This window comes from Brassica napus, chromosome A3, assembly GCF_020379485.1.
Source record: "Brassica napus cultivar Da-Ae chromosome A3, Da-Ae, whole genome shotgun sequence".
NCBI classification, from domain to species: domain Eukaryota; kingdom Viridiplantae; phylum Streptophyta; class Magnoliopsida; order Brassicales; family Brassicaceae; genus Brassica; species Brassica napus.
This window is the reverse complement of record NC_063436.1, coordinates 25,601,442-25,723,337: the sequence shown is the minus strand read 5'-3', so window position 1 is coordinate 25,723,337 and position 121,896 is coordinate 25,601,442. Positions and strand designations below refer to the sequence as shown.

Below are 121,896 nucleotides of genomic sequence, written 5' to 3'. Positions count from 1 at the left end.
CAGATTAGCACAAGAGCTTATTACACTTAGTTTAATTTCCTGTTTCCACATGAGAGCCAGGCCTCCAGCGCCATGCCCCGTCGGGGGGACTAGTAGAATATTTTCATACTCCAGCTGCTTCGTCTTTTTGAGCACGAAGCTGTCGGGATTTTTGGTTTCTGAGAGGAATAAAATATCGGGAAAAATATTTCTTTTCATCTCTAGTAACCTACGAACTGTCCGGGGATTCCCCAACCCCTGACAGTTCCAACTCCCAATTTTTAAGTTTTAACCCCTGAAGTTGGACCCTGACGACGACGAGGTCCAAACCCGGGAATTTTTAAGTTCCAACCCCTGAAACTTCGCTAAGTTTTAATAGAGAAACCAAAAAAAAACAATTGTTTAAGAATTTTTTGAAAGTGTCACGTTTAATTTCTTTCTTTTTTTGAGGTTCCATAATTTTTTTGAGGTTCCATAATTTTTTGAAAGTGTCACGTTTAATTTCTTTCACCAAACCTTGGCTTTAACATTTAATGAATGAATGAAAGTATGTGTTTCAAAAAAAAAAAATGAGAAAAGTGATTTGTCAAGAAAAAAAAGAAGAGACGAAGAAATTGTAAATTTTGATGTTATTTCACTTTGGTGTAATATTCTTATACATTGGTGACTGTTGACTGCGTAGATGGCGATTCCCTTTCAGTGGGAGCTATCGTTGGAATTGTGGCTGCGATCATTGTCATCGTCTTGGTGCTGCTCGCTCTTGCGTTTGTTTTTTACCGGAGGAGAAAATCGCACCAAGAAGTTGATTTTCAATGTGAGTTTATCGTTGGTATCTGCTCAATGTTCATGCACCTTTGTTCACTTTGTTGATCTTTTTCTGGCTCGACAAGAGAAGTGAATTTCTTTCAGCTTAATAATATTATTAAACTTTTTGCTGTGCAGCTGGTGATGATATCTCAACTACACATTCATTACAATTCGATTTTAAGACTGTTGAAGCTGCAACAGATAACTTTTCAAGGAGTAACAGGCTAGGTCAAGGTGGATTCGGTGAAGTGTACAAGGTATAGTTAAGTTTGTTCAACTTCTTTTTCTGTTACTTCACTGGAAAGTTTGAAACATTGAATCAATATGGGTTTGTAAAAATGTCAATTTCATTAGGGTATACTTCCAAACGGAACTGAAGTTGCTGTGAAGAGACTGTCCAAAACATCAGGACAATGTGCACTACTAGAGTTCAAGAACGAGGTTCTTGTTGTTGCAAAGCTTCAGCATAGAAATCTTGTTAAGGTTCTTGGGTGTTGTTTGGAGCCGGAAGAAAAGATTATAGTCTACGAGTTTGTTCCTAACAATAGCCTTGATTATTTACTTTTTGGTAGGTTGCGGTCAATACTACTACTATATTTGATCAGAATCATAATGATATAGATATTCTTGAAAACTGCGTGCTTTATGCGTATGCATGGATGTGTAGACCCTACAAAGCAAGGTCAGTTGGATTGGACAATGAGATACAAGATCATTTCAGGGATTGCTCGAGGAATTTTATATCTTCATCAAGATTCACGGCTTATAATCATACACCGTGACCTTAAAGCCAGTAACATTCTTTTAGATGCAGATATGAACCCGAAAATTACGGGTTTTGGCATGGCCAGGATTACTATGGTTGGCCAAACCCTTGAAAATACAAGTAGAATAGTTGGAACATAGTAATTTCTCTTCCCCTTTGATATCCTATGATTTGAAGTCTTTGATTGTCATCTATATGCTCAAGTTCACTCTATATATGTTTCAGCGGTTATATGGCTCCCGAGTATGCAATGCATGGCCAGTTCTCCACAAAATCTGATGTATATAGCTTTGGGGTCTTAGTTTTGGAGATTGTTATTGGCAAGAGGAATAGCAGCTTCCAGGAAACAGATAGTAATGATAGCAACTTGGTCACATCTGTAAGTATATAAATAGAAACATCAAACAATATTCTTGTAACTACGATCAGGTTTCAGGTTTCAACGTATTTAATCGATCTATCCTTGTGTAGGCATGGAAGCTTTGGAGAAATGGCTCACCGTTAGAACTTGTGGATCCAACTGTTAGAAAGACTTGTGACAGCAGTGAAGTTACCAGATGCATCCATATCGCATTGTTATGTGTTCAAGAAAATCCTATGGATCGTCCAACTTTGTCGACAATCATTTTGATGCTCACTAGTAACACAGTTACCTTACCTGTGCCTCACCAACCTGGATTTTTTTTCAAAAGCACACGTGATCAAGACTTATCAGCTGAAGATTTGGAGTCAGGTCAATCTACTGGAAAATGTGTTCCTTTCTCTATCAACGATGAAAGCATTAGTGAGTTAAATCCTCGTTGAAGATCAATCTTGATGTCCTTTTAATACTTCTGAAGTCCTTGTTGCGGTGCTAGGACTTGAATCTCCCTGCGTTTTCTTTCTCAGATTAGACGTCCCTCTCACTTTTATTCTGTGTGATTGTAAATTTGTAATCAAGTTTTGTAATTTGAATTATGGAAGTTTTTAGTTAATGATTAAGGGTACTCCAACTTATTTACCCATTGGCTGGTCAAACGATGTCCATAAGCTCTGTTTTTCAGCCCTAATTGGACTTAAACTCAGCTATAGAATCAACGGTATGTCCGTTACCCCATTTTCATTTATTTGTTTCACTTTTTGAAGTTATGTCTTCGAAAAAATATACCAAATGCGTCCGGCTACCAAAATATTGTGATTTGTTTCAAATCAATAATGGGATCTCCAAGAAGATGGTTTAAGAAATAATACTCAAAAAAGATTATAAAAGCAGACAAAACGCTGAATTGACCTTTCAAAAACATTACTTCATGGATAAACGGGTCACCATTAGACCCGGTTATTAAGAAATGGGTCACCATTAGACTCGGTCTTCACTGAACCGGTTATGGTAAAACCAAATACCTTAATCGAATATGGTCTACTCACGTCTCACGGTAACATCACATCCATCGATTGATTATGCAAAGTCTCCATAGAAAAAAATCGATGAAGATTGGTCAATCCGCACAGCTTCCCCTGGAATACTAGGATTGAATATTCAATTATGTGTGAAAATTAAATCTCTCAAAATAGGAGGTTTCAGACATCAAACAAAACACAATGGGAAAGTGGGAGATGGCCGTTAACTTGTCAGTAGTCTTCTTGTTTGTGTTCATAAGCTCTTGTGCTGTCTCTGTCTCTGCACAACAATGCTTTAATTTCTCTGATTCTTTCACACCCAATCATGCCTACGACGTAAACCGCCGAGCCTTGCTCTCGTCTCTTTCTTCGGAGGTCACGGCTAATAACGACTTCTACACCACTGATCAGATGGGACAAGACCAGAACAGGGCGTATGGTCTAGGGATGTGCATCCCAGGTTCTGATCGACAAAATTGCTCCAACTGTATCTACTTTGCTTCTGATGGGTTGATAGACAGATGCTCTAACCAGACAGAAGGTGTCGCTTGGGCAGGATTTGATACTTTTTGTATGGTACGTTACTCCAACCGTTCGTTTTTTGGATCGCTCGATATGGAAGCAGTTATTCAATCGCTCGAGGCAGAGCCAGTTATCCAAGTCACCTTGACAGACTTTGATAATGCATGGGAGGCCTTGATGCGTCGTGTGATAGCCGAAGCTACCTCGTCGTCGTCAGGGTCCAACACCATGTATTATGGGGCGGACAGACAACAACTTGGTACTTCGCGGAGTATATACGGTTTCGTGCAGTGTAGTAAAGATATTTCTCCGTCGAAATGTGAACAATGTTTAAGAAAGAACGTGGATGACTACAGATCGTGCTGCAGTGGGAGACAACGTGGCATTACTGAGAGACCGAGCTGTTTCATGCGATGGGATCTTGATCCATTCTTTGGAGTTTTTGAGGATAACACAGCGCCAGCTCCAACTCCTCCTCCTGAAAAAGGTAAAAACTCTTGTTTTTTTGTAATTTCTTAGTTAACCATGCTTGAATTTGTTGTCACTTTCCATGAGTTACACTCATTAATCTAGCTTGAGCAATACGTTAATAGCTTCCAACATATTTTTCGCCATAACCTCTAAAATGATAGGTGATTTGGGCTTGTTCAGGTAACAGAAAGATACCTATTGGCGTTGTGGTGGGAATCACTGGTGTTCTCACCTTCGTGATCAGTATGCTGCTTTCACTAGGGGTTGCTCTTTGTATTAGGAGAAAAGCGCACCAAGAAAATGGAAATGAAAGTGAGTTCTTTATTATTTGGCACAAAGACATAATTGTGGAAATGATTTCAACACTAGTATATAAAGATTTGAGCCTATGCCTATCCATGGCTGGTCTGGAGCATAGGCGAGGGTTTTAAATTCATTTGAGCATAAATTCATTTTTACATGAATAACAAAATCATAGAGTTTTAATTGAGCTTAGAGCATCAAGTAAAAAATGAAAATGTTGGACCGGCACTGAGCCTATCTTAATTAGTTTTAATTTGGAAGCCATAACCTAGCTATAAAATTATGAGTTCAGGGTATGAATTGAATGTTTTCAGATTCAGTATATTTCGACACCAATGTTAATTATATATTCATATTACTTCTGTCTCTATTTTTCTCAATTATTTCTTTCTTGAAGGGAGGTCAAGGACGACTTATGGTACTGCACCACCAGATATTGGTATGAGGCTACCAATATTTCCGCTAAAACAGTTGATCCAACCTAACACTATCTATGATTTCAGTTGCAGATGATATTACAACCTCAGGCTCATATCAATTCGATTTTAGAGAAATTGAAGCTGCAACATGTAACTTCCAAAAGAGTAACAAGCTTGGTCATTTGGTGAAGTTTACAAGGCATAATGTTCTTAAACCTTCAATTACTTGTTTACGTTATACACTCAGGTGCCAAAAAAGAAAATAAATTCTGATAGTGTGTTAAGGTCAAACGAATTCACAGGGAACGTTCCAGAATGGAACCGAAGTTGCTGTGAAGAGACTCTCTACAAATTCTGGTCAAGGTGAACAAGAGTTTAAGAACGAGGTGCTTCTTGTCGCAAAGCTCCAACACAGAAATCTGGTTAGGCTTCTCGGGTTTTCAGTCGAAGGAGCAGAAAGGATACTTGTCTACGAGTTTGTGCCCAATAAAAGTCTCAACTACTTCCTCTTTGGTAAGAAACAATATATTCATTTAATCTTAGTTCTTAGTCTCATAGGTATATACTCTAATGGTTCTATAAATTGGATGTGCAGACCCTGTAAAGAGGAGTCAACTGGATTGGAGAAAACGCTACAACATTATTACAGGAATCACTCGAGGGATGTTATATCTTCATCAAGATTCACGGCTCACAGTTGTACATCGTGACCTCAAAGCCAGCAACATTCTTTTAGATGTCGATATGAATCCAAAAATTGCTGATTTTGGATTGGCAAGGAATTTCAGAATGAACCAGACTGAAGCAAATACAGGAAGAGTAGTCGGAACAGTGTAAGTAATTGCACATACTCAGTGATAATCTGTCTGTCCTTTTCGTAAAATTGATAGTGATTTTTGATATGTTTTGTAGCGGTTACATGCCTCCTGAGTATGTGGCTAATGGGCAATTTTCGATGAAATCTGATGTGTATAGCTTCGGAGTACTGATTCTGGAGATTATTGGTGGCAAGAAGAATAGTAGCTTCCATAAGATAGATGGCTCATTACGAAACTTGGTCACATATGTGAGTTCTAGTAGGCCAACACGTAAACTCAAAAAAACTTGTTCTCCTTTTTCACTATGATCATGGTTGTTAATTTCTTTACAAATGAATAAATAGGTTTGGAGGCTTTGGAACAATGAATCATTGTTGGAACTTGTAGATCCAGCCGTTGGAGAGAATTATGATAAGCATGAAGTCACTAGATGCATCCATATCGGGTTATTATGTGCTCAAGAAAATCCAGCTGATCGTCCAACCATGTCTACAATCTTTCAGATGCTCACTAATACTTCAATTACTCTGCATGTGCCTCAACCACCTGGATTTTTCTTCAGGGATGGAGCCAGTCCATTAGCCGAGGGGTTAACAATTGGTCAGTCTAGTATCATGTCTTTTGCTTGTTCTGTCGATGATGCATCGATTACAAGTGTTAACCCTCGCTGAGATTATAGTCTTTCCATAAGCCAAGACCCAATAGTAATTTCATTGTTAATGTACACCGAAGTTCACGTTATTAAATTGACAAGAGATAGAATAACTAAATACTCACACACAATAATTATCACTATTGGTCGTCCCAAATTGTCAGCAATCATGTCGATGCTCACTATCGACTCTGTCATTTTATCTGTTTCTCTATCTCTTGGATTCTTCTTTCTAACTAGCCGCAACCAAGATTCACGGCAGTATAGGTTACGGCCCAAATCTCATACTATAAATGATGTAATAATTAGAGATCTGGATCCTCGTTGAAGTTGTTAAAACATGTTTCAGGTAATGTGTTCTTTTTCTCCAGGTAATGTTTATGTGTTATTCAACATTAAAAATAAGAATAGGCATATATATATACACTTGTCTTGTTTCAAAAAAAAAAAAAGGCATATAGACACTTGTCTATGTATACATCATAAATAAGAGTATAGGAGAAGAGGGAAAGAAAGACGAGAAAGTTGAAAAGGCTATGTTTTTCTTGTCTTGTTCTTGTCTGACTTCTTCAAAACCCACTTTATACGTCCATATTTTTGTTGCATAATAAAAGTGACATTAAGAAGAAGAAAAAGCGTTTACTTTGACTTTGATTGACTTTTTTTTTTGCTAAAACGACTTTGATTGACTTACCGTAGTCGTTACTCCACAAATCATCCCCCGTTTCACGGCAATCTACAAAAATCACAAAGAGAGAAATAATATATTCGTTATATAAATGAGTGCTTCATGATGTAAACACAACTGACAGAAGTCAGAACCATGTCTTCTTGCACCTCTTTCATCTTCCTTGTCCTTTTCTCCTTACTCGCTAGCTACAGAGCTTATGCTCAAAATCCTCATTACACATATCATTCTTGTTCAAATACAACAACTTATACAAGGAACAGCACTTATTCCACCAATCTCAAAACCCTTTTGTCCTCTTTCTCTTCCCCAGACGCCTCCTACTCCACCGGATTCCAGAACGCCACGGTGGGACGCGATCCCGATAGGGTCACAGGACTTTTCCTCTGCCGGGGAGATGTCTCGCCTGAAGTTTGTCGTAGCTGCGTTGCCTACTCCGTCAACGAAACCTTAACTCGGTGTCCGAATGAGAAAGAGGTCGTGCTTTACTACGAAGAGTGCATGCTCAGATACTCTCACCGAAATATTCTATCGACGCTTGTATACGAAGGAGGGTTTTTCATGTTCAACGGCAATATTTCATCCAATCAAGAAGACCGGTTCGAAGATTTGGTGTCCAACACAATGAACCAAGCTGCCGACAAAGCAGCTAACAGTTCTAGGAAGTTCTATACGATAAAAGCCAACTGGACAGCACTCCAGAGTTTATACGGCCTGGTTCAGTGCACTCCTGATCTGACAAGATATGACTGTTTGCGTTGCTTGCATCAATCCATCGATGGAATTCCTCTTAACAGAATTGGGGGTAGACTTTTCTGGCCTAGTTGTAATGCAAGGTACGAGCTTTACTTGTTCTTCAACGAAAACGACACTAGAACACCTCCAGAACAACATGCACCGCCGCCACCACAGCCATCACCGCTACCACCTCCTCCCGCCTCTACTTCTCCGGTTTCATCTCTTACACGAACTGGTGAACTCTTTTATCTTCATCTATCTATTACTATGGTTTCTCAAAATATTCAACACTATCCGTTCTCAAGAAAATGTTTTTTTTTTAATACGCAGGTAAACATCATGAGAATTCAAAAGTGTTAACAGTAGCCATCGTCGTGGGTATTGTAGTGGCTGTTTTGATTTTCATAGCTGGTTATTGTTTCCTTGCAAAGAGGACAAAGAAGACTTCAGATAATGCACCAGCCTTTTATGGTAAGGATTCCAGTGAATAACAACCTTAATTGATCAGTTTTTTTGTCTCATCTGATTGCTAGGAATTATTGTGCAACAGGGGATGATATTACAACCATTGAGTCACTGCAACTTGATTATGTAATTATTCAAGCTGCAACAAATAACTATTCTGAAAATAATAAAATTGGTGAAGGTGGATTTGGTGAGGTTTACAAGGTACTATTCCTTAATTTTCCATGAGGTTCTGTACTTTTTCTTGAAAATTTATGTCAACACATTTGGATAACAAGATGGTGCTAATGAAAATGGACAGGGAACATTCGCGAATGGGGTTGAAGTTGCGGTGAAGAGACTGTCGAAATCATCAAGACAAGGTGACACAGAGTTCAAGAACGAGGTTGCTGTTGTTGCAAAGCTCCAGCATAGAAATTTGGTTAGGCTTCTAGGATTTTCTCTTGAACAAAAAGAGAGGATACTGGTCTACGAGTATGTGCCCAACAAAAGCCTTGATTACTTCCTCTTCGGTCAGTTACATTTGTTGTTTTGTTTCAGTTATTCTTTTGCCATATTCTTGAAACTTGGGATTACAAATTATTAGAGTTTACTATAATACCATCGATGTGCACACACAGACCCTGCAAAGCATGGTCAGCTGAACTGGACACTACGATATAAGATCATTGAAGGGATTGCCCGGGGAATTCTGTATCTCCATCAAGATTCAAGGCTCACAATTATACACCGTGACCTCAAAGCAAGTAACATTCTCCTAGATCGGGATATGAATCCGAAAGTTGCTGATTTTGGAATGGCTAGGATCTTTGGAATGGACCAAACCCAGGATAACACAAGCAAGATAGTTGGCACCTAGTAAGTCTTCCACACAACTTCTTGTAAGATGAACTTTGTTAAACATGATTTTGCAAATTTACCAAAGTTTTGTTGTGAGTTCCAGCGGTTACATGTCTCCTGAATATGCGCTTCATGGCCAGTTCTCAATGAAATCTGATGTCTATAGCTTTGGAGTGTTAGTTCTTGAGATTATTAGCGGTATGAAGAACAACAGCTTCTACGAGATAGACGGTGCACATGACTTGGTAACATATGTAAGTTTAAAGGCAATCAAGCTTTATATTTAGCACTTTTACAATAGTAAACAGTTTTTTCAAGAATTGACTTGTTGATTGATATTCTAGGCTTGGAAGCTTTGGGGTAATGGAACAGCTTTAAACCTCGTGGATCCAATTATTATTGATAACTGCCATAACAGTGAAGTTGTTCGATGCATCCATATCGGCCTTTTATGTGTTCAAGAAGATCCTGTAGATCGTCCAACCTTTTCAACCATTTTTGTAATGCTCACTAGTGACACTGTTACTTTACCAGTGCCTCGGCAACCAGGGTTTTTCGTCCAGAGCAGACCTGAAAGAGACCCACTTGATTCAGATCAGTCTATTACAACCAAGTCTGATCCAACATCTGTTGACGATGCGTCCATCACTGATATATATTCTCGTTGAACATGGTGTTTTACCTTAAAGTTTGAACCTACTGGTATTTTTAAAACAAGTTAACAACTTTTGTAGCTGTCGAATATAGTTTAGTTTTAATTTGGCTTTTCTGTTTATTATAGAAATTGAAATCAATTAACACTATTTGTAAGCCAATTTGGTTGTGGTGTTATTTGATGCAAGCTCCATGTTTCGTTTAGTTTTCAATATGAATTCTGTAAGGTTTTTTGTAAAACAAAGAAAAATATAATTGAGTTTAAGCACTGACTTTTGACTTCGACTTCTGTTTAAACTGCTAAGACACGATCAGGTTTCAGAGAATTCTCAGTGTGAAGAAGTGAGAAGATGTATCCACATTATTGAAAACAGAATTTTTTGGGAGTATGCATGGATGTGCGGCACCCTAAAAAGCAATTAGGCAGTTGGACTGGAGTAACTGGACAATGAGATACAAGATCATTTCATGGATTGCTCGAGGAATTCTATATCTTCATCAAGATTCAAGCCTTACAATCATACACTGCAACCTTAAAGTCAAAAACATTCTATTAGATTCTGATTTGAACCCGAAAAAATGCGGATTTTGGCATGGTCAGGATTATTGGGATTTGGGGTTGATCAAACCCTTGAAAATACAAGCAGAATAGTTGGAATATAGTAAATTATTTTCCTCTTTGAAATCCTATGAATTGAAATCTTTGATTATCATCTATATGCTCAAGTTCATTCTATGTTTCAGCGGTTATATGTCCCCGAGTATGCAATGCATGGCCAGTACTCCACAAAATCTGATGTATATATAGCTTTTGGTCTTAGTTATGGACAGAGCCAGTCGTGAACAAAGCTGAATGAAGCTTTGGCATATATAGTCTCCAATTTTTTTGAAGAAAATTAGATAGACAAACTCTAAAATCTGAAAAATATAAAGTAAACCTACAATCCCCAAATTCTCTGTTTGACCCTGTCAGGGGATTATTAGTGGCAAGCGTAATAGCAGCTTCCACAAAATCAGGCAGTAATAGTAGGAACTTGGTCACATAGTAGCTCATACATACATGTAAAGAAAAAGAGGGAAAGCAAGACAAGAACGTTTAAAAGGCTATGTTTTTCTTGTCAGATTCGTCTAAAAATGTTGGAGTTTTCTTTACATGGCTTTATCCACTTAATACGTTCATATTTTTGTTGTACTGTATAATAAAATTTTCATTTAAGAAACAAACGTTTACTTTGACTTATGATTGACTCACCGTCGTCGCCACTCCACAATCCATCCCATGTTTCACGGCAATCTACAAAAGTCACAAAGAGGAAAAATATATTCGTTATATAAATGATATGAGAGGTCCTGATGTAAACACAAATGAAAGAAGTCAGAACCATGTCTTATTGCACCTCTTTCATCTTCCTTGTCTCGCTAGCTTCAGAGCTTATGCTCAAAATCCTGGTTACATATACCATTCATGTCCAAATACAACAACTTATACAAGAAACAGCACTTACTTCACCAATCTCGAAACCCTTTTGTCTTCTCTCTCTTCCCCTGACGCCTCCTACTCCACCGGATTCCAGAACTCCACGGTGGGACACGACCTCGACAGGGTCACGGGACTTTTCCTTTGCCGGGGAGATGTCTCTCCAGAAATTTGCCTTCGCTGCGTCGCCTTCTCCGTCAACGAAACCTTATCTCGGTGTCCGAATGAGAGTGAGGCTGTGTTCTATTACGACGAGTGCATGCTCAGATACTCTCACCGGACCATTCTATCGACAGCTTACAGCTATATGCAACGAAGGAGGGTTAATCAGGTTGAACGGAAATGTTTCATCTAATCAAGAAGACCGGTTCGAAGATTTGGTGTCGACCATGATGAACCACGCTGCCGACAAAGCAGCTAACAGTTCTAGGAAGTTTTATACGATCAAAGCCAATTGGACGGCACTTGAGACTCTATACGGCCTGGTTCAGTGCACTCCTGATCTGTCAAGATACGACTGTTTGCGTTGCCTGCATCAGTCCATCGAAATGCTAGGTACACTTATCTGGCCTAGTTGTAATGCTAGGTACGAGCTTTACTTGTTCTTCAATGAAACCGGCACTGGTACACCTTCAGAACAACAAGCATCGCCGCCACCGCAACGGCTGTTACCACCTCCTCCCGCCTCTACTTCTCCGGTCTCATCTCTTCCACGACCTGGTGAACTAATTCGTCTTCCTATGTTTTCTCAAAATGTTCAATACTATCCAATCTCAAGAAAATGTCTTTTTTTTTTACATTCAGGTAAACATTGGAATTTTAAAATGGTGATAGTAGCCATTGTTGTGGCTATTGTAGTGGCCGTTCTGCTTTCAATAGCTGGTTATTGTTTCCTTGCTAAGAGGACAAAGAAGACTTCAGATAATGCACCAGCCTTTTATGGTAAAGATTTCAGTGAATAACAACCTTAACAACCTTAACTAAGTTTAGCTTATGTCACTGATCAGTTTGTTTTGGGTCCCATCTGATTGCTACGGCTTATTGTGCAACAGGAGATGATATTACGACCATTGAGTCGCTGCAACTTGATTATAGAATAATTCAAGCTGCAACAAATAATTATTCTGAAAATAATAAAATTGGCCAAGGTGGATTTGGCGAGGTTTACAAGGTACTATTACTTTTAGCTCGTTAACTTTGCCTTAACTTCTGTACTTCTTATTGAAATTTTATGTCAAAACATTTGGAAAACAAGATGATGCTGATGAAAACATATAGGGTACATTCCCAAATGGGGTTGAAGTTGCGGTGAAGAGACTGTCAAAATCATCAAAACAAGGTGACACAGAGTTCAACAACGAGGTTGCTGTTGCTGCAAAGCTTCAGCATAGAAATTTGGTTAGGCTCCTAGGATTTTCTCTAGAACAAAAAAAAAGGATATTGGTCTATGAGTATGTGCCCAACAAAAGCCTTGATTACTTCCTCTTTGGTCAGTTGCATTTATTGCTTTATTTCAATTATTCTTTAGCCATTTTCTTGAATACTCATATTATAAATCTGTAGATCTAACTGTAATTCATGGATGCACACACAGACCCTTAAAACAAAGGTCAGCTGGACTGGACTCACTGATACACGATCATTGGAGGGATTTCTCGGGGGATTCTTTATCTCCATCAAGATTCACGGCTCACAATTATACACCGTGACCTTAAAGCAAGTAACATTCTCCTGGAGGCAGATATAAATCCGAAGGTTGCCAATTTTGGAATGGCCAAGATCTTTGGAATGGACCAAACCCATGATAACACAAGCGAGATAGTTGGCACCTAGTAAGTCTTTCACTTAACTTCTCTTAATTGAAATTTGTTAAACATGATTTTGCCAATTTACCATAGTTTTGTTGTGGATTCCAGTGGTTACATGGCTCCTGAATATGCGATTCATGGCCAGTTCTCAATGAAATCAGATGTTTATAGCTTTGGAGTGTTAGTTCTTGAGATTATTAGCGGTATGAAGAACAACAGCTTCAACGAGATAGACGGCGCACATGACCTAGTTACATATGTAAGTTTTTTAGGCAATCGTGTTTTTTGTATTTAGCTCTCTTACAATAATAAGCGATGTTTGCAAGAATTGAGTGATTGATTAATATTCTAGGCGTGGAGGCTTTGGAGTAACGGTAGAGCGTTACACCTCGTAGACCCTATTATTATTGATAACTGCCCGAACAGTGAAGTGGTTCGATGCATCCATATTGGTCTTTTATGTGTTCAAGAAGATCCTGTAGAGCGTCCGACCTTTTCAACCATTTTTGTAATGCTCACTAGTCAGACTGTGACTTTACCAGTGCCTCGGCAACCAGGTTTTTTCGTTCAGAGCAGACCTGGGAGAGACCCGCTTGATTCAGATCAGTCTACTACAACCAAGTCTGATCCAACATCTGTTGACGATGCGTCCATCACTGATATATATTCTCGTTGAATATGGTGTTTTTACCTTAAAGTTTGAACCCACCGGTATTATTGTAAACAAGTTGACAGCTATTGGGGCTGTCGAATGTTGTTTAGTTTTAATTTGTCTTTTCTGTTCATTATAGAAACTGAAATCAAATAACACCATTTGTAAGCCAGTTTGGTTGTGGTGTTGTCTGATGCAAGTTCCATCGTTCGTTTAGTTTTCAATATGAATTCTGTATGGGGCCTAATTAAACAAAGAAAAAATATATTTGACTTTTGGCATTAACTTTTGACTTTTGAGATTCATTTCCGTGACCGTATTTGCAGGTTTAAGGACATCAATTATGTGTTTGACGAATTCAACAATATTTTAGGAGAGAAACGTCAATTGCTGTTTAAATTGGTAAGAAACGGACCCCACACATCCCCCACGGTTGCCTTGTCCGCTACTCCAACACTTCTTTTTCAGAATGTTGTTGATCACTGTATAGGCCAATTAGAGGCTTAATTTGGCAAAACTAATCAGACAAGAAGAAATGTGTAAATAATATACAACTCATACATGCTCGTGGTTACAATAACAATACAAACAGTTACTAATCAGCTTATTTTTAACACCGGTTTTCAACGAGTATATACATCTGTGATCGAGGCATCTCAACAGACCGTAGAAGAGACTTGGTCGTTGTAAATTTGTCTGAATCAAGAGGGTCTTTTCCGAGTCTACTCTGAAAGAAAAGACCTGGTTGCCTAGGGATGGGTAATGTCATGGTATTACTAGTGAGCATCAGAACAATGGTTGACAAGGGTGGACGCTCTACAGGATCTTCTTGAACACACAAAAGACCTATATGGATACATTGAACAACTTCGTTCCTTTGGAAATTATCTACAATAGATGGATCCACGAGGTCTAGCGGTGTCCCATTACTCCAAAGCCTCCAAGCCTGGAATATTATTTTAACCAATCAGCACTTGAAACAATGGTCAGGTAAGTATATATGGAACTTGATTGGCTCAACACTTACATATGAAACCAAGTCATGTGCGCCATCTGTTTGGTAGAAGCTGCTATTCTTCTTGCCGCTTATAATCTCAAGGACTAACACTCCGAAGCTATAGACATCTGATTTCATTGAGTACTGACCATGCATTGCATACTCAGGTGACATGTAACCACTGAAACCCACAACAAGACTTTAGTATGTTGGCCACAAAAATTCATTAAATGTATGAGAAATTTAAAAGACAAAAAAACTTACTAGGTCCCCACTATTCTACTTGTGTTCTGCTCTGTTTGGTTCATTCCAAAGATCCTAGCCATTCCAAAATCAGCAATTTTAGGATTCATATCCACATCCAGAAGAACATTACTTGCTTTAAGGTCACGGTGTATAATTGTGAGCCTTGAATCTTGATGAAGATACAGAATCCCTCGAGCAATTCCACTAATAATCTTGTATCGCCTAGACCAATCCAGCTGACATTGCTTTACAGGGTCTGCATACATCCATAGATTAGCATTAGCTTCAAATATTTCCAAGAATTGATCATTGAGAAGGGCAACTAACCAAAGATGAAGTAATCAAGGCTTTTGTTGGGCACATACTCGTAGACTAGTACCCTCTCTTCTCCTTCTAGACAAAATCCGAGAAGTCTAACTAGATTTCTATGTAGTAGCTTTGCAACAAGAATAACCTCGTTCTTAAACTCTGCATCACCTTGTCCTGATGACTTTGACAGTCTCTTGACCGCAACTTCAGTGCCATCCGACAATGAACCCTACCGTTTGCACCACCATTATGTTGGCCCAAAATGGTAATGAAAAGAAAAACATATCTGAAGGCAGTTAAGAAGCTATAATTACCTTGTACACCTCTCCAAATCCACCTTGACCAATCTTATTACTTTCTGCAAAATCATTAGTAGCAGTTTGGATTGTTCTGTAATCAAGCTGCAGTGATTCTGCCGTTGTTATATCATCTCCTGGTGCATAAAGAAAATCTTAGAAGCAGCAAAGAGAATCTGAACACTGACATAAATCAAATCCAAACCCAACTAAAGATTATTCATCATTTGGCATCTTTACCATCAAATGCAGATGCTGTGCCAAAAGTCTTCTTTGCCCTCTTTGCAAGGAAGCAATAACAAGCTATGAAAAGCAGAGCAACCACTATAATAGGTACAACAATGGCTACCACTAGTACACTTGAACTCCCACCTTTCCCTGTTATTCAAACATCATTAGCTTTGATATCAGATAGTGGGAGCAGTAAAAGACAGAGTTCTAACCAGGTGGTTGAGGAGCTGAAACCGGCGGTTGTGGTGTTGTAATGGCCGATTCGTTGTAAAATGGGTAAAGCTCGTACCTAGAACTACAGCTAGGCACAAGAAATTGTCCTCCAATTTTATCGGTGGGTAACTGATTGATGCCCTGTTGCAGACAGCTCAAACAGTCTTGTCTTGTAAGATCAGGAGTGCACTGAACCAACCCGTATAAACTCTGTGGTGCAGTCCAGTTAGCTTTTCTCGCATCAAACTTTCTAGGACTGTCCGCAGCTTCACTGGCGGCTTGGTTCATCATCGACAAGAGCAAGTCTCTGAACTGGTCTTGTTGGTTAGATGTAATATTTTGGCCGTTACTCAAGACTACTGCCCCATTGGTACTCAACGTGGAGAGAATATTTCGGTTAGAGTATCTGTTGTGGACAAACGTGAATTAATCAAAGAAACTTACAATATTAAAAGCATATACCCGTTTTAGGGTAAAATATTTTGATTATGTGAATGAATCAACAATACCTTACTATACACTCATCGTAATAGAGCACGACCTCTCTCTCGTTCGGACATCTATTTGAGGTGTCGTTGACGACAAAACTGACGCATCTGCGACAAAATTCAGGCGAGACGTCTCCTCGGCAGAGGAAAAGTCCGGTGACGCTGTCGGTGCCTTGTCCGGAGGTGGCGGTTTGGAATCCGGTGGAGTAAGAGGAGCTGTTGGAAGAGAGAGAGGACAATAGGGTTCTGAGATTGGTGAAGTAAGTGCTGTTTCTGGTGTAAGTTGTCGTGTTTGGACAGATGTGGTATACGTAATTGGGATCTTGAGCATAAGCTCTGAAGCTAGTAAGAAAGGAGAAAAAGAAGAGAAAGATCAGAGAGGCCCTAGAATACATGATTAGGTTCTCGTCAAGCTTTGTGTATTGATTCTCTCTTTCTCTCTCTCGATTACAATGAAACAGAGGATGGTTTTGTGATGAGTAACAGACGAAAAAGTCAAGGTTATTGTATTCATAATTCTTGTCAAACTTGTGTTCATCTACTGTATAAAAGAATATTATGCGAGAATAATTGTTGATTATTCTTGTAAGAAACGTTCTTAGGCAGAAAAGCTTTGCCGCTGATCCGGAAAGTTCTTAGACATCATAAGGTCAACATACTACTTTTTCATTGACGTCGTTACGTGCTTGTTGGAAATTCAACCTTGACTAATGTTCCGCTTTAAAAACATTTGAAAAAACAAATTTGTTATAATAATATAATTTTATATTGCATTTTTTGGCAAAAATTTTTATTTTTTGACAGCAAAAACTTTTACAGACTCATAATAACTCTGCATTGCATTGAACTTGATGCTTTGCATTGCAGTTTCAACAAACAAAAGTGGTGATGATCTAATGGTTAATTAGTGTAAGAAAGTGGTTTCCTTATATCGTACATACTTCAATCCTAGCTTTGAGGTTATAAGAAAATTACGTTTCAACAATTCAACATGAATCACAATTCAAATATTTATGAGAATTCATATCTAATATATAAGCTTACATTCACAGAAAAGGTAAGATTTCATGCATACGCAACATACAGTTTAATTTTTTTACAAATTACAGACTTCAACATATGACACACATACAGGGCCGGCTTAACCATTTCATAGACCCTGGGGCAATTTTTCAAAATAGGCCCTTAACTTTTAAAATATTATTTATTCCTAACAAAATTGTATAGTTTATCAAAATATGAAACCAAATGCTTAAAATATTATCATGCTCACGTACGGGATTAGAAGTGATTAGTCGTATTAAAAACAATTCTCTCACATAAATTATTTTTATACCATCAGATTTTAAATTTGTATTAGCACTTGTTTTCAAAATGTTGTTCAATGTTCACCATGATACAATCTAATTGTCTAGAAAGAAGTGACATATAATTAGGAATAAAATTTTGATCCGTCTAAATATATAAACCTAGTTACTAAAAGTTTTATTTTAAAAAATAAAATAATATTAATAAAACAGAGCATGATCTCATAAAATAAAAAAAAATTGGAATTATATATAGGGAAATGGAATTCTAATGGGAAATGAAGAATTTAGTGGGGAAAAGATATTTCGGGAACGCGAAACGTTTTTGATTTGAAAAGAAAAATCAGTCTATACGAACATTCCTATAATTTTCTAGCTGTATCTGTTCTGCCTCTTAAATTTCGTATATTCAGTTGACAAAATTTTTTTTTTGAATACTCAAAAACATAATGGGCCCCTCTCTCTCTTTTGGGCTCTGGGCGATCGCCCTGCTCGCCCCTGCACCTGAGCCGGCCCTGCACACATAAGCAAGAAAGTTTAATACAACAAACATATTAGATTGAAACACTTAAAAATACGAGAACACTTGGTTTTATTTTTAAGTTGATTTATTAAAAACTCAAAACAACACTTGTTCTGACCAATGAATGCCAATTAGTCCAAGCGTGAAGGTTAACACCATAATCAATAATCAACAAGGATACAAATCAGTGACCGACGCATCACCGACAGACCGTATATCACACTTCTTCATCGTAGATTGATTCGAATCAGACAGATCTTTTCTATGTCTAGCCTGAATGACAAACCCTGGTTGTTGAGGAACTGGTAAAATCACATTGTTACTAGTGAGCATCAGCAAAATGGTTGAAAACGTCGGACGTTCTACAGGATCCTCTTGAACACATAAAAGACCGATATGGATGCATCAAACCACTTCACTCTTCTGGCAATTATCTACTATAACTGGATCCACGAGGTCTAACTCTGTTTTGTTGGTCCACAGTCTCCAAGCCTATAATATCAATCAACCAATTAGTTCTTGAAATTGTTTCTTATTGTAAGAGAGGTATATAAAAAAATTGTTAAACCCAAAAATAGAAAAAATGATTGCCCAAACTTACATATGTGACCAAATTATGGGCACCATCTCTCTCGTAGAAGCTGCTATTCTTCCTACCAGTTATAATCTCAAGAACTAAAACTCCGAAGCTATAGACATCAGATTTCATTGAGAATTGGCCATGCATAGCATATTCGGGAGACATGTAACCACTGAAATCCACACCAAAAATTTAGTATTGACAAAATCATGTTCAACGAACTTTAATTTAATTATGAGAAGTAAAGTGGATGACTTACTAGGTACCAACAATTCTTTTTGTGTTCTCCTGGGTTTGGTCCATCCCAAATATCCTCGCCATTCCAAAATCAGCAATTTTTGGATTCACATCTGCATCCAGGAGAATGTTACTTGCTTTGAGGTCACGGTGTATGATTGTTAGCCGTGAATCTTGATGAAAATACAGCATCCCCCGAGCAATCCCTCCAATGATCTTGTATCGCAGTGTCCAGCATAGTTGGTCCTTCTTTGTAGGGTCTATGTGTACATCATGGTAAAATTAAACATTTGCAACACCCAAAAATTCAAAAGGCTAAAGAGTAACTGAAACAAAGAAACAAATGTAACTGACCAAAGAGGAAGTAATCAAGGCTTTTGTTGGGCACATATTCGTAGACCAATATCATTTCTTCTTGTTCTAGTGAAAACCCCATGAGTCTTACCAAATTTCTATGTTGTAGCTTTGCAACAACAACAACCTCGTTCTTGAACTCTGTTTCCCCTTGTCCTGATGATTTTGACAGTCTCTTCACCGCAACTTCAGTCCCATTCAAAAATGTACCCTATCCATTTATGTAAGCATCATCCCAATTATTTAAATGTGTATGCACAAAATTACAGAGAAAAATACACAGCCTCCGGCGCAGTGAAGGATGTATACCAGTGATAGTACCCCCAGACGGGCCTTATAGTTACAAATCAGCTTATTTTTAACACCGGTTGATTTAGAAATCAGCCAAAAATATAAATGTTTGTCTTCAACGAGGATATACATCTGTGATCGAGGCAACATCAACAGACCGTAGAAGAGACTTGGTCGTTGTAAATTGGTCTGAATCAAGAGGGTCTTTTCCGAGTCTACTCTGAAAGAAAAGACCTGGTTGCCTAGGGACGGGTAATGTCACAGTATTACTAGTGAGCATCAGAACAATGGTTGACACACAAAAGACCTATATGGACACATCGAACAACTTCATTCCTTTGGCAGTTATCTACCATAATTGGATCCACAAGGTCTAGTGGTGTCCCATTACTCCAAAGCCTCCATGCCTAGAATATTATTTTAACCAATCAGCACTTGCAAGCATGGTCAGGTAAATATGGAACTTGATTGGCTAAACACTTACATATGAAACCAAGTCATGTGCACCATCTGTTTGGTAGAAGCTGCTATTCTTCTTGCCGCTTATAATCTCAAGAACCAACACTCCGAAGCTATAAACATCTGATTTCATTGAGTACTGACCATGCATCGCATACTCAGGAGACATGTAACCACTGAAAACCAGAGCAAGACTTTATATGTTGGCCACAAAAATTCATTAAATGTATGAGTAATTTAAAAGACAAAACTTACTAGGTTGATATCTTGCATATTTGCATTGTTTTACCCATTCATCCATTGGCATTTTCATCATATAGATTAGGATTTAGCCATGTCTAGGTTGCATTTTGCATTCATTGTCCTCATTAGGTGTTGGAGTGCCACATGGAGTTCTTGGGGACATTTGGATGCATTTGGAGCTTAAAGGACGTGAAACAGGTGATCATTGGACGAGCAGAGCATGGGAGCGAGGTTCCGCAGCGACGTCATGAGGTCGCTCCAAAGCACCTCTCAGAGCGACCTAGCTAGAGCGACCCCGTGAAGTCGCTCGCCATATTCATCCCGTAGGAAGCCCAGAGCGACTTGCCCAGAGCGACGCACCGAGGTCGCTCGCATCTCACACCCCTCTCGGAGCGACCTCCCAAAGCGACACCCCGAGGTCGCTCGCGTCTCTATGGCGAGACGACACGAAGCGAAGCCCGGAGCGACCTCTCAGAGCGACCCACTGAGGTCGCTCCCGAAGGCCGGAGCGACTTGTCGGAGCGACATGCCGAGGTCGCTCCGCGTCTATTGTTGGGTCGATTTCTATTTTACCTAAGGGCCTTTTGGTCATTTTATTATGCACGTTTTACATTTCAAAAACCTATGTTTTAAACATCTTTTGTAGCCACCAGGCAGATTATCTTTTGATCTATTGAGAAATACACAAGAACTCTCTTGAGAAGTTCATCTCTTGGATTTTGATTTGTTATGTTCTTGTGTTCTTGTTGATTTCTTATCTATTTCTCTACATGGTTAATCTGAAATCCAATATGGGTTTAAGAGGAATCATGGAGATTAGTGAGTAATCACCTTTTGAATTCATGGGTTAGGGAGATTAAGGGTGATTAGGTTAGAGCTAGGATGTTTTAGTGTAGATCATTCATATTTCCTTGCTAGTAGAGTAATCATAATGCATCTTCTGAGTTGGCCACTCAGTTGTTGATCCTTAGGCATTTCTCACCCGAAAGGTGTTCGATGAAATGCCCGAGACAACTCTCCTAGGCTTTTAGTATACTTTGCCAAAGACATTTGTTGTTAAAGGTGCTAAGATAGCTAATAGACTTGTTAGTAATGATTGCTTTCATATTATTCAACCAAAGACATTTGATGTTTGAGATATGTTAGCAAATGAGCATTCATCTAGACATAGAGCTTGCTTAGAATTGTGTCTAGGCTTAAGGTTGATAGTTTGATTGATCATTTGCCATCCTTAGTTCGATACTTGATCACCCAAGGTCTAATCCCTATGCCCATGAGTTCTCTTTTCCCTTAGTCAAGAAAGTATCATTTGTTATTTCTTTTATTAGTCATAGTTTTAAAACCCATCTAAATCATTGGTTGCACTTAGATTAAGTGAGTACTTGCATTCTCAGTGCTTTGATATCCCTCAGAACTGGTTCGACAATCATTTATACTACAACATTTGTTTTAGGAGCCTTGAAAACTCCTAACATCAAATTGGCGCCGTTGCCAAATTCTGAGTAGATTTGAACATTGAGATTTAGTCACTTGCTTGAGACTAAGTCATTTTTATTTTATTTTGTTACTGATTTTCTTTCTTCACCTCCCTTTAATCTACAGGTGTATGAACTTGAGGAGCAGGGGTCCATCAAACCTAGTTCCAATAGCTGCAGACATCAGAGCTTTAGAGAGAGAGTGTGCTAGAAATAGAAGAGAAGAAGAGCAACAGGCTCACTTGCAGAGATTGAGTACTGATATGGGAGACATACCTCAAAACCAACAGCGAGCAGCTCGACCCATTGGCACTTACGACCGCCCCAACATTCATGGTCATAGATTGGGAATCCGAGCACCCGCTGTGGCAGCCAACAACTTTGAGATCAAATCAGGACTCCTCAACGTGATCGAGAACAACAAGTATCATGGCTTGGCTCTAGAGGATCCATTTGATCACTTGGACAGGTTCGACAGCTACTGTGGGTTGTCAAAAACCAATGGTGTGTCCGAAGATGCCTTAAAGCTCAAGCTATTCCCTTTCTCTTTGGGGGATAAGGCACGTCAGTGGGAGAAGTCTCTACCCAGTGACTCCATCACTACTTGGGATGACTGCAAGAAAGCATTCTTGGAGAAGTTCTTCTCTACTTCAAGAACTGCTAAGCTGAGAAACGAGATTTCCAGCTTTCAACAGAAGAACTTGGAAGGCTTCAGTGAAGCCTGGGAGAGATTCAAGGGCTACCAAGCTCAATGCCCACACCATGGCTTTTCTAAGGAGAGCTTACTGAGCACATTCTACCGTGGTGCTCTTCCTAAGTACAGAGCCAGACTGGATACAGCTAGCAATGGGTTCTTCTTGGGGAGAACTGAGGAGGATGCAGAAGAGCTGGTTGACAACATGGTAAAGAGTGATGCAGTCTACAGTGGAGACCACGACAGAGGCAGTAGAACAGATGATAAGCAGACGAGGAAAGAGATCAAAGCTTTGGAAGACAAGATCGACCTACTCATTGCTGAAAAAGCAACCCAAGAGCAGCTGAAGTTTGTTGGTAACTCCAAGCAGGAAGATCCACTTGCTGTCAATGAGGTTGAGGGTTTGGAAGGTCAAGAGGAGTTGTGTTTCATCAACAACAATGGTAGCTGGTACAAAAAGGAGCCCAACTTTCAGTACAACAACTACCAACAGAAATCCTATCCAAACAACCAACAGAGTGGCTATCCGCCAAGAAACAACCAGCAAGGCAGCTATCAGCCTCAGCAAAACCCCTCGTCTGGTTCCTCTGCTCCTCAAGAGAGCAGCACTGATACCTTACTGAAGCAAATCTTGGAGTCTCAGACTAGAAGTGAGAAGCAAGTTGGTTATGAGTTGAAGAACCTTCATTCCAAGATTGATGGGAGCTACAATGAGCTCAACAACAAATTCTCACACCTTGCTTCTACAGTCAGGAATTTAGAGAATCAATTTGCTTCCATAAACACTCACCAGAATCGCCAGCAAGGATCTCTACCTGGAAAGTCTGACCAAAATCCCAAGGAGGCCAAAGCTATCACCCTTAGGAGTGGTAAGCAGTTACCTCCTAGAACCCTCACCAAGGATGCTGAGAAACTAGGTGAGGGGGTTGCCATCAACATAGATGATGAAGTGGTGATTGTTGATGAGAAGATCAATGACGAGATCTTGGAGAAGATAGTGGAAGCCAAAGGTAAAGGAAAGGTTGGGAAAGAGAAGAAGACAGTAAAGGATGGTGAAGTTGTAACTCCAGCAAGTGAAAGTTTTTTTTGTTCCTCCTCCCTATGAACCCAAACTTCCATTCCCTGGTAGATTCAAGAAGCAGCTGCTAGAGAAGTACAAAGCTCTGTTTGAGAAGCAAATGAGTGAAGCTCAGGTTGCAATGCCCATCATCGATGCTTTCATGTTGATTCCTCAATACAACAATTTCCTGAAAGATGTTGTAGCTGCAAAGAAGAAGGAGATGGAAGGCATGATGATTCTTACCCATGAGTGCAATGCCATCATCCAGAGGCTTGATGTTCCAGAGAAATTAGAGGATCCAGGAAGCTTCACACTACCTTGTGCTCTTGGACCTATGGTATTTGAGAAAAGTCTCTGCGATTTGGGAGCTAGTGTCAGCTTGATGCCTTTGTCTGTTGCAAAGAAGCTTGGATTCACTCAGTACAAGAAGTGTAGACTCTCTCTGGTGTTAGCTGATCGTTCAGTGAAGTACCCTGTGGGCATCTTAGAGGACCTCCCTGTGAAGATTGGAAGGTATGAGATACCTACAGATTTTGTGGTGCTTGAGATGGGTGAGGAGGCTCAAGACCCATTGATTCTAGGAAGACCATTCTTAGCTACAGCAGGAGCTATTGTTAATGTGAAGGAAGGCACGATTGATCTCCATTTGGGTAAAGAGAACATCCTCCACTTTGACATCAAGAGGAAAATGAGGAAACCAACTGTGTTCGGGCAAGCCTTCTACATTAAAGAGATGGACACTCCTGCTGATGAGCACCTTGAAGAGTTACCACCTGAGGACGACGAGGAGGGAGCATCTCCCTCTACTCATTCCCTATAGAAGGTAACCCACCACACTCCCTTGTATATACCATTTCATTTTTGCATATTAGTCTTCTTTTCGGTATCTCTCTCTACTTGACGACACAGAGACTGTGTAACTCAAGTTTGGGGGAGGTACCAAGTATTTGATCATGTTTGCTTTGATGTTGTTTCATTGAGTCATGCATGGCATACCTATTTGCATAGATAAAAAAAAAAATCAATCATTTAGTTTGCATCATTTGCATTTTTAGGAGAGTCTAGAGCATATAGGTTGCATTCACTTGCATTGGGAGCAATGATTTTGAATGCCTTGTAAAGAACACTACGTTGCACTTGACTAGCTTTTGCACCTCTCAAAAAGACTTGTATGTTTCGAGCCTTGAAAACTCTTCCTGAAACTTGTTGATTGCTGAAACTCAGTCTTTGAAGCCAACTACAACCTTATTTGAACTGAACGAACTTAATGCTTCTTGCTCATGGTCCCTTGTGTACTGAGTCATGGCTATACACACTTGAGTTGTCACATCTTTTATACCAATCTTTTTTGACAAACTCTAGTGGTAGACCACTCCCAAAACCTTTTCCTCCTTTTAAGCTTTCATTGTTTGATGAGTGAGGCCTTTTTCGGAAAGTCTTACATGTGCATAATGTTGAGAGTATCGGGAACGACAATGCTTGATCTTCATTCTTGCTAGATTGGACACTCTATTGTCTAGCTATAGGTGGGGGTGAGTGTTGTGATTATGATTTGGGAGAAATGAAAAAGGAAAAGAATAGACTCTTTGTGCTTAAGTGAATTGTTTTATTGGGATAAGTAGAGAAACCTCTAGCTCAAGTTTTGAAAAGTCTTGGCCCCCAGCCTAAAAAAAAAAAACGAAAAAGAAAAAAAAAAGAGAAAAGAAAAAGAAAAAGAAAAGAAAGAAAAGGGGGCTAGCAAAGTTGTTAGGAGCTAAGAAATATTTTGAGGTTGTGAAAAATCCCTTGTAGATTTCAAAGAGAAAGAGCTGATGTTTTTAGAATCTTTTGGTGAGAGATGTGAGTTGGGTTTGACATTGAGAAATGATTGTGTAATTGTATGTTTGGGAAAAGGGTAGAACAATGGAGATTGAGCATTGTATGCATGAGTTGATCCCTTTCTTAGATATATTATGTGCAATGTCAAGGCTACTTGTTTTGAGAGTAAACCACCTTAAAGATCATATGTTTTGAACCTCTTGAATCACTTGAATAAAAGCCTTCCCTTACCCAACCAAATGACTTGGACCAACTGACCATTTGCAAGAATTCACCTGATGTTTTGTGCTTAATGAATGTGAGAGTTGGTTGATTTGAATGTGTGGATGCTTGATGATGAGTGTAAGAACAAAAAGAGTTAAGATAGGCCTAGAGAAGCTAGAGTGTAATAAGAGAGTGTGCTAGTTGTGTTTCTTTTGGCTATGTGCTCCCTCCTTCAACCTCTCTCCCTATGAGTTCTAGAAAGTTCACTTGTGGACAAGTAAAAGAACAAGTTTGGGGGAGTTGATATCTTGCATATTTGCATTGTTTTACCCATTCATCCATTAGCATTTTCATCATATAGATTAGGATTTAGCCATGTCTAGGTTGCATTTTGCATTCATTGTCCTCATTAGGTGTTGGAGTGCCACATGGAGTTCTTGGAGACATTTGGATGCATTTGGAGCTTAAAGGACGTGAAACAGGTGATCATTGGACGAGCAGAGCATGGGAGCGAGGTTCCGCAGCGACGTCATGAGGTCGCTCCAAAGCACCTCTCAGAGCGACCTAGCCAGAGCGACCCCGTGAAGTCGCTCGCCATATTCATCCCGTAGGAAGCCCAGAGCGACTTGCCCAGAGCGACGCACCGAGGTCGCTCGCATCTCACACCCCTCTCGGAGCGACCTCCCAAAGCGACATCCCGAGGTCGCTCGCGTCTCTATGGCGAGACGACACGAAGCGAAGCCCGGAGCGACCTCTCAGAGCGACCCACTGAGGTCGCTCCCGAAGGCCGGAGCGACTTGTCGGAGCGACATGCCGAGGTCGCTCCGCGTCTATTGTTGGGTCGATTTCTATTTTACCTAAGGGCCTTTTGGTCATTTTATTATGCACGTTTTACATTTCAAAAACCTATGTTTTAAACATCTTTTGTAGCCACCAGGCAGATTATCTTTTGATCTATTGAGAAATACACAAGAACTCTCTTGAGAAGTTCATCTCTTGGATTTTGATTTGTTATGTTCTTGTGTTCTTGTTGATTTCTTATCTATTTTCTCTACATGGTTAATCTGAAATCCAATATGGGTTTAAGAGGAATCATGGAGATTAGTGAGTAATCACCTTTTGAATTCATGGGTTAGGGAGATTAAGGGTGATTAGGTTAGAGCTAGGATGTTTTAGTGTAGATCATTCATATTTCCTTGCTAGTAGAGTAATCATAATGCATCTTCTGAGTTGGCCACTCAGTTGTTGATCCTTAGGCATTTCTCACCCGAAAGGTGTTCGATGAAATGCCCGAGACAACTCTCCTAGGCTTTTAGTATACTTTGCCAAAGACATTTGTTGTTAAAGGTGCTAAGATAGCTAATAGACTTGTTAGTAATGATTGCTTTCATATTATTCAACCAAAGACATTTGATGTTTGAGATGTGTTAGCAAATGAGCATTCATCTAGACATAGAGCTTGCTTAGAATTGTGTCTAGGCTTAAGGTTGATAGTTTGATTGATCATTTGTCATCCTTAGTTCGATACTTGATCACCCAAGGTCTAATCCCTATGCCCATGAGTTCTCTTTTCCCTTAGTCAAGAAAGTATCATTTAGTTATTCCTTTTAATTAGTCATAGTTTTAAAACCCATCTAAATCATTGGTTGCACTTAGATTAAGTGAGTACTTGCATTCTCAGTGCTTTGATATCCCTCAGAACTGGTTCGACAATCATTTATACTACAACATTTGTCTTAGGAGCCTTGAAAACTCCTAACATCATAGGTCCCCACTATCCTGCTTGTATTCTCCTCTGTTTGGTTCATTCCAAAGATCCTAGCCATTCCGAAATCAGCAATTTTAGGATTCATATCCGAATCCAGAAGAACGTTACTTGCTTTAAGATCACGGTGTATAATCGTGAGCCGTGAATCTTGATGAAGATACATAATCCCTCGAGCAATTCCCCCGATAATCTTGTATCGCCGAGACCAATCCAGCTGGCTTTGCTTTGCAAGGTCTGTACACATCCATAGATTAGCATCAGTTTTAAATATTTGACACTTAAGTGTCAAAATTTGGGCAAAGAATTATTGACAAATGCAACTAACCAAATATGAAGTAATCAAGGCTTTCGTTGGGCACGTACTCGTAGACTAGTACCCTCTCTTCTCCTTCTAGACAAAATCCTAGAAGTCTAACAAGATTTCTATGTTGTAGCTTTGCAACAAGAATAACCTCGTTCTTAAACTCCGCATCACCTTGTCCTGATGACTTTGACAGTCTCTTCACCGCAACTTCAGTGCCATCCGATAATGTACCCTACCGTTTTCACCACCATTATGTTGGCCCAAAATGGTAAAGGAAAAGATTAAAAAAAAGCCAGTTAGAATATACTTACCTTGTAGACCTCTCCAAATCCACCTTGGCCTATCTTATTACTTTCAGAAAAATAGTTAGTAGCAGTTTGGATTGATCTGTAATCAATGTGCAGTGATTCTGCGGTTGTTATATCATCTCCTGGTGCATAAAGAAAGTCTTAGAAGCAAGAAAGAAGACGCTGAGCATTTGATATTAATCAAAATCCAAACCCAATTTTATTTGAAGTCTTTACCTTCAAATGCAGATGATGTGCCATAAGTCTTCTTTGCCCTCTTTGCAAGGAAGCAATAACAAGCTATGAAAAGCAGAACAACCACTATAATAGGTACAACAATGGCTACTACTAGTACACTTGAACTCCCACCTTTCCCTGTTATTTAAACATCATCAGCTTTAATATTAGTTAGTGGGAGCAGTAAAAACAAGAGTTCTGACCAGTTGGCGGAGGAGCTGAGACCGGAGGAGTAGAAACAGGCGGTTGTGGTGGCGGTGGAGGTGTTGTAATGGCGGATTCGTTGTAAAATGCGTAAAGCTCGTATCTTGAACCACAGCTATGCATAATAAATCTTCCTCCAATTTTATCAGTGGGTAACTGATTGATGCTCTGCTGCAGACAACTCAAACAGTCTTGTCTTGTCAGATCAGGAGTGCACTGAACCAATCCGTATAAACTCTGTGATGCAGTCCAGTTAGCTTTTCTCGCATCGAACTTTCTTCGACTGTCCGCAGCTTCATTGGCCGCTTGGTTCATCGTCGACAAGACCAAGTCTCTGAACTGCTCTTTTTGGTTAGATGTAATGTTTTGGACGTTCCACAAGACAACTCCTCCATCGGTGCTTAGCGTCGAGAGAATATTCCGGTTAGAGTATCTTACCGTACACACATCGTAGTAGAGCACGACCTCTCTCTGGTTTGGACACCGAGTTGAGGTGTCGTTGACGACAAAGGCGACGCATCTGCGACAAACTTCCGGCGAGACGTCTCCTCGGCAAAGGAAAAGTCCGGTGACACTGTCGGTGCCTTGTCCGGAGGTGGCGGTTTGGAATCCGGTGGAGTAAGAGGCGTTGCTGGAAGAGAGAGAGGACAAAAGTGTTCTGAGGTTAGTGGAGTAAGTGCTGTTTCTGGTGTAATTAAGTTGTCGTGTTTGGACAGATGTGGTATACGTAAATGGGATCTTGAGCTGAAGCTTTGAAGCTTGTGAGAAAGGAGAAAATGAAAAGGAAGATCAAAGAAGCCCAAGAAGACATAACTGATGAAATAAAATTTGAATTTTGATTCTCTCTTTCTGTAGATTGCAATGAAAACAGACGATGGTTTTGTGACGAGTGCCAGACGAAAAGTCAAGGTTTTTGTATTCAAAATTCTTGTCCAACTTGTGTTCATCTACTGAACTATTAAAATATGGTATAGAAAATATTAAATGCGAGAAATTTTTATGGATAGCCTTTGATCGGTTCATTAGTAGAAATGCACGTCAAGATTGGTTAGCAAAGGAAGATGCTATTCGTAGTTGGCATTTTGACGAGACTATAAATTTAGTTGTTGGCATTATTTCAAACATAATTTTCCTTGGTTATGGCTGATGATAAATATAAAAATCTCAACGTAGTGTAACCAAAAAAAAAAAAAAAAAACTCGTTTTCATCTTTGTGCCGACTACAAGAACCTTATGTCTTCCCCACTTGGTCAATTGAATTGAGGCTGTTTGTTTCACCATCTGTTATTTTCATCTTTCGTCAGATGATCCATCCAGATTTTATAGGACTATTTATTTGTCCATCCAGATAATTTGTCTAGATGAATCATCTAAATAGATTTATGATTTTTTTTTTCACTTCTATTCAGATAAGTTTAGTAAACAAATTACTAAAATATTCTTGTTTTAATTTCATTATATTTTATTTTTTCACTATTAATTTTTATTAACTATCTAATATATAATTATTTTAAAATATAGTTTTGGAGGGAAATATAATTTTGCGGTTTTAGCGAAAAATACATATTCATGATTTAATTAAAATTTTGATTTTGTGACTAACAAGAAAAAGTATTTTATGGTTTCGTTGGGAAAATGAATTTTGCAGTGTTGGTAGGAAAATACATTTTACGGTTTTTGGCAGAAAATCCATTTTTGCGTTCTTGGCCGGAAAATGCGTTTTTGCATTTTTGGCGGAAAAACGTATTTTTTTTTTGCATTTTTGGCAGGAAAATGCATTTTTGCATTTTTTGACGGAAAATATTTTTTTTGCAGTAAAAAACTATTTTTTGCGTTTCTCGAGGGAAAATACATTTTCGCGGTTTTGTCGAAAAATGCGTTTTTGGCTGGAAAATGCATTTTTTGTTTTTGGCGAGAAAATGTATTTTTGTTTTTTTTGCGGGAAAGTGCATTTTTGCGATCTTGACGGGAAAATGTGTGTTTGGAGGAAAAGTGTATTTTTTGCGGAAAAAATATATTTTTTTCTGTTTTGGCAGAAAATGAGTTTTTACAGTTTTGGCGAGAAAATATGTTTTGTGGTTTTGACAGAAAAATACGTTTTGTGTTCTTGTTGGGAAAATGCGGTTTTGTAATATTTTCGTGAGTGACAATAATATTTGGTTTATTTTTGTAATTTATAAATTATATTACCTCTATATTATTTTGACATAACAATCTCTATTTAGATAGTCCAAATTGGTTCACCTGGCTAGACTTTACAATTAAACCTAAATTTCTAAAACTCATCCTGATCCATTCAATTAAGTTGCAATTCTAACTATAAATAAACAAAACCTTCATTTACATCCAAATGACTCATCTAGATGGTGAAACAAACAGTCCCTTGTTTTTCTTCTTCGGAGTTCTTTGTCGGTTACACCTTATATGACCTAGGTCATATAGATAAAACCTTTCTTCCTTCATGTATTCTTTTTGGGGACTTCACTTCCCCTTTCCACTTCACCTTTTGCACAGACTTAGATCTTACGTATCTGCATTTTTCTCGCTGCAACACATCACTATGGCAATCAGGGGGCGGAGCTACATGGGCAGGAAGGGGTCAGCTGACCCCAGTCAAATATTAAAAATTAAAATTGTAAGCGTAGACATGTTAATAACAATTGCTCAGTTGGTCTTAATCCTTTGCCTTAACCCCTTAACCAAGATGGATTCTCCTCTCTGCACCCTAATATCTTTTTTTTTCTTTAAAAAGATTAGGCCTAAAAGCCCGATTTTAAAATGAACATAATTTAAATGTTTGCTCTTCAAATGTTTTCTTATATGTTTTTTTGTTTGTTCACGTTCTTATTGTTTTGGATCTTTTAAAATATTATCAACAAAAACACAGTCGTTTTCAGTAAATACCAATTAGTCCAAGCGTGAAGGTTAGGACCTAATCAACGAGGATATAAATCAGTGACCGACACATCACCAACAGACACTACACCACACTTGGTCATAGTAGATTGATTCGAACCAGGCAGATCTCTTATATGTCTAGTCTGAAAGACAAACCCTGGTTGTTGAGGCACTGGTAAAGTCACATTGTTAGTAGTAAGCATCATCAAAATGTTTGAAAAGCTCGGACGCTCTACAAGATCTTCTTGAACACATAAAAGACCAATATGGATGCATAGAACCACTTCATTCTTCTGGCAATTGTCTACTATAACTTGATCCACAAGGTCTAACTCTGTTTTGTTGGTCCAAATTCTCCAAGCCTATATTATCAATCATCCAATTAGTTATTGCAATCGTTTCTTGTTGTAAGAGAGGTATACATAAAAAATTTGTAAGACCCAAATAATAAATAGAAAAATTGATTGCCTCAACTTACATATGTGACCAAGTTATGTGCATTGTCTCTCTCGTAGAAGCTGCTATTCTTCCTACCAGTTATAATCTCAAGAAGTAATACTCCAAAGCTATACACATCAGATTTCATAGAGAATTGACCATGCATAGCATATTCGGGAGACATGTAACCACTGAATCCCACACCAAAAGTTACTTTATTGACAAAATCATTAAATATGAAAAGTAAAGTGGATAATGACTTACTAGGTACCGACAATTCTGTTTGTGTTCTCCTGAGTTTGGTCTATCCCAAAGATCCTTGCCATTCCAAAATCAGCAATTTTCGGATTCATATCTTCATCCAGGAGAATGTTACTTGCTTTGAGGTCACGGTGTATGATTGTGAGCCGTGAATCTTGATGAAGATATAGCATCCCCCGAGCAATCCCTACAATGATCTTATATCTCTGTGTCCAGCATAGTTGATCCTTCATCGCAGGGTCTGTGTGTGTACGTTCATGGTATAGTTAAACACTTGCAACCCTAGTTTTCTTTAAAAAGGCTAAAGAGTCACTGAAACAAAGTAACAAATGAAACTGACCAAAGAGGAAGTAATCAAGGCTTTTGTTAGGCACATATTCGTAGACCAATATCCTTTCTTCTCGTTCTAGAGAAAACCCCATAAGCCTTACCAAATTTTTATGCTGAAGCTTTGCAACAACAACGACTTCATTGTTGAACTCTGTTTCACCTTGTCCTGATGATTTTGACAGTCTTTTGACCGCAACTTCAGTCCCATTCAAAAGTGTACCCTATCCGTTTTATATAAGCATCATCCCAATTATTTAAATGTGTTGTCACAAAATTTTTCAGAGAAAAATACACAGCCTCAGCCGCAGTTAAGGACGTATACCAGTGACAGTACCCAGAGCTATGCCTCATACATAGATAAAAGGCAACAACCTCCATTATAAATTACTATTTTTTGGGGGCTCACTTTTCAGTATTATTTGGTTTAGTTAGTTAAATAAATGCAACTTTATCTTTTAGTTATCTTTTAGTTATGTAGTTACACTAGATGGTAATAATTTTTATAAAATGAAATACCTCTAAGTTAATCTACTTCAGTCATTATTTACTAGGTGTTTTATCCGCAAATGCGAGCATAATTATCTTATTGTTATTTATTAATACTTGTATTATTAATTAAATTAAATAATTAATTAAACGAGAAATAATAGTTTTCAATCCTAGGTGCATCTTACTAATTTAACAAAAATATTACGATTGATATGTATTATTATTTGGTTTAATACTATATTTTTATGTATAAGCTTTACAAAAGCGTGAAGTTTAAGCGATCATTTTTCAAAAAAAAAAAAACGAAGGGATTGGGTAGTGCATGTAGTGGCTATGTGCAAACTATTATCCAAAGATTCATAAAACAAAATAACACGTTTTCTTTTATAAGTGATTATTCATCATTATATTTTTATGATATATATAATGATAAATCTATACTATTAAAAGGGAAGAAGTTCCAAAAAATCTACTTATTAAAGGTTGTTAGACCTAAACTTAACTATTTTTTTGGTCTCACCTTATATTTCTCTAACTATACACTAATCAATTACCTTATATTTCTCTAAACTAGAATGTATAACATAAAAAAATGTAGTTTATTCAATTTTATATGTTAGTAAAATTTATATGAGAAATTTAATCAAAATTTGAAAAATATTATCATGTTATTTTAGTTTTTTACCATGTCATCTTGTATAGATTCACGAGTTAATATGGGTTTTAGATTTTAAAGGATTTTAAATAATAGATTTTTATTAAATTGAAACTAGATTATATATGGTGACTGCGTTTACTGGTTTGACTGTGGATATCACTTATTGGTATTTTGGTTCCTTTTAGTGGAAAATTAGACTGAATGTTGAGGACTTATTAAGATATTTTTTTAATATTTGAAAAAAATGTTTGAGTAATTTGTTTTTATTGGATAATTCAGCTTATAAATAGTATATTTAAGATATTTGGTTATTTAGAAATTACATATAATTAATATTTGTAGGTATATAATTTGTATTTTAAAAATTCAGGTATCTATTTATCTTGGTTCTAGATATATATGATATGTTTGGTTATTTATAAATTTTGGTTCAAGTTTGGTTTCATTTTTTCAATTTGGTACGGATTGATTATTCGGTTCCGAATGGTTCAAGTTTGGTTTCATTTTTTCAATTTGGTACGGGTTGATTATTTGGTTCCGAATAATATGGCCAAACTTATAAACTATCTTATATAAAAAATTATATTAAAATTATAAAATTCAAAAAATAAATCCGCGCTTTCTAAGCGCGGATCAAAATCTAGTTTATCCATTAAAGGTAGTAATGTATTTAGACGGTCTAATTTTTAACTTGAAAGCTCAAAAGTTAAAAATTATTTTCGCAGATAATAGTATAGATTTAATATATTATGAATTCATCTTTTATCCTAAATTTATGTATTTAACTTTTTTTTCTTTTTAGTAGATAGTATTCATAGATATTTCATAAAATATATTTTAACTAATTTTATATACTTATTTTTTGCAGTTACTATATAATTTATAAATATACAGTTTTGATTATCATATTAGATTTAATTATTATTATTATTTTTATATATAATAATTTTATCATTATAGTAATTACATTATTTTTTTAAAAATCACTTTTTCTCAAAAGCTTATAAAATCATATCTTATATAACAAATTTTAAAATGAGAAAATTGTTGAAAATACCACAAGTTAGGTACCACTTTTTAAAAATACCATCAATCACAAAATATACTTTGATTTGGGTTTAGCCTTTAGTGATTATTGTTTAGTGTTTAGTATTAAAGAGTTGGAGTTGGGTTTATAAATGTTCTATGAATATTTAAAAAATTAGCTTAATGTTATTTTATCACAAATTTATGGTATTTCTGAAAATAGTCATTCATTAATGGTACATTTGAAAAGGTGTATCAAATTTATGGTAGAATTAAAATTTACTTTTTTAAAATTCAAATAAATATTATATTATGAAATACTGTTTAGCCACCTAAAATCCTGAGCACATCAGTGATAGTACCTTGTAAACCTCGCCAAATCCACCTCGACCAATCTTATTATTCTCTGAATAATCATTTGTGGCAGCTTGAATTGTACTATAATCAAATTGCAGTGAGTCTGTTGTTGTTATATCATCTCCGGGTGCACAATTGAAGTAGTATTAATCAGTAAGAAAAAAAGAGAGAATGTTCAGTGATAATAATCAATGTTCAAAGCCAATTAAGATTGTTCAAATCTTTACCATAAAAGGCTGGTGCATTATCACAAGCCTTCTTTTTCCTCTTTGCAAGGAAACAATAACTAGCTATGGAAAGCACAAAAGCCACTATAATGAAACATTTACCCTCCAAGACACATTATGAGTTATCAATTACATATAAAGACACATTGAGTTAAGAGAACACTTTCTTATGTTCATTTGTCTGAATTGCCCTTCAACTAAAAAGAAGATGTCATAACATGTGTCAAAATTATTTTCAATATAATTCCATTTAACTTTCACCTTTTAGTTTCATATTTTTTAATTCCCTAAACTTAATCATGCCTCCATCTATCGTCATCTTCATCTCTCATCTTTCGTATCCTTCTAAATATTCTTCTACTTCACTAAATTTGTAGATTTTTTTTTTATAATTCTAAATTACTAATTTTTGTTGTCGAATCTTTATCTTTCACCACTTTATTTTTTAAATCTCGAATTCATGGAAACTTCAGATTGGGAGCTAAGGAAAGTCGATTCTGAAATTTCAGCTTGGGTGATTCTAGATCTTCGCCGACGAATACATCCAAGGTTTGCTTCTAATTGAACTATGAGAATTTCATCTACAAATTTTTTTCCTCTTTCATCCTTGTTTCTAATTGATATACAAGAAGATAAGAAATAAATAAAGTTTTGATTTTCTTCTTAAGCAGACAGCAAAGCCGATGTATCTCCTGCAACATTTGATTCACATGTCGCCCATCCTTTTCATGTCCATCAATTTCCTTGTCCACAAATGAACTATCCACAAAGCTGTCTTGGATCTAAGTTTGATTCACATGTCGCCCATCCTTTTCAGTGGATTAGCTCGTGATTTTCCGTGGATGAACTTGGGATTCGACGTGGATGAACTCGAGGTAGTTGCCTTGGATCTAAGTTTTTTATCTCTTCATGGTGGCTTCTGTTGCAGAGAGAAAGCTCTAAAAGAAACAATGGTCAAATTACTCTATTTTACACATATAGTCCTCCCATTTTTGGATTTTTGCAATTTGACCCCAACATTCTTTAATTTACTTATAGATCCTCTTGATTTCGTCTCAAACTTTTAATTATGTACTTTACGTAAGAATAATTTTCTTATCAACTCATATCCACACTTGCTATGTCCATTAAATATTATTTAATAAAATAAAAATTTATAAAATATCAAAAATATATATATGGATACAAATATATTTTGTCCATAGAAACTTGTCCACAAAAACATTATAACATTTTTGTGTCCACATAAATTATGTCCACAGAAGCTTGTCTACATAAATTACGTCCATTGAATTGCGTCCACACAAAAAGCTTAATCCCTTTCTCTCTTTCAAAACGTCACAATACAATATGTTCTCTAGATGGATTATCTTCAAACAAACAACACAAACCCTAGATAGATTAAACTTCAAACACGATCTTTGTCTACAATAACATGTTCACAAACAGTCATAGTTACACAACTATAATTGTAAGAGCTTGTCCATAAGAACAGGTCCACTACAAACTTGTTTATAAGAACACATTCACATGACTCTTGTCCACAACATATATATCCACCAGAAAACTGTCCACAATGTTAACACTCGTCCACAATTCGTCTATCCATATAACACTCGTCCACAATTCATCTGTCCACATAACACTCGTCCACAAAGACGTATCCATAAAAAAATGTTACAAAAACCTGTCTCCAATCCATGCTACAACTTCTTTATTTTATTCATGATTGATAAAAGAGAGAGACATCAAGTATAAGAACATAGTTGTTGTCCTTTTATTGGTAGAAAACTATAATTTGAGGATTGTGAAGCAGAAGTAGAGAAATAAAATTTATTGGGGTCTAAACTGCACAACTGAAAGTTTGGTGTTAATTTAAGAGGACATTTCTGCAAAACAATCGAAAGAAATCAAAAAGTGAAGGACCAAATCTGAAAATTATTGAAAATCCACCATTGTTGCTTGATCTCTTATGTGACGAGACAGAGACAGCGATGATGAGCACGACGAGGCTTGAATCCGAGCATGACACCGTCGGCAGAGCAAGACGACGGAGATGGTCTGGTGGCCTGAGACAGACGCGACGAGCTGCGGCGGAAAAGAGAGAGCTCAAGACAGGTTAATCACGGAGGATATGAAGCATACGCAACAAAGGAGGTTTGCGGTTGAGAACTGTTGGTTGGAGTACAGTGGCTGGAGATTGTAATGGGAGAGAAGCCGCCAAGCTTGGTTGCCACGAGTTGCAGTCGAAGGTGAGAAGATCCACGAAGAAAATGAATCAAGTGAAGCTTGCGACAGAGACAGAAGATATTTCAGTTTGGAAAAAAACATTAATAATCCAACTATTTTCCTAACTTAACTAACTAGAAGAAAGTAACTAATTCTTTTTTTTTTGCTAACTACACGTAAAGCTAAAGGGCATAATGGTCAAAAAAAGATCTTAGTTTCATGAATTGTGTGCTTCAGACATAATGTGTCCTTTTATGAAAGAAAAAAGACAAATGTGTCTTTGAGAGTAACTCACTCCACTATAATAGTCACAGGGATGGCGCTGGCTAACACATTTGAATTCCCAATTTTTCCTGCATTTTATTTATCTAGCTTATTAAAATAGAAATACTATATAGAACAAACACTTATCTAAGTTGTTATTTACGATTTGTTTTATTAAAAAGGTTAGCTTTTAAACATTCATTAAAGATAGTATTGCCAAATCTATTTTTAATTCAAAATTAACTATCTGATAACATTTTGAGTTTAGATATAAATATATTTACTTTATATTTTAATGAAATCTTACAGATTTGTTTTTACTTTCCATTTCTAATTAATGAAATAAATTTGTAAACCATTTAAGATTATAAATATAAATTAATGTTATGTTAAAATTCTAACTTAAAAATAAAATTATAACTATTTAAATTCTAACTAAATTAATTTAACATTATATAATTTAAATTAAAACAGAAAATATATTATTATATCTTTAACTTGATAAAATACTAAAAAGTAACTAAAATATATTATTGTTTATGTGGTGGATCTGATTGTATTTAATACTTTTACTATTATGATTTTTTCTTGAGATATATAAACTATTTAGAGACGAGTTAAAATGGCTTTTCTCATTTCATTTATAAGAAAATATTAAAAACAAATTTTAACTAATGATAAATGTGATGCAAGTAAGAAACTGAGAATGTTCATGTTTACCACATTGTTGGTACTATTATTCATGTTTAACTTCATTAACCAGACCTTTTCACAAACACCTTCTTCACTAAGAGAAAAAAAGATTCTTATACCCTTGTTTTATATATATATAGTTATTTTATATTTATTAGAATCTTAAATTCTACATTCAAAAATAGTACCCCAACCCCTCGACTCTAAACCCTAAGTCTAGATTAATTAACTGATTTATGAGATTTTTTTAGATTTTATTAATAATAACATTAAATATATTCTAACTAACTAATTCATTAAAAACAATTTAACTCAAAATATCTTTTAATAAATTTTAAAATTTATTAATAATTATATATTACATTAACAATATAACAATATATAATTAAAATCTTTATGATATCTATTTTCTAAATGATTAATGAAACTCGAATAAAATATTTAAATACGATTACACATTCATATTTTATAAAATTCTAATTTAAAAACCAAAAATAAAATTATAGTGACACTTATATATATATGTATATTAATATTTAAATTAAATAATTATATTATTAGCTAACTTGATACACTAGTTATTTATACAATATATAAAATTTAATTTTACAAATTATAAATAGAAAAATCTATATATATTTTTAGATAATAATATTTTAGATACTATCTAATAAAATAATTAATGGAATTATATGTACAATTAAATAAGGCTGAATTATTTTAATAGATTTTAAAATATATTTAAATAGGTAGGCTTATAATATCAACTCGGATGTATTTTGCTATATTTTCTTCTAAAATAAAGAATCTTAATAATAGAGATGAAATTTGTTCCAATAAAATTCTCTTATACTAGCATTGATCAAAATATAGAGTAAAAAGACATTGCTATTTCTTCTCCTAAATATAGAGATAAAAATAGCAATAAGCTAGATGAATTTCCTCTAAATATTATTATAGATTAAAAATGGCACTGAGTTTGAGATGTTATAAAAACATATATTTATCTATTTGAATAAAATTTAATTTTATTAAATGTAGTATTAAATAAAATATTAAATTATTATTGATTAAATATTTGATCATATATAAGTTTAAGAGTAAAATGAATTAGTATTAATTAAATATTAAATTTTAAATAAAGTTTAATAATCATACATTTTTACCAATATAAAATAAAATAAAAAGATGAACTAATCTATTTTACTAATATACCCCTATAATATATAAGAAGATAAAATCAAGGGGCAATGATGAATGACCAAATGATGGATTATTTTTAAAATAATTTATTTTTTTCTACAAGGAAAAGTTTATAATGATTTATTAAAATCAATAAACTAAGTTTATATTTTCAAAGCCCAGCAAGTTAAATCCAACAAAAACTAATTTTTTATTAAAACTAAACATAAACTGTTCATAAATATAAGCATAAAATTTTGATTTAAGTTTAAATATTTGTTTACTTGAATTAAAATTCTACCAAACTTTTTGTGTTTTGAAAATGTGAATACAATCTTACTAATATGTAAAAACCAGAAAATAGTCTAAATAAAGCTAAACGTGGTTATTAGATCAAATTATAGAATATTTTATCAAATTTAAATTTGGTTAAAATAATTAATAACTTTGAAAACACAGACAAAATTTTTAGTTTAATATTAAACAATCACAAGGAGAAAACTGACATCCCTAGTCGTATTGCTAGTTTCAAGAAACAGGGTAAGATGAAAGAGTTAACTAGATCGTGGAGCAGATGACACCGGATGAGTAACTCTAGGCCGTGGAGCAGATGACACCGGATGAGTAGACGCCTCTAGGGGCGGTGGAGGCAGCGGTGTTGTATTAACGTCGGTTTTGTTGTAGAACTTGTAAAGTTCGTACCTTGAGTTACAGCTAGGTAAAAGAAGTCTCTCTCCAACACTTCCAAAACGCGATTTGTAGATGGATTGATCCAAACAGCGCACACAATCTTCACTCGTCAAATCAGGAGTGCACTGAACCAGGACGTACAAATCGAGGTTATCTTTCCACGTGGTCTCTCTCGTACAGAAACGTCGAGAGCTGTTGGCTGCTGCAGAGGCAACTTCGATCATTGTGGTCAACACCAAGTTTTCGAACCGGACTTGGTCCTCAGATAGAATTTTGTAATCGTTATACATTAAAAATTCGCCGGTGAATGTGACGTTCGAGAAAATATTCCAGTCAGAATATCTGAGCATACACTCGTCGTAATAGATAGTGGCCTCTCTCTGATTCGGACACCTAGTTACGATATCTTTGACTGAGTAGGAGACGCAGTCACGACAAACCTCCAGCGAGACGTCTCCCCGGCAGAGGAAAAGTCCGGTGACCATATCCCGAGCTTGTCCGGCCGTAGCGTTTTGGAATCCGGTGGAGTATGAGGCGTTGGTGGAAGAGAGAGAGGACCGAAGTGTTTTGAGATTGGTGAAGTAAGTGCTGTTCGCTGTATACCTTGTCGTATTTCGACAATAATGGTGTACAAAGATGGGAATTTCAGCAGTAGCTCGGAAGCTAGTGAGGAAGGAGTAAAGGAAAAGGAAGAGGAATATGAAAGAGGCACGAGAAGACATGGTTCGGTTTACAAGATATGAGGTTCAGACTTCAGACTATGCAGGTCCCATTTATAAAATGAACCCTCTCTTGGTTTGGGACGACCAAAAGCCAATGAAAGTAAACGCCTTTTTTCATTAGTTAAACAATAAAAATAAAAGTTTACAAAGTGGAACCATGCTGTATTATTAACTTGATTTTGAATCAAATTTTCATGTTGGGCCAATTATCAAAAAATTATTACAAAGCCAAAAACAAAATAAAAATTGATCATTTTTATGACATTACATTTTTAGTTAACTATTGTATAAAATCAAGATATTATGGTAAAACAATATAGATTCTAAACTTAAAAATGGTGCATATATATAGTGTACTGAGTAGAAAATTGCACTCATATTAAAAATGGTGCATATATATAGTGTACTGAGTAAACAAATATGGTAGAAGATACACTTTTTTTTATCAAATCTTTATTATTTAAAACCATTAATTGTCATATATACTTTAGTCACATTAGAAAATGCTGTAATTTTTATTTAAGAAAATAATAAAGAACATTAATAATGAATTTAAAGTTAGTTTAGTAAAAATCTTATTGTATAATTATATGGACCAACCTATTTTTCTAAGAATTCTAAGAATTATCCTAGTTATGACACGTGGATAAAAAAAAAAAAGTTGCAATGCTTTTCAATTAATATATAAAGGATATGGCAAAGGAAAATGGAAAGTTTTTCGTCCACCGGAAGACGAAGTAAAGACAAATTACGAAGACTTATCAGCTGCTTCACAATTACTATCTCTTTGGTACTTTTGTAACCAATTCTCCTTTCTTTTAGTATCCAAGTGCCTCAAAATTTACAGATGATAAATATTGAGCAATTTGAACGTAGAGCAATCTGCATGGTATCAGAGCGGCGATAGCAGTACTCAATGGAAACTGCATGGATAAATAAAAACCTAATTTCAAATGATTAAAGATGCCCTTCATACACTAGTGTTTGTAACTTAGAATGTCTCATATAGCTTAATGCTTTTAAAACATATGGCTCATAGCAGTTAGTTTGATTGTAAAGCTGTTGAAGCAGCAACTGATAAATTTCCTGAATGTAACAAACTCCGTCAATGTGAAATCAGATACGTTAACAAGGTATGTCCACTCTTCATTTATTTTGTTTCTTGTATCTAATTAAATACACTTCATTTTTTTTTTGGATCGTCCGGTGTAAAACCAAACCAAATTATCTGGATTTATAAAAAACTATATACTTTGGTTTAGGTTGGTTTGAGTTTGTTTTTTTTACCTATTATATCTGGAAGTTTCTTAAATCTTTGTGCACTAATAAAAATCCACATTTGTTGGATCGATCGTAGGCGCAAGAAAGATAAACTTGATATCAAGGTTGACATATAGGGAGTACGATATACTTTATGGATTAGGAAATTTTTTTTTCTCTAAATAATTATGTATTCTTAAAAGAATAAGAAAATCAGGTTTTAGGCTAATACAAACACATATCTAAGGGTTGTAAAGATAATTATTTACATAATAATATACAAAACTTAAAACGGGTATTTGTCTCAATACATTATGCTCTCTTTTGCTTTTTCGAGTTGATTCGCGTTTGTTCACAACACCAACTTTTTGGTCAGTTTTTATATTTTAGCCAAATTTGTCATTGTTAAACCCGTCTTTGAGATCACTGTTCGTTAACATTGTAAATAAAGTAGATAAGCAGGTCCATCAATGAATTCGTCTGCTTTAAGTTCCATCGATGATATGCTTCCGTTTCTAATGCATGTAGCTCCTCTCGTTGAAGAACATTTTACAAAACTATTAATCACCGGGAACGAGGACATGCAGCTTTGAATTAGTCTATTTGCTTCCATGATTGTTTATCTTCTTTGAGTCTAGCGCAATTAATTAACAGATTATAATCTTGTTTATAGTCTTGTTTTTATAGGATGAGAAAGATGACAAAAGGGTGCGAAGAGTTATTAGCGTACCTTGTCGTATTAACAAAGATGGTGTCTGAAGAGTTGTGATTTTAAGTTAGTGCCGTGCAAAGACTGGAAGAGAACTAAGGCAAATACAAAAAAAAAACTAATATAATTTTTAAAAAAATATAGGTTGAAAATATATCTCAGTCAGTGCCGTGCAAAGAGTGCAAAAGTGTTTGCTTCTTTTTTTTTCTTTTTCCTGAAACTAAAGTGTTTGCTTCTTAACATAAATATTTCTCATATGAGAAATTTACTGTTTACGTAATAATGTAAAAATGTAGACTAGTATCAAATAAAATTAAATGTCTTCATCAGTGATTTTTTTTTCAAAATAAAATTTTTGCTTTAAAAAAATCTTGAATGGATAGTTTTCAAGATCATAGATATGCTGTTCGGGGTAGAACATCAAGCTTGTATATATCCACCAGACACCTCTGGTGTCAATTGAATTTCAATCGCAAGTTGTCCTTGACCCATGCAATTTCTATTGGGGTGAATTTCTACAGATATTACACCCAGAAAACACGTTATACAATCTCCTACGCAGAGATGATGCCAACATTTGTGATCAACAAATAAATAAGACATATTCCAAAAATAATAATAAATAAGTAAAAGGATTCCCACTGAGGAAAAGCCAAAAACATACAGACTAAGTATAACACAAAAGCAAAGGAAAATGGTACCGAAATGAGAGTTTCGTCCCCCGAAGACGAAGACAAGATACAAAGATTATCAACGTACTTGGCTCTAGCAGATTACTAACATAAATCTTAGCTATAACCATTTAACTCCCATTTACCTGATTTTAGAAGAAACTAAAATTAAATATTATTCTGTTTTATACAAAAATGTCATTATAACTTTTTTTTTAATTGTATGAAAAATATCATTTTAGAATTCTAAGACAATAAGGGTCCAAGCTTCAGAAGCTGGATTCTTCAAAATCTGCAGTAAAAATAATAAGTTTACTGTATATTTTTTTCATTGAATAAATTGTTTCAAACTTTCACATGTATTTGTATCTTCTTCTATATATATATTTTCGGATTATTATTTCATTATTAAAATCGTAACTATATATAAAGATTAGTAAAATATTGTTTTATTGTCATATTCAAAGATACTGTAACATTTTAAAGTTTTTAAAAATTTAAATTTTTTGCTTCATGGATTTATATTATCGAGTAAATAATTAAATATTTAATTTTTGTTTAATTTTTAAAATAAACTAAATAGTTTAAAAAAATTTCATTGGTTTAAGGTAGTAAAGATTAATCATTGTTAGATAATATGATTTTTTTATTTAAAAAAAAATCTTTATAATTATAAAAGTTTACATCGACAAATATTTAAATATTTAGCATATAGAGGTATAATATTACAATATTAAATTATATCCATTTAATTTATACTATATATAAATCCAATGGATCATCTATTGCTTAAATCTAATTATTGATAGCCCAATAAAAAGTTCTGGTAGACCCAAAATTTAAATGATAAAATTTGATATTAAATGTAACATGACTTTCAAGGAATAAGTCCATTAGGTCCATTTTTTAAAAAATCACACATGAATCTAGGTTGTGACTTCTGTTTTAATCACTACAAGAAAACATCGGCATACTGAGGGAAAAAATCGTCGGTATGTCGTCGGAATAACGCTATTCCGAGGACATACCGACGAAAAAAGTCTTCGGAAATATCTCCTCGGAAATTCATATTTCCTCAGAATTCCGTCGGAAATTTCCGAGGAAACAAAATTCCGAGGAAACTCCGAGGACACAAAGTTCGTCGGAAGGTTCCTCGGAATATACCGAGGGAAGCCTTCCTCGGAATATTTCGATGGAATTCCGATGGTCCAATCCTCGGAAGTTTCGACGAAATATTCCTCGGAATGTTTATCGGGAAATTCCGAGGAACTTCTGTCCCTCGGAAAATTCCGAGGAACTTATTTCCCTCGGAAAATTCCGAGGAATTTCAGTCCCTCGGAAAATTCCGAGGAACTTTCTTCCCTCGGAAAATTCCGAGGGAAATAAGATCCTCGGAAATTTCCGAGGAACTGCTTTCCCTCGGAATTTCGAAAAAATTATTTTTTTAAAAAAATTTATTTTTTTTAAAAAATTAAAATTTTTAAAATTTAAATTCGAAAATTTAAAATTAAAATTAAAATTGAATAAAACATAAAACATTAAAACATAGTAGATAATATTCAAAGTTAAATAAAACATTCTGAGTTTTTGTTAAAAAAAAAAAACTACGGGTCTGGAATGTTCGGGAACACCTCGTTCGGGTACATCCTCTTCATCATCTCCATCATCTGCTCGTTTAGCCTCTTCTGGGTCTCATAGCCCGCCAGTTGAGCTGCCATCTGGGTCTCCAACGCAGATATCCGATCATCCTTGTCCTTCAGCTGAGCTATAAGAACTTCTGGATCAACATATGCCGGTGGTGCAGAAGAAGGAGCAGCCGACCGGGAGCGACGACCCAAACCGACCAAACGTCCCTTTTTCTTTGGAACCGACTGAAATATAAATAACCAAATTTAGATAATATAAATTGATGATAAAATAAAAATCAAAAAATATTTAAATTGAACTTTAAATTTAGAATATTTATATTTAATATAAATCAACGATTTCTTTGATTCGAACCCGGGACAAGTTGGTCGAAGCCGTCGAATCGTCATCATCGGTTTGAAGCTGAGACACTTCGTCATACACCTGAGTTTGGACCAGGTCGACCACGTCCCTCACAAGACCATCATCAATCTGGCCGGTCTTCTTGTTGGTATACGCCCTTTTCATTAGGGCGAGATCATCAACCGGGTCGCCCTCATTTTCTTCCGCCTTGAAAAAAAATAAATTAAACAATTAAAAATTTGAAAAAATGCACAAAAAATAAAATTCTGAAACTTAAATAATTGAAGAAAAAGCGGTTGAACTTACCATGCGATCCGCCAGAGTGGCAATAAATTGAGCACCCAAGTTATGCTTGTAGATGCCCTTCCCTTTACGGTCGCTCCTGCGGTTGTTGGAGTTGGTGGAAGAAGTTTCTTTCGTCTCTTCCTTATCCCAATGCGCACACAACTCCTTCCAGACCGTGTCGTTCATCGACTTTGGGACCTTTTAATTTAAAAAAAAAAAGTTTAATAATTTAAAAAATAGTTTAATACATTAAAAATTGTTAATAAATTAAAAATTACCTTGTTTACTTCTCACTTTTTCTTCCACTCGTACATCTGCTTCCCATAGTTGTCCATAACTTTATGGACAAAATGGTGATACATAGAGAGCGTATCATCGGAATTCCAGTTGAATTCTTGCTGAAATAGTTTAAAAATAGTTTTTAACCACAAAAATATAAATAGTTTAATAATTACAAAAAAAAGTTTTAATAAATAAAAAATAGTTTAATAAATATAGAAAATAGTTTAATAATTACAAAAAAAAGTTTTAATAAATAAAAAATAGTTTAATAATTAAAAAAATAGTTTTAATAATATTTAAAATGTTTAATAAATATAGAAATAGTTTAATAATTACAAAAAATAGTTTTAATAAATAAAAAATATAAGTAAAAAATTTGAATACTTACCGCAAACTGACGAAACCACAGATGCTGCTTCGCGGGAGGGAAGTCAGTGAAAGTCGGATGTCCCTTGTCGAGGGCCGAGTACATCATACGGTTGATCCATGCGCTGATCCCGTTCCCGGATCGGTTGAACCTAATAAAAAAAACAAATTATTAATAAAAAAACAGTTTAAATAAAAAATAGTTAAAAAAATAAAAGTTTAATTACCATGTTTGACAATGTCCATGTGGATACTCAGTAAGATAGGGAAGATGGTCACGACCGGGCTGTCGAACCAACTCCGCAACACTCATCACTCCCGGAGGACCCAGAGGAGCAGGTGCAGCAGCGGGAGCAGTAGGAGCGGGTGCAGCAGCGGGAGCAGCAGGAGCGGGTAATGGAGAGGGAGATGTATGGTAGGAGCTGTGGGGCGAAACGGAATCCTGAACATGGCTGGACGAACCCCGAGACTGGCTCCCCATACCACCCCGGCTACGACGCTGGCGAGGCCGGATCTGATCATCATTAGACCTGTAAATTAAAAAAGAACATATTTAAAAATTAGTTCTAATAATTTTAATAAAAAAAAACAGTTTAAATAAAAAATAGTTAAAAAAAATAGTTTTTAATCACAAAAATATAAATAGTTTAATAATTAAAAAAAAAAGTTTTAATAAATAAAAAATAGTTTAAAAATTAAAAAAATAGTTTTAATAAATCCCAAAAACAGTTTAATAATTACAAAAAATAGTTTTAAAAATATTTAAAATGTTTAATAATTACAAAAAATAGTTTTAATAATATTAAAAATGTTTAATAAATGTAGAAATTTATATTTTATAAATAAAATACATAAAACGTTTTATTACAACAAAAAAATGATTTTAAATATTATATATATGATTTTTAATCACAAAAAAGTTTTATAGATTTTAAAAATCATTAATAAATATATAAATGATTTTAAAATGCAAAAAATAGATTTTATATACAAAAAACGTTTTGAATATATATATATATAATTACAAATTCGATTTTTATAACCACAAAATCAATAAAAACCAAAAAAAAAATCCAAATCAAGTGAAATACATAATCAAACTTGATTTTACACAATCTTACCATTCAACCTAACAAAAATCTATAAATCTCATTCCAAAATCATCAAATCTACTTAAAAACCATACAAATCTACCCTAAGAGAGTGGGATAGGGTTCATACATGATTATGGGGGAGGATTAGGGCAGATTCGCCGGAAATCGCGAGAGAGAACGGTGGAGTCGCCGGAAATCGCGAGAGGGAGAGCCTGTGCGGCGCGGAGAGGAAGAGAGAAATGGGGAAGAAGATCGGGCTCGCCCTAATATTATGAGGCGTCCGACGGAAACTATCCGTCGGAATTTCCTCGGAAGTATTTTATATTTCCGTCGGAATTTCCTCGGAAATCTTTAATTCAATTTTCGCGAAATATTTGGCGGCTTGGTTTACCCGGTTAAATGAAAATATTCCGAGGAACCAGGATTCCTCGGAATACCCTCGGTAATTACCGAGGAAATTCTGAGGAACCAGGGTTTGGGGTTTTAAAACATCGATTATTTTCGCCGTATTTCATTTCTTATACAATTATAATGCATACCATTGAGGATTCTTTGTATAGATGATCATAAACCATGAAATAACAAAATTTCAAAAATAATTGTAAGTATTCTGATGCAGATAAGTATTTGGAATATTTCCAAATATCTTGTTATTTATTTTATTAGTTATATTAATTTAGATAATTACCTTTTATTTATATTTTCTATATTTTAATGGTTTTCCTATTTTAATTAAGATTAGAGTTTTTTTAGATTAAGGATTTATTATAAATAGGCATTGAAGCCTAAAGTTGTAGGGGGACTTTGATAACTAATAATAGAGCTTTTGCTTATTACCTTAAAAGAGATTTGATTCAGTTCATCTATTTTGAGTTGCCTTGAACAAGATTCGATTAAATTCATCTTATTCAGGAAGTTGGTCTCAAGAAGCTATCGAAAGAAACTCTTGATTGATCCAAGAACAGGTCTCGAAGAACCTAAATTCTTAGATCGACCGTTCAACCTAGTTGTCCGCTGCATCATATTCCCTTTACCGTTTATTAAAGTGTATAAGTGTTTCTCTTATGTTGTGTGGTTTTCGTTCATGCAATCGTAAAAGTGTTTGTTATTGGGTAAAACACCAAAGTTACTAGTTCCAAACATCATAATCTGGTTAAGACACTTAATGAAGGTTATATACGTGTTATTCAATCCGTAAAAAGTTGTTTTCGGTTTAAAACCCCAAGTTCCTCGGAATTTCCTCGGAATTTTCCGAGGGAATTCCGAGGAAAACCTTATCTTCGTCGGAATTTCCTCGAAAAATTCCGAGGAGATTCCGAGGAAAAGGAATGTATAATCAAATTCCTAAATCGACAAGATCTATTCCGAGGAAATTCCGAGGAAAACCTATCTTCCCTCGGAATTTCCTTGGTATTTATATTTAAAAAAAAAAAAAAAAGGTCGACGCTAGTCTGTTTCCGAGTCGTCATCACCAGATGAATCTGAATCTGGATCTTGGTGAAACTCTCCAATCACTGGTTCATCCTCTACGTGAACGGCGGCTTCCTCTCCGAAGTCGGTTAAATCGACTACAAGGCCAACTCCACCTAAATCTTCTGCTGCACTTAAGTTGCCGGATGTGCTTGGTTGTAGTGGGTCTTCCTGCTCGGAACTTCCCTGATCTCGGCCTCTCGGGTTGAGTCTTGTAACAGTAACCCATGGATCATCTCTGTTCCTTACCCGGGGGTACTTGATATAACAAACCTGATCGGCCTGAGAAGCAAGAATGAAAGGATCATAATATTGCAGCTTCCGTCTCGAATTTACTGATGTAACACCAAATGCATCTGTTCTCACACCTCGATCTGGAGTGTTGTCGTGCCAATCACAATAGAAAACAGTACAGCGCAATCCAACCATGCCCAAATACTTGATTTCCAAAATCTCATTTATGTGTCTGTAGTATACATCATCTCCTGATGCAGAACAAACACCAGCATCATAAGTCGTACTCGAACGTCTCCTCTTCTGAGTTGTGAATGCATATCCTCGAGTACAAATCTCGGATATGACTTCACAACAAAGTTTGGTCCAACGACCATCTCGCGTATCCAATCGTCAAATGTTTCACCTCTGGCCAAACCATCACTCACATAAGTAAACATCCATCCACCAAATTCTCTCTGCTTCATTTCTTCTAGTTCGTCCTCTGTGGCGTATCTATATTCGAACCGCTTTTTTGCCATGAAAATCCTCTCATATTGAAGAACATCTTCGCAGTTGGTGAGTAAATATGTTTGCAAATGACTGCGCTCCTGATCAGTAAGTCGACGGTCCTTTGGTTTTCCGCTAAGTCGTCCAACGTCTGTGAAAATGTCTGGAACCTTCCAATGATATGTTACCCGTTCGCCTCTATCATCATGCCGAGCAGGTCTTCTGTTTTTGGTATGAACTTCTGCTGGAAAGTAGTACTCGGCAAAGTTTGAAGTTTTTTCATTGATCATCTGTGCGACTATAGAACCTTCCACCCTACTTAAATTTTTTACCATCTTCTTCAAATGGAACATATACCGCTCATACAGATACATCCATCTATACTGCACAGGACCACCAAGTTCCAATTCTCTTACCAGGTGAATAACAAGATGCTCCAAAACATCAAAAAATGAGGGAGAAAATATCTTCTTAAGGTTGCACTGAATCACGGCTATGTTAGTCTTCAAATTGTCAATACCTTCAAGAGTCACTGATCTCGTGCATAAATCGCGGAAGAAACCACTTATCCCTTCAATTGCTTCATGAACATTTCGTGGTAATAGTTCCTTGAAGGCAAACAGAAGGAGGCGCTGCATCATTACATGGCAATCGTGGCTTTTCAAGCCAGTAAACTTTCCTTCCTTTCTGTCGATACAGTTACGCAAATTAGATGCGTAACCGTCTGGAAATTCCACATCTTTTGAAATCCAATCAAAGAACGCATCCTTTCCCGCTGCATCAAGTCGTTATATGGGAAAAGGAGCCCTACCATTTTCATCAACATGAAGTTCTGAACGAGCACATATATCGACTAAATCTAGTCTTGACTTCAAATTATCCTTTGTTTTACCTTGAACATTAAGGATCGTGTTCATGAAATTGTCAAAAAAGTTCTTCTCAATATGCATGACATCTAAATTATGCCTTAGTAGATGATCCTCCCAGTATGGCAGATCTCAGAAAATACTTTTTTTTTGTGCCAGTTATGTAGGTCCCCAACACCATCTACCGGAAAACGCTCATGTCCACCGACGTCTGGCGTCCTTTCTGCACCAAAATCTCTAAGTTGTGTCTTCAAATCTTTCCCACAAATTTCCGGAGGTGAACTGTCAAACACCCTCTTGTTCTTCGTAAACAAATTCCTACTTCTACGATATGGATGATCTGGTGGTAGAAATCTCCTGTGACAGTCAAACCAACACGTTTTCCTTCCGTGTTTTAGTTGGAAAGCATCAGTGTTATCTTGACAATATGGACATGATAGCCTTCCATGCGTTGTCCATCCAGATAACATACCATATGCTGGAAAATCACTTATTGTCCACATTAGTACTGCCTGCATTTGAAAGTTTTCTTTATACGAAACATCGTATGTTTCAGCACCTTGAGCCCATAGTTGTTGCAACTCATATATTAGTGGCTGAAGAAACACATCAAGTGATCTCTTAGGATGCTCTGGTCCGGGAACGAGAATCGAGAGAAACAAAAACTCTCGTCGCAAGCACAAGTTTGGGGGTAGGTTGTATGGTGTAAGAATGAGTGGCCATAGAGAATACTGTCTTCCACTCTTGCCAAACGGGCTGAAACCATCAGTACATAATCCAAGGTAGACATTTCTTCTCTCATACGCAAAGTCGGGATACTTTGATTGGAAATGCTTCCACGCTTTTGCATCTGAAGGATGTCTGATCTCACCATCTGTTGAGTGCTCCGCATGCCATTCTCATTGGTTGCGCTGTGCGTTCAGACATATACAACCTCTGCAACCTTTCCGTCAAAGGCAAATACCACATCCTTTTATATGGCACTGGAACTCTTCCATTCGTATCTTTATAACGAGGCTTCCCACAAAATTTGCATGAAACCCGCTGTTCATCCGCCCTCCAATAAATCATGCAGTTGTCTCTGCATACATCTATTACCTGATACGATAAACCAAGACCAGCTACGAGTTTCTGAACCTCGTAGTATGAGCCAGGAGCTACATTATCTTCGGGTAGAATACCTTTTAGATAATCAGCAATCGCATCCACACAGTCTTCCGCCAAATTATAATCCGTCTTAATGCCCATCAATCTTGTAGCAGATGATAAAGCTGAATGACCATCTCTGCAACCTTCGTACAATGGTTGCTTTCCAGCATCCAACATATCATAAAATCTCCTAGCTTCGGCATTGGGTAAATCTTCCCCTCTAAAATGATCATTTACCATCTGCTCAGTACCTACACCATTATCTACATCTGTTCTAATTGGTTCTTCTAATCTAACCGCTGGCTGAGGTTCGCTAGTACTACCATGTTCATAATCAGTTTCCCCATGATGATACCAAATTTTGTAACTTCGTGTAAACCCACTCAAATATAGATGAGTCCAAACATCCCACTCTTTAATAACCTTTTTATTTTTACAATTAGAGCAAGGACATCTTAACATACCTGTTTTTGCTTCCGGTTGTCGGTGAACTAACCCCATGAATTCGGTTATACCTCGTTGGTATTCTTCCGTAAGCAATCTCGTGTTCGGATCCAAATGAGGTCGATCGATCCAAGAACGAAAATAATTTGAAGAAGACATGTTTTTTATGAATCAAATTCGTGTGTAAAGAGAGTGAGAGGGAGGATGAAGATATGGAGTGAATGAAGAGGAAGAGGGGTGCTTGTATTTATAGTTGAAATCCTTCCGACAGACCGAGGAAATTCCGACAGAATTCCGATGCCAACGGCTAGTTCGTCGGAATTTCCTCGGAATTTTTAAAATCCCCCAACGGCTCTCCAACGGCTCTCTAACGTCTATAATATTTCCTCGGAATTCATCGGTTTTTTCCGAGGAATACAATTTTCCTCGGAATTCCATAAGAATATTCCGACGGAATGATATTTCCTCAGAATTCCGTTGGTATATTCCGAGAAAATTCCGAGGAAACCAAATTTTGTGTTTCCTCGGAATTTCCTCGGGATTTTCCGAGGATTTCATTTTCCGTCGGAACGTCCGTCAGAATACCGCTGTTTTCTTGTAGTGAATATATAAGATATTAATTATAAAATGATTAAATTTTATAAATAATTTTCTTATCTCAAATACTATTTGGTAAATATAAATATAATTATTAAAGACTTAAATGAATTTAAATTTGTATGAATAATGTTAAAATGATATTCTTTTATAAAAGAGTTTAATGAAAGAGAGAATAATTAATACGTTTATAAAAGAGAGAGTAATTACATTACTCCACATAAAAGTGGACCGTGAAACAAATGGCCTGGAATAAAGGCTTTTATGCTTTAGAAGACTTTTCAAGCCAATATTTTGACTCGTATCCTTCCGGCAATGTCGATCGGACATATTATCGGCAGAGGGAGAGCAGCGGCTGTTGAGCTGCGAAAGTTCAGTTCATCTTTCGCAGACAAGGACAAGGGTGGACGCTGGTGACCCAAGCCACCGCCAACGTCTGAAAAGATTAAGAGGTTTGTGCCTCGATAAACGTGTCAGAGAGCAAAACCTAGGGCGAACTCGATTAAGCAAAGCTAAAATTCTTAGTTCTTCTTCTCCTTCTTCTTTCTTCTTATGTCTTTTCCTTGTTTTCGATCTCTTCTTCCTCTTTCATTTTCTTCGCTTTTTTTCTTCTTTGTTTGTATTTTTCTTTGATTTTTTTTCTTTCAACTTTCTCATTCCTTTCTTTTTTTTTTTTTTTTTTTGAAAAAAACTTTCTCATTCCTTTCTCCTCTTTATGTTTTTTTATTGGATCCCGCTCTCCTTCTCCTTATATTTTTTAATTTCACCTTTTTGTTCTTCGATTCTCTCCTTTTACTCTTTAAATCTTTTTCTTTTTCGATTTTTAAGATTAATAAAGTTTGTACCTAGAATTACAGCTAGGGAATAGAAAGTCTTGCTCCAATTTTTCTTAAAGGCATTCTGTTGATGATTCTTTGTCAGAACAGGAGTGCACTGAACCAGGACGTACAAATTCACGTATTCTTTCCACTTGGCATTTCTCGTACAGAAATATCGAGAACTGTTCGCTGCTTCGATCATCGTGGTCAACACCAATTTTTTGAACTGGTCTTCATAGTTGGACCCAATACTGTAATCGTTACACCACAAAAATGTTCCACTGAATGTGAGGTTTGAGAAAATATAACACAGTCCGAGTATCTGAGCGTACAATGATTGTAATAGATAATGGCCTCTCTCTGAGTGGGACACACATGATTAAGATATCTTTGACGGAATAGGAGACGCAGTACAAGCTTCTTGCGAGACATCACCTCGGCAGAGGAAAAGTCTGGTGACTCTACTCGGGGATTGTCTCACCGTAGCGTTTTGGAAGCTGGTGGAGTATGAGGCGTTTCCAGATGAGAGAGAGGCCAAAGGTATTTTGAGATTGGTGAAGTAAGTGCTGTTAGCTGAATAGCTTGTCGTATTGCCACAGAAATGGTATTTTTGTAACCGTGATCTTGAGCAGAAGCTCTGAAGCCACTGAGGAAGGAGAAAAGAAACATGAAGATGAAAGAGACACAGAAGACATGGTTCGGTTTCCCTGATTTGGGGTTCAGACTATGAAGGTCCCATTTATAAAAGAGCCCTCTCTTGGTTTGTGACGACCATAATCAGTGACGTGCAAAGGTTGTAAGGCCTAAGGCAATTATTTGTAAGTCAGAAACTGAAAATTTGATCCTTCGTTTTATGAATATTACAATGAAAACATCTATGAAAGTACAATATAAAATCTAGATACTGTGATAAAACAATATAGATTTTAATTTTTTTTGTCGACTAAGACCCATGCAAAATAAGTGTGTTAATGTAAATGTGTTAATTTCTTCAACCATATTCATTATTGAATTCTTGGTACAGCCTTATGGATAGTCGAATGAATTCTAATGTTGGCGGAACAGGTTGAGAGTTTCCCTGCAAATAGTATATGTTTATCCCACGTCATGCAGAGGGTTGTACACATTTTCTGAAGTTCCAATTATTACAAAAATATATAAAATTTATATAACTAAAATCTAAAGTTATTTTATCCAGTCTGAGAATTTACTTTTCATTTAATTAAAAAAAAAAAGATTTTCTCAGATGAGAAAATATTATTGTTTCCATTCCATAGTAGTGTAAAAACGTAGACTAGTATCAAATAAATGTCTTCGTTAATGATTTTCTTAGTAAGGTTTTGTTTAAAGTATTTTTCTTCAAGTTTGATAGTTTTCAAGATCATACATATGTTGTTTGGGGTTAGGACATCAACCATGTATCTTATGGAGACCTCTTGTGTCAATTAAATTTCAGTTGCAAGTTGCTCTTGACCCGTGCAATTTCTATTCGGTGGATTTCTACAAATATATAGCACCGGAAAACACGTTATACAATCTCCTACGCAGAAATGATGTTCCACTTCCACATTAGGGACCACAAAATAAAACATATTCCAAAATATAATAATAAAACTAAGTAAGAAGATTCCCCCTGATGAGGAATAGCCAAGACGAAGTAGAACATAAAGCAGAGGAAAAAAGTAGAACATAAAGCAAAAGAAAATGGTAACGAAAATGAAAGGTTCGTCCACTGAAGACGAAGTGAAGACAATATACAAAGACTTATCAACGTACTAGGCTTTAGAAGATTAGGAAGTAGGAAACCAAATCCTATAGCCATTTAAAACATGGCTTTAGAAAAAACTATTAAAATTAAATATTAATTGTGTAGTAGTTAACCCTTTTTTGAACATGTAATTGACCATTTCTGCTGCTGATTATGTTTCTCTCTTTTATTTTTCGCCTTCCTTACAATCTTGAGTTCTTACAAATTAAATAAAGCATTCAACCTACGGAAAGAAAGAGCATCCACCAAACATAAATTTGCTTGTTGGTTAAAACAACATATAGAAAGTTGATGTGTTACTAGTCATGCGTCAAGTAGACATGTCTTGTGGTTTTTATGCATTGACTTGGACTTAGAAAAATCTTATGTTTATAGAAAGCAACACTCTTACTTGGCTTCAGATTATTTAAGACCACCTATGGGAAAGGAAAAAAAAACATAATATAACAAGAACATTTAAGGAAAAATGTCTGGTTATGGTTTCCTCTTCCTTTTCACTTTCCTTACAAACCTGAGACCTTCTGTACAGCAACACAGACCGACTTACGTCGGTTATGTTTGTCAGCCAGAGAAAACTTACCTCAAAAACAGCACATACTCCTCAAACCTCGAAACCCTTTTGTCCTCTCTTTCTTCTAGTTACAATCAATCTTTCTCCTATGGATTCCAAAGACTTAAAGAGGGACAAAACCCTGACATGGTATTCGGACTTTTCCTCTGTCGCCCAGATGTATCGTTCGAAATCTGCCGTGACTGCATCAGCCTCTCCGTCAAGGACACTCTAAATCATTGTCCAAATGAAAAGGAGGCTTTGATTTATTACGACGAATGCATGCTTTTATACACTGACCGGAATATCCTCTTGGATCCTGTAACAAAAATTGGAGAGCTGATGGTAGTAAACCAACAGAATGTTACGGCAAACCAACCTGTTCGATTCAGTAAGGTGGTCCATTCTTTGATAAACGAAGCTGCAGAGGAGGCTACTGCTAGTCCAAGAAAGTTTGCGTTTAAGAAGGAGAACTACGCATCAGCTCAAACGGTTTATGTATTAATTCAGTGCATGCCTGATCTGACAGCAGTGATGTGCTCAAACTGTCTGCAACAAACCATCGAGAACGTGCCTCTTGACAAAATCGGAGCAAGACTTCTTTCTCCGAATTGTACCTTAAGGTACGATATTTACCCTTTCTACAATGAAACCTATCAAGAAGTTGCCTCTAACGATATGCATGGTAAGAGATCTCCCTCTCTCTCTCTCTCTCCCCCTGTATTTTTCCTTTTTGGGTTGAGTGATTCAAAGATTTGTTGAATTCATGTATTTGGCAGGAAAAGAAGAGAACTCCATGCAAGTTATAATTATAGCAATTGTTGTGCCGCTAGGTGTCTATGTTCTTCTTTTTATAGTCATTTGTAGCTTCTATGTAACAACGAGACTGAAGAATACTTATGAGACAGCAACTGCAGATGATGGTATAAAATTCCAAAATACACTAGTGTTTGCAACTTAGAAGGTTTTATGAAGACTAATGCTTTTAAAACATTTTAATTTTGCAGGTGGGGATGATATTACAACCGCTGGCTCATTTCAGTTTGATTTTAAAGCTGTTGAAGCAGCAACCGATAACTTTTCTGAAAGAAACAAACTCGGTCAAGGTGGATTTGGAGAAGTGTACAAGGTATATTTACCAGTTCATTGAGCTTCTTGGTTAGTAGGGAACATTTGTTACATTTCTTAATAGTTATTTCTTTGTAGGGAACATTTCCTAATAGATTACAAGTTGCGGTGAAGAGACTATCGAAAACATCAGTACAAGGCGAAAAAGAGTTCAAGAATGAGGTAATTGTTGTGGCGAAGCTTCAGCACCGAAATCTTGTCAAGCTTCTCGGATTTTGTTTTGAAAGAGAAGAGAAAATACTCATCTATGAGTATGTGCCTAACAAAAGTCTTGATTACTTCCTCTTTGGTCAGTTAATATATTACAACATTTTAGGCCAAGTTTTTTCATTACTCAAATCATTCTTGAGACCACTGTTCTATAACATTGTAAACACCAATGGTCCAGACTCTACAATGAAAATGCAGCTGGATTGGACAAGAAGGCACAATATCATTAGAGGAATTGCTAGAGGGGTTCTATATCTTCATCAAGATTCACGACTCACAATCATCCATCGTGATCTCAAAGCTAGTAACATCCTCTTGGATGATTCCCTGAACCCGAAAATTGCAGATTTTGGAATGGCGAGGATTTTTGGAATAGACCAAACAGAAGCCAGTACGAGAAGAGTAGTGGGAACCTAGTAAGTTTTTCATTTTTCACATAATACGTTAAGACATGTAACAACCTTTTATTAACTCAAACTTTAAGTTTTGTCATAGTGGCTATATGTCTCCGGAGTATGCAATGTACGGCCAATTCTCCATGAAGTCAGATGTTTATAGCTTCGGTATTTTAGTCCTTGAGATTATAAGCGGCAAAAAGAATAGCAGTCTCTATAATATGGATGATCATGCTGGAAATTTGGTTACATATGTGAGTATGCACCCTTTAAACCTTTTTTTTTTTGCTTCATTTAGTTGTGACCTGCAATGCTGTTATTATGAATTTGTTGAATAGACTTGGAGACTATGGAGAAATGGGTCACCATTAGAGGTTGTGGATCCATCCTTTCAAGAGAACTGTCAAGAAAACGAAACTAGAAGATGCATCCATATAGCTTTACTGTGTGTTCAAGAAGAAGTTGAAGATCGTCCAACTATGTCAGAAATAGTCCAGATGCTTACTACTAGCTCAATTGCTCTTCCCATTCCTCAACCCCCTGGATTTTTCTTACGCATGAAACATGAGGAAGTAAGGGAAGCAGGTCCAGCAGTGGATTCTTCTGCTCTATGTTCTGTCGATGATGCTTCCATTACTCGTTTAACTCCTCGCTGAGGATAAAACGTTTCACAAAGACAAGTAAGCATCGAAAAAGAAGAAAGGTTTTTCCTCAGTTGAAATGGTTCTATTATTTTTCATTTTCTGTAAGTATCCAGCAAGCAAGTACACGATAGTCTTGTTTATAATCTTATTTCTTAAAGGAGAAAGAGACAAAATGTTGAGGAGAATCAATGGCGCTATTGTTGGTTCTTCGACAGTGAGTTAGTTTTGTTGGACTAGAGATGTGTAGTTAATTATGGTGTTGAGTAGCTATAGATCTTGTATTATACAGAAAGAAGAAAATGATGTAAGTAGCCAAAAGTTTCAGTTCCTCTGTTTTTCTCTTAGTATAGTCTTCATTTCAGAGTTTGGAAAGTCTCTGTAGGACCCTGAAATTCTAAAACATATGATGTAAAAGATGTAATTACTGAGAGTGTTTATTGGTTCTGAAGCAATGAAGACTAGAACCGAATAACCTAGAATTGTTAAAGTACTGTTTTATCTTTTATAAGAGCATGATTAATGGGAGATTCTTAGGGGTGGTTCTTATCGTAATATAAAAAATCGTCTCTTAATTTTTAACTAAAAGTTATTTAAATAAGATATTTAAGAGTCAGTTCTTAGTTTTTTTAATTAAAAGTTAAGAGACGATTTTTTATATTCCACTAAGAACCCTCGCTCTAAAAATCATCCATTAATCATGTTTAAGCTCTTCTTTTGTTACTTGTCCGGTAAGGAAGTAAAAAGAAAACGGCCTATTCACCCAAAGTCTCTCCGCCTATCATAATTCATAAGTCATAACAAATCATCAACTTTATATCTTTTGAACTCCTATTTATTATTATTTTTTCTCATTCACATGATTATTCCAACATTTAAATAGTTTGATTGATTTATTGAAATTCATTTAATTAACAATTAGACTTGATGTTACACGCGTAGTTGACCTTGACTTGCATGCCACTGTATACAGAAAAAAATGCATTGACTTTGGCTGGCTGGTTTCACACTCATTCATTACTCAGTAGTATTCAACTCGTCAATCCAATAAAGAAGAAAAACAAAAGCGGAAAGGAGAAGAAGTTGAATAATGTCTGCTTATACTTCCTTAAACTGCATCCTCCTTCTCACCTTCTTCACTGCAAGCTTGGGGGCTTCTGCACAACTACAATACCCAACTTACGTCGCCTATAACTGCAGTAACAGGTACAGGACATCACCAAACCACGCTTACCTATTCAATATCAGAAGTCTTTTGACTTCCTTTACTAACATCCCTGCTTCCTTATTCTCCGAGGGATATCATTCTGTCGTAAGGGGTCAAAACGCTAGCATGGTATTCGGAATGTTTCTCGCCGGAAGTTTGCCGTGACTGTATCATTTTTGCTTCTAGTAACACTCAGAGGCGATGTCTAAGAGGGAAGGAATTAATGATTCAGTATGATGAGTGCATGCTTGGGTACTCGGACCAGAATATTTTAATGGATTATGTAACAAGGTCCACTGTCCACACCAAGAATAATCACTTGGAGCACTCAGGAAATTCCAGTGTACCAACTGGACGGGCTCAAGGATGCAATGCGTTTACAAATTGAATTTTACTTCGTCTCAGACGCAGTATGCATTGGTCCAGTGTTTTCCTGATTTGTTACCTGAAGAGTGCAAAAGCTGTCTTACACAATCCATGACGCAATTTAATTTCAGCAGAGTTGGAGGAAGAGTTCTGTTCCCGAGTTGTAACTCAAGATACGAGATTTACCCTTTTTACAATGAAACCTTTGTGGCAACTCTCCCTCCATCCCCGCTCATTACATATCCTCCGTTGCCATTGGTTACAGCTCCTTCGTTGCCATCGGTTACAGCTCCTCCATTGCCACCTGGTAAAAACCTCTCTGTATCTTTTTTTTTTCATTTACTTCCAGTTGAGACGTTCAGACTTGGGAAGTCATGTGTCATGTCTGATATATCACTTTGGCAGGAAAAGAAAGAAACTCAACGGTGATAATCTTAGCAACTGGTGTGCCGGTTGCTGTCTTTGTTCTCTTTCTTGTGGCTGTTTTAAGTTGCCAAGTAACAAAGAGAGTGAAGAAGGCTGATGATACTACAGTTGCATATGATGGTAACGATTCAATATTTTGTGTGTGCTCTGCTTAAAGTTTTATGGAACTGAATCCTTAACTATATTATATCTTTTTTTACTATTATTTTTTTTACAGAAGGGGATGGCATTACAACTTCAGGCTCACTACAGTTTGACTTTAAGGTTATTGAAGCTGCCAAAAATAAGTTTTCGATATGTAACAAACTAGGTCAAGGTGGATTCCGAAAAGTCTACAAGGTATTACCAGTTCACTGAGGTTCTTAATTAGGTGCATTAGAGATTCAAATGAGGTGACGACTGTTTAATTCACTATCTTTTTTAGGGGACACTTCCAAATGGATTACAAGTTGCTGTGAAGAGACTTTCCAAAACATCAGGACAAGGCGAGAAAGAGTTCAAGAATGAAGTCGTTCTTGTGGCAAAGCTTCAGCACAGAAATCTGGTCAAGCTTCTCGGATATTGTTTGAGAGACAAGAGAAGATACTTGTCTACGAGTTGGTGCTTAATAAAAGCCTCGATTACTTCCTGTTTGGTAACTTAAAACCAATTCTTATTAGCCACAATATTTACTCCAATGTTTTTACATTCTATCTATGGATGTGTGGACCCTAGATTGCAGAGCCAGTTGGATTGGACTAGACGGTATAAGATCGTAGGAGTAATTGCTAGAGGGATTCTATATCTCCATCAAGATTTAAGACTCACAATTATACATCGGAACCTCAAAGCTGGTAACATTCTCTTGGACGCTGATATGAACCCCAAAGTTGCAGATTTTGGTATGGCAAGAATATTTGAAATGGACCAAACCGAAGCAAATACGAGAAGAGTAGTCGGAACCTAGTAAGTTTTTATCTTGCCATATATTGAATGTCAGGCTTTATTATGCCTCTATTAACTCAATATAGTATTGTTTCAGTGGTTACATGTCCCCTGAGTATGCGATGTACGGCCAATTCAAAATGAAGTCAGATGTCTGTAGCTTCGGAGTCTTAGTTCTTGAGATTATAAGCGTGAGGAAGAATAGCAGCCTCCTTGAGATGGATGGTAGTTTAGGAAACTTGGTTACATATGTGAGTATAAAAACTTTAAATCTGCAAATTTTTCTTCTCTACTAAACAATCACAAAGATAATTAAGTCTTAAAATGTTGAATAGACTTGGAGGGTATGGAACAATGGATTGCCCCTAGAGCTCGTGGACTCATCCTTTCGAGAGAGTTATCAAAGCAACAAAATAATTAGATGCATCCATATCGCCTTATTATGTGTCCAAGAAGATTCTGAGGATCGCCCAACCATGTCAGCAATCGTCCAAATGCTTACTACTAGCTTGATCTCCCTCGCTGTGCCTCGACCACCTGGATTTTTCTTCCGAAGTAAGAAAGATCAAGCATGTTCATCAGTGGACAAGTCTTCTCTCTGTTCGATTGATCAAGCATCCATTACTTCTTTAGCTCCTCGTTAAGTTTCATAAACCCAAAATCTTGGAAATTCCAGTATCTTGCAAATTTTGGATTCACATCAGAATATAGAATGTTACTTTCTTTGAGGTCAATATGCATTAGTGTGTCTAAATTTTCTAATGTACCTGGTACCTTATTTCACTTGGTCTGAAAATAAATGTATACATATTTACTACCGATCCCATCAATGTTTTGATTCGTGTGCAGACTTATCTTGAGACAACCCTGGATGTTGCAATTTTATGGCAGCCCAAAAAAATAGACTAGAGAATCTCGTAGACAAGAGAGACTCACATTTGCAACAAACAAAAATGGGTCCACGAGGAAAAAACACAAAGCAACCAGATCAACCCACTATCGAAGACAATGTAAAGACAAACGCAAAGACTCTTGGCTATTTCACAAGTTTTTTTTTTTTGTAACTTAATTTCACAAGTTTTATCTAAGGTATTATGTAACCAACTCTCCTATCTTTATTTGGATGCAACAAAGCAAAAAAAAAAAGAAAGATAAGAAGTCATGATCTGCATCACACCTTGAAAAGGAAACTCTAAGAAAGGCTTCTTTATAGAATTATATAAACAAGGAAGATAAAAATACCATTACCTATATTTGATTGTCAATTCAGGCCGGTTTAGTAACTTCTTTGATCGTCAATGGAGTATAAAAACGGTGCCTAGCTCTTTTTGGAGGTAGGTAGATTAATTCATCTTTAATCTTGGTTCTTCGATAACAGCCGCCATTTCATCAAGAGTGTGGCCGTTCTGATTCGGAAAAACAAAATTAGTTACTTATAACACGTAAAATCACAGAAGATATGATTATATACAATTTATGAGGTAATTAACATGAAGATTTAGGTTTTATGTTATTGCCACAACCGGTGAAGATTAATAAGATTCCACTTTCACGAAAAAATATACAATGAACTTCTACCATCAATCATTTCAAGAAATGTGTGAATATGATACACTACCTGCTCATAGCTAGCGCTTCATGTTTATCAGATGTTAAGGTTTCAATTCGCCAGTTAGATGTCGTTCAGCTAGCATTCACGAGTTCGACAAACAAACACAAACAATGACTACATTAAAATGATAATTTGGAGCAAACTGAGAACACTTAGTATAAACAAGAATTTTAGTGTAACCTTACTTGGAAGTTGGATCGTGAAGTTTAATAATCAAATATCAATGTAGTATTTCACACAATCAGTTTTTTTTTTCTCTATAAAGCATAACATATAATACCTTTATCATCGCTTAGTCACACATTAATGTCTTTTTAACTTCCAAGACTAAGAGCATCATTAACGCAGGTCCTTAGCTGGAGTTTTTAAGAAAATTAGGCAATTAATTAAATGAAAACAAAAAGAAAATTGTATAACCGATCCTTAATTCATAGTTTTTGCAACCAATCACAAAGCAGGTCCTTAGAACACGTGTCAGGCAACCAAGCCTTTTTGATTTTTTGTTTTGATTTTTCTTTTTTTCTTTCTTTCTTTTGTTTTCTCTCATATTTTCTTGTGTTCTCCTTCAAGACGACACGACTGCGTTCATGAAAGAGGCCTCTCCACCGTTCAATCGGCGTCTCCACCGTTCAATCGACGTCTCTTCCGTTTAATCGGCGTCTCGTCTGTGCAATTGACGTCTCCTCCGTGCAATCGACGTCTTCTCTGACTTTCCCTTGTCTCGTCTGCTCCGCCGCTAAAAGGCGTCTCCTTCACTGGTCTTCTCCGTCGCGAAGGAAAGTGATTGATTAGGTGGTGATTAGATGATGCCACCCCATCTCCTCTATCTTCTGATCGGTGAGATCCTTTTGATATTCACACTTAATACGATTGATTAGGTGGTGATTAGATGATGAGATTGAACCTTGATTTGAATTTTTTTAGGGAGGAGGCAGATGGAGTTCGATCCTTGTTGGCTAATTACGTGGTGATAGATGATGAGATTGAACCTTGTTGGCTAATTAGTGAGGCTTGTTCTTGTTCTTGTTAAAAACAAGTGTTCTGTTTTCATTTAAGTTAAAATGTTGGCTAATTAGTGTCGCTTGTTCTTGTTGTGGTTTCCGTTTAAGTGGCTTGTTCTTGTTCTCTTTTAATTGTGTTGTTGCTTTAAGTGTATTGTTCTTGTAAGGAAGAATCTCTGTTGGTGTTGTGTAGTGAAGAGTCTCTGTTGTTGCTTTAAGTGTATTGATCTTGTTATATTTTTTTTGTGCTCTTTTCTTGTGTGTAAATGCAGGTAACATGCACAAGACGAGTTATGAGCTTGGAAGAGATGAGTTGGAGGAGATGAGTCATGAACCCCTAATTTTATTTTTTTTAAAACCCCTAATTAAGAAACTTCCAATAAAGCATAAAATCTATGGGATTCTTAACTACATTTCTTAAATAACTTTTATTCTTAAATTAATCACTAAGAAACCCAAATGGGGTTATAGCAATAATGGTGCTCTAAGGATGTTGAAATGAACTCAACCTAATAGGGTTACCCTAACCATTTATCAAAATCTTAACCTTAAAACATGACAAAAAAAAAGGTTAAACATAATTAGCTATTGGGCTTCGATGGTTATCCAGGATCCGAAGAACCGAACCGAACCCGATCCAAAAAAGTAGTACCGAACCCGAACCGAAATTGATTAAATATCCGGACGGGTTCAAAATTTTGGTATCTAAAGAACCGAAACCAAAACCGACCCGAATCGAAATATCTCGGATACCCGAATATAACCGAAATAGATTTATATACCTAAATATTACTTATTTTTAAATTTAATATATATTAAAAAATCAAAATATATAAGATACTTTTAAATTGTCTAAAATACTTGAAATATATATAAATAATCAAAAATAAATGTTTAAAATAGCTAAAATATATTCAAAACATCAAGATACTTGAAATATCGATTGATTTTCTATCTAAATATTCAAATCAAACCAATTTATATGACAATTTTAGCTATTTTGACATATATTATACAAATTTATATGTAATAGATTATTTTGTTTTATAGATTTTGAGAAATTTTAAGCATATAATGAATATTAAAATTTTAAAAATAATTTAAATGGGTTATCCGAACCCGAACCGAACCCGCAAAGATCCGAACCGAACCCGAACCGAAATTTAGAAATACCCGAATGGGACTGAAATCATTAAACCCGAAAACCCGAAACCCGAATAGATCCGAACCGAACCCGAATGGGTACCCGAACGCCTACCCCTAGTTATCCTAGCCATGTAATATATTTTGCTTTACACAATTTTATACTAAATTTAAAGATTATGACAAAATTTATTTTTCCACCAATACAATAAAATCGATTTTTTCCACCCAAACAACAAAATTGAATTGTTTGGCAAAAATAATCTCTTCAACAATAGCGTAAAATATGATTTTCTCGCCCACCAAAACTGCAAAAACATGTTTAACTATTAAAACCATAAAACACATTTTACTGTCAAAACCGTAACTGTCAAAACCGTAAAAATACGTTTTCTTGTCAAAACCATAAAAACAAGTTTTTCTCTCAAAACGGTAAAATAAGTTTTTCCCGTTAAAACACTAAAATTTATTTTCCCACCAAAACCGCAAAATAGAGTTTTCCTGCCAAAATCGTAAAATTCAGTTTTCCCTCCAAAAAAAATAAATATATTTTTCTGCCAAAACCGCAAAATCAAGTTTTTTCACTAAAACAGCAAAAAAAGTTTTCCTTTAAAACAGAAAAATCCAGGTTTTTCAACAAAGCTGAAAATCAAGGTTTTTCACCAAAACAGCAAAATCGAAATTTTACATCAAAACCGTAAATTTAAAGTTATACATCAAAACCATAAACTGAGGTTTTATTGTGAAAATCACAAAATTGAGTTTTTCCGCCAAAACCCACACAAAACTATTTTTTTCTCCAAAACCACAAAATTGAGTTTTTTTCACCAAAATTGTAAAAATGAGGCTTTCCGTTTGGACCACAAAAACAAATTTCCCGTTAGAATTACAAAATTGAGTTTTCTGATAAAATCGCAAAAATGAGTTTTTCCTTCTAGATAAAAAAATTCAGTTTTCCATCAAAACGAGAAAATTGAATTTTTCTTTAATTCCGCAATAAAATTATTTTTTTGCCAAAATCGTAAAATTGATTTTTCACCAAAACTGAACAACTGAGTTTTTCTGCAAAACCCACAAAAACAAGTGTTCCCGCCAAGGCCACAAAACCGCAATATTGATTTTTTTTGTTTGATTTGCAAAATTGATTTTTAAGTCCAAACTGCAAATGTAAATTTTTCGTAAAAAATGAATAATCTTGTTTTCCAAAAAAGTGAATTATCTTTTAAAAGATTACATTTGATATTTCATAAAAAAACAGACTTTTACATTGATTAATAGATGAATTGAATATTTTATTTTGATTTATGTATATATGGATTTAACTAATTTTATATTTGTGAAGATATATATTGCTCTAAATTATATGAAATATATTCACATGAAAAAAATAAAGGGTTTATGAGTTAAAAGGGTTTAATCCTCTTTTGCAAATTTTGGTGGGATCTAAAAAGAAGTAGGGTTCCTTTACGGCTGAACTTAAATTAAATGCTGAGAATCTGAGATTAAAACCCCTATTTAACATCCTAAGGTGAAATATTATCAATACCTAACGATTCTAAGAAGTTCATCATGCACACACATATACCAAAAACTGAAAAAGAAATGTTTAAACTAACTTTGATATTATGAACTAGCACCTCCAGTACTTTTGTATATATATTTCAAAAGACTCATAGAGTATCTGCAAGGCATGTCTTTAAGACAGTATGTGAAGAATAAAAAAATCAGAAAAAGACAAAAATAAGTGAGAGAAACCAGCATTTTCTCGTGTAAGAAACCAGCATGTCTTAACTTTTGAAATACTGTTTTATGACAAATGTCATACTGTCACCATCAACGCTAGCTTAGCCAGTCCTCATCAAAAACCGTTTTGCTCCTCTACACGATAATGTAACCTTCAAGTGAAAATCCTATTTATAATAGTGTATAAAAAAATTACTTGATGTATTAAAAAAAATCAGTTTTCCTCCTCTATACGATGATGTAAACCTGTAAGTGAAAACCCTATTTATAATAGTGTATAAACACAATTGCTTCTTTTTTTTTTTGAAACAAAACAAAATTGCTTAATATATAAAAAAAAACAAGAAAAATGATAGAGCAAAAAACTATACTTACTCCTGCTATCAGTAACAAGGTGCATTTGCCAAATTACAGCTTCAAGGACTCTTTCTCTCAACTTTTTAAGTCATTTGCTTATTCTCAATATCCGGAAGATCACCAATTCATGAAATCGTCTTTTCCAAATGAAAATCAATCTCACTTCTTTGATCCTCATTTAAATCATTATGAATGAACTTCCACAGCTTCTTCTATAGCGATATTATAAACCTTTTGCACAATAAGGCCAGGGTGCTCCTTACGGTTTGGAATTTAATTTGCTTATTCTCTGGCACGAAATGCACAATGCAACTGTGCTTTACTGAGTCAGCAAACACATCATCATAATGGAAACTGTAAAAGAGATCCCTTGCATCTCTGGATTCAGTATTACTAACCACTGCACTTCAGTTTTCACATATCCTTCTTTTCCTGTGTACATAAATGTCCTGTCCAAAATGTAGTTTGACTATGATAGGCAACCACTGAAACTTTCAAATTATAAAAATAAACGACACAAATACTTCACTTAATTTTATTAAGATTGAAGGTTCAAGAGATTTTCCACACTTTAGGGTTTGTGAGAGTTGGTGAGTTAGGTGAATGGAAAACTCTCTTAAAGATAAGAAAATTTTGACAGTTTTTAGGCTGTGTAAAACAAAAACATTGGTGTTCATCGGAATTTGGATAAGGGGTTGGGGTTTTTTCAATCACATGTTTGGTTAGTGTCAATCTTGTTTTTTCGAAGACAGAAAAGGAAGGAACAACAAATGGGCTGATTTTGTGGTTTGAAGATGAGATATTACACCCAAACTTTTTTTTTCAGATTCAATCAACACGTTTGAGATTGAAATGAAAAACTTTATTATATCTCAGCATGCAGATAAGCTAAAAGCAAACTTCAAATTACGAAATAAAGTCCATAAAATAAAAGATAAGAACATAGATATTGGATAAGCCATTGATTCTGATTCGTCTTGTTTATGGTTTTTCTGGGGTGACACGTTGATCAGAAAGGGCCTTCTCTGATCTCCCACTGTTGCACGGATTTGCATCAGTCTGGTTAACTTCTGCCTCTGGGGAAATAAATTTTCGAGGGGTATACATCTTCTTCCTATGCAGTCTTCTCTTCTTGTTCGACGGCTCGTTTATTGCATCATTGCTCTTCTTTGGACTCGCTTTCAACCCCTCTGGACTTGTTACATCACTGTCCGTTGCATCACTATCCGTTGCATCACTGTCCGTTGAATCATCCTCATCAAATGGTTCAAATGGCCGAGGTCTTATGAGAAGAGCTTTGTAGGGGACTTTTCTCTCAACTTTGTTTGCTTCATCATCTGTTGAACTCTCTCCAGATAGCTCAGCTGACAGAGATCTTCTGCGAAGTGTTGTCCTTGGAAGCTTATATTTATCACTCATTGATCTTGGAGTACTGAAATATCAAAAATAATGAACTATAAGATAAAAAGAGGGATAAAGATTGTTAATAAAAACACAGAAGTGTCTTTGGAGGACTCTAGAGGCTTACAATTTATATAAAATCTTGTTATACTTTCATTGATGTCTCTTGTTTAATCAGTGTTCGGTGTGTAATTAGAGAGTGAGCGAACAAGGTGGTGAGTTATTTGAAAGACGTTTTGTTAAACAATCTGGTCGGAGATTACAAGAGAGTTTTGGTAATGATTAAGATAAAAGAAAATGTTTCTGGCTAGAATAAAGGATTAAAGATGATAAACCATATTTCTAGCCGTTCTAGTCTTGTCTGGCTTCTGAATGTCTTTTCTTCTTGTGCTTTCCTTTTCCTTTATACTCGGCGCTTCTAAGCCCTCACTTTGCGCTGACCTAATCCGGTTGGGCCGAATGTAGTGGGCCGGATTGTGTAGGGCCGAGTTCTCCCTGATTTTCATGTTCAAATTAGGCCAAAAATTGCATTTGAAGAGCCTTGTTGAGGGATGTAATCTCTCTCCAACATCTCTTTGAAAATTATTAACGATTTTATATTTTAATATTTATCTAAAATGATCTAAAATAGCTATGAAAATATATTTCTAGATTTTCAAAATTATTACTAAAACACACAATTTTACAGTAAACTAATACAGTATTAACTCTATATATGTTTGATAAAATTTGCTGGATATGATTTTTTCCATAATTGTTTTATTTGAAGATAGCTAAACAAGTAAGATATTACGTATCTTGTTATTTCAGATACATTTCAATGTAAATTCATAATTTTAGATTTTACATAAAGAAAACTTCCTTTTGTTCTAATAACTAAAAAAGAAAAATATATTTCCAAAAATTGTCAAATTTTATATTTCCCTTTGATGCTTATGTGAGACTATGACTAGATAATTTTTACTTACACTGTATGTAGCCTAAACGAATAAGTTTCAGCCATCCTTAAGATATTTTAATTAAATTTGAGTTGTTTTTTTCTTAACTTGTAAATTAAATATTACAAATAATATCAATGCTTCAAGGCTAGACACATAGTTTCTGTTGAACTGGACATAGGGCTGGGCAAAAAACCTAAATCCGAAGAAACGAACCGAATCTGATCCGAAAAAGTAATATCGAACCTGAACTGAAATTGATTAATTATCCGACCGGGTTCAAAATTTTGGTATCCAAAGAACCGAAACCAAACCTGACCCTAACCGAAGTATTTCGGGTACTCGAATTTATTCGAAATAGATTTTTATATCTAAATATATTAATTATTTTTAGATTTTGTGTATATTAAAAATATTCAAAATATATAATATATTTTTAAGTTGTCTAAAATACTTGAAAATATATACAAATAGTCAAAAGTAAATGTCTAAAATAGCTAAAATATACTCAAAACACCAAAAATATTTGAAATAACTACTGATTCTCTAGCAAAATATTCAAACCAAACTAATTTATATGCTAAGTTTAAGTATTCTAACATATGTTATTCCAATTTATATGTAATATCTTATTTTATTTTCAGAATTTGAGAAATTTAAACAATATATTGAATTTTAAAATTTTAAAAATCATTTAAATGGGTTATCCGAATCAAACCCGAACCGAAATTTAGAAATACCCGAATGTGGCTGAAATTTTTAACTCCGAAAACCCAAAACCCGAATAAACCCGAACCGAACCCGAATGGATACCCGAACGCCCACCTCTAACTGGACATGTGTATATATCATGGGCCTGTGTATGTCACTTGAGACATATGTAATTTGATTTTGTGTATGTCACTCAGACTGGCCCATATATTGTTTTTCCAACAGAGATTCCTTTTATTACATTCTCCATTTTAAGTTTGCAAGCTTCAGGTATTTTTTGTATTTGTTTTTGAAAAATAATTTTGTTGAACAATCAACCTGTGCTATTTCAATTCCTAGGGAGAATTTTATTGGAAACTGCAAATCATTATAGTGCAATTAACTAGTGCATGCGTGCAGGGGCGAATCTTGTGAAAATAAGTGTAATTGTTCAGAGAATTTTTATGTTGCCCCTTATGATGTGGTCTTATGCCTTGCTGCCCTGGATGAAAATAGATTCTAGAACCGCCCCTACATGTGTGATCATCCAGGTACAATATGCTTAAAATTAGGGGGTTTTAAGTGTCAATATGTAGTTTGATTATGAAAAGGCAAACACTGAAACTTTTAAAGTTAAAAAAAAACGACACAGATACTTCAATTGATTTTATTAAGATTGAAGGTTCAAGAGATTTTCCACTCTTTAGGGTTCGTGAGAGTTGGTGAGTTAGGAGAACTGAAAACTTTCTTAAAGATAAGAAAATTTTGACAGTTTTTAGGTTGTGTAAAACAAAAACATTGGTGTTGATCGGAAGATTTGGATAGGGGTTGGGGTTTTTTCAATCACATGTTTGGTTATATCTTTAATATTTTTCAGATTCAATCAAGACGTTTGAGGTTGAAATGAAAAACTTTATTATATCTCAGCATGTAGATAACTTAAAAGCAAAATTCAAATTCCGAAATAAAGTCCATAAAATAAAAGATAAGAACATAGATATTGGATAAGCCATTGTTTCTGATTCGTCTTGGTTATGGTTCTTCTGGGGCGACATGTTAATCAGAATGGCTCTCCTTTGATCCCCCACTGTTGCACGGCTTTGCATCAGTCTGGTTAACTTCTGCCTCTGGGGAAATAAATCTTCGAGGGGTATACATCTTCCTCCTATGCAGTCTTCTCTTCTTGTTCGGCGGCTCGTTTACTGCATCATTGTTCTTCTTTGGACTCACTTTTAACTCCTCTTGACTTGTTGCATCACTGTCCGTTGAATCATCCTCATCAGATGGTTCTCGTGCCCTAACTCTCATGCGAGGAGCTTTGGGAGATTCTCTCGCAACTTCGTTCTCTTCGTTGTCCGTTGCTTCACTGTCCGTTGCTTCACTCTCCGTTGCTTCACTGTCCAGTGCTTCACTGTCCGTTGCTTCATTGTCCGTTGCTTCACTGTCTGTTGCTTCGGTGTCCGTTGCTTCACTGTCCGTTGAATCATCCTCATCAAATGGGTTAAATGGCCGAGGTCTCATGAGAGCAACATTGAAGGGGACTTTTCTCTCAACTTCGTTTGTTTCATCATCTGTTGAACTCTCTCCAGATGGTTCAGGTGACGGAGATCTTCTGCGAACTGTTTTCCTTGGAGGCATATATTTACCCCTCATTGATCTTGGAGTATTGAAATATCAAAAGAATGAACTATAAGAGAAAAAGAGGGATAAAGATTGTTAATGAGAGCACAGAAGTGTCTTTGGAGGACTCTAGAGGTTTAAAATTTATACACAATCTTGTTATCGTTTCATTGATGCCTCTCTGAAAATTATTTACATTTTGGATTTTCATATTTATCTAAAAAGGTCTAAAATAGCTATGAAAATATATTTCTAGAATATTTTCAAAATTCTTACTGAAAACCAAATTTTACAATACACTAATATAGTATTGAATTTTTAAAAATAGAAAATAAAATTTCTATATAGGTTTGATAAAATTTGCTGGATAAGATTTTTTCCATAATTGTTTTATTTGAAGGTAATTAGCCAACTAAGAGATTCTGTTTATTTTTATTTCAGATACATTTCAATGTAACTTCATATTTTTAGATTTTCTTTTAAGAAAACTTCCTTTTGTTCTTATAATTAAAAAAGAAAAAAATATTTCCAAAAGTTGTCAAATATTATATTTCCCTTTGATGCTTATGTGAGATTAGGACTAGATAATTCTACCTACATTGTATGTAGCCTTAACGAATAAGTTTCAGCCATCCTTAAGATATTTTACTTAAATTTAAAATGTTTTTTTAACTTGTAAATTAAATATTACCAATAATATAGGGTTAATATATATGCTTCTTCAAGGCTAGACGAATAGTTTCTGTTGACCTGGACATGTATACATTATGGGCTTGTGTATGTCACTTGAGACATGTGTATTTTGGTTGTGTATGTGTCACTTGACTGGCCCATATATTGTTTTTCAAACTGAAATTCTTTTTATTACATCGTCGAGTTTATGCTTTCATTTTTCAGGTGTTTTGTTATTTGTTTTTTAGAAAATAATTTTTTTGAACAATCAAAACCTGTGTTGAGACTTGGCTATGTCAATTCCTAGGGATATTTTTTTGGTAACTTCAACTCATTGTAATGCAATTAACTAATGCATGTGTGATAATCAGGTACAGAATGCTTACAATTGGGGGTTTTAAAATGTCAAATGAAATGTATAACGAGAAGGATAAAATTGTATAACTTAAGAATTTAGACTAATAGTGTCTTAGATAAATTATGATATCTCAACATTATCAATTTATAAAGTCTTACTTTATGATGTCAAAAAAAGAAGAAAATTTTCTGTATATACTACTAATCACATATCCACAAACAACCTTATTTTTAAGATTTGGTAAACCTTAAACGGGAGGTTTGAGAGTGGTTTCCTCCAATAGTGAAACCTTAATTCTTACTTCAAAAATATTTTTTATTTGTATTATAATCTTTAAGATTGATCAAAGTTAATAAAATTACAAAAATTTATTAAAAAAATAAAATATATATTAAAAATTAAAAAATTATTAAAGTTATTTTATAATAACAGAAATTATAAATAACAAATTAAATCATAAATTATAAGTGAAATACTAAATTAATCAATATAATTATTTTGTAATGTTCTAATATAAAATCAATGAATTAATTTTAAAATAATATTAATTTATTGATTAATTATATGAAGGTCCCGAGCTTAAATTTATTGAATCTAACATTTTTATATGTTACACTAGGGTAGGCCTGCCCTTCGGACAAGTAAACAAATGAACAAATAATATAAATATATTTAAAATATTTTTATTCTCAACTGAAATTAAATAAATTTTCATGTTTTTATTAAAAAAATTTATCAATTTATTGAACTATTTATTTTAAAAATTGTAAGCTTATTTAATTGTTAAAGGATTTATATTATTTTGCTTTCTTTTAACTATAGTTTTAGTTTAACTATAGATGATTCATGTTTTTTTATTTTTATTTTCTGTTCTATGTTTTAACTTTTAACAAAACAATACTAAAGATTATAGCTTTGGTCACTGAATGACCAAAAAAAACGTTGGTCTTGTACCTAATAGGTTGTTTCTTAATAAAGTAAATTATCTCTAAAGTTCTATATTGCGTGCATGTTTATTATTTTTATCTCTCTCTAAAGCTTGTGTTGTTTTCATGTTTATCATGTTAATCTCTCTTCCGTGTTGTATTCGAACCCAACGTCTTTTTAAGACATATGCATGGCGAAAAGCACAAAGCTCATCACCATTGAACACCAAGAGGCTATTTTAAAACCCACGTCATGGGTTTGTACTTTTAAAATCCACATCATGGGTTTGTACTTTAAAAGCCCAGATTGGCATTGGGCCCAAGATACACAGTTGTTTCCTCAATTTTATTGCTTTCAAATTTATCTTCTGTATCTTTGGTTGGAACTTGGAAGCTAGGAAGATGGACAGATGCATGTATTGCTATTGTGCACTAGTCAGTTGATATGCATCTAAATATCTAATACAGAGTTTTAAAGTTTAATATTGGGCAAGTCAACGACTACCATGTGAAATCAACCTTCCATTAAGAGTGTTTATTGGTTCTGAAGCAATGAAGGGTAGAAATGTGAAATTACTCTTTTGTCCTCTATAAACTCTTCAGTTGTTACTTGTTAGGTAAGGAAGTAAAAACGGTGGTGTCTTTTTCACTCAAAGTCTTCCCGCCTAACAGAACAATTCATCAAACTACATGTCACTCGTTTAGTTGACCTTGACTTGCATGACATTGTATTATTTTACAGAAACAAAAATCATTGACTCTTGACTGGCTGGCTGGTTTCATACTCATTCATTAGTACTCACCACTCAAACAAAGTAACAAAAAAAAAGCAGAGAGGAAAAGAGGAGAGGTTGGATAATGTCTGCTTATACTTCATTAAACTATACCTACCTTCTCACTTTCTTCATTGCAATCTTGAGAGTTTCTGCGCAACTACAAGACCCAACTTACGCCGGCCATAGTTGCAGCGACAGGATATCAACAAACAACGTTTACTTATCCAATCTCAAAAGTCTTTTGACCTCTTTTTCAAACAGCCATGCTTCCTTATTCTCCGAGGGATTTAATTTTCTCGCAAAGGGTCAAGACAACGGTACAGTATTCGGAATATTTCTCTGCAGAGGTGATCTCTCGCCAGACGTTTGCCGTGAGTGCGTCTTGTTTGCTTCTAGTAACACTCAGAGTCGATGTCTAAGAGGGAAAGAATTATTGATTCAGTATGATGAGTGCATGCTTGGATACTCAGACCGGAATATTTTCATGGATGGTATAAGAACATGGTCTACCCCTACAATAATCACTTGGAACAATCAGAGTGTCCGACCAGACCGGTTCAAGGATGCAATGTTTTCTCTGATGAACAAGTCTTCAATGGAAGCGGCTGATAGCAAGGAAAAGAGATTTGCGGTTAACAAATCGAGATTTACTTTGTCTCAGACGCTTTATGCATTTGTCCAGTGTATTCCTGATCTTTGACCTGAAGGTTGCTTAAACTGTCTGCAACAATCCATGATGGAGTTTAATTTCAGCAGAGTTGGAGGGAGAGTTGTTTTCCCGAGTTGTAACTCAAGGTACGAGATTTACCCTTTTTACAATGAATCCTTGGTGACAACTCCCTCTCCATCGCTTCCGGTTACAGCTACTCCGTCGCCTCCTGGTAAAAAGCTCTATGTGTCTTTTTCTTTCATTTAATTTGGGTTGAGACAGGTGTGATGGACAAAGCGTAATGAAACATTCATCTTAACCCAAAATTTTAAAGAGATAACGTACATGGATCTTATGGCCTTCAAATTGTAAAATAAAATAAAATTATTAATATCTAGTTAAAAAGTTTTATAGCCCCATAAATCTCAGGATAAGCCTTGCATTCAAGATTTGAGAATCATGTGTCATCATGTCTGATATAATACTTTGGCAGGAAAAGTAAAAAACTCACTGGTGATAATCTTAGCAACTTGTGTGCCGGTCTCTGTCTTTGTTCTTTTTCTTGTGGCTGTTTCAAGCTACCAAGTAACAAAGAAAGTGAAGAAAACTGATAATACTACAGCTGCAGATGATGGTAACAATTCAAGTAAATATGTGTACTGCTTAAAGTTTTATGAAGCGGGATCCTTTAATTTTTTCATATTTTTACAGAAGGAGATGAGATTACAACTGCTGGATCACTGCAGTTTGATTTTAAGGTTATTGAAGCGGCCACAGATAAGTTTTCCATATGTAACAAACTAGGTGAAGGTGGATTTGGAAAAGTCTACAAGGTATTACCAATCCATGCTTCTTAATTAGGTGCATAAGAGATTCAAATGAGGTGACGACTCTGTTTTATTCACTATCTTTTTTTAGGGGACACTTCCTAATGGATTACGAGTGGCTGTAAAGAGACTTTCCAAAACATCAGGACAAGGCGAGAAAGAGTTCAAGAATGAGGTTGTTCTTGTGGCAAAGCTTCAGCACAGAAATCTTGTCAAGCTTCTCGGATACTGTTTTGAGAGAGAAGAGAAGATACTTGTCTATGAGTTTGTGCCTAACAAAAGCCTTGATTACTTCCTGTTTGGTAACTTAAACCAATTATAATTATCCACAATATTTTTCATTTTCGAGCCAATGTTTTTAAATTCTGTCTATGGATGTGTAGACTCTAGAATGCAGAGCCAGCTGGATTGGAGTAGACGGTATAAGATCATAGGAGGAATTGCTAGAGGGATTCTATATCTTCATCAAGATTCAAGACTCACAATTATACATCGGGATCTCAAAGCTGGTAATATCCTCTTGGACGCTGATATGAACCCCAAAGTTGCAGATTTTGGTATGGCAAGAATATTCGAAATGGACCAAACCGAAGCAAATACGAGAAGAGTAGTCGGAACCTAGTAAGTTTTTCTCTTGCCATATATTGAATGTCAGGCTTTATTATGCCTCTATTAACTCAATATAGTATGGTTTCAGTGGTTACATGTCCCCTGAGTATGCAATGTACGGGCAATTCTCAATGAAGTCAGATGTCTATAGCTTCGGAGTCTTAGTTCTTGAGATTATAAGCGGGAGGAAGAACAGCAGCCTCCTTGAGATGGATGGTAGTTTAGGAAACTTGGTTACATATGTGAGTATAAAAACTATAAATCTGCAAATTTTTCTTCTCTACTAAACAATCACAAAGATAATTAAGTCTTAATATGTTGAATAGACTTGGAGGGTATGGAACAATGGATTGCCCCTAGAGCTCGTGGACTCATCCTTTCGAGAGAGTTATCAAAGCAACGAAATAATTAGATGCATCCATATCGCCTTATTATGCGTCCAAGAAGATACTGAGGATCGCCCAACCATGTCAGCAATCGTCCAAATGCTTACTACTAGCTCGATCTCCCTCGCTGTGCCTCGACCACCTGGATTTTTCTTCCGAAGTAAGAAAGAACAAGCATGTTCATCAGTGGACAAGTCTTCTCTCTTCTCGATTGATCAAGCATCCATTACTTCTTTAGCTCCTCGTTAAGTTTCATAAACCCAAAATCTTGGAAATTCCAGTATCTTGCAAATTTTGGATTCACATCAGAATATAGGAGAATCAGAGAATGTTACTTTTTTTGAGGTCAATGTGCATTATTGTGTGTCAATATTTTCTAATGTACCTGGTCCCTCATTTCACTTGGTCTGCAAATAAATGTATACATATTTACTACCGATCCCTGTCAATGTCTCTTGGATTGATTCGTGTGCAGACTTATCTTGAGTCAACCCTGGATGTTGCAATTTTATGGCAGCCCAAAAAAATAGACTAGAGAATCTCGTAGACAAGAGAGACTCACATTTGCAACAAACAAAAATGGGTCCACGAGGAAAAAACACAAAGCAACCAGATCAACCCACTATCGAAGACGATGTAAAGACAAACGCAAAGACTCTTAACTATTTCACAAGTTTTTTTTTGTAACTTAATTTCACAAGTTTTATCTAAGGTATTATGTAACCAACTCTCCTATCTGTATTTGGATGAAACAAAGCAAAAAAAAAAGGAAGATAAGAAGTCATGATCTGCATCACACCTTGAAAAGGAAACTCTAATAAGGCTTCTTTATAGAATTATATAAAGAAGGAAGATAAAAATACCATTACCCATATTTGATTGTCAATTCAGGCCGGTTTAGTAACTTCTTTGATCGTCAATAGAAAAAACGGTGCCTAGCACTTTTTGGAGGTAGGTAGATTATCATTCATCTTTAATCTTGGTTCTTCGATAACAGCCGCCATTTCATCAAGAGTGTGGCCGTTCTGATTCGGAAAAACAAAATTAGTTACTTATAACACGTAAAATCACAGAAGATATGATTACATAGAATTTATGAGCTAATTAACATGAAGATTTAGGTTTTATGTTATTGCCACAACCGGTGAAAACTAATAAGATTCTACTTTTAACGAAAAAATAATACAATGAACTTCTACCATCAATCATATCAAGAAATATGTGAATATGATACACTACCTGCTCATAGCTAGCGCTTCATGAGTTCATGTTTATCAGATGTTCAGGTTTCAATTCGCCAGTTAGATGTCGTTCAGCTAGCATTCACGAGTTCGACAAACAAACACAAACAAGGACTACTTTAAAATGATAATTTGGAGCAAACTGAGAACACTTAGTATAAACAAGAATTTTAGTGTAACCTTACTTGGAAGTTGGATCGTGAAGTTTAATAATCAAATATCAATGTAGTATTTCACACAATCAGTTTTTTTTTTCTCTCTATAAAGCATAACATATAATACCTTTATCATCGATTAGTCACACATTAATGTCTTTTTAACTTCCAAGACTAAGGATGTTAAAATGAGCTCAACCTAATAGGGTTACCCTAACCATTTATCAAAATCTTAACCTTAAAACATGACAAAAAAAGGTTTAACATAATTAGCTATTGGGATTAGATGGCTATCCTAGCCATGTAATATATTTTGCTTTACACAATTTTATACTAAATTTGAAGATTATCACAAAATTTATTTTTCCACCAAAACAGTAAAATCGATTTTTTCCACCCAAACAGCAAAATTGAATTGTTTGGCAACAATAATCTCTTCAACCAATAACGTAAAATATGGTTTTTTGGCCCACCAAAACCGCAAAAACATGTTTAACTGTCAAAACCGTAAAACATATTTTACTGTCAAAACTGTAACTGTCAAAACCGTAAAAACATGTTTTTCTGTCAAAACCATAAAAACAAGTTTTCTCTCAAAACCGTAAATAAGTTTTTCCCGTTAAAACACTAAAATTAATTTTCCCACCAAAACCGCAAAATAGAATTTTCTTGCCAAAATCGTAAAATTGAGCTTTCCCACCAATTTTCCCACCAAAACCGCAAAATTAGGTTTTTCCACTAAAACAACAAAAAAGAAATTCCGTTAAAACTGAAAAATCCTGGCTTTTCAACAAAGCTGAAATCAAGGTTTTCCAACAAAACCGTAAAATCAAAATTTTCTATCAAAACCGTAAATTTAAAGTTATCCATCAAAACCATAAACTGAGGTTTTATTGTGAAAATCACAAAATTGAGTTTCCCGCCAAAACCCACACAAAACAATTTTTTTTCTCGAAAACCACAAAATTGAGTTTTTCCACCAAAATTGTAAAAGTGAGGTTTTCCGTTTGGACCACAAAAACAAGTTTCCCGTTAGAATTGCAAAATTGAGTTTTCCGACAAAATCGCAAAAATGAGTTTTTCCTTCTAGAAAAAAAATTCAGTTTTCCATCAAAACCAGAAAATTGAATTTTTTGTTAATTCCGCAATAAAATTATTTTTTTGCCCCCAAAATCTTAAAATTGATTTTTTAGCCAAAACTGAACAACTGAGTTTTTCTGCAAAGCCCAGAAAAACAAGTGTTCCCACCAAGGCCACAAAACCCTAATATTGATTTTTTTTTGTTTGATTTGCAAAATTGGTTTTTTAAGTCCAAACTGCAAAATGTAAAATTCCCGTAAAAACGTATAATCTTGTTTTCCGAAAAAGTGAATTATCTTTTAAAAGATTACATTTGATATTTCATAAAAAAAAATAGAATTTTACATTGATTAATAGATGAATTGAATATTTTATTTTGATTTATGTATATATGGATTTAACTAATTTTATATTTGTGAAGATATATATATATATATGTATATTGCTGTAAATTATATGAAATATATTCACATGAAAAAAATAAAGGGTTAATGAGTTAACTCTTTTGCAAATTTTGGTGGGCTCTAAAGAGGAGTAGGGTTCACTTACGGCTGAACTTAAATTAAATGCTGAGAATCTGAGATTAAAACCCCTATTTAACATCCTAAGGGTGAATTATTATCAATACCTAACGATTCTAAGAAGTTCATCATGCACACACATATACCAAAAACTGAAAAAGAAGTGTTTAAACTACCTTGATATTATGAACTAGCACCTCCAGTACTTTGGTGTATATATATTGCAAAAGACTCATAAGAGCATCCGCAATGCATGTCTCTAAGACAGTATGTGAAGAATAAAAAAATCAGAAAAAGACAAAAATTAGTGAGAGAAACCAGCATTTTCTCGTGTAAGAGCTGTTCTTAACTTTTGAAATACTGTTTTATGACAAATGTCATACTGTCACTATCAACGCTAGCTTAGCCAGTCCTCATCAAAAACCGTTTTGTTCCTCTACACGATGATGTAACCTGCAAGTAAAAACCCTACTTATAATAATGTATAAACAAAATTACTTGATGTATTCAAAAAAAACAGTTTTGCTCCTCTACACGATGATGTAACCTGCAAGTGAAAACCCTATTTATAATAGTGTATTAACCACAATTGCTTTTTTTTTTGAAACAAAACAAAATTGCTTAATATATTAAAAAAAGAACAAGAAAAATAATAGAGCAAAAAGCTTACATTCCATGATACTTACTCCTGCCATCAGAAACAAGGTGCATTTGCCACATTACAGCTTCTAGGACTCTTTTTTAAGTCATTTGCTTATTCTCAATATCCGGAAGATCACCAATTCATGAAATCGTCTTTTCCACAAGAAAATAAATCTCACTTCTTTGATCCTCATTTAAATCATTATGAATGATCTTCCACAGCTTCTTCTAAAGCGATATTATAAACCTTTTGCACAATAAGGCCAGGGTGCTCTTTACGGTTTGGAATTTGCTTATTCTCTGGCACGAAATGCACAATGCAACTGTGCTTCACTGAGTCAGCAAACACTTCATCATAATAGAAACTGTAAAAGAGATCCCTTGCATCTTTGGATTCAGTACTACTAACCTCTGCACTTCAGTTTTCACATATCCTTCTTTTCCTGTGTACATAAATGTAGTTTGATTATGATAGGCAAACAATGAAACTTTCAAATTATAAAAATAAATGACACAAATACTTCAATTAATTTTATTAATATTGAAGGTTCAAGAGATTTTCCACACTTTAGGGTTTGTGAGAGTTGGTGAGTTAGGTGAATAGAAAAATCTCTTAAAGATAAGAAAATTTTGACAGTTTTTAGGCTGTGTAAAACAAAAACATTGGTGTTCATCGGAATATTTGGATAAGTGGTTGGGGGTTTTTTCAATCACATGTTTGGTTAGTGTCAATCTTGTTTTTTCAAAGACAGAAAAGGAAGGAACAACAAATGGGCTGATTTTGTGGTTCGAAGATGAGATATTACACCCAAACTTTTTTTTTCAGATTCAATCAACACGTTTGAGGTTGAAATGAAAAACTTTATTATACCTCAGCATGCAGATAAGCTAAAAGCAAAATTCAAATTACGAAATAAAGTCCATAAAATAAAAGATAAGAACATAGATATTGGATAAGCCATTGATTCTGATTCGTCTTGTTTATGGTTCTTCTCGGGTGACACGTTGATCAGAAAGGGCCTTCTCTGATCTCCCACTGTTGCACGGATTTGCATCAGTCTGGTTAACTTCTGCCTCTGGGGAAATAAATTTTCGAGGGGTATACATCTTCTTCCTATGCAGTCTTCTCTTCTTGTTCGACGGCTCGTTTATTGAATCATTGCTCTTCTTTGGACTCACTTTCAACCCCTCTGGACTTGTTACATCACTGTCCGTTGCATCACTGTCCGTTGCATCACTGGCCGTTGAATCATCCTCATCAAATGGTTCAAATGGCCGAGGTCTTATGAGAAGAGCTTTGTAGGGGACTTTTCTCTCAACTTTGTTTGCTTCATCATCTGTTGAACTCTCTCCAGAGAGCTCAGGTGACAAAGATCTTCTGCGAAGTGTTTTCCTTGGAAGCTTATATTTATCACTCATTGATCTTGGAGTACTGAAATATCAAAAATAATGAACTATAAGATAAAAAGAGGGATAAAGATTGTTAATAAAAACACAGAAGTGCCTTTGGAGGACTCTAGAGGCTTACAATTTATATAAAATCTTGTTATACTTTCATTGATGTCTCTTGTTTAATCAGTGTTCGGTGTGTAATTAGAGAGTGAGCGAACAAGGTGGTGAGTTATTTGAAAGACGTTTTGTTAAACAATCTGGTCGGAGATTACAAGAGAGTTTTGGTAATGATTAAGATAAAAAAAAAATTTCTGGCTAGAATAAAGGATTAAAGATGATAAACCATATTTCTAGCCGTTCTAGTTTTGTCTGGCTTCTGAATGTCTCTTCTTCTTGTGCTTTCCTTTTTCCTTTATACTCGGCGCTTCTAAGCCCTCACTTTGCGCTGACCTAATCCGGTTGGGCCGAATGTAGTGGGCCGGATTGTATAGGGCCGAGTTCTCCCTGATTTGCATGTTCAAATTAGGCCAAAAATTGTATTTGAAGAGCCTTGTTGAGGGGTGTAATCTTTCTCCAACATCTCTTTGAAAATTATTAACGATTTTAGATTTTAATATTTATCTAAAATGATCTAAAATAGCTATGAAAATATATTTCTAGATTTTCAAATTTATTACTAAAACACACAATTTTACAGTAAATAAATACAGTATTAATTCTATATATGTTTGATAAAATTTGCTGGATATGATTTTTTCCATAATTGTTTTATTTGAAGATAGCTAAACAAGTAAGATATTACGTATCTTGTTATTTCAGATACATTTCAATGTAAATTCATAATTTTAGATTTTACATAAAGAAAACTTCCTTTTGTTCTAATAACTAAAAAAGAAAAATATATTAGTACACGTCAAATTAGGGTTTGGATGTTCGATCGAGATTGGGATCCGGGTGCTCATAGGAATTTCACGATTCGAGGAGAATCATATGGAGATGGGAAATTAGGGGAACTCAGCGGAGATCTGCGAATCAATTACCTAATAACGAGTTCGATAGAGTTTCAATCGAAAGGGGTTGGGAATGGAGATACGATTGGGCTTTTTAGGATATGGTTATCATTCAGATCCTCGGAGTGGATGCGGAATCCAGAAGATCAAGCACAATCATTAAGGGGTCGAACTGGAAATATCTTACAGATGGAGAAGGAACAGATATGGATCAGGTGGGGACAACAGAAGTTGTCGAAGAAGATAGAACTGGAGGCATTGTTGAGGGTAAGGGGGAAACGGCGGCGGAGAAGAAAACGGGGCTGCGCAAGCCTTTGTTTTCAGTTACTGGTGGACACAACTCCAAGTTTGCTCAAGTGCTTATGTAGCCTCGCAAACGGGTACAAGCTAAACAGAGCCTCCACAGGGGTGGTGGTGCTAAGCAAGTGGAAGAAAAGGGTACCTCACACCCGAAACAGCTACCCAAGCCTTAACTGTTTATGGATTGTGGGTGTTTTGAAGACAGCTATATTACGGGTTTGTTTGTTTTTTTTTACTTTCAGTTTTTTGTTGGTTCAATAAGCTCTACGAGCAGTTCAAGTTTTATTTGGTATGTCTGGGTTTTAAATGGGCATTTATTAAAATGTGGTTTGTTTGGTCTTTGGAACGTATGGAATAATATTTTTGGTATTGGTTTTTGGATTTGGTTTATTTTGTTGAGCGTATGTGATCATAACAGGAGGGTTGGTATTCTCGAAGCGGTATTATTTATGCTGGTTATTGTTCTTAAAAGACAAATAAATGATTTGGCACTTGTGTGTTTTGTTGGTTTTGGGAAGTGGCTCACGACAGAACATAACGTTCTTGTTGTATCGACTCGAGACCTGTGGCTGGTCTCTTTAAACCAGTCGCAGATGGTTTATTTGGTGAAGATTAGAGTGGTTACTTTGGAAATAAAGGAATTGATATTTGGTATAGATATTGAAGATGATTTAGAAATGTATACAGATTATTCTTCTCTGCTTTACGTGAAGAACAAGTCTCATATGTTTGTTTTTTCTATCATGGTGTTTATTGGTTTCAAACTAGATGATGAGGTGGATTTGGAAATAATGTATATCATTGGAATAGGGACAGGGCGTACCATTATTATATTGAAGCCGTTTTATTGTGACGGGTGGAGTGAAAGTTTGGTGTTTTATGGGGTTATGGTGTTTTGGTGGTTGGGATTTCAGGGTATCATTAAACCCAATTTTGCTAACTCTTGGGAGTATTTTTATATTTTTTAATGAGAGCACTAAGTTGGAACTGTAGAGGAATGGGAAGTAAATGGACAATGAGTTATCTGCGAGAGATATGGCACAAACATAAACCAGATTTTCTTTTTTTATCAGAGACCAAACAGGAGTATGACTTTGTACACAGATTTCAATTACATTCGGGTTTTGATAATCTGGTTACAGTGGAACCAAATGGAAGGAGTGGTGGTCTAGCACTTTTCTATAATAATGAGTATCAAGTTAATATACTCTATTCAAGTAATCGAATGATAGATGTGGAGGCGGTGGCTTTGGGGAAAAAGGTGTTTCTCACATTTGTTTATGGAGATCCGGTTCAACAAATGAGGGAACAAGTGTGGGAAAGATTAACTAGGTATGGCATTGCAAGATCTGAGCCCTGGTTTATTATTGGTGATTTAAACGAGATTACGGGAAATCATGAAAAAGATGGAGGAGCTTTGAGAAGTGCGGATTCTTTTATCCCTTTTAATAACATGATAAGAAATACTGGACTTCTGGAATTTCCGGCTAGAGGGAACAAAATGTCGTGGCAGGGGAGAAGAGGAAAAGGAAAAGGGGCTGTGACTGTAAGGTGTCGGTTAGATCGCGCTCTAGCAAATGAGGAGTGGCATACTCTATTTCCCTGTTCTTACACAGAATATCTAGGTTTGGTGGCATCCGATCATCGACCAGTGGTGGCGTATCTAGACGATAAAGTTCACAGAAGGAAAGGGCAATTTCGGTTTGATAAGAGGTGGGTAGGGCAAGAGGGGCTTCTGGAATCCATTACGACGGGTTGGTCAGATGATAGGATTCGTAGCGAGGATGATATAGTAGCAAAAATTAGCAATTGTCGACATGAAATTGCAAAATGGCGGAAAAATAATCCACCTTATGGCAAGGAGAAAATAAGCGATTTACAAAAGGCCCTCGAGGAGGTTCAGACAGATAATGCTAGGTCACAGGAGGATATTGTGGAGGTCTCCAGAAAGTTACAAGAAGCTTATAAGGATGAAGAAGATTATTGGCACCAGAAAAGTAGGAATATGTGGTACTCTTCGGGGGATCTAAATACCAAGTTCTATCATGCCTTAACTAAGCAACGACGAGTTCGGAATAGGATTGTTGGCTTACATGATGCTGCGGGGAACTGGATTACAGAAGATATTGGAGTGGAAAAGGTGGCTGTTGACTATTTTGAAGAGCTGTTTAGTACCACTTCGCCGACAGGATTTGATAGTTTTCTCTCAGAGGTAACAACGGGTATCACTCCTCAGATGAATCAACGATTGTTGAGAGTGGCGACTGAGAGTGAGGTAAAAGAGGCTTTGTTTATGATGCATCCAGAGAAGGCGCCAGGACCGGATGGTATGACGGCTCTTTTTTTCCAGCATTCCTGGCATATCATTAAGAATGATTTGGTAACAATGGTAAATAATTTTTTGGTGTCTGGGGACTTGGATCCACGGTTAAATATTACTAATATATGTATGATCCCAAAGACGGAGAGGCCTACTAGGATGACGGAATTGAGACCCATTAGTCTATGTAATGTCGGGTATAAAATTATCTCGAAGGTTCTGTGCCAGCGGCTGAAACTTTGTCTGCCGTCTCTTATTTCGGAAACGCAATCGGCATTCGTGGCAGGGAGGTTGATAACTGATAATATTCTTATAGCTCAGGAGATGTTTCATGGATTACGGACTAACAAATCATGTCAAGGAAAATATATGGCAATTAAAACGGATATGAGCAAAGCGTATGATAGAGTGGAATGGGACTTTATTAAAGCTTTACTAGAGAAGATGGGTTTTGATCTTCATTGGATTAAATTAATGATGGAATGCATATCATCGGTTCAATATCGGGTTTTACTAAATGGACAACCAAGAGGCCTTATTATTCCGAATAGAGGGTTACGGCAAGGAGATCCGTTATCTCCTTATTTATTTATTTTGTGCACTGAGGCTTTGATTGCAAATATTAAAAAGGCGGAGGATGGGAAACAATTGACAGGAATGAAGGTAGCTCGAGCATGTCCTTCCATTTCACATCTACTGTTTGCGGATGATAGTCTTTTCTTTTGCAAAGCCCAGAGAGAGGAATGTCAAACTATTCTCAGAATCTTAAAGGAATATGAGATGGTGTCAGGTCAACTCATTAATTTTGAGAAGTCTTCGATCCAATTTGGACATAAAATTGAAGAGTCCAACAGACAGGAAATGAGAGACATCCTGGGCATTCAGAATCATGGAGGAATGGGAACTTATCTAGGATTACCAGAAAATCTTGGGGGTTCAAAGGTTCAGGTTTTTAGTTTTGTGCAGGATAGACTAAACAAACGGGTTAATGGTTGGACTTTTAAGTTCTTTACAAAAGGAGGAAAAGAGGTGATTATTAAATCGGTGATTACGGCATTACCAAATCATGTGATGTCTTGCTATCGATTGCCTAAGGCAACCGTAAAGAAACTGACAGGTGCGGTAGCCCAATTTTGGTGGAGCCCCGGGGGAAGTACGAGAGGTATGCATTGGAAATCTTGGGATAAAGTATGTGTTAGCAAGGAGGAAGGAGGACTGGGTTTTAAAGACATCACTGATTTCAATACAGCGATGCTTGGTAAACAGTTTTGGCGATTGATCGAGAAGCCAAATACTTTATTTTCTCGAGTTTTTAAAGGTCGATATTTCAGGAATGCCTCACCCCTGGAACCGATTCGCTCATACTCTCCGTCATATGGATGGCGGAGTATTACATCAGCTAGATCTCTGGTTAGCAAAGGACTAATCAAACGGGTGGGATCAGGATCTTCTATCTCTGTATGGAATGATCCTTGGCTCCCAACCACTCGCCCGAGACCAGCAAATAAAAACCAACACAATCTTTACCCTGACCTCACAGTGGCTTCTCTTATAGACCCCACTTTGGGAATTTGGAACTCGCAGGCACTTCAGGCTCTAGTGGATCCACAGGATGTGAAAATTATCGAGAGTATACGACTGAGTAGATATCAGTTGGAGGACAAAGATGGATGGCATTTCACAACAAATGGGAAATACACGGTTAAATCGGGATATCAGGTAGAACGAGTTTACCCGGATAGAGCAAAACCACCAGCATTTTTTGGACCTACGGTCGATGGTTTGAAATCATTCTGCTGGAAAGTCAGGTGTCCACCAAAGCTTAAACATTTTCTCTGGCAGTTGGTGACAGGGTGTATAGCGGTTAAGAAAAATTTACAAGCGAGAGGGATAACTGGCGATATATGTTGTACAAGATGCGGAGCTGAGGAGGAATCGATAAATCATGTGTTTTTCGAATGTCCTCCAGCACTTCAGGTTTGGGCTCTCTCAAAGATACCATCAAATCCAACTACATTTCCCACACAATCCCTTTTTGCAAATATGGATCATCTTTTCTGGAGAGTCTTTCCGCAGTTAGATGATCATCAGTTCGCATGGATACTATGGTATATCTGGAAAGGAAGGAATAGTAAGGTTTTTAGTAATCTGGATATTGATCCTAGGGATACGCTCAAATTGGCGGAAACAGAATCAACCCTTTGGGCTGAAGCCCAACTAGTGAATGAACAGAGAATGGTCCCACAGGAAGAGATTAGGTCTTCACTGTTAAATCCAGGACGATGGTGTTTCACAGATGGTTCCTGGAAAGAGAAAGATACTTTCTCCGGCCAGGGTTGGCACAGCACTTTAGAAGGCTTCGCTGGGTTGCTGGGGGCGAGGAATGTTCGGGCTAGCCTTTCTCCTCTACATGCGGAGATGGAAGCACTACTATGGGCTATGGAATGTATGAGGAATTTACGTCAATCTCAGGTTACGTTTGCAACGGATTGTTCTCAATTGGTGAAGATGGTTTCGGAACCAGAAGAGTGGCCAGCGTTTGCAAGTTATTTGGAAGACATCAAAAGTCTGAGAGCAAGTTTCCTACAATCAGAGATCGTCCATGTACCAAGAGCGCAGAATACAAAGGCGGATAGCCTAGCACGCAGTGTTAGGATTCAGCCGTCTTTCGTCGTTCACATGGATCAATATCTTCCGGCTTGGTTTACAGAGTCTATATGAGTCTGTAAAGTTGACGACAAAAAAAAAAAAAAAAAAAACTAAAAAAGAAAAATATATTTCCAAAAATTGTCAAATTTTATATTTCCCTTTGATGCTTATGTGAGACTATGACTAGATAATTTTTACTTACACTGTATGTAGCCTAAACGAATAAGTTTCAGCCATCCTTAAGATATTTTAATTAAATTTGAATTGTTTTTTTAACTTGTAATTAAATATACAAATAATATCTATGCTTCAAGGCTAGACACATAGTTTCTGTTGAACTGGACATAGGGCTGGGCAAAAAACCCGAATCCGAAGAATCGAACCGAATCCGATACGAAAAAGTAATATCGAACCGGAACCGAAATTGATTAAATATCCAAACGGATTCAAAATTTTGGTATCCAGAGAATGGAAACCAGACCCCACCCTAACCAAAGTATTTCGGGTACCCGAATGTATTCGAAATAGATGTATATATCTAAATATATTAATAATTTTTAGATTTAATGTATATTAAAAATATTCAAAATATATTAGATACTTTTAAGTTATCTAAAATACTTGAAAATATATACAAATAGTCAAAAGTAAATGTCTAAAATAGATAAAATATACTCAAAACACCAAAAATATTTGAAATCAACTGATTCTCTATCAAAATGTTAAGTTTAGGTATTCTAACATATGTTATTCAAATTTATATGTAATATATTATTTTATTTACAGATTTTGAGAAATTTAAACTATATACTGAATTTTAAAATTTTTAAAATCATTTAAATGGGTTATCCGAACCCGCACTGAACCGAACCCGAACCAAAATTTAGAAATATCCGAATGTGGCTGAAATCTTTAACCCTGAAAACTTGAAACTCAAATAAATCCGAACCGAACCCGAATGGGTACCCGAACGCTCACCCCTAACTGGACATGTTTATATCATGGACCTGTGTATGTCACTTGAAACATATGTAATTTGGTTTTGTGTATATCACTTGACTGGCCCATATATTGTTTTTCAAACAGAGATTCCTTTTATTACATTCTCCGGTTTATGTTTTCAAGCTTCAGGTGATTTTTGTATTTGTTTTTAAAAAATAATTTTGTTGAACAATCAACCTGTGCTATTTCAATTCCTAGGGAGAATTTTATTGGTAACTGCAAATCATTATAGTGCAATTAACTAATGCATGCGTGCAGGGGCGAATGTATATACGTTTTGGGTAGGGCAGCGCTGCCTCTCCCCCCTCTCCCCCTCCCCCTCTCATGATTTTGTGAAAATCAGTGTAATTGTTCAAAGAATTTTTATGTTGCCCCTTATGATGTGTTGTCTTATGCCTTGCTGCCCTGGATGAAAATAAATTCTAGAACCGCCCCTGCATGTGTGATCATCCAGGTACAATATGCTTAAAATTAGGGGGTTTTAAGTGTCAATATGTAGTTTGATTATGAAAAGGCAAACCCTGAAACTTTTAAAGTAAAAAAAAACGACACAGATACTTCAATTGATTTTATTAAGATTGAAGGTTCAAGAGATTTTCTACTCTTTAGGGTTCGTGAGAGTTGGTGAGTTAGGAGAACTGAAAACTCTCTTAAAGATAAGAAAATTTTGACAGTTTTTAGGTTGTGTAAAACAAAAACATTGGTGTTGATCGGAAGATTTGGATAGGGGTTGGGGTTTTTTCAATCACATGTTTGGTTAGTGTTGATCTTGTTTTTTTAGAAGACAGAAAAGGAAGGAACAACACATGGGCTGATTTTGTGGTTTGAAGATGAGATATTACACCCAAACAATATTTTTCAGATTCAATCAAGACGTTTGAGGTTGAAATGAAAAACTTTATTATATCTCAGCATGTAGATAACTTAAAAGAAAAATTCAAATTACGAAATAAAGTCCATAAAATAAAAGATAAGAACATAGATATTGGATAAGCCATTGTTTCTGATTCGTCTTGGTTATGGTTCTTCTGGGGCGACATGTTAATCAAAATGGCTCTCCTTTGATCCCCCACTGTTGCACGGCTTTGCATCAGTCTGGTTAACTTCTGCCTCTGGGGAAATAAATCTTCGAGGGGTATACATCTTCCTCCTATGCAGTCTTCTCTTCTTGTTCGGCGGCTCGTTTACTGCATCATTGTTCTTCTTTGGACTCAGTTTTAACTCCTCTTGACTTGTTGCGTCACTGTCCGTTGAATCATCCTCATCAGATGGTTCTCGTGCCCTAACTCTCATGCGAGTAGCTTTGGGAGATTCTCTCGCAACTTCGTTCTCTTCGTTGTCCGTTGCTTCACTGTCCGTTGCTTCACTGTCCGTTGCTTCACTGTCCGTTGCTTCACTGTCCGTTGCTTCACTGTCCGTTGCTTCACTGTCTGTTGCTTCGCTGTCCGTTGCTTCACTGTCCGTTGAATCATCCTCATCAAATGGGTTAAATGGCCGAGGTCTCATGAGAGCAACATTGAAGGGGACTTTTCTCTCAACTTCGTTTGTTTCATCATCTGTTGAACTCTCTCCAGATGGTTCAGGTGACGGATATCTTCTGCGAACTGTTTTCCTTGGAGGCATATATTTATCCCTCATTGATTTTGGAGTATTGAAATATCAAAAGAATGAACTATAAGATAAAAAGAGGGATAAATATTGTTAATGAGAGCACAGAAGTGTCTTTGGAGGACTCTAGAGGTTTAAAATTTATATACAATCTTGTTATCCTTTCATTGATGCCTCTCTGAAAATTATTTACATTTTGGATTTTAATATTTATCTAAAAAGGTCTAAAATAGCTATGAAAATATATTTCTAGAATATTTTCAAAATTCTTACTGAAAACCAAATTTTACAATACACTAATATAGTATTGAATTTTAAAAATAGAAAATAAAATTTCTATGTAGGTTTGATAAAATTTGCTGGATAAGATTTTTTCCATAATTGTTTTATTTGAAGGTAATTAGCCAACTAAGAGATTATGTATATTTTTTATTTCAGATACATTTCAATGTAACTTCATATTTTTAGATTTTCTTTTAAGAAAACTTCCTTTTGTTCTTATAATTAAAAAAGAAAAAAATATTTCCAAAAGTTGTCAAATATTATATTTCCCTTTGATGCTTATGTGAGACTAGGACTAGATAATTCTACCTACACTGTATGTAGCCTTAACGAATATGTTTCAGCCATCCTTAAGATATTTTACTTAAATTTGAAATGTTTTTTAACTTGTAAATTAAATATTACAAATAATATAGGTTAATATATATGCTTGTTCGAGGCTAGACGCATAGTTTCTGTTGACCTGGACATGTATACATCATGGGCCTGTGTATGTCACTTGACACATGTGTAATTTGGTTGTGTATGTGTCACTTGACTAGCCCATATATTGTTTTTCAAACTGAAACTCCTTTTATTATATCGTCGAGTTTATGTTTTCATTTTTCAGGTATTTTGTTATTTGTTTTTTAAAAAATATTTTTTTTTGAACAATCAACCTGTGTTGGGACTTGGCTATTTCAATTCCTAGGGATAATGTTTTAGTAACTTCAACTCATTATAATGCAATTAACTAATGGATGTGTGATCATCAGGTACAGTATGCTTACAATTGGGGGTTTTAAAATGTCAAATGAAATGTATAACGAGAAGGATAGAATTGTATAACTTTCTTTTTTGATAAGTAAGAATTATATAACTTAAGAACTTAGACTAATCTACTAGATTCATGTTTCTGGTTTGTTTATGTTACTTAGGCTGTATAAATACTCTATCTTGGTTGATAAATAAGCCACTCTTTACATCCTATTCTATAGTAGTAGAGCTTCTAGACTTTACTACTAAGAAAAGGTTTAGTACATCTATCTACACTTCTATAACCTGAGACAAAAAGAGGATTCCGCTCTCCGACCCCGAAAATGATGGTCGGTGAGATTAATGGTGAGTAGGTCTATTATTTCGAGTTAAGGTATTGGGATTATGTAAATTAATAGGTCATGTTATTATTATTATGGATAGATTAGTGGACCATGTGCCTTAATCTTTGAAGAGTATGTAATAATATAAGTTTCCACATCGAGAGAGTTTCGATGAAAGATAAATTTGGCTATTCAAAATTGCTAATTAACATGATCGCGACACATAACAATTATATATTTTAAGATTGTGACATGTGTTGATATATCTCATAATTAAAAATATATATACTAAAATATTAACAAAAATTAATTTAATTGAAAATTGTAACTTTTAAAAATAGTTAACATTAACTGGAAATAGTTATTTGATAAAAAATTCATTTTTTAAATCCTAAAAAAATATAATTGTAAGAAATTATGTAATATTAATTTTCTTTTCTAAAATCCTACAAAACTGTAACAGAATATTTGATAGTTGTTTTCTTTTTTATAAAAGAAATCTTAAACAAAAGAAACTTGTATAATATTTTTAATTCCTAACCAAAAGAGAATTTTAAAAATTTATTTGATATTATTTTAAGAGAGTGTTTGATGATGGACATGATACCAAAAATTATTTAATTAACAAAAGAAGTGTAAAATTAGTATTGATACGAATTGTAAAAATAGCAATTTTAAAAATATTTATTAATAAACAAAAATAATTATTTGTTAGCAATATATTTCTTATGAAATTCTAAAGAGCAGATAATTGTAATAGGTTCTATGATACTAATTTACCTTTTCTAAAATCTTAAACAGAATTGTAAAAGAGTATTTAATATTTTTTTAATTGTAAATAAAAAAAGAGATTTGTAAAATAGAATATTTTCCTTTTTTAAAAAAATCCTAGCAAAATAAAATTTTAAAGAATTATTTAGTAAAACATTAAATTAGTACATAAGAACATGTATAATGTTGTCATTAATTCGATTGGTGTATTTAACTTTTACTTCTTTTATTTTTCATTTCTTATTTCGGATTGTGTTCATTTTAACTGTTTATGTATAGTATTTTCTCTAATCCTTAGTGTAAAGTTTATAATAACTCATCTACATGATTATAAAATACAAATATTAACTTGAACTTATGTGTGAAAACAAATTTTAATAAAAAAATAAATCTCAAACAGCATATGCAAAAAATAATCATAATATTATAATAAAATTATTTATTATTTATGGTTTTTATTAAATTAAAACATCAAACAAAATCCGCTGCAACGCAATAAGCTCATATCTTGTATATATATAAGAGATTTAAACCAATTCACTTTTAGCCATTTAGGTTTTAAGTTGAAAGACCAAAACCAATTGATTTCCAAAATTCTAATTCACTTGTCGCTGTAAACCAATTGGTTTTCAAACTGGTTTTGGTCTTAATATATACTGAAAACTGTTCAGGTTCTGTTCTGGTATAAAGGAGAAATAGATTGAAAGCGAGTCGGTAAGCAATATCCCCTATATATTAAAAGAGAAGCATCACAACATATTTTTGTAGCCACATGTCATCACCACAATCATTCTTAGAATTCTTAGAAAAATATGTTGGTCCATATAAATGTATAATAAACTTTTTATTAAACTAACCATAAACTAATCATAAATGTTCTTCATTGTTTCCTTAAATAAAAATCACGGAATTACCTAATGTGGCTAAAGTATATATGACAATTAATGATTTTGAATAATAAAAGATTTGATAAAAATTACTATATTCTCTATCATTTTAAAAAATTTAACTAATTAAAATAAATTAAACAATCATGTTAACTATATAATAAAAATTTAGATTTTTTCGTATATGCTATATTTTGAATTTTTAAAAACGAATATAAATGACTAAAGTTGTTAAAAATCTCACATTGAAACTTTTGTGATCCATGGTCTAAACTTTATGTTATAACAAGATACAAATGATTATGAAATTACAGAAGTAGGAAGTCTCATTTAATAAATATTATATATATGTATATTAATATTCTTAAAAATAAATTATATACCATATAAAATATAAAATACATAAGTATTTTAATTTCGAATTTGCTTTGAATTTTTTTGATAAACATTTTGAACAATTATTGACAACTTAATATTTAGATTTTAAACTTTGCATTGAATATATTTAAAATTATAAATTACTAAAACTATTAAACATCCCATAATTTTTTTATTGTTATCATTTATTTAAAAAATTTGTTATAGAGAAATACAAACGATCAAAATAATATGAGTATAAAATATTTTTTAGCAGATGTCCATATTAAAAATGTACTTTATATCTATGTTAATATCATGTAAACTTAATTTTATAACATATAAAATAGAAAAAGTATTTGTCTCGATTAATAAAATTTATTTAAGTATTTGTACCTATTTAATTACATACGTAATAGTTACTAATTTTTTTATTATTCAATATATATTTATTATTTCATAATATGTAAAAAATATATAATACTTCAAAATAATTTATATATAATATTCATCCCGCCCAAGGGGCGGGTCTTAACCTAGTTAGAGATTATTTCGTATCATTTTAGTATTTCTGACTTCGCATTTTTACGGCTGTCTCAATCTCTTTCTTTTTTGTTATATTTCTTTTTAGATTTCGATTGTGTCAAATAGGGGTGGGCGTTCGGGTACCCGTTCGGGTTCGGGTCGGGTATTTCGGATTTTCGGGTATTTCGGTATAGAGGTCTAGAACCCGTTCGGGTATTTCTGTACTTCGGGTCAGGTTCGGGTATTTTTAGTTCGGATTCGGTTATTTCAGATCGGGTTCGGATATTTAGATTTTGAATAAAAAAATTAAAATTTTCATTTCTCAAGTTTGTTGTATTTAAAAATATAACTTTCAGTTAACTAATTTTTTTATTTTTAATAGATTGAATGGTTAATAAATTTAGACATAATATTTTAAAACTAAAAAGACATTAATTTAGTTTTTTTTTTTAATTTTGGATGTAACTTTTAGTTAATTTTTGAAATAAAAAACTTGACATGCATTTTAAGTGAGTAGCAAATCATTTTTTCCGTAATTGTATGTATATCATATGAACTTAAAGTATGTGTAGTATCAATATAAATATTTTATATAAAATGAGAGATATAAACTAGAAATATAAGGTTAATTATACATATGTTCGGTTATCTTCGGATATCTATTCGGGTTCGGGTATTATCCGTTCGGGTTCGGGTATCCAATCTCTCCTTATTCAATACCCGTTCGGGTATTTTGCTACTTCGGTTCGGATTTCGGTTCGGGTTTTTCGGATCGGGTTCGGGTGCCACTTCGGATATCGGATAAAGTGCCCACCCCTAGTGTCAAATGTTAAATGTGCAGTTAAAAAAAAAAGTTAAATGTTAAACTATATATTAAGATAAGTTTTGTGAAACAGTTGGTGTGGAGAATAAAAGTCATGGCCGCCCGCCATAGATTTTACTCACGTGTCCACCTACTTTGCCTATGTGTATATATAACATTATATCGTATTCATTCATTTTTTCTGGATATAGTATTAGCTATTTTAAAAGAGTGTGATTTTTAAACGACTGCCGCCGATAGAACCCTAGGAAGAAAAAGTCACCAGCGCAGATTCAGTAGCTCCGGCGGTCGGTGGTTCTCACTGCCGCCGGGAGCGGTTCCGTCTCAGTTCCGTGTAGCCTTTTATGGTTTTCTCTTCGGCTTCTCGACATTTTTTCTTGTAGTGGAATCAGATCTGGGCTCAAGGTAAGATTCTGACGTTTCTGATGTTGGTCTCTGGTCGCCCTTGTCTGGATGGGAGAATCGATGGGTGCTGGTCTCTTTGGCCTTGGTGTGGTGGTCCGAATCAGTCTGGCAGATTCTGGCACCACTGTAGCTAGACGGTCAAGCGTTCTCTGGGATTCTTCTTCTGGTTGTCGCTATTGAAGGTCGAGGTTGGTTTTCATGTCTGTAGTTGTGTTGTTATTAGTTCCTTGTTGTTGCTTCATGGTCACGAGGCTTTGATGGTCTTGGATTCACCGGAGAGTGTGGGGGTTATGTATCTCTATCTCGCTTGGTTTGGATTGCTTCTCTAGGTTCGTATCGGTTTTCAGGAGCGCGGTGCAGGACTCAGCCGGCTATGATGTGGGTAGTTACTTCTTCCATCAGATCTGGAGAGGTGATTTCAGGTTGGCGTTTGGTGGTGCAGAGTGCTCGGCTCTCTGTGATGGAGTTGGTTGGTCGTGAGGCAGTGTTGGTTTCTTTGTATCTTCCGTTTGGGTCTCCCAACTGGATTCTAAGGCTCTATACTCTGTTCTCGATAGCATCTTGTTTCTTCCCGAATTATCTTCGGTAAGGTCTTGGTGCTCGACCTTTGCGTTTGTTGGTGAATTATCCATTGTGAAGCTTCGGTTTGGTGACGTTGTGCCGTTCCTTGGTTTTAAACCGACGGGTTCTTCCGGATTTCTTGGTAAGGGACTTTGGAGCTTCAGCTCAATTGCGTTTGGTCATGGAGTAGTTTGACTGTAATCAGTTTCTTCGTCTACTGCTCGGGTGGAGATCCGTTTTCTTCGTTGCTTCTCTTTTAGTTGAAGTTTGTTCGTGAGTGGCGGTTGCTTGTGGTTCTTATCTGAACTTGTCTTGAAGCCTTGCTATCACCCCCAATAATTTTGACCCTCATCGCCTTCTCGCTTATCCCGACGTCCTTATCGAATTGTTTCACTTTCTTGATAATGTTTTGTTAGCTCCAGAATTCTTAGTGATCTTGTTGCTTTTTAGGTTGTGTAAGGTTGTGTTCTTTTTAGTTGTTTTTCTAGTCTCCGGACGATATTGTTAATCGTGCTGGCTGTTGTCTCCGGAAAGGTTTGTTTCTTTGCCGGCTTTATGTACTTGGCTTTGTGCACTTCCATTAAGTTAATGATAATCCATAGACGACAAAAAAAAAAAAGTATTAGCTATTTCATGTGATATTAAATATGCTACGTAGAAAGAGTTTTCTTTTTCTTTCCCCACTTACGTAGATGCCCACGCAGGCAGTCTGCCACTACTTGTTTTTTATTTTAGTGGCAGCCGGCAAGCCCTAGTTAATTTTATAAAATAGTAGATTACTGATAATAACACCACATGTTCTTTCAGCACATTTTCATAAAATATCGATATGTAAAGCAATTATGGATCGTATGGTACAACATTTCTCAGATAAAATATTACTTTCAGGTTTTCTTTGCCTGCGTGAAAACAACATTTACAAACCTTCGTTTGATATATATACTCTATTTGACACGATAATGCTTATCCTTATTTGAGCTTCCTTACACCAAAAAAAAAAAGTTTTCACATGTTTTGGTTTGTTTAATTGATAATATATGTTAGGCGTTGATCGATATAGTTTTTAGTTTAGGTTCTAATTATTTTAAAATCAAAAAATTTCTTCATATTTCTTTCAAAATTGTAAGACTGGTTTTCCCAAGTATTAGGATTAACAGGTTTTATATCAGGCATTCTATTTTAGCTCTAAAAAATACTAGAGACTACTGAATTTTGATTTTTTTCTCGAAAACATTTATAAAAGACTTTAACTATATATATTCATTATTCATTTAAGGTCTACATTAAAGTGTTTAGTAGGCCACAATACCGGTGTGCTTCGTTCCAAAAATTATTAAAACTAAAGGTAGATCTATTTTAGTATTTGTATTGTTGATCTTGTGTGATTTGATAGTACTTTGTATGTACCATTCACATGTTTTTCATTCATGTGTTGATGATAGACTATATAGAGTACTGGTTTGATTCCACCAACTAAGAAGTATGAAATATTATCAAACAAAATCTTTTGTTGTCCACCCAATCAACTCAAAAGCGTTACGATAATAATGATACGCTTTTATAGTCTTTTTCCTTTATCATGGTTAATCTGTTTTGGAGTATTTTATATGAGAGGATGTGGTTAGTGACACATTTCTTCCCATTACCTTTTTTTCTAACTAAAATATTTGATGAGAGGTGATAAGTTCATAAAGTGTCAGCATAGGAAAAAAAAAATGACGGCTAAAAGACGTTGGAGAAATCTCTATAGAAAAAAAAACTAATCTTATTGAGTTTACCACTAAGGGCCTGACTGGTTCAACCGCAGCGGTTGCGGTTGCGGTTGCGGGTGTTTGCGGATGCGGATGGTTGCAGTTTCTAGCGGTTTTAAGAGATTTGTACGACTGGTTCTGCGGTTAGAAATTGGTGCGTTTGCGGGATATTTATGACTGGTTAACTACCAAATGCAACAGCGGTTAAATAATAAATTAACAATATTTACATTTTATACAATTATAAAAATATCAAAAATAATAATATTATAATAAATATAAAAGTTATATTTAGAAAGTTATAGTTTAATTTTTTTTAAAATATAGAAAATATTTTTATTTTAAATTTTTATGATATTAATTAAAATATAATAGATATATTTTAGAATTTTTATAATTCTAATTTAATTTTTTTTATTGAATATTTTTATTTTTGTATTTATATTGTTTTGGAAAAAAAAAAAAATTTATCCTCCCGCAACCGCCCGCAACCGCAAACGCTAGCTGGAACCAGCTTTTGAATTTATGAGGTTCAGAGCGATTTGGAACGGTTTGGAGCGGTTTGAGCGATTGTTGCAAAACGCCAACAACCACTATCAACCGCAAAAGCTGCGTTTGTGGGTGGTAGCGGGAAAACCAGTCATACCCTAACTAAACGTAAAACCTGTCCAAGATCTTTAATTCGTTTTTGAGCTACATGAATTATGCTGATTAAAAACTAAAAACTTTTTTTTTAAATGTCAATTATGTTAACATTTTCTTTTCGTCATCTTATAATATAATGAATATACAAAGTATTTCAATGATTTAATTTTCATATCATGCTACCATCTATATTCAAATATGCATCATACGTGGGCGAAAAAAAAAAACTAGATAAATATAAGGGCTTATTTGTGATATAACCAAAAAAAAAGTAAAATTAGTTTTGTAGAAAGAGGTTAGAGAGAGATAGGAAGAGAGAAGAAGAGAGAGGGTGTGATTTTGGTTATATAATGAATTATGGGTTTTTGTTTGGTTATATCACCTAATTTCCCTAAATAACTATGATGATCACAATCCAAATTCAAACATGATGAAAACGCAACATTCGTAACTAAAGGGGTCAATTTAATAAATAAAAGAGAAGTAGGAGGCAAAAATGCGAAAGAATCTTCATTTGTACAGCTCAGCTCCACTGATCGGCTCGTGCTCGAGAGAGAGAGAGAGAGTAAACAACACTTTCATTTTTATTTATTAATATTAATTAATTTATTTGACTCTCTCTCTCTCTCTCTCTCTCTCTCTCTCACAGACACTCTCAGTCGGATATAAATGGAGACGAAGCCGATGCGAAACTGCTGAAAAGCTTTGCCTAACATCTCTTTTCTCCTCTTTCAAATCGCCATCATCGTTGACGAATTCAGGTCTGACGAATCGATTTCTCTTTCGATTATATTTTTTCACGATTGCAAAATTGTTGTTGTTTTGATTAATTTGGAGTTGGAATTGTTTTGCTCTGATTCCGGTTTGTGTTTGTCGTCTCCGGTTTAATGATCCACACGGTTCACTTTGTAATTATAAACCGAGATGATGATGATGAAAACTAGCTTAAAGTTTTATAATTTAATTTTAAATCAAATAATCAGTGTTGTTTGTTACAGGAAACGTATATACACATGGCGCTCTTGTCTCAGGGAGGAGGGGCGTACACTGTTCCTTTTGGAACTCTATGCTCAAAGACTAGTGCTAAAGCAGTTTCTGGTTGTGTAAATGTGTTGAGAATGAAAGATTGCTCCTTCTCTAGGAGTCTTTCCACCAAATCAATGCTTGTTGAGAGGAGTAAGAGAGGGAATCATCAGTTGATTGCTGCGGCTAGCCCTCCTACGGATGAGGCTGCTGTTGTTGCAGCTGAGCCGCTGACGAGAGAGGATCTCATTGCCTATCTCGCCTCTGGCTGCAAATCTAAAGATAAATGGAGGTACTTTTTTTGATTGCTACCTCAGATTGTTGTATCCATTTCGCTAACTTAGGATTCTGAGTTTGCAGAATAGGTACAGAACATGAGAAGTTTGGTTTTGAGGTTAATACGCTGCGCCCTATGAAGTATGATCAGATAGCCGAGCTGCTTAATAGTATCGCTGAGAGATTTGAGTGGGAGAAAGTCATGGAAGGTGACAAGATCATTGGTCTCAAGCAGGTAAAACATCTCCCTGATCTGCTTCATTTTGATATAAATGATTCTATCTCTTTTGTTGTATCAGGGGAAACAAAGCATTTCACTTGAGCCTGGGGGTCAGTTTGAGCTTAGTGGTGCTCCTCTTGAGACTCTGCATCAAACGTGTGCTGAAGTCAACTCACACCTTTATCAGGTAGTTTGAGAGATGGTAATTGTCAATACTCTTACCCTTAAGATGTGATAAATAACCAACTCTTTGTTGATATGAACAGGTTAAAGCTGTGGCTGAGGAGATGGGAATTGGTTTCTTAGGAATCGGTTTCCAGCCCAAATGGCGTAGGGAGGATATACCCATCATGCCAAAGGTATAACGCATTCTCTATTCTCATTATTTAAAAAGGTTTCTATCTCTTTTATAGCTAATTCAGCTGTCTGATTCTAAATGGCCAACGTTATGTTAATCTTATTGTTGTTTCTATATGGTTTTACTAGTATCATGTTTTTGCCGGATCTGGCAGTGAGATCTTAATATAATGTGATATATGTGCAGGGGAGATACGATATAATGAGAAACTACATGCCTAAAGTTGGTTCCCTCGGACTTGATATGATGCTTCGAACGTGTACTGTTCAGGTTAGATGAACATTCTGACTTCTTATCACTTAGAAGTTCCTTCAACTAAACTTATGCTGAAACTTATTGACAGGTTAATCTGGATTTTAGCTCTGAAGCTGATATGATCAGGAAGTTCCGTGCTGGTCTTGCGTTGCAACCTGTGAGAAGCTCGAGCTCTTTTATGGCATAACCAAAAACTTGTTTTCTTAAGCGATTATGATTAACCATTGCCTCCATTTCATCCTAACTGAACAGATAGCAACGGCTTTGTTTGCAAATTCCCCTTTTACCGAAGGAAAGCCAAACGGGTTTCTCAGCATGAGAAGGTTTCTTGTAGATCTAATTGTCATTATCCACTATATTCGTTTAGTTATTGTTTCCCTTCCACGTTATAACTCTCTTATGTTTCGACAGCCACATATGGACAGACACTGACAAGGACCGCACAGGAATGCTACCGTTTGTTTTCGATGACTCTTTCGGGTGAGTATGAAATCCAAGAACAAACACTGCATTAATTGGTTAGTTTAATATGAGATGCTTGTAAAAAAATATTAAGACTCTGTTTGGCATTCTCGATGACTAATGGTCATTTACAATATGCTTTTCTGCGGATGCTCTTACATATGTATATGTGTTACAGTATGAAGATTTGGATATATTCTTTCTCATGAAACAGCTTCGCTAATACTTGTACTACTCTGTTTTTTGTTCTTCCCTGGTTGGTATAGGTTTGAGCAGTATGTTGACTACGCACTTGATGTCCCTATGTACTTTGCCTACAGAAACAAGAAATACGTCGACTGTACTGGAATGACATTTCGGGTCTAAATCTATCCTTAGATCTTTTTTGTTAGATTCTTTCAACCAAATAATTTTCTTCTTCCTGCAGCAATTTTTGGCTGGAAAGCTTCCTTGTCTCCCTGGGGAACTACCAACATATAATGATTGGGAAAATCATCTGACAACAATATTCCCAGAGGTTTATCATCTATGCCTCTAAGAGTCCATTAATTAGCCAATCACTTTCAGTTCCATGTCTTATATTGAGCCGTTACATTAATAGGTCCGGTTGAAGAGATACTTGGAGATGAGAGGTGCTGATGGAGGTCCCTGGAGGAGACTCTGCGCCCTTCCAGCTTTCTGGGTAATTACATCTATTAGCTTACCTTGCTTTTCAAGTTATACCGGCTGTTGTTTTGAATACCTTCTTCTTCAAACTTCAGGTGGGTTTGTTATATGATGAGGACGTTCTCCAAGCTGTATTGGATCTGATAGCTGACTGGACTCCAGCAGAAAGAGAGATGCTAAGGAACAAAGTAATACTGACACAAGCCACATTTTACATTCTCTCTTATTCCACAGTTAGAAAACATCTCCTCTTAAACCAATTCTTGATGTTTGCAACAGGTTCCGGTGAGTGGTTTAAAGACTCCGTTTAGAGATGGTTTGTTGAAGCATGTCGCTGAAGATGTCCTGAAACTCGCAAAGGTATGTTCATAATCATAAGCAACTCTCTTAGAAAGCTTGAAAGCCAGATATCTATCCGCTCCAGTTCAGTGCCTAGCTATAAATACTATTGTGTGCTTCCTACCTCAGGATGGTTTAGACCGTAGAGGCTACAAGGAAGCTGGTTTCTTGAACGCTGTCGCTGAAGTGGTCAGAACAGGAGTTACGCCGGCAGAGAATCTCTTGGAAATGTACAATGGAGAATGGGGACAAAGCGTAGATCCTGTGTTCCAGGAACTGCTGTACTAAGGACCGGACTTCAAGGTGCGAGTTTATGCTATCTGAAGAACTCAGGTCTCAGGAATAAGTGTTTTTTTTTTGTTGTAATCGGATTTGAAAACTGATTTTGTTATTAAAGATTCGAATCATCGAAAAAGTCAGAAGAAAATTATCTGGTATAATTCACAACTTCCAACACAATGATATGTGTTCTTTGGACTTAACTCGATGTCTCTAATCTTAACATGAACGAGCAATGATCAATTGCTAATAATTTTTTAAGTTATACTATAGACTGACTTTCAGGGAAAACAAGTTTTGAGTAACACAGAATACACGCGATGTATGTAGTGGTTATATTATAATAAAGTTATGTCCATTTTGAGACTGCAGAATTCAATCGAATTTGAGGTTCTTGAGGGATCTTTTTTTATGAACTGTACGTGTGGTTTGATTGGCGATGGTGTACGAGTAAAAAGTTATAATTGTCACTTTACGCTTTAATAAAAATAATTTTAAGTTGAAAACAAATGTAAAAGGAATTACTTTCTTACGACCTTAAAATAATGGTAGCACAAAACTTATCATCACATGTTTTTGTAACTTATCATAAAACTTATATCATCAATAAACCTGAAACTAATAGAAAAATATTAAAATACCATGTATTTGAGTAAAATATTTAAGAGGAAAACAAATTAATCTGGTAGATGATTGTGATACGACAAGTTTTAGGTGGGAATATGCAATTTAGAAATTCAACTCAATTTGAAAAAACTGAAGTGTAAAATTTTTATGTTATTCAATTATGTATTTTATCAATTTTTAAATTCCGGTTTAATAGGTTCTAAGATAATGGGATTATGTATTTGAAATCGTTTTACTAACGTATTTTAAATTTAGTGCTATTCAATATACTAATTCTATATATGGTATGAAAATGATAATGGTTTTATTATTTTTATCTGTAAAATTTTTGTTCCTTCTTAGTGCATTTTATATAAAGATTCAAAATATAATTTAAAAGAATTGGTTTCTATCAAATTGTATTCTTTTAAAATCCAAAATGAAAGAATTAAACAAAAGCATTAAAATCTTTTAAATACTTCAAGTCTATTATTTATGTCTTCAATTGAATTCTTTCAAAATCACTTAAATGTTTAAATCCAGTACCACCTCATATGTATCTCTATCTACCAAACTTCAAGTGCATGATTATTATGCCAAATATTAGAATATGTAAGTAATTATTTGGTTTTTGAATTTCTGAAAATTTGGCCAAAGTTATTCCATTGGTTATTGGGTTATTTCATAGAAAATTAGTTATAACTGACCACAGAGTTTTTGAACAATGCTTTAATTTGATGTTTCAATTTTTCAAAACTATAGATGAAATTAATTTCTTCTTCAGTTTAATTTGATTTATTTTTCTAATTTTGTTTAGTAGTAAAGAGACGAGTAGCAATGACATTATCCAACTCAGTGTAAACACCGACAAGCCAGATGCGGATAAAGCCATTTGCTCGTGGTCGGCAAGTAACGATTCTTGATTCTTCGAATTCTTGGGGGAGAAAAGAAACAAAAATAGAATAATAAGATACTCTCCAATAATAGAGTGGTTCACAAAATAATCTTGATGATCATCATTACCATACCACTTTTAAGAGTTTTGTGTCGCAAGTTCCATGTTACCAAGTAACGGTTTTTCAGACTCCATATATAGACATATTGATATCCAGTGGATGCATTGCCATAAGTGCATAATAACCTGTATCAGACCACATGATAAATGTGAAGGTGGATTTCCCACAAAAAAAGTTGCCAACATTCTTTATTGTTTTTCAACCTCCATACCTTCAAAACATCGCCTATCTCTTGCCCTAATGTTCTGAGGTACATGACAAACCCTCCGGATGTAGAAAAGGCTCTTTTGTACTTTTGATCTGAATGATCTTGGAGAGGTATAACCAACAATTCATCGGATTTATAATAGAAATCATGAGCCAAGAGTACTCCAGGATCAGGAAGCTCAAAATCTATTTGGGGGGTAAGGGATGTGACAAGGGCAACGTGGCTGCTTGGAAGTCCAAATCTCTGTCTCAGACGAATGGATATAAAAGTTCAAACAAGTCTGAGATTCTATCTCAGTCCTTACAACTTTAAAACTCAAAACGACTTTGTCCTCAGTCGAAGCGCGTCACCAGACCAAACGTATAGGAATTTTCATAAGGACAAGAAAGAAGGGATTTCAACCCACTGTTGTAATAATAGATTTTACCAATAAAGGAGTCATAACCAGTTCCTTCCATCAAAACCAATCCGTTGGAAGAGGCCGAACTAGCGAACGCACCAATATTCCGTCAGGAATCGTCTTGCTTCTCTCTATGGATTAGGGTTTCAGGATTAACTTCTGGCCTTCTGGAGTTAGAGATTGAAGAAGACGCGATTAATTTTCAGTTGGCTTGATATAAATACATTTGTTTTCTTAAGTATATTAATTTTCCAATATAATCACCCACTGACAAATTTTAGGGCCTATTTATGAATCCTTAAAGCCATAATGCCCAAAATTCATTAAAATATAGAGTATTTGCATTATATATATGACTTGAACACATACTCCGAGCATCATTATTATATGACCAAAAGACGTTTTGGTTCTCGTGTGTGTTCTCTCGATCGAATATCAAGGTACCGACAGTAAACCTGACCAACCAAGTCCCTTCAACACCGGGAAGCAACTACTCGACAATGAATATACTCCCTATCCATGAATTTACCCTCTTTCCTCGCTCGGCTCTCCTCAAGCTTTTTACTTACGTTAAACTTTAATAAAAAATTAATACTGAAAAGTTATAACAAATACTAAATGAATATATTTTAAATTGAGCAACCCGATTAAAAATATCTCAATAAACATTTAATATATCTATCTATAGCTATTGATATATTTTGAATCCAAACCAATTTTAATTTTTAGAATCATAAAAAACACATTTTTAACAAATAATAAAGAAATATACCAATACATTTTTAACAAATAATAAAAACAACACATTTTTATACTAATATATTCATATTTTAAAATTTTAAAATTTTAAAATAGCTTTTTTATGAATAGAAATAAACTCGATAATATACCATAGATACATTACATCATTTATTATGAATATATATATTAGCTTGAAATGACTATGTAATGTCATTTATCATCTTTTATAATTTATATACATGTGAATAATTGAAGGAATACAAAAATTTATTTACTATAAAATAAATCAAATATATTTAATAAATCATAATCCACATGTTTTTGGTAGTATGGCAACATTTGTCACTAGTATCAAAAATTTATTTACTATAAAATAAATCAAATATATGTTAAACATTTCCCTTTCGTCTTATTCAAAAAGTGACAAATCACGTTGCCATACTACGAAAAACGAAACGAAACGAATATATTCGTTTTGATTCACGTGGCCTCGGAAACCATCATGAAGCTTGGCAACACTGACTGGTTATGTAAACATAGTTTTTTTTTTTTTTTTTGGTAAAAATGTTAAAATATCATTACCAATTTTAATTTTTGACAGAATTACAGAGTAAACAAGAAGCAGAAAATAAAAACAACTACACTAACTAAACAACAACTCAAATTGAACAAGAAGGGGAAGATACAACCAGCTAAAAGCCCACACGAAGGAACCAACAGAGTAGGTACTAGTCGCTTGCCGCAAAAGGATGAACCGCAGTGAATACGAGATCCTGAGCCCGGTAGAAATTGGCGTACCCGATGAACAGGTCTTTATGATAGGTACACCCAAGAACAGCTTGCTAAAGACCTCCTAATTTGATTCCAACACGCACACTGCTAGACCAGAGACCAAACACCCACAAGCCAGCCGAGCCTTATTTCAAACAACAAACACAGGCTGCAAAGCAAACCTGAAACGACAAAACCTATACAAAAGAGGGTCGTGTGACAGCTACCACGTCCACAGGAAGCTCTCCGGACCAACCAAACCAGTGCTGGAAGAACACATCCACAGGAACACAACAACGCCGAGGCGCAAGGTTCCAGTGCTGGGATGATGTGATCAAAACATGGAGACACGAGCACCTAACCAAACCGAATGACCACACGGGGAGGAGAAGACTCACCATGTACAGATTCTGAGAACCAGAGGACTGACCGACAAACAGAGCAAGATCAAAACAGTGAGGCACAGCCGCAAGGAGGAAGACCGGAGAAACTCGCAGTGGCGAACCACCATACGCGCAACGAGGGAGAGGCCGTGAGAGCAGGAGAACAGGAAGGAAGCACTCGAGCTAAGCTGGAACCAAAGCCATAGACGACTCGTTGTCCAGAACCTAGTCGAAGGAGCACGCGCTTACTCCAGCAACCACCGACTCGCCACACGACGAGAACCGGAGAGCCGTGGAACACGTCGACGCAGAGCACCACACCGAAACCTCCCGAGCAGAAGCAAACGGTGAGACCACTTTCGACGAGACACCAAGTGAAAGAGAGAAGCACGCGCCGCCGCACCACTCCGCCGGGACATCGGAAAGATAGAGGAAGCAGGGATACGAGCAGATCCAAGGCGGAGGAGCCACCATACAAAGTCACGCGCCGTCAAACAAAGGGAGCCGTCGTAGATCTAAAGGGAAAGATGAACGTCCGACGGAACCCAACCCAAAAAGCCGACCACAACCTCCTTCCACCACTACACACCCACCTCGTCGAGTCACCAGAAATACAAGCCAAGCACCGGAGTCAGCCTAGGTCCTTCGCCGGCGAGAGCTCAACTTCCAGGGACGTCCACATATCGGGGGTGATTAGAGGGGGAAGAGAAGGGCAAAGAGGAAGACGAGGAATAGGGGAGAGGGAGGAGCCCTCCGGCGCCGGAGGAGGACACGGACTCGCCGGAGGCAAACGTGAAGAGGAGAGAGCGAGAGCTTAGAAAGAAATTAAGAGAGAGAGAGAGAGAGAGAGAGAGAGAGAGAGAGAGAGAGAGAGAGAGAGAGAGAGAGAGAGAGAGAGAGAGAGAGAGAGAGAGAGAGAGAGAGAGAGAGAGAGAGAGACCTTTCTTAATTTTCATTATGTAAACATAGTTGTGATAAAATGATAATTAAATCTGGTTAGTACCACATGTGTGTAAGGAAATTACACCACTACCACTAAATGTGTGCATTATTTAACTTAATCATACATCCAATACGAAATAATCTGATATGTATATATATTTATTTTTTTCTTTTTATAGCGTAATTACAACACTACCACTAGATGTGTGCATTATTTAACTTAAATCATACATCCAATGAGAAATAATCTGTTATTATATATACTAGAGATTTTTTCCGCGCTTCGCGTGGATTATGTCTTATAAATTTATTTTATTTATAATATTATTTGTTAATTTTTTTCTTTTATATTAACTTCTTGTTTTTCCAATGTTAGTTTTTCTTAATTTAAATTTATATGTTAATAATTTTTCATTTTTTTGTTGTAGATGGAGAATTATATTTTTTATTGATGGTTTTTTGTATGTGATAGTGACATAAACTTTTTGAAATTTTAAAATAATATTATATATAGTACGATTAACACATTAAAGAAGAGAAACATATTCAGACACATTTTACACAGGTTTTATATGCATAATTTTAAACATTATATATGTATATATTATAAGTTTGAAACATGTAAATGCTTTCTAAAGCTAAATACTTGTTCTGAGTTTACATAACTTATCGAAAGTTTTATCTCTTTTTAAATTCAAATCACAGAAAAAATATAAAAAAGTCAGTATAGATAGGTTTTTTGGGCTTTTAAATCAACACTGAAAAATGACATGAATCATATAACAACAGTTTTGTAAACAACTGGATAAAATTTGACCGAGCCAAAGATTTTCACACAATATGTTCTTTCATTTTCAAATTGCGAAGAGCCTATAGGCACAAGAAAAAAATCATAATTTTTGTTTTCACTTATATAACATTTTTTCTCCTTTACACACGGAGTTTATTACACTGCTATAAGCAATGTAGAACTCTATTCATATAAGATTCACATCTATGCATTTTGACAAAGAAGAATTTCAGCCATCTTTAGTTTCAGAATGTACCAACTTCAGTCATATACACTATATTTTCTCTATGATTCAAAACTTATAATTTTAATATATGTGCAGATTTCCATGTGAAAAGGCACGCACGCCATCTATCATTCAACCTATTACTTTTTCCAAAGTAAACACTATAATCCTCGTTTGGTTAGCTCCACAAACTAATCTCTTTGGATCAGTTTATCAAAAAATATGGATACTAATGTCAGAAAAGAATATAAACACTATCAACAATACATATTGGCACAAGAATATTTGGTTCAAGGAACATATTCCAAGTAATGCGTTTATATCATGGCTGGCTTTGCGGAGAAGACTGCCAACCAAGGATCGCTTGAGGCGTTGGGGATTAAATGTCTCAGGAACGTGCGCCCTTTGTAATCTGGAAATAGAGACTCACCATCATCTCTTCTTTGAGTGCTCTTTCTCTCGCTTGATATGGGAGCCTTTTGCTGCTGAAGTTTGGATTTCTCCTCCGGCTGATCTACACTCTGTTGCAGCCTAGATCAATCAACCTCGCGTCAACGTAGATGCACATGCTACTCCAGTCATCAAGCTCTACTTTCAGTCATGTCTCCTCACCTTCATCAGTCATCCTTGCCTCTTTCGACCGTATGATGCGTGACCGTCTCCTCTCTTACCCGGTAAGTTCTTCTTTCTCATCTTCTCTACTTCTTTTTATATTTCTTGTATAAGACTTCCTTAAGGCTTTTTTTACCTTGAGTTGTTGTTGGTTGTTTTTGTTTCCTTGCTGTAATAAGTTGTTTAAAAACAACAGTGTAACCTTTTAGAAAATAATAATCTTAACATCTTACCAAAAAAAAAAAAACAAATATTGACTTATTTATGTGAATATATATTTTATTTTAAATTTGTACAACAAATTTTCTTAGATTCACCTCATCATACTCACCATTTTACCATTTTAATTACATAATTTTACATGAGCTTCTTCATCCTTCCCGGTTATTTTCTCTTTATTTATAACTATAATATAATGTTATAAATTATATATATTATAAATTAATAATTTATTTACCCTTAAAGTCTAACTATTAAAATATAACATAATTCAATATAGATATATGATTCTATTAATAAATTAGCAGTTACAAATTTGAAATTTCTAGAAATATCAAAAGTTGTATGTTAGTTAATTATTTTCTAAATGATATTTATTTTTAATTCTTTTTAGATGAGAATATTTTGGCTGAGGTGGATAGTTTCAAAAGCCTTGAATTTATTCCCTTTTATATAGTAGGATATATATATTTATATTTATATTTATTTATAACGTAAGTACACAACTAGTTACTACTGGCTGTGTGCATTATTTAACTTAATCATAAATCCAATGAGAAATAATCTGTTATATATAATATATGCAACTAGTATCTACACAACTACCTTTACTTCTACTAACCCAACCTTTCTTGCTCTAGCTCCCCTTCTTTTTTTTTGGAACTGATTCTTAGCTCTAGCTCCCCTTCTTTGTCAAAGGTTAAATTTCTTTCGTCTTTTTAGCTCTTCATTTACGTTTCAAAGTAGTTCAATTTAGGGATCCGTTGCTAATTTCTTACATAGAAAAAAAAACACTTAGCCAATATGACACATGGATTTGTTTACTTAGCTACAGTTGAAAGATTTATCTCCACTTTATCTCAGTATCTTGCAAACTCTTTGAGAAAATATAGTCAGTAAATGTTTTTCACTAAAATGGTAACTTCATGTAGTGATTTTATTCACTAACGTATGGGTTAATAAACTTAAAATAGTTGCTGCAGGAACTATATTCCATGGCGCTAGTATTCTCTTCTTGTGGGCTTGGTGCTGTAATGAACCTCAGTGCTTTGAAAACCAATGTTAGCTCCTCACACAAGAAATTTCTTACTTGTAAAAGAAGCAAGATAGTTGCAAGCAACCAAGGGACAAATACAACCGCAAGCTATTCTGCTCTCGCGACCGAGCCACTGACTAAAGAAGATCTCATTGCCTATTTTTCTTCTGGATGCAAAACAAAGGAAATGTGGAGGTACCACACTACGATTATCCTCTTCTATTTTTCTCTCTTAAAGTACTTAGTTGTCCCAGCTCACCTTTTGTATTGTTTATATGTATCTCTTGGGTTGGGTGTTTAGAATAGGTACGGAACACGAGAAAATCGGTTTCGATGTCAAGACTTTGCGCCCTATCACGTATGAACAAATAACTGCACTGCTTAATGGTATTTCCGAGAGATTTGATTGGGATAAGGTGATGGAGACTGGGACAATTATTGGTCTGAAACAGGTGATGTACTCTATTTTTCTTTTCCAATAATTAACATAATGTCATATCAGTTTTGTTGAGAAAATTTTAGTATACCTCAGGGAATGCAAAACATATCATTAGAACGAGGATGCCAACTAGAGCTAAGTGGAGCACCTCTAGAGACTTTGCACCAAACTTATGATGAGCTCCATTCACACCTTTACCAGGTGAAAACTGTTGCTGAGGATTTGGGAATTGGTTTCCTAGGAATTGGTTATGAACCGAAATCTAGTCTTGAGGATGCAACCATTGTGCGCAAGGTTCCTTCCTCCACAAACACATTAGTTCTGATGTAGTGAACGTGTCTTACTCTATCTCTTTGTCTGACAGTTCAAAGTATATTCTATGTGCAGAGAAGGTATGACATTATACAAGGCTATTTAGACAGAACTGGCTCAGGACCTGACTTGGGTCTCAGAACGTGTACTGTTCAGGTCAATCTAGACTATAGTTCAGAAACCGATATGATCAGGAAATTTCGCGCTAGTCTAGCTTTGCAACCTGTGAGAAAACTTCAGCTCTTAAATTTTTGTTTCTTTGGACTCAAAACAAATATGTGTCTTACTCTTTTTTGTTATATCCTTATCAAACAGATTGTGACAGCTCTATTCGCAAACTCCCCATTTAGTAATGGAAAACCAAATGGGTTTCTAAGTATAAGAAGGTTGGTTTATACATTACTATTTGGTGTAGCCTCTCATTATTCTTTTTAGTATTAGTTCTTTTAATCTGTTGAGATGTTTTTACAGCCATTTATGGATAGATACCGATAAGAACCGGACAGGAATGATACCTTTTGTGTTCTATGACTCATTCGGGTGAGTATCAGAATGTTTTGTCTAACTCATTGAGCTTTGTTCAGAACAGTATGGTTAATCTTCAGTTTCTTGTTATAGGTTTGAGCGGTATGTCGAATATGCACTTGATGTTCCAATGTGCTTCTTACACAGAAACAAAAGCTACCTCAACTGTAGAGGAATGACATTTCGGGTCTACTTCTTTTCAGGATGAATGTAAAACCTTTAAATTTTTATTTTGAGCCGGCTTATAATCCAAACAAATTTCTTGAATTTGTAGGATTTCTTGTCTGGGAAAACTTCTCATCTATCTCATGAACAGCCCACCATTAACGACTGGGAAAACCATATAGGAACAATATGGCCAGAGGTTTATTACTATGTTTCAAGAACACCATATCATTTTGAACTCACCTGTTTCTTGATTTAGTTTAGAGTAATTTTTAATATGATTATGTTCTGTAACTACAATATTAGGTCCGGTTAAAGAGATACTTGGAGATGAGAGGAGCTGGTGGAGGTTCCAGGGAGATGTTGTGTGCCCTACCAGCTTTTTGGGTAATTACAAACCATCTCTTGAAAATAACCAAATACTTAATTTGCGGATTTATCTGATTTTGTAATTAAATCTCAGGTGGGATTGCTATACGATGACGAGTCTCTCCGAACTGTTCTTGATATGATAGCTGATTGGACTACTGAAGAAAGAGAGATGCTTAGGACACAAGTAAACTAAGAAGAGAGATAAATAATATCTTGTACTGTGCAATTTAATGAAATATTACCCTTTGAACCAATTCTTATTTGCTTTCAACAGGTCCCAGTCACTGGCCTTAAGACAATGTTTAGAGATGTTACCTTAAAACATGTTGCGGAAGATGTCTTAAAGCTAGCAAAGGTGAAAGTGTGTAATGTGTTTGCTATATCATTATCTTTGTAATTAAATATATTCACATAGAGACTATTTGTTATTTCTCAGGATGGTTTGGAGCGTAGAAACTACAAAGAAACCGGTTTCTTGGATGCTGTCACCGAGGTAGCTATAACAGGTAATGTTTTATTTTTTGTTATCAGCGGAAAGTATTTGTAGGATCAGTGTATATGAAGGTCCTATTTTTTGGCAAAACCAGGTGTTACGCCGGCAGAGAAGCTCTTGAAGTTGTACAATGGAGATTGGGGACAAAGCGTAGATCCTCTGTTTCATGAAATGCAATACTAAGAAGACAAAATATCTTGGACATGAGATATAGAGATAAAACTCCTCTTGTTTCTAATAACTTTAAAAGCTGTCGTTTTGGGGTGTGGAGAAAATGGTGACTCTCGGAATAAGAATTTTGTAGGTAACTTGTAAAAGAGTTTGATTAAGTCGCACAGTTCATGTGTGTTTGAATCATCCTTGTCTAGATGCAGTATTTCTATTAAATCTACAAATATTTAAATTTTATTATTATAAGACGCCTTCGTTTCCAATGCGGTTAAAAAAAAATTCCCCTAACCGAGTTCCGGTTATCTTAGGTTTTTAATCCTTTGAACGATTTCTTGCGGATAAAGCTATTGTGCTTGACGTCTTGTACTCTTGTTCCCATAGAGAAATCGGTTTCCGATTGGTTTTGAACTTTTGATGGTTAAAACTTGACCAGTATTATCTTTTTTTTTAATTATTATTATTTTACCACGCACATTATAGCATATGCATGTAGAGTACTACTGCGCACATGAATGTGCTTTCATTTGTATAACATATGGTCTCTCAATTTTACCGGGGCCTCCATAAGCAACAAGATGACCACTTTTTTTTTTTTTTTTGATAACTCTGGTATCTAGGCAGTCACATTCCCAACTATTCCTCCGAAAGGGGTCCAGCACCCCAACGGAAGAGATGTTAAATCCGTTGTGGCCAAGACTCGAACCCGGGTGGCGGGCAGTATAGCTGTACCTCCTTTACCACCAACCCGGGTGGCGGGCAGTACAGCTGTACCTCCTTTACCACCAAGATGACCTACTTTCCACCATGTTTCTGTCGAGTCTCTCACTTTATAACCATGACTGTTGTCCGTATAACTCTCCGTGTTCTTCACAGTATTATCTGCCTTATAGTTTTCGTCGATAATGGAGATATCACGTATATATGAGTCATAGTGAGGATTCCCCACCGGAAAACGGCCGTTACCCATCGGAGGACTTGGAGATGATAAAGGACTGTACACTTCACCTCCCCATTCTACCCCCGTCCCGGAGCTCTCTTTGAACCTGCTCGATGGCCAGAACCCAATTTCTTCATTCAACACGTTCAGACCCCAGTTCCCCCTGGTTTGGTCATGTACTCAACAAAAGTTATTAATAACTTTTTTTTTTTTGAATTAATTTTTTTGAATTATAGAGGTATCCTAGCCCCAAAGAAGTGATCCAGACTAGTCACGTGTTGCCACGTGTCGGTCCTCTGTCCCTGGCGATGCCGAAATATTAATAACTTTTAGTAAGGATTATTATACAAAAGTTTTTTTTAAATCAATTCAGAGGCATATTTTCGTATATTTATGAACTCGGAAATTTTTGGAGATCCAAAGCCTTATGTTATACTCCCTCTGTTCTTAAAAGATTCATATTATGGAGAAAATTTTTGTTTCAAAAATATACATATTTTATATTTTTAATGTAATTTTTGTCAACTAGTAATGAGAAATTGTGAAGTTCAAGAACATTAATTACATTTTTTAAAAATTTATTGGTTTAAAAATATATGAAATATAAAATTATAAAAAGCTATGCATTTATAGCTAAATTTTAATATATTTTATTAAAAAGTAAAAATTCTAAAACATGAATCTTTAGGCCTATTTGGTTATGCCCAGGACAGGTTCTTTCTGGCCTCATGATCATTTTCTTTTTTACTATACAATAAAAACATAATGAGTCCAAAAAGACGTGACCTTGGTTATGGCGATGTCAATAGCTTTTATGTATTGCGGATCAAAAGGTATTCCCGGAGCCATATCTGCACGGACCAATATCATTCCGGCTCCATCGGGACATCTGGAATGATAGCACTGATGTCCTCCTGCCTGTATATTAAACCATTACTAACTAACATGTAAGTACTATTTGATGTGTAGTATTTGGGAATTATTATGATTATCAAGCGTAAGTTTAGATCAAATGCGAAACCCCAAATCCAAAAATAATAATGATGGAAAACAGAATTCTATATATGAAAAAATGAAAACATTATGCTTAATTATCAAATTTTCAAACAAATTAAAAAGGTTATGCATAATTCGTATAATAAAAGGCTGGCTATATATGCTTAATCAATATAATAAAACGCTCACTAATAAAACATTATATTTTATTCACAAGGTTATCCACTTATGCTTAAATCTATTATGAAAATCTAAAACGCTCACTAATAATTGTTTTATCAACACAAAGGTTATTCTTAAGAGATAATGTGTGGAATATCCCCAATTAAGGTCTAAATTTAATGAATGCCCATAATTATGGATAACCCAAAAAGGAATAATCTTTTGACACTGTGCAGACGAAAATGCTCTTATGCTTTGCTGAAAACAAGTAACTCTAGATCTATCAGCTAAATATTTACATAGCAGTAACAATCTACATACCAACTAACATATCCGCTAATAATTCCAGTATCATCTAAAAATCTATGTATCAAACAAATGTATCGACTAACAAATCATATATCAGTTAATGAAACTATTAACAATTAATTTGTTATCTATTAAATAGCTCCAAATCTATTTGTAACAGCTAACACTTCATGTATCGATTAAGAATTCATTAAAATCTAAATAATACCAGGTAAGTAATAAAATATCTACTAACTTATATATTATCTAAAAGTTGATTGTGATTCGAAATTGGAAACATTTGAATTAGAGTGAGATAATAAAATTAGCATTATGGGTGTCAAAAGAATCATAATAAAAAAATAAAGATTTGTGTTGAATTAGAAGATGATTTGAAGAATTTCTACGAGAGATAAAGAGATTATAATACATAAAAGAGAGAAGAGAGAGAGATAGAGATAAGAGTATTATAGTCATTAAAAATATTAAAAAGAAACAAGGTTATATGACAAATTACATGAGTTTCTGGGTGCATCTACGCCAATTACTCTATTCTTAATGCATACATGAAAGTAAAATGCAACTATCATTGACTATGAACAGAAACAAACGCCATGCATGACTCGTAGTTCGTGTATAAAGAAATAGGATATAGCTCGCTCACATTAGTAAAAACGAATAGCCGAGTTATGACTCCCTGGTACAATAGGGGCTTTACCTAAAATGAATAAACAATAGGATTGGAATACATTAATTAATTAAGAAAATGAAAGAAATGCACACCAAATTACGTCGAGTATTTTTAAAAAATATAGCTGATATTACTTGACTCACGGTCCAGCCTGCTTGGATGAATTCACTTCCGATCTGAATGTGCAATCGAGTAGAGCTGATTTGATTCGGTTGAACCGGAGGAGTAAAAATAGCAACCCTCATGGCCGCTCCATTGTAAAGCTTTGTTCCCCTTTTTGTCCGTGTCACAGCAAACTGAATAAAACGATCGAGAAAATTAATGGATGTTCTCTTTTGCAAAAACTAAAAATAAATAATAGGTGTTCTTCGATCATAGATTTAAGTTAATAACATGATCATATCAAAATCATTGCAATTTATTTTATTGTTAAATTGTAGTCTATTATGTTTGGGCCAGCTTGGATTTAGTTACTTCGAATGGTTTACTTATAAACTCCATTAAATTTTTTTAAAAATCATTTGGTACTAAAACGTATTAAAATTTTTGATCAAATAACGTGATCATTAGAAGTACTAAAAATATGTTATAAGTAAATCATTAGAAGTACTAAAAATATGCTAACACCAAACTTTAAAATTCATAAACATGATTTATCATTACGCCGATGTTAATGCATAATTTAAAGTTAGTTACGGAAGTACATTGTTTTGGACATAGGTAGTATATATATATATATATATCTCTTTATATATATATATGTATAAGTGTGTGTGTGTTGCTCAAAAAAAAAATGTGTGTGTGTGTGTGATTTAATAACAAACTTTTACATTTTGATATTTGCTAAACCGTAATATGCTCATAAATTGGTATAGATCTTGAGTAGACTTTTTCTGGTTTTACTTTAAGTAGAGTTATTAGATACCAATAATACAGTAATTTATATTTTCTAGTGTTTTATAAAATTGACAGTTTTAGATCAAAATATACAGTAATTTATGTTTTTAATATGTAATCGAAGTGTGAAGGCTGTTGAATAAACTAATATTTCATGAACACGGTTAAAAGTTTCTTTTTTGCTTTAAATATACGGTTAAAAGTTATAACGTAGCTAAATAATTTTTTGTTCATCAAAACCTTGATAGTCTATAGTTTATTATTCTACAAAAGAAGCTATTATTTAATAGTGTATACTGTTCTCTACCGGTCTCATTACTGCCACATTTTACTATATATTTGACATTTCTAATTGTAAAATAAAAAACTTTGAGAAAGTACACTTACATGATGGTCATTACCGGAAAGCATAGGTTCATAAGTATTGTTCCATGAACGTCGGGGATTAGAACTGTCACCACCGAGCGATTTCAATCTCAAGAGATCGGTTTTAGTGACTCTAAGTATAAGAACCGTACCAACAGGGCAGCCAACACCGTTCTCCCATAAGTGACCAAAATGATTTTTACTAAGTTTCTCCCTCCTATGCTTTGTTGATCCTTCGGGGTATGACATACGCATCTACTCACAAAAAAATGAATTCTTAATAAGTTGGCAAAATAATAGAACCAAACCGATTTAAAATTAATTTCAAGTAAAACTCAAATCGTTTTATATATTTTGATGTGATTTTGCATATGTTGTAAAAACTTATGATAGGTTAAGAATTAAGATAATACATAATAGAGCAATATACCTTATCATGGAAGAATGTGTGATTCATCATGGATGGGTGATCAAATCCTGGTTGTTTGTAGAAATCCACGCACCCATACCGTCACCATATATAGACTGCGGATTCGAAAGTAACAACAACTATCAATATATCAGTCAAAATAAAAACAACTATCAAATCTATTTTACCAGTTTATATATAATACTAGGATCAGCCCGCCCGGAAGTTATAAAAAACTATTTTACATAAATTTATATTAACTCTGTGAAGCATTTTTTAAAAATTGTAGACTGTAAATGATATTATAAACAAACAAAAAAAATACAATTCAGAGATCATGTTATTATCTTTAATAAATATTTTTAGACTAAATTATAATCAATAACTTTCATTATCCTATCGAAAAACAATCTAATATAATAAGATTAATGATGCCATTTATGTACATATAATTATGCGCTTTATGTACATAGTTTTATGCAATGATCATACCAGAGAAATATGCTAAGGAATAGCTTATATTATGTAAGGACAAAATAACGTTTTGTTAGTGTGAGTAGCTTAGTCTGTATATGTTTTAATTAAAATGTGATGGTTTTCTCCTAATGAAAGTCATACTTCAACTTCCCCCTGCTACTTTTTAAATTGAAAAAACATATTCGAAATTTATGGGTAAGTTATTGAAAGACTGTAACTGTTATTAACATATGTATTATATATTATTTTATTTGATTAAGACAATTGTGGATGTTTTACCTCTGTGTACTACAAGATTTTAGTAGTTTAAACCAAATGTTATGGTTTGTAGATATTGCTACTAAATTTTAGTTTGTGTTACAGTTATAACTAAGTTCTAGTAACTTAGTAGCTTGTTCGTCATTCTACTGCGTAAGTTTTCCGTAAGAGTTTTTAAATCTTCTTAAGCTCTATTAATTTAGGTTAATGCTTGAAGTCTACATACCTCTCGTTCCTAACATGTTTTGTTGTTTGGTAGTTGATAGAATAAACATCATGATTTTACAAAAGTATAAAGGGACGAAGGAAAAAATATTATCCCAAGTAAATGTTATCATCATACAATATTCATCAAACACACAAAATCATCCGGCTGACATTTTAAGAGAAGTGAGAGAACAACATCAGAAAGATCATTTGCATCTTCCTATATTATAATGCCAAACTTCAAATTCTTTACCTCCTTTGCGATTCCTCTCCCACTGAAATCTTGACCAAGACCTTGCACATAAGTGTGAGAGTGTCTGATTCGTACTCAAAATCAAGCTCAAGCTTTAAATTCAATTTCCCTTCATCTTATGGTCACACGGAAAAGAACGCAAGAACAAAAATAAATCACATACGGTCATAGCATTATCTTATGAAAGCAGAAGAAGAAGCTATTGCCAAGTTTAAACAAATAAACTAAACAACTAAATGCTAAAATCATCAAAACACCTATGAGAAGAATTTTGCAAGTAGAATAATTGATTGAATCAGATTGTATTAAAAATATTTTGATCATTAGACAGAGCGTAAAGAACGAAATCAGAACCTTTGATGGGGTATGTTTTAAGGAATAAGACATTCAATAGCTAGGGACCAAGAATTGTCAAGACTGGTGTTGAATCTTTGAAGGATACTTTCAGAGTTTTTTATAAGTTAATGAGAAGATTAAAATAATGATTTCCACGGGACATAGCATACCTTTATCAGATATGTTTGAATGAGGTGAACGTTGGACGGTGGTTGGCATGTGTGTCGGCTGTAATACATGAACAGACCGAAATAAAATATACAAACGAAACGGTAATTAATGATTTGTCATTTCTGTCGGTCCAGTTTACAGCAGTTTCCTGTCTGAGAAGAAGTACTGACCAATAAATGAGTTTTTAAGTCTCAAGATGCAACTGAGTTAAAAGGAAGTTCTTTTTTCTCAAATCAAACCAATAACATATAAAAGGAATTCACCAGAGATTTTGATCACGTTCATGTCAGCTAAAGCATCAGTGAATAAATCAAGAACATTATGCATACCTTTGGATACCATGTTCATCCCCGTAGCACCACCAGCGTTACAACTGAACCTTACGTAGGCATTTTCCCTGCCAATGTACAGTGAATACCATGTAGCCTCACAAATCTAATTGACCTGCATCCACAAAATCACTCCTTTGTCAGTAAAAGTTTCGATCTTGAATCAAACTACCCAACAATCGTAAATAAAGATCACATCTTGATGGACCTGTTAAATATGATTTGGTCGAAAAGAAGAGCGAAACTGGCGCTGGTGCCGAACGATCCCAGCACATGCTCCATTCACCTACTCTTTTTCTCTTCATTATCCCAACATGAAAAAAACATCAATTCAATTCATTTTCCTTGAAAAAGAGAGAGAGAGAGAGGAAAAGGTTCTCCGTCCATACATGTGACGCCGCCAACTGTTCTATGCTTCCTTTTCTTTTTTTTGAAGCCACTTTCTCCTCTTTGCATCTATAAGTAAAGCAATAGCACACATTGAACAATCAATCACTCATCTCCTTATACCTTATCACAAAACCAAAGAAAGAAGCTTACATAACATGAATGCATAACTGAAATAAAGATTCGAGCTTTAGAGGATCTAACCAGCAACTATTACTGAATCCCACTCTGTTTTGCCTTCTTTTCGAATTGTTTCAGATCGCAATTTTCATTAACTCACTGAGCATCTTGAAACAATGATTTCCGTCGTGGTGATTGGGAAATCAGTCTCGTCTCCTCCATTATCAGACACGGAGGTGCTTTTCGTTGGAGATTTAGTCGGCACCTCCTTTACATAAATAGAAGCTCGCTTTGGAATCTCTACGGTGGTTGCAGAAAAAGTACCAGAAGTGGGTGTTGACATACCATGGTAAGAAGAAAGCTCAAAAGATCGCTACCATAAAACTGTAAAGCACTGATCGTAAAGAAACGACATCTATTTTTATAAAACTCAAAGAATCATAATGCTCCCGTTACGGATCTGGAACGTCATCGCTTCCGTCTATCCGATCGAATCGATACGGAGAAATAAAATGTGATCTTCATCGCAGTGCTAGGGTTCCGGCAAGTCGTTGTGGTCCCTAGCCCAAAACCATTTCGCGAAGCAAGGCCCAATAGATGAGATCCAACACTCCGCGTTTCAGTATAAACAGGTACACACGTCGGCCGCTGGGAGAAAAAATTTGTGCGCTGGCATCCCATGTGGCATAGGAGGGAGAGAAGCAAAGCCTAATATATATATATATATATAAAGATAATCCTAAAGTCCTTGTATCTAGAAATTGTAACATATCTATAATTATGATGAGTGAGATGATAATGATGAACCTTGATGATTTTAACAGCAGGCCTGTTAATAATCTTACGTTCTTGCTCTATGTCCAAATCTTCAACACCTTTTAATGTCTCAGCTGCTTCGACGATGCCCCGGATATAGCTTATCATAAGGCTATAACACATGCATAAGAAAATCATCCATATTGCTGAAAACCCCAATTCCAGTTTCGTCAACACCGGAGAGACACGAGATAATTATTTGACATATATCTAGTTTTACCAAGGAACTGAAGATATTTGGAATTATGGAAAACAATAAATTTTTTATTTTAAAGCAACTCCTCTTGGTCAAAGTAACTCCTCTTAGTTAAAGTCATAATCATCATCACAGCTAAATGAAGACTCTTTTTTTCGAAACACTTTTTTTGAAACACCAGCTAAATGAAGACTCATTATCACAAAAATCTATGAAAATCTAATCCATTTGCTTTAGTCAAAGTCTTGATTAAGATCTTGGCCAATAGTCTTGAAAGGTAATTAATATGACAATTTATTTCCATTTAATGATCATAACTTGCATAAATCAGTTACGATGGCAAGCAGTGCACCAGTTCACAGTACGTTTTAATGATATAAAAGGCTCATATATATTATTTTATTTTATAATAAGGGTTTAGATATTTTTTATATACTTTTTTTAATTAAATAGAGGTATCATGGCTCTACAGAAGTAGTCCTGACTGTCACGTATTACCACATATCGGTATCTTG

General features: G+C 35.2%; 10 protein-coding genes, 4 long non-coding RNA genes, 1 other non-coding gene and 5 pseudogenes across 15 annotated transcripts in view; 10 read left to right on the top strand and 10 right to left on the bottom strand.

The window, feature by feature from the left end:
• Positions 1-636: 636 nt before the first annotated feature.
• Positions 637-2,549, top strand: LOC106442648 (cysteine-rich receptor-like protein kinase 34; the record flags this gene model as incomplete). Its single annotated transcript, XM_022717394.2, has 6 exons — positions 637-793; positions 922-1,043; positions 1,141-1,354; positions 1,454-1,691; positions 1,778-1,931; positions 2,024-2,549. Coding segments are annotated over 6 exons (1,218 nt in total), but the record flags the coding sequence as incomplete, so codon positions are not given.
• Positions 2,550-2,730: 181 nt separating this feature from the next.
• LOC106440515 lies at positions 2,731-6,885 on the top strand (annotated as a pseudogene).
• A 19-nt stretch (positions 6,886-6,904) lies between these two features.
• LOC106440513 (cysteine-rich receptor-like protein kinase 15) lies at positions 6,905-9,774 on the top strand. Its single transcript, XM_013882202.3, has 7 exons — positions 6,905-7,778; positions 7,874-8,014; positions 8,094-8,212; positions 8,310-8,520; positions 8,629-8,866; positions 8,952-9,102; positions 9,193-9,774. Exons 1-7 carry the CDS (start codon positions 6,941-6,943, stop codon positions 9,514-9,516), a joined length of 2,022 nt encoding a protein of 673 aa, XP_013737656.2. The 5' UTR covers positions 6,905-6,940; the 3' UTR covers positions 9,517-9,774.
• A 1,096-nt stretch (positions 9,775-10,870) lies between these two features.
• On the top strand, positions 10,871-13,611 carry LOC106440511 (annotated as a pseudogene).
• A 313-nt stretch (positions 13,612-13,924) lies between these two features.
• On the bottom strand, positions 13,925-16,665 carry LOC106440510 (cysteine-rich receptor-like protein kinase 10). The gene is given in 9 exon segments (XM_013882199.3): positions 13,925-14,097; positions 14,100-14,385; positions 14,467-14,617; positions 14,701-14,938; positions 15,010-15,220; positions 15,306-15,424; positions 15,528-15,665; positions 15,731-16,137; positions 16,241-16,665. Coding segments are annotated over 9 exon segments (1,959 nt in total). The 5' UTR covers positions 16,615-16,665; the 3' UTR covers positions 13,925-14,062.
• A 1,402-nt stretch (positions 16,666-18,067) lies between these two features.
• LOC125590028 lies at positions 18,068-19,084 on the bottom strand. Its single transcript, XR_007326255.1, has 2 exons — positions 18,651-19,084; positions 18,068-18,541 (listed from the first exon to the last, which is right to left on the bottom strand). It is a non-coding gene; the product is annotated as an uncharacterized LOC125590028 (long non-coding RNA).
• A 2,465-nt stretch (positions 19,085-21,549) lies between these two features.
• On the bottom strand, positions 21,550-29,126 carry LOC125607206 (annotated as a pseudogene).
• On the bottom strand, positions 22,351-22,457 carry LOC125607710. The gene has a single exon (XR_007338781.1). It is a non-coding gene; the product is annotated as a small nucleolar RNA R71 (small nucleolar RNA).
• Positions 29,127-31,131: 2,005 nt separating the features above from the next.
• On the bottom strand, positions 31,132-35,046 carry LOC106440499 (cysteine-rich receptor-like protein kinase 10). The gene is made up of 6 exons (XM_048777065.1): positions 35,025-35,046; positions 34,727-34,842; positions 32,175-32,412; positions 31,865-32,102; positions 31,641-31,791; positions 31,132-31,524 (listed from the first exon to the last, which is right to left on the bottom strand). Exons 1-6 carry the CDS (start codon positions 35,044-35,046, stop codon positions 31,201-31,203), a joined length of 1,089 nt encoding a protein of 362 aa, XP_048633022.1. The 3' UTR covers positions 31,132-31,200.
• LOC106414168 lies at positions 35,046-36,341 on the top strand. The gene is made up of 2 exons (XR_002660612.2): positions 35,046-35,497; positions 35,620-36,341. It is a non-coding gene; the product is annotated as an uncharacterized LOC106414168 (long non-coding RNA).
• A 3,507-nt stretch (positions 36,342-39,848) lies between these two features.
• Positions 39,849-40,872, bottom strand: LOC125590024 (putative cysteine-rich receptor-like protein kinase 9). The gene has a single exon (XM_048762878.1). The coding sequence runs from the start codon at positions 40,726-40,728 to the stop codon at positions 39,871-39,873; it is 858 nt and encodes a 285-aa protein (XP_048618835.1). The 5' UTR covers positions 40,729-40,872; the 3' UTR covers positions 39,849-39,870.
• Positions 40,873-54,701: 13,829 nt separating this feature from the next.
• LOC106440502 (cysteine-rich receptor-like protein kinase 5) lies at positions 54,702-58,474 on the top strand. Its single transcript, XM_013882192.3, has 7 exons — positions 54,702-56,454; positions 56,549-56,692; positions 56,777-56,898; positions 56,976-57,186; positions 57,286-57,523; positions 57,603-57,756; positions 57,841-58,474. The coding sequence occupies exons 1-7, from the start codon at positions 55,686-55,688 to the stop codon at positions 58,156-58,158; spliced, it is 1,956 nt and encodes a 651-aa protein (XP_013737646.2). The 5' UTR covers positions 54,702-55,685; the 3' UTR covers positions 58,159-58,474.
• A 410-nt stretch (positions 58,475-58,884) lies between these two features.
• LOC106442647 lies at positions 58,885-63,045 on the top strand (annotated as a pseudogene).
• Positions 63,046-67,903: 4,858 nt separating this feature from the next.
• LOC125607205 lies at positions 67,904-68,341 on the bottom strand. The gene has a single exon (XM_048777064.1). The coding sequence runs from the start codon at positions 68,339-68,341 to the stop codon at positions 67,904-67,906; it is 438 nt and encodes a 145-aa protein (XP_048633021.1).
• Positions 68,342-71,007: 2,666 nt separating this feature from the next.
• On the bottom strand, positions 71,008-71,604 carry LOC106442645 (germ cell nuclear acidic protein-like). Its single transcript, XM_013884307.2, has one exon. The coding sequence runs from the start codon at positions 71,602-71,604 to the stop codon at positions 71,008-71,010; it is 597 nt and encodes a 198-aa protein (XP_013739761.1).
• Positions 71,605-74,274: 2,670 nt separating this feature from the next.
• LOC106440501 lies at positions 74,275-77,100 on the top strand (annotated as a pseudogene).
• Positions 77,101-81,297: 4,197 nt separating this feature from the next.
• LOC125590009 lies at positions 81,298-82,674 on the bottom strand. Its single transcript, XR_007326212.1, has 2 exons — positions 81,942-82,674; positions 81,298-81,845 (listed from the first exon to the last, which is right to left on the bottom strand). It is a non-coding gene; the product is annotated as an uncharacterized LOC125590009 (long non-coding RNA).
• A 16,649-nt stretch (positions 82,675-99,323) lies between these two features.
• Positions 99,324-102,861, top strand: LOC106440503 (glutamate--cysteine ligase, chloroplastic). The gene is made up of 15 exons (XM_013882194.2): positions 99,324-99,541; positions 99,779-100,095; positions 100,164-100,314; positions 100,379-100,486; positions 100,566-100,658; positions 100,844-100,927; positions 101,001-101,069; positions 101,165-101,235; positions 101,324-101,392; positions 101,641-101,734; positions 101,802-101,891; positions 101,976-102,056; positions 102,136-102,228; positions 102,320-102,400; positions 102,509-102,861. The coding sequence occupies exons 2-15, from the start codon at positions 99,794-99,796 to the stop codon at positions 102,665-102,667; spliced, it is 1,545 nt and encodes a 514-aa protein (XP_013737648.2). The 5' UTR covers positions 99,324-99,541; positions 99,779-99,793; the 3' UTR covers positions 102,668-102,861.
• A 7,211-nt stretch (positions 102,862-110,072) lies between these two features.
• On the top strand, positions 110,073-113,327 carry LOC106442643 (glutamate--cysteine ligase, chloroplastic-like). The gene is made up of 13 exons (XM_022717722.2): positions 110,073-110,803; positions 110,910-111,060; positions 111,141-111,341; positions 111,435-111,584; positions 111,675-111,745; positions 111,831-111,899; positions 111,978-112,071; positions 112,159-112,248; positions 112,356-112,436; positions 112,513-112,605; positions 112,696-112,776; positions 112,858-112,927; positions 113,009-113,327. Exons 1-13 carry the CDS (start codon positions 110,568-110,570, stop codon positions 113,095-113,097), a joined length of 1,476 nt encoding a protein of 491 aa, XP_022573443.2. The 5' UTR covers positions 110,073-110,567; the 3' UTR covers positions 113,098-113,327.
• Positions 113,328-118,863: 5,536 nt separating this feature from the next.
• LOC111214707 overlaps positions 118,864-121,896 on the bottom strand; it is a 3,446-nt gene continuing 413 nt past the window's right edge. Inside the window, exons 1-4 of the long non-coding RNA XR_007326205.1 lie at positions 120,454-121,896; positions 120,252-120,318; positions 120,071-120,161; positions 118,864-119,977 (exon numbers count right to left, since the gene is read on the bottom strand). The exon at positions 120,454-121,896 is cut by the window's right edge and continues 413 nt beyond it. This is a non-coding gene — a long non-coding RNA (uncharacterized LOC111214707). The remainder of the gene's footprint in view (positions 119,978-120,070; positions 120,162-120,251; positions 120,319-120,453) is intronic.

Excerpts from the sequence above, each read along its gene's own strand:
- LOC106440502 (XM_013882192.3), top strand. The coding sequence starts at position 55,686 with ATGTCTGGTTATGGTTTCCTCTTCCTTTTCACTTTCCTTACAAACCTG. Across the intron at positions 57,524-57,602 it reads AGAAGAGTAGTGGGAACCTA|TGGCTATATGTCTCCGGAGT; the intron begins GTAAGTTTTTCA and ends GTTTTGTCATAG. Across the intron at positions 57,757-57,840 it reads CTGGAAATTTGGTTACATAT|ACTTGGAGACTATGGAGAAA; the intron begins GTGAGTATGCAC and ends TTTGTTGAATAG.
- LOC106440503 (XM_013882194.2), top strand. The coding sequence starts at position 99,794 with ATGGCGCTCTTGTCTCAGGGAGGAGGGGCGTACACTGTTCCTTTTGGA. Across the intron at positions 102,057-102,135 it reads GCGCCCTTCCAGCTTTCTGG|GTGGGTTTGTTATATGATGA; the intron begins GTAATTACATCT and ends TTCAAACTTCAG. Across the intron at positions 102,229-102,319 it reads GAGAGATGCTAAGGAACAAA|GTTCCGGTGAGTGGTTTAAA; the intron begins GTAATACTGACA and ends TGTTTGCAACAG.
- LOC106442645 (XM_013884307.2), bottom strand. The coding sequence starts at position 71,604 with ATGAGGGGTAAATATATGCCTCCAAGGAAAACAGTTCGCAGAAGATCT.
- LOC125590024 (XM_048762878.1), bottom strand. The coding sequence starts at position 40,728 with ATGTCTTCTCGTGCCTCTTTCATATTCCTCTTCCTTTTCCTTTACTCC.
- LOC106440513 (XM_013882202.3), top strand. The coding sequence starts at position 6,941 with ATGTCTTCTTGCACCTCTTTCATCTTCCTTGTCCTTTTCTCCTTACTC. Across the intron at positions 8,213-8,309 it reads GATTTGGTGAGGTTTACAAG|GGAACATTCGCGAATGGGGT; the intron begins GTACTATTCCTT and ends GAAAATGGACAG. Across the intron at positions 8,521-8,628 it reads CCTTGATTACTTCCTCTTCG|ACCCTGCAAAGCATGGTCAG; the intron begins GTCAGTTACATT and ends GTGCACACACAG.
- LOC106442643 (XM_022717722.2), top strand. The coding sequence starts at position 110,568 with ATGGCGCTAGTATTCTCTTCTTGTGGGCTTGGTGCTGTAATGAACCTC. Across the intron at positions 111,585-111,674 it reads CTAGTCTAGCTTTGCAACCT|ATTGTGACAGCTCTATTCGC; the intron begins GTGAGAAAACTT and ends CTTATCAAACAG. Across the intron at positions 112,777-112,857 it reads ATGTCTTAAAGCTAGCAAAG|GATGGTTTGGAGCGTAGAAA; the intron begins GTGAAAGTGTGT and ends GTTATTTCTCAG.
- LOC125607205 (XM_048777064.1), bottom strand. The coding sequence starts at position 68,341 with ATGAGTGATAAATATAAGCTTCCAAGGACAACACTTCGCAGAAGATCT.
- LOC106440499 (XM_048777065.1), bottom strand. The coding sequence starts at position 35,046 with ATGTTTCATTATAGTGGCTTTT. Across the intron at positions 32,413-34,726 it reads GATTTGGCGAGGTTTACAAG|GGTACACTTTTGAATGGGAC; the intron begins GTACTATCACTG and ends TAAAACGGATAG. Across the intron at positions 31,525-31,640 it reads CACATAACTTGGTCACATAT|GCTTGGAGAATTTGGACCAA; the intron begins GTAAGTTGAGGC and ends TTGATAATATAG.